The sequence below is a fragment of the Pleurodeles waltl genome, chromosome 7 (genome assembly GCF_031143425.1).
Source record: "Pleurodeles waltl isolate 20211129_DDA chromosome 7, aPleWal1.hap1.20221129, whole genome shotgun sequence".
NCBI lineage: Eukaryota > Metazoa > Chordata > Amphibia > Caudata > Salamandridae > Pleurodeles > Pleurodeles waltl.
In genome coordinates, this window is record NC_090446.1 from 1338400485 (window position 1) to 1338544663 (window position 144179).

Sequence of the window (144179 nt, forward strand, 5' to 3'; positions counted from 1 at the left end):
AAGCATTGGCAAAGCCAATAAATTTTTGGAGGCCCATGGTATTTCCAAAGGCTTTTAGCGATGCTGTGCAGCATGTCTATAGAGGAGACCAAAAGGTGCTATGACGCTGCCGCAGTGGCCGTGTCTTTTTGAGCTGTGTGTGTGAAAGCTGAATTAATTACTAACAAATTTGCATTGATTAATGGCTAAGACTTTACATGAGAAAATGGGGTGTCTTGGAGAATATGCCTACTTGAGTGACCACCATAACGCGTACGACAATTAATAAAGAATTCACATTTATAGTTCAAATAACGTGCACATGTAGAATAAAATGTGTTAGTGGACCCTACTAATATATTAATGTTATGTATTTGTATAAATATAGTAGACGTTGATTTATCCTGAGATTAGGGGCCTAGTTGACAGAGCCTCATGTTAAGCTCCATGGCCTAAATTAATGTTCGTGTTTTGTGAAAGCAGAGAATTAATATTGTCTATTGGTCACACGACGCTGACCAAGCGATTTGTAAATGTCTAAAACGTTCTCATGAGAACTGCAAGTTGAAGCGTCCTGTACTAGAAGTTTATACTTTGTAGATTTGATGCATGAGAAGATGTTCCCAGGATTCAACAATGGCTGCACTGACTGCAGCTAGGATTGCAACTAAAAAGTTACCTGACGAAGCTGATGATGGGAACAGGAGAAGAGAAGCCAATCACTGACTTGTGAAAGACTCTTTAGTTATATCATAGATTTAGAGTTTGGTGTTTATTGGTCCTACTGTGAACGTGCGATATTCTGACCAATGACGTTGTAAGAAAATGCTTTATGGATTTTTAGTATATCTAGACTACTCTTTGCAGAATGGTTCAGTCATTCTTTCATTCTAGTCCTGTTCAAGTCCCGTTCAAGGAGCTGAGCAGTTCCTGGTGTCTTCTCTTTTCTAACTTTAGCCTCATTGCTTAATTCGTTAATGGTTGATACTGATTCCTTAGCTCGATGACCTTCCTAAGTTGGTTCAGTTAACTTAGAGCCCAACTGTGGCTGGGCCAGTCCCTTTCACTGTCCCCTTGCTGACCAGACGGATGTCCAACTGACGAAGAGAAATCGCAGCTTGCTGATCCATTGAGGAGAGGTATACGAAATGATATTGTTTTTGTTGTAGATTTTTGTTCTTTCTTTTAGGTACCAACCACTATTTTGATAGAACCCTAGTTAGGTGTTTTCTAGATTAACTTTTGACTAAATTGCTTTTGCATGAAGCCCAAACATGCTATTCTAATTTGAGGATTAGTTAGTATTCCCAATGTGTTGACAAATGTTATTAATTTACGTTATATTAGCATTGTTAATATAGGGAAATAAACTTTAGAATTTTACTAAAAGGCGTGGTTATTCATGGCCACATGGGTCATGGTGCGTAAAGATTATTGACTCAAAGTTTCTGATAACTGATTTGTTGCACATGTTATAATGCTGTGGGTTAGTTTATGTGTAAAGATTGTGTACATGGTGGAATCACTCTAAGCGTAGTCAAAAGGTTCATCGAATCTCTTACGCGTCCCCTTATAAATAAATGACCAGAGATCAAATAAGGCTAGACACGCTAACACATGCATGTGGGGCTTTTTTTATTTTTTATTTTATGATCCAGTTTGGATTGGTAAATAAAAAGGAGTGCCAAGGCAAAAAAAAAGTATTAAAAAAGTGGGTGGACAGATGCAATAAGGAGAACAGGTGGAAGCAACACCGATGGCACTGATGGGGGAAAGAATCATGGAGAACATGGCCAGAAGCAACACGGAAGGCAAGTGACAGCGCATGCGCTGTCAAAGGCTAGACCTAACAAATCACTTTCATCTCATGTCAGTATGTGACAGTTACATGCCTCATGTTTAATGTTTTGTGACACTCATGGTTGTCATCTGGCCAGTAATTTATCAACATGGAAAATGTTTTTATGTAAAGGGTGGCAAAAAATGGAAAAATCACTAGAAGCTGGTAGTTTTCCTACTTTGATATATACACTTAATAGAGCAACTTAGAGTTTAGGGGGAAAGCACTTTTGCAGGTTACAAAAGGATCACCTTGTTCATCTTTGTAGTGAAACACCATAAATGCAATCAATAGTTGCCTGTACCTCTTCTCAGTACTGTGTTAGCTTGAGACACTTCCAGAATACATGCAGCTATGTTCCCTTGTCCCCGCAGCCCTTCTGCAGCCCCTCGAACACTTCTATCCCCCTGCCCTCCCTCCCAGACACGCCAAAACTTTTTCTCAGTCCTCATTTGCCTCATGTTCCCTGTAGTTGTCCAAGACCCATCTCACTTTCTCTGCTGTGGAACAACAGTGTTCAGGATCTCTGTCTTAGCTATAGAATACTTCCCTCTCCAGCTCGTCCTGCTCTTTATTTTGAAAACTATTAAAAACATTTGTATACTGGTAAATTTTCCTGGGGCTTTCTGTCTGTCTGTTATGTACAGTAAAGTCCTATCACTTTAGTGAGATTGCACTTTTTAAATAACTAACTTTATTTATACAAATGAACCAGGGGAGTAATATATTGGAGGAGCTTAGCAGCCATTTCTTCACTAGCCACTTTTTTAGTTGACCTTGACGTTCTGATTTGCCCCCTCCGATTGGTTTCACTGATTTCCCATAACCAGGAGGTCCTTGCATCTTTTTGAAGAACAAGCATAGATAAAGTTGACAGATTTCACCTTTATAATGTGAGTGCTTGTTTATGAAGAATTTAACAAAAAATGTAAACGAGATAAAACATTTCAAAATAATGGAGGTAAAACAACGCATATCTTAAGGTACTTCCATAATGAACATTGAATTAAGAAATTTCAATCTTTATGAACAATATAGTTTAATTTTAAGATTCTTTTCATATAGGCAACTGTGAACAGAATTTAAAAAAGCCTGCTGCACTTAATCCAGCTTACAAATAACATAGAGGACTACTTAAAGAACATAAGATCATTCTGAGATCATAAATAAGAAAGTGTTAAAATGTAAAGGATAAAGCCTGTCAAGAATGTTTCAGAAATAGAACTAATGCTCAGGCTATTTGGTGCTCGGAAGCAACCTCGGGGCTAAGCACACCTGTGCCTCAAAGACCAGCTGAGAGAATGCAGCCTAGGCCATAAATGCTGCCTTTGTGTGCCAAGGTCTGGAGTTCCTCGAAACATGTAGAATTTAGAAGATAAAATACAACCAACTTGATAAAGTTTGCTCTTTAGTCAAATCTCAGCAAAAATATGTTTTCTGAGATTTTACGGATGAGCTAGGAGGCTTGGGGAGCAACAGAGAGAGAGCTGGGGATGGAGATCTGAGGGGGAGAAAGCTAGAAAACACATTTACCCCTATGGTGTGCTAAAAATATATATTTCCTTGATAGGGGAAGTGAAGGATGCAAGTCATCCAATCAAAAGGATGGTAAAGAAGCAATGGTTCAGAGGGACAGATACAAGAAGAAGAAGGAAAACCATCAAATAAGAAACAAAGAAATACATTTGACAAGAAAGCCAAATGACAATAAGCAATGAGCTGAACCAAAGTTCACCCTAAGTTATGGTTTTGCATGCAATAGGTCTTCGACAACAGACAGCAAAAACTGGGAGACCTAAAATGGACAATTATATCTACAAATTAAGTTCAAACAATACCCCCTAAACAGAAAACTGCGGCACTCCATATTAGGTCCATATTAGGTCCATCAAATCTTTGTGCAGACTTACAAAAAGAAAAAATAAATCTATTGGAGGATCCACCTTTTTTGCCCAAATGGCAAAGCTTTGGAACTACTTGGCAGTCAAAATATGAAACATACAGGATCATATTAAGTTCAGAAGGTTTGTGAAAACCTTGCTACTTCTCAAATTAAACCTCTGAATACCAGTCAAAGCATAGTAACCTGGAAGGGCAATCCTATGACAACATATGTAAAGCCCATGACAAGTGGGTGCCTAAAGACAAAACACTTACACAGAGGTGAGAGCTCAAACACCACACCTAGTCCATGAGCACTGCCTTTACCAGTGAATAGAGTACCTACTAACAGTCCACCATGGTTTTACAATGCTTTTCATCTCTAATTCTAATAATCGGTAAAATCACATTAGTTTGAGTCATCCAGGTGGATCTCCAATCTTTTGCCATAATAGAGCTGCAACACTATAACTCAAGGGGCACCCTTCTGCTGCAAACAACATAGAAAATGACTTGATGGAATATTCTCAATTTCTTACAAATCAGCATCTTTCAGAGCCACTAGTGAACCTCCCACACATTTAAATGGTTAACCACTAATCGCTGCATCCCAAGACAAGATGAGATCCCTTCTCTGGTTACTCATGTAGAAAACAAGAATGCTTACCGTATTCCCCAGTGCTTAATTTGTAAATAAAAACGTACCAGTGCCCCAAACCCTCCTCTTAAACACGCAGCTGCTGCAATTAAATATGCAAACACAGAATACTGAAGCAGCATAATCCTGAAGCCATCTCGGGCCTCTTCAATTCATTTAAAGCCACTCCGTGCTCCTTCAGCTCACTCTTGCAGCTTTCTGCTTTCTCCCATTGTGACACCTTTTCGGTTTTCTCTTCCTCAGTCTTTCCCATATGTGTCTTTTGCTTGCAGTAAATGCTTGAGGCAGAAAAATAACTGCCGGTTCTCAAAAATAAGTGCTGGTGCTCTGCCACATCAACAACAAGCACAAATTAAGCACTGTTCCCACAACTAGGGCATCACTCTCCTAAGCACACATTCCCACGCAAGTAGGTTGCTTCTTGTCTCTGAATGTGCTTCAGGGTGGTATAAATACAATTAACCTGTCAATTTATCTTAAAGCCACCAGAACATGTGGCTGACAATCTCATTACCAGTAGGGCAAACCTAGTAATATGGCTTTTTATACTGCTTTCTTTGAAACCCGTACTCATCTGATGCCCTACAGTTCCATGCATATTAACTGTTGACTCTTGGACTTTCATTTTATAGGACGGTGCTCTTGCTTGTTAGCTACAATACACATACAATGGACACTGTGACAAAATCAAGTCTAAATTCAGAGAATAGACATACCTGAATTATATTCCTCTTAGCCTTGAAGACATTCCTTGATGTGGGGGTGAAACAGAGAGGCTGACATCTTGTTTTAGGGTCAAGGATTTAAATAAAAAAAACATTTTTTATACAGACTCAAGCATCTGCATTTTCATTGAATTATTTGACTATTTGATAGCAAACAAGAATCATTGAATATGTTGCTTATTGCTTATGTTGGCTCTCCCCTTTATGTTATAATCAACTGTATATTTGGGCTGTGGACAACTAACACAACAAGGTGAGGAACATGTAAAGATACTATAGATGCAAAAACAGACAAATATTTCCTATGGTTCACAGTCAGAAGCAATGGGATAACAAATTTGATTTTAGTTGTTATGCTTAATGCCTTCAGGAAGGTTGGCAGCGGCGAACTTACGCCAATGTGGAGGAAGTTGGTTCAGAAATGGTGAACTCTATGTTGAAAGCTATACTTGCAGAAAAGCAACAGGAAGCAAGGGACAAACAAAGCAAACTAAGCCAGATCATAATCCACAAACAAGTGAAAGTTTGAGCACTAAGGCCCTCATTACGAGTTTGGCAGTCATGAGACCACCAAACTCGCGGTGGCAGTCTAACCGCAGCAGACCTGGCGATAAAGACCGCCGCATTACGAGTTGTGCGGTTTGGCCAATGCCAAACACCACAACACAGCCAGTGCCGCCGGTCTGATCGGACCGCCACGGCTGGCAGTGAGCTCCTCCGAACCAGCGGCAGGCCTAAGGTTGCAGGCCATATTAGGAGGCAGCGAACCGCAAGGCTTTTTGCGGTGGTCACCCCACCACAAAAACCCTGGCGGTAACTCACCCGGAGACAGGAATCCCCATTCCTCTCACTGGCACCTGCACCCCCACATGTCCACATACATGCAGACACCCCCATCCGTCCACAAAGTTGCAAACACCCCCCACCCAACTGCACACATCCATACAAACACTCCCACCCACTCTCACACTGACATGCACACACCCCCACTCGCACTCACGCAACCGCACCCTCACTCCACAATCGTTCACATCTCCACCCCCTCTGCATTCATGCACACCGCACCCCACTACGCACGCATACATTCACACACTCCCTCTCTGCATACGCATGCATACACACACTCCCCCCTCATCCGCACACATGCCCACACCCCCCTCATCCGCACGCATCTATACAGAAACCCCCACTCACTTGCAGACTTGCACACATGCACACCCACTCGCATGCATCCCAATACACACACCTACTCACTCGCACCCCGACACAATCCACTCCCCTCCGCATACATGCAGACACACATACCCTCCACACACACATACATACACACACACACTCATGCACACCCATACCGCTATACATACACACACACACCACACACATGCACACAACCCCTCACCCCCTTCAGACGGTCCACCTACCTGTCTCAGCGAGGCGGTTGTCCAGAAGGGGATGGGACTCGGAGTTATCCACGGCCAGCACTCTACCTACATTCAAGAAACTGCTGTATTATGTCTCGTAATACAGAGGACGGAGTCCTGTTGGCGTGGCGGTGCTGGCCGTGGAAATGGCTCTCTTCACGATTTCCACCCAGAAACGGGCAGATATCCAAATTAATTCTTAACATGGAGTTCTTCAGACCGCCAACAATGGTGGTCTTCTGGCACCCGCGACTTTGGCGGTATTGTGAAAAGGTGGCCAAAGTCGTAATGAGGGCCTATGTCACGTAACCGAGAAAACCAAACAAACAAAAAAATTGGACTTGAACGATCTAGATAGAGAAGGGCCCAATACAGCACAAAATGTTGCCAGGCACCTTCCCCAGGGAAGTGAACAATTTATTAAAGCAATATTTCCATTACACACCTAGAAGATCCATTCTTTTGACCTTCCTAGGCCAGCAGTCCAGGCACCCCAGCTGCCACAGACCAGTCTGTAACAGTCTCATGCAGATCCTGTTGCGTCACTTTCCCATGCAAGTCCAAATAGGCGCTTACCCCACTTAATTCTGACTCTGTAAAAGAATAAAACCTGTTATACTGGAGAGTCCATCTATCAAAAGGACAACATCATCAGTAGGCACCACAACTTCGGGATCAGTCACACCATCAACATACATATGTACCACTGGTGCAATCACAACCAACACCACCTCTGAAATGGCTATTTAAGGCGCCAGCAGCATCTTAATGGTGAGTGACACCATATCACAAATAGAAAACTATGAAGATGTGCAGGGACTTATCCGGCCTAAAACACCATACCTTTACAACTTAAGACCATAAAACAGAGTCAGAGGAAACAGCACCAGCAACAAATGTGAAATGGAGTCCACCACATTTAAGTAGTGAAGAAGAGACAGCAGTCTTGTCTGATCATGAACCTTCTGCAAGACCAACATCAAGAAACATCACAGAATTAATTCCACAGCAAAGACAAGCAGACCACAGTTACCACAGTTACTGAATCTACTTAATTGGGAGGTGAAGTCAGTTTCAGTTATTCCTAAGATTTGAGAAAGCCCCAGGGAACACCAGCAGCATGAAGCAATCAAATATTTGCCATGATTAGCATCACACAGCAGCAATCCTGGCTTTCAATTGACAGACAGTGGAAAGACATACATCTACTGGTTCAGCCCCGAATTCTCTGGGTAAACTGCTTGAGAGAATGACACAATTTGCTTCTAGGGAAAGAACTATGCCATCTGTCCACCTATTATGTCCACCTCTCCATCCATCCTGTCAATCATCTTCACAGAGAAGGAAGAGATGATCAGCATGTCTAGCACTACTTCTTGCCCCTTTAAGCAAGCCAGTTCTTAGAATATCAATATTGCCATGTTTAAATTATTAGAATTTTGTGCTAAATGATTGAGATGACATTTCCACCCAAAAATGTATTTCATTATACGATGTTTAAAAATATTTCTTTGGAGTTTATTGTTGAGAATTTGCATCTTTCATCACAGGCTTAACATTTCAAATGTTAATATATTTTAATTAAATAAAGAAAACATTACTATCCAAAATTTAAATACAAGTTTTGAAAACATATTATTGAGTCATGGTACTAAAAATATATATATACACACATATATATATATGTATATACACACATATATATATATATATATATATAATAATGAAAAAACATAGGTTAAGGATAAATTATACTTAGGAAAACTTTATTCTTTCTATGTAAACCCAATTTAAACTATGCAAACATTAGAAATTCTATAGTTATAGTTATAACCTAAATTTCAATTGTACGCACCACTTTCAATTTACTCCAAGTCGCGCACCTCCGTAAACAGTCTTGTCAACTGACTCGCTACACTATATTAACTATAACTCAACACGCTACCATGCAGTGTTGTTATCAATGCTATAATTTCACATGTTATGTCATGTTTTATGCAAGGGTATAACAAATGCATGTAGAAGGGGCATAGACTGGAGTACAGTTCAGTAAAGTTTTGTACAGTTTAGTGTTGTGGAGTGTCATCCAGTAGAGTGGTGGAGAGTATTGTACAGTGTAGTGTCGTACAGTGGAGTGTCATAGAGTGCTGTGTCTTACAGCAGACAGTGGTACAGTGTTGTACAGTGCAGGAGAGTGCAGTAGAGTGTAGTGCTGTGTCATAAAGGTGAGTGACGGGTCATAAAGAGGAGTGGAGTGTGTTAGAGAGTCATGCAGTGTAGTAACATGGCGTAGAGTGAATGTGCATGGAGCAGAGTAGTGTCCTATACTGTCATAGAGTGTAGTCGAGTCTTGTAAAATGGAGTTGCATAGAGTACAGTAGGATGTTATACAGTGGACTGGCATATAGTGGAGTGTCAAGCAGTGGCGTAGAGTGGGCTAAAGCATTGCACAGTAGAGTAGAGTGGAATGGACTTCAGTGGAGTGGTGTAGGATAGAACGTAGTAAACTGTAATACAGTGGAGTGTTATGTTGTACATTATAGTAGCCTGGAGAGGAGTATAATGGCCTGATGTATCATACAGTGTGGTAAAGTGTCATGGAGTAGGGTGCTGTGTGATACAGTGGAATGGAGTAGTGTGTTTTGGAGTATTGGAAAGTGTCATAAAGTAGAGTACAGTGGAGTGCCCAGAGTGGAGTAGAGTGCAAAGTGGAGTAGTGAATAGTGCAGTGGCATAGAATGTGGTAAGATGTAGTGGTATGTAGTGTTGTAGAGTTGAGTGACACAGACTTGTGTAGAGTGACGTGGCATACAGTTGAGTAGTGGAGTACAGTAGAGTAGTGTGTCATAGAACACAGTGAAGTGGCATTGAGGTAGTTCTTAGTGTGTCTTAAAGTGGAGTAAAGTGTTGTACAGTGGAATAGAGTTGAATAAAGTGTTGTACAGTGGCATAGAGTAGAGTAGAATAGAGTGTTGCACAGTGGAGTATAGGGGCATATACTGTACTACAGTGTTGAACAGTAGCATAGAGTGTTGTAGTGTACACTTTTATAGAGTAGTGTGTTGTAGAGTGGAGACGCGTAGATTGGAGTATCATACAGTGGTGTAGAGTGGAGTAAACTGGTGTACAGTGAAGTTAAGTAGAGTGGAGTAGCATAGAGTGGATTAAAGATTCATATAGTGCCATGGCATTTGGCAGAATTCAGTGTTGTGGAGTGGAATACAGTGTAGTGGCATTGCATAGGGTGGAGTAAAGTGTTATAGGCTGGAGTGGCATGTCATACAGTGGGGTGACATGTCATATCATTGAGTGTGGGAAACCGTTGTGAGTGGAGAAGAGAGGAGTGGCATAGAGTGGAGTACAGTAGAATAAAGTGTGGTACAGTGTTGCACAGTAGAGTGGCAGAGAGTGTTGTAGAGTTGAGTGGCATACAGTGCAGTTGAGTGGAGTGGTGTAGTGTTGGAGAGTCTAGTAGAGTGGAGTTGTGTGTTATAAAGTAGAGTGAAGTAAATTCTGCGGCGGGGCATAGAGGGAGTTGCGAAGAGGGTTACAGAGTGGAGTACAATCTGAAAGAGTGGCATAGAGTGGACTACAGTGTTGTATAGTGACATAGGGCCAGGTGTACGATAGTGAGTTTGTGACTCACAAATTGCAAGGCGCAAAACCAAATGTACAACAATGTAAATCACACTGTTTGTGATTCCCAATGGGATCGCAAATAACCTACCTCATAAATATTCATGAGGTAGGTCGCAATTTTCAACCCCATTTGGAATGGCTACACTCACAGGGATGTTGGCCTGCTGGGGGCAGCAGACCACCATGTCTATGACTGCTTTTTAAATAAAGCAGTTCTTTGTTTTCTTTAAATGTAACCCCTTTTCCTTAAAAGATAACAGGATGCATTTCAAAAAGAAAAATGAAAGGTTTTCTTTGCATTTTTTCAGAGTAAGCAGTGGTCCATGTGACCACTGCCTGGCCTGAAAAAATATTTTTGCATCCATTCACAAATCGCAAGGGGTCCCATAAGGAACCCTTACTGTGTGCAAATATGTTACCACCAATTTGAAATTGGTGGTAACTACGATTGTTTTGCGACCGCAATTGCAGTCACAAAACAATCATACATCCCCCTGCAACTCTCAATTGCGAGTTGCTATCCCTATTTAGCGAGTTGGTAACTGCATACCAAATCGCAAAATAGGGATGGTGCATCATACGGTCCCATTTTGCGGTTGCAAACAGCGATTTCTGCCATTTGCGACCATGAAAAGGCATCGTACATTTGGCCCAAAGACTGGAGTATGGTGTTGTGTAGGGGAATACTATAGTGAGGACTGAAGCTTCTTACAGAGGAGGGGCATAGAGTGTCATTCAGTGGAGTAGAGGTTCATAGAGCAGTGTATAGTGCATATACTGGAGTGCCCAGGACTGGAGGGGTGTACCGTGGAGTGGAATAGGACGGAATCGTATACAGTGGAGTGGAATACAGTACAGTAGATTGCAGTGGAGTGCCATACGGTGGGATATTGTACAGTGTAGTGGAGTAGAGTGGAGTAGCACACAGTGGAATTACATAGATTGGAGTGGCATTCAGTGCAGTGGTCTAGAGTGGAATAGTGTAGATTTGAGTGGTGTACAGTGTAGTGGCATGCACTGCAGTGGCATACAGTAGAGTGGGGTAGAGTGAAATAGCACAGAGTCGCGAGATGTAGAGTGGAGCTGCATTCAGTGGAATAGCATGGAGTAGATTGGTGTAGAGTGAATTAATGTACAGTGGAGTGGCATACAGTGGAGTGACGTAGAGTGGAATAGTGTAGAGTAAAGTGGTGTAGAGTGGTGTACAATGGAATAAAGTGTACTAGCATACAGTGGAGTGGCATATAGAGGCACAGAGCAGAGTGGCATACAATGGAATAATGTAGATTGGAGTATTGTATACCGGGGTGGTGTACAGCGGAAAAGCATAGAGTGGAGTACCATAGATGAGAATGGCGTACAGTGGAGTGGTGTAGAGTGAAATAGAATGTAGTGGAGTGGCGTAGAGTGTAGTTGCATACAGTGGAATACAGTACAGTGGAGCAGGGTAGAGTAGAGTGTGGTACAGTGGAGTGGCAAAGACTGAAGTAGTATGCAGTGGAGTGGTATACAGTGGAATAGTGTAGAGTGGCGTGGCACAGAGAGGAGTGGCATACAGTGGAATATCATAGAGTGGTATAGCATACAGTGGAATGGCACAGAGTGAAGTAGCGTACAGTGAAGTGACTGTACAGTGGCGTATACTAGAATGGCCTAGATAGCAGTGGAGTACAGTAGAGTGGGGTAGTGCAGAAACGCATACAGTGAAGTGTTGTAGAGTGAAGTAGCATACAGTGGAGTGGCATACAGTAGACTAACGTAGAGTAGAGTGGCGTAAAGTGGAGTGACGTAGAGTGCATAGAGTGGAGTAGCATATAGTGGTGTGGCTTACACTGAAGTGACATACTGTGGAGTGGGTTAGAGTGGAATATAATAGAGTGGAGTAGCGTAGAGAGGGGTTGCCTACACTGGAATAGGAGAGGGTGGATTTGCGCACAATGAATTAGTGTACAATGCAGTGACACAGAATGGAGTGACATGCAGAGCAGCGACATACAGTGGAGTGGCTTACAGTGGAGTGGCTTACAGTGGAGTGGAGCAGAATATAGTGGTGTAGAGTGGAGTGGCTGACAATGGACTGGTGAACAGTGCAGTAGCATACAGTGGAGTGGCATGCAGCAGAATAGCATACAGTGGAGTGGTTTAGAGTGGAGTAAGGGACAGCAGAGTTGGGTAGACTGGAATAGCATACAGTGGAGTGGTGTAGAATGGTGTGGCATACAGTGTAATAGTGTAGAGTGAAAAAACATAGAATGGAGTGGCATAGAGTGGGGTTGCATACAGTGGATTAACATAGAGTGGATTGACATACAATTAATTAGTGCACAATGGAGTGGCTTACAGTGGAGTGATATACAGTGGAGTGGTGTACAGTGGAGTAGAGTAGAGTGGAGTAATTAGAGTGTAGTGGGGTATAGTGGAGTGGCATGGCGCGTAGTGGGGTACAGTGGAGTGTGGTACAGTAAAATACCATACTGTGGAGTGGCATAGAGTGGAGTGGCATAAAGTGGAATAACGTAGAGTGGTTGGCGTAGAGTGAAGTGTCGTACAGTGGAATGTCATAGAGTGGAGTAGCATAAACTGGAGTGGTGCAGAGTGGAGTGGCATAGAGTGGAGAAGCGTACAGTGGTGGCATAAAATGGAATAGCATAGCATGGCGTGACATAGAGTGGAGTGGAGTGCTGTTCAGTGGAAAATCGTGGAGCTGAGTGGAATAGCATAAAGTGGTGTAGCATAGAATAAGTGCCTTGCAGTTCAGTGTAGTAGACTGGAGTGGCTTAGAGTAGAGTGAAGTAGAGTGGAGTGGCCTAGAGTGGAGTGGCGTATGTACCTAGATTAATTTGTCAGGCATGTACAATATGGTGTTCAGATTAACGCAAGACAGCGATTTGTGCTGCCTTGGGTTTCTCCAGATTTACCAAGTAATGAAGGGACAAGCATGGTGGCCTTGTGTTGCTTTGTAAATGTGTCTTAAGTATTGCATTGCCAATGTGAGACCATGCATCCTGCAAGGGTAACGCAATACAATCATACATATGGCGTTCAGTTTAAGATTATGTTATGATATACCGCAGTAACTTCGCTGTATACTGCGGTGCGTGCCGAAGGCAAGGCAGTATATAATTGCCTAAAGGCAGCCTTTTCAAAAGTAAAATGCTGGCATTTTCTTTACTACACTTTACCTTTGTCTTGAGTTAGGACCCCAATTATAGGTAAGTATTAGTTTTATTATTATTCCCTACCTATTACCACTTTAGTAAAGTGGTAATAGGTAGGGAAACTAATTTATATTTTTCTATATATGTTTTAAATTGTTTACAGAGTACTGTGCTAGTACCTAGGAAAAACATCGTACATTTTTTAAAAATTGTTTTTAACTTGTACAGTAAATTGTCAGCATTTATACAGTAGTTTGTACACTTTTTTTTAGAAAGAATTACATATGTAAAAAACATAGAAAAATACTCTGCTGGACACTATGGCCCTCATTACGAGTTTGGGGTCAGTGGTCTGCTGCGGTGGAGATGGAGGTTGCACCACTGCGGGCCTGGGGGGGGGTAGACTGCCATATTACAAGCACTGGGAAGGCACCTGCAGAACACAGTCAAGTTTCCGTCCGGACCGATATTATGGACGGACCGCTGTTGCCGGCAGAAGGCCTCTTCAGGCCAGCGGTCAGACAGTTTCCACCCACCGTATTATGAGGTTGCACACTGCCAGGACTACCGAAGCGGTATAACCGCGGCGAAAACCATGGCGGGAACGAACAACATAAAAGGAAGCACTCACCTTCTGGAACACAGGCATGTCCGTAAGTGCCATGGCACGCAAATTGCAAGTCTTTCCAATGCTCCTGCTGGTCATTGACATCAAGGATCAGCGACGCAGACATAGACAGCAGCCGTAAGTACCCCACCCTAGCACACACTGGAGGGAAGGACATTAGTACACACACGCACAAATGCACATTCACCACACATACATGCACAAGGAAAGCCAGGACAAGCTATGTAGCATCGACAGCAACAGTAGATAAATATGATTCGATATTTTAAAACCTTAATTAAAACAACTATTCACAAAATGCCACAAGGGCACACTGGGCAAATGAGGAGTGCCCAACTTGACCCCTAACTGCAATGTGCAGACCGCCACAGGGCAGGGGCATCAATGGGGCATGCAGGTACCTCAGGGATGGGGGTGAGGGTGAGTGATCAGGGTTTGGATGGGAAGTCCCTCCTCTTGTCTTTAGGCTTCCCCTCCTTGGTGGGACTGCAGTGGAGGCTACGATAGCAGGGGACCCAGATGGAGTGGTACCAGGCCTGGAGGTGTGAAGGGCAGGTCTGCTTGTTGTGGCAGCACTTCAGACTGCGGTTTGCGGGGCATGGCTCAGCACAGAGGAGGACAGGGAGGTGGAAGGCAGGGGTCTGGGAAGGGTAGCAGGGCATTTGCGGGGAACAGGGACTGGACCAGGGGTGGGGAACAGGGAAAACTCATGAAGGAATCTTTTTTTGGGGGTAGCGGGTAGGTCTTGGGTAAGGTGTTGGGAGTGGAGAGAGAGGGGATGGTTGATAGGTGTTACGTGGATTTGGTTTGGGTGCTGGTGTGTGGGTTTATGATATGTGTGTGCTGGGTGTGTGTTGGGTGGATGAGTGTGGGCGTATAGGTGTACTCGGAGGAGGAGTGGATGAGACACAGGGAGATGGCAGGGGGGATGTTTGAGTGAATGTTGGGGTGGTGTGTGCAGGTAGGGTGGGTGTGCTGCATGTGGTTGTGTTGACTGTTGTGGTGCGTGTGGATGTGGTGTGTGGGGTGAATGTATGGGGTTCTGCTGTTGTGGGGACGGTGGCAGTGATGGCACATGTGGCTGAACCTGTGACTGATGATGTGGTGTCTGCATGTGTGAGTGGCGATGGGAGGAGGTGGGGTAGTCAGTGTAAGGAGTGGATGATGTTGTGTGTGCATCTGAATGGTGGCTGTGTGCATGGTGGTGGTGGCGTATGTGATGTATGTGATTATCCTTGCACTCTGGGTCTGATGGAGGGGATGCATGCTGATATGAAAGTGTGCTTTGGATGGGAAATGGGAGAGGGATGTGGGACTGGGAACAGGTAGTTGGAGGGGGAACAGAAGAAGAAGGAACACTGGCTGCCATCAATGAGGATGCCAGAGCCTTCCAGAAACACATTTGACTGTTGCATCTAGGATGCCAGTCCCTGGATGGCACTCACGGTGGTTGTTTGCCCAACAGAGATGGACCTTAGGAGGTCACTAGCCTCCTCATTGAGTGCAGCAGGGCTGACTGGGGCAGGCGGCAGAGGTGCCTGGGGCGAAGGAGATGACCACCCTCCTGGGTGAGCGGGCACGGGCACCTGGGTGGGGAGCTACAGGGAGGGTGTTGTTGGTAAGGGTGTTTGGTGGACAAGGATGGTGAAGGCATAGGGCTTGAAGGTTCCGCCACAACCAGTGAATCGCCATCAGAGGAAGAATCTGATGTTGGTGTAGTTGTTCCTGTCTCCCCCGTGGTACTCCACTCACCCTCCGTCCCACTGGCCCCCTCTGCTCCACTGGTATCAGCATCCTGGGTCCTGTGGGATGCAGCTTTCCCACTCACCGGTGCCCCTTCTCCTTCGCCAGATGATGCTGATGCACACAAAGACAGAGGAGGAGAGGGATGGGGGGTGAGACAGTGAGAGACAGGGTGGGAGAGAGAGGGACAGGAAGCAATTTGTCAATGCCAGCACAACTGCCACACACAAGTCACTACAACATACACTAATACCTTGTCACTACATGCCATGCCTTCACTCACACATGCCACTCCAATAACATACCATGCATGCCACCACAGTCGTGCACATGTGTTCCACTTATGCTAACACACATGCCACATTCAGTCCTGTACAGGATAAAAGCCATACCCTCAACACATGGCTGAACCAGCCCATTGGTCATGGCTCTTTACGATCACAAGACCCAAACTAAATACTTTACAGGCGTTTGGAGGCATACTTGCACAGCTACATAACCCATGCACATATAGCTGTGTGATGTGAAACCTCAGACTTCGCAGACTACACATACACCACATGCCAGTAGACAGCAGATAGGGATATGGCCCCAGCCACACTGTTTGAATAGTTGGGAGTACAATGTGTGTGAACACCAAAAGCACGGGCCCTGTCTACATCAAATACCCTGCTCATCTACTACACAGTTCCCATGTCATCAATACTACTTAGCAGTTAAGTTAACCTCAACTCACATCCTGCACGGCATTTTAACACATGTATGTAGCACATCTGGCCTCTATGTGTCCAAGCCTAGTCTGACTGTAGCTACCTAGCACACATTCCACAGCCTTCACACACTGCACAGGCTGCACCTATCACTCACCACATAACCTAAGTACGAATGTGTACTCATTCCCTTGTGGCTGGTGTGCTGCCCTCAAGCGCCCATACACCTCAGGGTACGCCACCACCAAAATGCGGGACATAAGGGGGGTCAGCGTCCAACGGGCACCCCTCCTTCATTGGGAGGACGTCCACAGCTAGGCCTCACCGGTCATCGTGGCCCAGCGTCTCAGGTCCTCCCACCCTTTCCTGCAGTGGTTGCTCTGCCGGGCATGCACCCCCAGAGTCCGCACTTGCTTGACAATGGCACGCCTAATCCCCTTCTTCCGATGGGCGCTCACTTACATGGATGACACGGAGAAAAGGAGACATTCATGTAGCATGGCATCTTAGGGACTGCATTGGACACAACACATCTCATGAACATACACACATTTCAACATTCCAGTTGTCCTCACAGCCCTCAGCCAGGTCCTTCCACAAGTCACTCATCCTCTTCCCTAGGCCCCATCCACATTCGTACCACTCACAGACTGTACAATCACAGTGACTTCACCTGCTGCCCTGGTGCCCCATACAACTCAGTATACAGGGGTAGGACCCCCTCCACAAGCTTCTCTAGTTCTTCCTGTGAGAAGGCTGGGGCCCTAACCCCTGTAGCACGTGGCATCTTGGCTACCAGAGTCAGGACACAGCAGCACAAACAGTGGCAGTCTTCTCATCACGAGCGCCAGGAGTCAAGTGAACATGAGCACACGAAATGGCAGTCACGGCCGCCGCGGACATCACCATCACCGCCAGCAGTGATCACCATTGGCTCATGTCTCCCATAGGCAACCATGTTAACCAATGAGGAGTTGCACTGTGGTTGCAACCGCCAACCGCCATGACATCTTACGCCGGCGGGATTCGCTCACTTCCATCTTTCCTGTGCATGCAGGACAGGCGGCTGCCATTTTACATCTACAATGTGTATAGAAGGGGTTTATGAGGTGCATCATGGATGTTTTACAGTGACCTGTGCACAGCTCCACTGCGTCCACACAGTCCTTTTTGCAAAAAATGATTGCTAATCCCTCCTATTCCCAGGTACGGTGGAAGAATGATGGTGAGGAATGCTCCTGGCCACAGGCCCCTGGTTGATCTTGCCACCCTTGAAAAGCGGCACATCATCCAGTGCTATCGGCTGAACCTCCAGACCATCATGGAGCTTGTGAGGATGTTGGAGCCGGATAAGCGGCCTGGTATTCGTCATCCCAATGCCATCACACCCACAGTACAGGTGTTGGCAGTCCTCCACTTCCTTGCCTCAGGGTCCTTCCAAATGACAGTGGGCTGGGCTGCTGGAATGTCCCAGCCCATGTTCAGCCACGTCTTGAAGAATGTCCTATGTGCCCTACTCAAACATATAGGCAGCTATATGAGGTTCCCCCAACGTGATGATCTGCTCACTGTGAAAGCAGCCTTCTACACTGTAGCACATGTGCCACATGTGATCGGGGCTATTGATGGGATTCACATTACCCTGGTGCCACCCAGGAGGAGTGAACAGGTGTTCAGGAACCGTAAAAGCTTCAGCTCAACCAGTGTGCAGGTGGAATGTCTCGCAGACCTCTACATCACACAAGTGACTGCCCAGTTGCCAGGTTCAGTGCATGATGTGTACATTCTGCGGAACAGCAGCATCCCATACATGATGGCACCGCTGCAAAGGGATCGTGCCTGGCTCAATCGGTATGTATTGTGTCATATGTGTGCCTCTGTATTCTGAACACTCTACACCACCTGCCCGATTTGCCTACAGATTTCAATATGCCTATTACCTCTGTGCACACAGGTGACTCTGGTTATCCCAACCTGCCATGGCTACTGACACCTCTCAGGCATCCAACTACAGCAGCTGAAAACCATTTCAGTGAGGCCCATGGTAGAACTCGACAGGTCATCGAACGCACCTTTGGAGTGCTGAAAGCCAGATTCCCATGCCTGCACCTTACTGGAGGGGCCCTACTGTACAGACCAGCGAAAGTGTGCCAGATCATTGTAGAGTGCTGCATGTTACACAATTTGTCTCTCAGACGTCACATCCCATTACTGGATGCTGAGGAGGGTGCAGCTGTGCCAGTGGCTGATGAAGGGGGCATGGGGAGTGATGAGGAGGAGGATGACGAGGATGCAGCTGATTCCAGAGAAGAGCTGATACAACAATACTTCCACTGACATACAGGTATGTGTAAAAGCCATGCTATGTAACCAGTAGCAATGTCTGCCATGTGCACGACTGCCACCAGGGTGGTGTGTTCAATGTGGGTTTTAGATGAACCCATAACTTTAGATGTTGTGCTGTTATCTGTATTTCGGAACTTGTAAATGATTGCTCCCCATCTGCCACTGTCACATAGATTGGTAGGACAATGGTCTGCCTGTTACACATGTCATGGCTGTCTATTTTGTAATCACTCTAGATAAAGACGTAGGCAGTAACTGTGCTCAAAGATGTTTATTTTGATAAGACAAGTGCAAGGGCTGATGAGAGTACTTAGCCCCCACCTGTGGGTAGTCGAAGTCCAGTATGATGGCCATGTGAAAACGGAGTTATGACAGTAGACAGTCAACAGGGTGTCGCTGTGACACACAAGGAGGTATGTTCAGAAGCGGCTCACTTCCTGGCGGTGGTCTTGGTCTTGGCATCAGTGGAGGCTGGATGTCTGATTGGACGTCCTCGCTTGCATGGGGGCTCCTCAGCTACCGGGGAAGGGGTGCTGGTGTCCTGCGTGTCCTGTGGCAGGGTCTCCATTCCACTGGTTGCGGCTGACATGGAGGGCTCAGATGTGATCTGGCTAAAGGAAGCGGCCTGCTGGTGGGAGATGGAGTGACGCAGGATGTCGTAAGTTCTGTCAGCATCCCTGCTATGGAGGCCATAGTGGCATTGTGGGTCTGCCACTGCTATATAGCCTCCTTATGGTTCTCCCTCTTACTTAAGGCTCTGGGTCTCCTGCAGGGTAGCGAAGACCTGGGCCATGGTGTCCTGGGTTTTGTGGGTTGCACCCAGAACTTGGGTGAGGGGCTCTTGGCCAGTCTGATGTTGTTGCTGCCCCCTCCCTTGGACCACAGATCCCCTCCAACTACCCCTGGCCTCCTGTGCCCCTGGCACAGTGTGCCCACTCCCAGTAGTACCAGGGCCTTCATTGTCTGGGGTGGGTACCCTTGACTCAGGCCCCTGTACTGTGGGGCACACCTCTAACTGAATGGTCCCTGAGGCACAAGTTTGGGGAAGAGGGGCTAGCTGAGGTGTTCCTTGCAACACAGAAGGGTGAGTCTGGGGTGTCCAGGTTGGGGCTGCTGGGGGTGTACTGGCCAGTCGGAGGGCTGTCTGACCCTGCCATCCTCTACTGGGTGGCAGTAGCAGGGTTAGCTGTGGATGGAAAGGGTGAGAGTTAGTATGTTGGCATGTCGTTGTAGTGGTCATGGTGTGCTGCTTGCAGTCGGTGGATTCAATACCCAGGGATGGCAATGACATTTGCAGCAATGCAGACAATGCATGGTGAATGGGCTTTGGGTCATGCTTTTCATATCATATGTATTCTTGAGTTTGCTGTTTACATTGCTGTATTTGCCATAAGTAGTGAGGCAGTGTTGGCTAGCAGTCGGGTGGACTGTGGGATGGTTGTCCATGCAGGTGCTCCACTGTGAGGTATGAGCGTGACTCGGATCCGGCATGCGTAGTGATTGATAATGGGAGTGGTAGTTGAGGAGATTGTGACGGTTTAGCGTGCATTGTGCGGGGTGGGTGTGTGGATGGTGGGAGAGGGGTGGTGTGGCATGCAGAGTAGGAAGGTGGGGTGTTAGAGGGGGGAAGTCTTGTGGTTTGTGATGGAATGGGGAGTGGTGGGTGCTGGGGAGGCATGCAGGACTGGAGTGGTTAGTGCCCTGGGGGGGGTGTTGCTTCCTTACCAAAGTCAATCCCCCTGATGATTCCAGTCAGGCCCTCAGGTTGAATGCTGGCCAAGACCTTCTCCTCCCAGGATGTCAAAGGGAGGAGATGGGGGTCCACAGCCAGTCTTGTTGAAGGCAATGTTGTCCCTGGATCCCATGGGACGGACCTTCCCCCGAGCTTGTTCCACCTCTTTCTGATGTCCTCCCTTGTGTATGGGTAGCTGCCGACTGTGTTCACTCTGTCCACGATCCTCTGCCAAAGTTCGGTTTTCCTGGCCATAGATGTTTGCTGGACTTGTGCTCCCATCAGTTGTGGCTCGACTCTGACGATCTCGTCCACCATGACCCGCAACTCATTGTCAGTGAAGCGTGGGTGCTTGTAGTGTGACATGTTGTGGGGGTGCGTGCAACAAGTAAAATAAATGCTCAATGTGCAGTGGTTCATGGATCGTGTATCTCTGGGTTGAGGTAGTATTCATAAGGGTTTAAGAGGGTGTGCGGGGTGTGTATTATAGTGCAATGAGCAGGTGTGTGTGATGTGTGTATCTGTTTCAGGTGTGGGGTATTCAACCTTTCCAATTGGGTGTTGCTTTCTATTGGCGGTGATTTTCTAGACAGCCGTGGTGCGCACCGCCAATAGATTCCCGCCATGCATGTTCCGCTGTGCTAAAATGTGACCCATAATATGGTGGCCAATATGTTGTCGGCGTGGTGTGCGGACAGTCACTCTTTTGCCATCAGTGGCACTGGCGGTGTTGGATTTCTGGCTGTGTTTCGTCAGCTTGGTGATTGTGACTCGTAACATGGTGGCCACTGTACCGCCAACACTGGCGGGATGGTGGCGGGATTTTCCATGGCAGTCTTGCCTGAAGATCGCCAAACTCGTAATGAGGGCCTTCGTTTGTGAACTATAGTGTATTATAATGTGCTTTACATTTTTGTGCATATATTATTATTATTTTTTTTTTGGAGGTACTTCGGTACCTCCTTGGTTGTACTGGGGTACTCTGTGAAATTTTATAAAACATATAGAAACCATATATAATTTTTCCTTTCCTATGACCACTTCATTTAAGTGCTAATAAGGAGGGGGAAATTATAAAACCATTTTAAAAGTAATACTTACCCATCTCTAAGCCCCTAACCAGGAATATATGGAACGTGTCCTTAAAACAACATGGCTGCCTTTAACCTTTGTAAAGTCAGTGTAGGAAGTTGGCTCTGTATGCACTATTTCAAAGTAAGGAATAGTATGCACAGAGTCCAAGGGTTCCCCTTAGAGGTAAGATAGTGGCAAAAAGAGATAATTATAATGCTTTATTTTGTGGTAGTGTGGTCGAGCAGTAGGCTTATCAAGGGAGTAGTGTTAAGCATTTGTTGTACACACACAAGCAATAAATGAGGAACACACACTCAAAGACAATTCCAGGCCAATAGGTTTTGGTATAGAAAAATATATTTCCTTAGTTTATTTTAAGAACCACAGGTTCAAATTTTACATGTAATACTTCAAATGAAAGGTTTTGCAGGTAGGTACTTTAGGAACTTTGAATAATCACAATAGCATATATACTTTTCAAATAAATCACATATAGCTATTTTAAAACTAGACTGTGCAATTTTCACAGTTCCTAGGGGGGGTAAGAGTGAGTTAGTTTTTGCAGGTAAGTAAACCACCTACGGGGTTCAAGTTTGGGTCCAAGGTAGCCCACCGTTGGGGGTTCAGAGCAACCCCAAAGTTACCACACCAGCAGCTCAGGGCCGGTCAGGTGCAGAGTTCAAAGTGGTGCCCAAAACGCATAGGCTTCAATGGAGAAGGGGGTGCCCCGGTTCCAGTCTGCCAGCAGGTAAGTACCCGCGTCTTCGGAGGGCAGACCAGGGGGGTTTTGTAGGGCACCGGGGGGGGACACAAGTTAGCACAGAAAGTACACCCTCAGCAGCACGGGGGCGGCCGGGTGCAGTGTGCAAACACACATCGGGTTTCCAATGTAAATCAATGGGAGACCAAGGGGTCTCTTCAGCGATGCAGGCAGGCAAGGGGGGGCTCCTAGGGGTATCCACCACCTGGGCAAGGGAGAGGGCCTCCTGGGGGTCACTCCTGCACTGGAGTTCCGATCTTTCATGTCCTGGGGGCTGCGGGTGCAGAGACTTTTCCAGGCGTCGGGATCTGGGAGTCAGGCAGTTGCGGTCAGGGGGAGCCTTGGGATTCCCTCTGCAGGCGTCGCTGTGGGGTTCGGGGGGGCAACTCTGGTTACTCACAGTCTCGTAGTCGCCGGGGAGTCCTCCCTGAAGTGTTGTTTCTCCACAGGTCGAGCCGGGGGCGTTGGGTGCAGAGTAGCAAGTCTCACGCTTCCGGCGGGAAACGCAGTTGTCTTGAAGTTGCTTCTTTGGAAACAAAGTTGCAGTCTTGGATGAACAGAGCCGCTGTCCTCTGGAGTTTCTTGGTCCTTCTAGAGCAGGGCAGTCCTCTGAGGATTCAGAGGTCGCTGGTCCTGGGGAAAGCGTCGCTGGAGCAGTGTCTTTTAGAAGTGGGGAGACAGGCCAGTAAAGCTGGGGCCAAAGCAGTTGGTGTCTCCGTCTTCTCTGCAGGGTTTTTCAGTTCAGCAGTCCTCTTCTTCTTAGGTTGCAGGAATCTGATTTCCTAGGTTCTGGCGAGCCCCTAAATACTGAATTTAGGGGTGTGTTTAGGTCTGGGAGGGCAGCAGCCAATGGCTACTGTCCTTTAGGGTGGCTACACCCTCTTTGTGCCTCCTCCCTGAGGGGAGGGGGGTACATCCCTATTCCTATTGGGGGAATCCTCCGTCTGCAAGATGGAGGATTTCTAAAAGTCAGAGTCACCTCAGCTCAGGACACCTTAGGGCAGAGGTCTTCAAACTGGGGGGCGAGCCCCCCTTGGGGGGCCTCAAGTGATCCCAGGGGGGCTCTAAACTCTGGCCAAAAGAAATATTATACAGATAACATGCCTTTGTTTTAAGCAGAAGCATGTTATTGCAGTTTTAAAAAGGTAACAGTACTTAACTGCAATGTTTAAATAGGTCTAGACCTATTTAAACATTGCCATCCTTCTAAAATAATTGTGAAAAATTATGAGGGGGGGCCTTAATGATTTTTATTTTTCAACTGGGGGGGCGCGGCATTAAAAAGTTTGAAGACCACTGCCTTAGGGGCTGTCCTGACTGGCCAGTGACTCCTCCTTGTTTTTCTCATTATCTCTCCTGGCCTTGCCGCCAAAAGTGGGGCTGTGTCCAGGGGGCGGGCATCTCCACTAGCTGGAGTGCCCTGGGGCATTGTAACACGAAGCCTGAGCCTTTGAGGCTCAATGCTAGGTGTTACAGTTCCTGCAGGGGGGAGGTGTGAAGCACCTCCACCCAGAGCAGGCGTTTGTTTCTGTCCTCAGAGAGCACAAAGGCCCTCACCACATGGGGTCAGAAACTCGTCTCTCAGCAGCAGGCTGGCACAGACCAGTCAGTCCTGCACTGAACAATTGGGTAAAATACAGGAGCATCTCTAAGATGCCCTCTGTGTGCATTGTATAATAAATCCAACACTGGCATCAGTGTGGGTTTATTATTCTGAGAAGTTTGATACCAAACTTTCCAGTATTCAGTGTAGCCATTATGGAGCTGTGGAGTTCGTTTTTGACATACTCCCAGACCATATACTCTTATGGCTACCCTGCACTTACAATGTCTAAGGTTTTGCTTAGACACTGTAGGGGCATAGTGCTCATGCACCTATGCCCTCACCTGTGGTATAGTGCACCCTGCCTTAGGGCTTTAAGGCCTGCTAGAGGGGTGACTTACCTATGCCATAGGCAGTGTGAGGTTGGCATGGCACCCTGAGGGGAGTGCCATGTCGACTTAGTCGTTTTCTCCCCACCAGCACACACAAGTTGGCAAGCAGTGTGTCTGTGCTGGGTGAGGGGTCCCTAGGGTGGCATAAGACATGCTGCAGCCCTTAGAGACCTTCCCTGGCATCAGGGCCCTTGGTACCAGGGGTACCAGTTATAAGGGACTTACCTGGGTGCCAGGTTGTGCCAATTGTGGAGACAATGGTACATTTTAGGTGAAAGAACACTGGTGCTGGGGCCTGGTTAGTATGGTCCCAGCACACTTCTCAGTCAAGTCAGCATCAGTATCAGGCAAAAAGTGGGGGGTAACTGCAACAGGGAGCCATTTCTTTACAGTCAGTCATTAGCCAATCACATAATGCCTTGTCATCTCTAGGTGCTGGGGCACTTTTGTGAAATACCATAAAATTACAGCAACAACAAATATCATTAAGTTAAAATACATTATAGGTTACAAATACTTACCCTACTTACTTGTACTACCCAAAAGATTCATCTGCACACCATTATCTATACTCCTGCCAACTTTCCTTCTATTCTATTCAGACGTTCTCGTGTGACGCGTGAGTACAAAGAATGTGGAAAAAATGTTGGTGCCAAAAAGCGTTTCGGGACCCCTCCCTTTTTCTTTGTGATCCCCTTATGAAACTCTCTGTAAACCTTTGCCTCATCCACCACCACAAAACTGAATCAGTCAACAAAGTTTCATGGAGATTCATCAAATGGGCAAAGTTATTAGCGATCAAAAATCCAAGGAATTCATATTGCTAAGAATATTTACTATAATTATGTGTATTCATGGATATATATATATTCTCTGAAAAAAACAAAGGTTAAAGTAGTATTATAGTTAGGTGACTATGTCAGTGATTATATTAAAGTTTTGAACTAAAAGACATCAAAATTTACCTGTTATAGTTACCAGCGCTCCCACCATGCTCTGCTTATGACCTCACATATTACATTACTCATGACATGTTCTACTACATCATTTATCACATAACTGATGACAACTCCAATGACATCATTGATGACATCACTGATTATATCATCCAAGCTTCTTTTGCACACATTGCTCTATAAAGGGTATAGCATTAAAGCTATGAAACTATGTACAAAATAGCTCAGAAGAATATCATTAATATTATCACAGAAACACCTATTCTTAGGGGTAGAAATTATGGGTTATCTGCCACATTGACCCTATACCATATGCTTCACAGGTAGAGTAGTTTACAATAACAATCAACCACAGACACATGGGAAACCCTCATTGCATATGATGTTCGATCTGTATACAACTGTTCAGAGAAAGGCAAGTTACTAAAAATACTGAACGTCTCAAAGTCAAAACAATCTTTATTCTGTCAGACACGGACCATAAAATGAAAAATATAAATAAAATCACACAATAGTATTTTACAATACAACATGTTGATTCCTGACAGTTACAGTACATGGCTGCTAGAACCCTTACTCACATAAATCCACAGTTCATAAGGCCTCATCAAGGGGAAACACCTGGAAGAACGAGTCCAGAACCATTAGGTTGTGAAAAATGAAAGCAAAACAACGCTTTTGTTTTCCACGACTCCCTGGTTTTGGTACCTTAACCACGCATGTCTGAATAACGTACATACGTGGTTAAGGTACAGAAGGAAGTCGGAGTGGATGTGGTGAAAGAGGAGGTAAGTTGGGCTGGGGCTGTTGTGGGGAGGGCTGGGGGTGATTAGGGTTTGAGGGGGCAGGGTTTAGGTTTTAGGCGTGGGGTGGGGACTTGGGGTATTTTTCGTTTTTGGGGTGGGGTGGGGGTGATTAGGGTTTGGGAGGTCAGGGTTTAGGTTTAAGTGGTGGGGTGGGGGCTGGGGTGGAAGCATGCTGGGTTGTGCATGGTGATTGGTAATGCCTTTACCAGGAATGCGCTTACAATGGTAAAATCGTTGTAAGTGCATTCGTGGTAAAGGCATTAGTGTTTAGAACAAGGTTGTTGTTCCCACCTCGTTGTTGAGCCACGGGTGGTTTAGGCACCGGTGGTTCTGACATATAACCCTCATCAAGACCCTGCTCAGTGCTATAATTCAAAGGTACTGAAAGCGAAAATGATTAACACATCCAGTAGACCACATTGTTATTTAAGATCATAAAAGCGTCAAGTACAAAACACAAGCATTTTTTTTTGTGATGTTGACATCAAAAAGGTGGCCTTGTATTGATCAGAACAATGTCTAAAAAGATATACCTCACATATAGTAATAACTCTAAAACAACAAGGAAATATTAACTCATCTATAGAGTCATTACAGCCAATAAAATCATAGGAAACTTTGTAATCCAGTAACATAAGTATCATTACAGTCCATTGATATCACCAAGTGTCATGTGCATATCTAAACAGTGATAATGTGATAGTAAGAAACCATAGATTACATAGGAAATATTTATTTCTCCACCAAATTTGGCAAACACACAGCAGCTTAAATAAATTTATAAACCATCAAACAAATGTATTCTGACTGTAAAAGCTGTAAATAAAACAAAGCTAGCCTACATCTTCTAATATTAAAAAATCCCAGTAATAGGATTAAGAATTCTTTCCTTGGTATGGTGTATAATTTACAGAAAAAAAAAACAAAATGTAACATTGACCATATTTTGAATCACAAAGACATGCTTTGAAAAAAGAATCACAATATACATTGCTGGGGTATGAAACCTGAAGATAGGCTATGCTGAACCTGAATTTGATAAAATCAAATCTTTGTGAATGGGTGAATGGGAACAAAAGATAGGGTTCCATAAAATCTATGGTAACAAGAGGGAGGTATCCACACACCCTCTTCTTGCACAGCCAGTATTCTCTTCATTTTGTTGCCTACAGTTAAAGAATATTGCTTTAATTGCTGTTTTGATATGGTGGCAATTAGTCGTGGAGTCTGGTAACAGTCCAATCTCCCTAGAGTAGAGAGTTGTTTCTTTATGTATCTCAGCCATGCAATCTTATGAAAATGATCAAGGAGCAGACAATCGTTAATTAAGACCTGGTTAAGGTGGGTTTCTTCTTTGGCCCAGACGGCGCTCTATAACATTAGGGGTGCCAATTTGATGTGGTCTTCCAAGTTCACCATACCTAACGCCGTATGGCAAAGGAAGGTAGGGAAACTATTAGGCACTGACAATAGCCTTCTCAGGAAAATATTTTCAGCAACTTGTAGGCTGGAGACATTACGAAATCCCCATATTACAGCTCCATAGGTAACCATAGAGGAGCAATGTGCAGTATAAATGTTGACTATTGTAGCCAAAGGTTTGGATCCCAACGTATCTGCAAATCTAAATAGGGCTTCAATGGTTTAACCAAACCTAAGCTTCCTGGTCTTGATTAATTGCGACCATGTGCCCTTTGGGTCTAAGTGGATCCCTAGGTAAGTAAATATTATCTCCATTAATGGTGCGTGGTGTCAGAATGGGAATGGGGTTCCCCAATTCAATAAGATGTGACTTGGCAGTGTTTGTCTTGAGACCTAAATTACTCATAAATGGATAATAAACAAATCTAAAAAAAATTGTAGACCTATGCCAGTTCATAATATTAAAACACAATTGTCTGCAAAAGGGTAAGAGTAAGGCGGGCAGTTTCCTGGGTCCCACCCATAGAGTATCTGCCTCCACTAGGTTAAGATGGCTGTCATGATCATTAATGTAAAGGTAGAATAGAAAGAGGGCCAGTACGCAGCCTTGCCTTAGTCCTCATTTAATTTCAATTGGGTCGGTGCATTCTCCATTTGTCTTGTACCTTACATGCCCACTCACATTTCCATGCATCTGAGCTAGAAAAATTACCAGTGCTGTGGCTATGCCCATTTCAAGCATTTTTACCACAGTTTCCGTCTATCTACCCAATCAAAAGCTGAAGGCAGGTCCATAAAACATAAAGGAAAGGAATCTGTCTTTGCCACTGTATATTTGCTTATAATCAAGTGGAGATGTAGGCACTGTTCCTCAGTGCCAAGTCCTTGTCTGAACCCAAACTGCACGTCAGAGAAACACCCTCTTTCTGTCACCTATGCCTTCAATCAGTCAATTAAGATTTTGCCCATAATCTTTCTTGTGGTGTCAATTAGATAAATTGGGCGATAATTGGGGCTCGACCCTGTCACCTTTTTAAATAATGGGTATTATAATGGCACTTGACCACGCTTTAGGATGACCTTCAATAGCTACACTTCTCAGAACATTTGTAAGTTGTGGAGCTCATAGGTCAAGAATATCCAAGAAGAGGTCAGCCGGCATCCGGTCAGGGCCAAGTGCCTTGTTTCTTGTGTTTCGTTCTACAGCACTTCTGATCTCCTCATAGGTGGGTAGAGCTAACTCAGAGTAATCCCATGAAAATTTGCTAACAGCTGACTCAGTATGACCATCAGACCCATCCTTATTTCTATAGATCCTAGAAAAATAATCAACCCATTTGTGCAGAGGAATGGTGATGTCGCTGTGTGAGTTATGATTATCCTTGAAGTAGGGATCATTAATTGTCTCTAGAACTAACAAGGGTCCTTTTCTGCACTTGCCTGGTACAGCTTTATCCCATGCCTCTTGCTTAATGGCTACCTTCCTCTTCTTAATTGTCTGCTTATAATCTTGCCTGCAAAAAACACACTAACCCCCTGTAGTACTGAACGTCTGTCGCAAAAAGATACCTTACTACTGACAGCTTATATCTGCATCAAACCCCTGACAGTCACTGAGCCTACATTGACAAATGACGTTGATATGTGTTGAAAAGTTGGTACTGTAAACAGTATTCACTCTATGAAGAGAGTTTACTCTGCACCACACTGTTTGCAGACTGTAAAACTCTCAAGAGAAATACACTACAGAATATAAAAAAGTATCTACTCAGAACAGTGTACTTTCTATGCAACACTTGGCAAGAAAGACACTATTTGCTTAAAATAAGCAACGCCTGAAAGTGCTGAAGATTATACTACCTGCAGCCTTCATACTGTGGTGAAAACTTTACCGATACACCATTTTCAGAATGCAAAAAAAGCACATGTCCTTAGCTTAATACCTGATGCATACAGTTTTCTATTTATGCAGTAATTGTCATGCTGAGTTGATTCTGTCTAATAACAAAAGGCTGCTTACAACATTTAGGGCCTCATTACGAGTGTGGTGGTCTAAAGACCGCCACAGTACAACCCTGGGGGTCAGATCGCCAGGGAACTGACAGCTCTGCCAGGATCTTGGAACCCGGTGGTCTGGAGGTGGCAGAGGTCCTAATCCGCCAGGGCAGCGCTGCAATCCTGGGGATTATGATCTTGTTCTCTGCCAGCGGTTTCAGGGCGGTAAAACCGCCATGAAAAGGCTGGCATAGAACAGGTGCAGGGGGCACAGGAGGCCCCTGCACCGCCCACTCACTTGACATGGGCAGTGCAGGAGCCCCCTTGGCCAGCACCATCACAATGGTCACTGTCTGCTTTGCAGGCAGTGAACATTGCGAGTGTTCCGGTGCACCCTACAGGTGACAGCATTGCCGTTGGCTCGATTACAAGCCAGAGATAGTGCTGTAGCCTGTTTTCCGCAAGGCCAGCGAGAGGAAACTTAGCTTTCCATCTGCCAACCTAGCAGGAAACCCATAACACCTCCGGCAGGGAAACTGCTGCATAGGCGACGGCCACACTGTCGGGAGTTTGGCACACAGAGTTTTCCTTCCGCCAAACTCATAATGGGGCCCTTAGTATGTTGTATGTAGGATGTCTGGCCTGTTGAAACTTGTGTGGAACACGCTGAACACAAATTGAACACCCGCTAACATTTATGACGTGTTCAATACTTGTACATATCTATGATGTATTAGGAGCACACTTGTTTTATAGAGTTACATCCATTAGCTGGACACAGGCTATATGAAATTAGATACAGAAGTACTATGGTAGTTACGACCGACTATGTAAACTATAATGCAAACTAACACACCTGTTGGATGATGTCATGAGTGATGTCATGAATGATGTAATCAATTATGTCATCTGAGATGTTATCAGTGTAGTCATAAATGATGTCATGAGTGATGTGAGGTCATAAGCAATGCATGGCGGGGATGCAAGTTATAGTTAGCACTGCTAACTATAACTCGTAAATATCTTTGGTTTTTTAATTCAAAACGTTAATATTATCTCTGACATATTCACCTAACTATAACATTACTTTAACCTTTGGATTATTTTCAGTGAATTTCTATGTTTATTTTATTTTTTTAAAGCAGATATGTTTATCATACCTAACTATAATGGGCTTAGGGCTACGTGGACCCCCTCCCTGAGCCATTAACAGCACTGGGAACCCCATCCCCGGGGATGACTTATTTTAATAAAGGGGAGGGAGTCTGTGTGGTTCCCCTCCCCAAGCTTTGTCAAGCCCTGGGGGCCCCATCCCCCAGAGCCATTTATTTAAATAAAGGAAAGGCCCCCCACACAAGCAGTTATCAGCCCCCTCCAGTGCCCCCATCCCCTAGGCCCACTTACTTAAATAAAGGGGAGGAGGCTGCATGGCCCTCCTTCCCCAAGACTTGTTAGGCTCTGGGACACCACTCCCCAGAGCCATTTCTAAAAATAAAGGGGAGGGGGCCACATGGCCGCCTACCCTAGTTGTTATTGGCCCAGGGGACCCCATTCTTTGGGGCCATCTATTTTTACCTGGGGAACCACTCTATTAAATATAGGGGAGGGCAGTACGCATGGCCAATTTTGGTCCCAGGACCATATCTCCGGGGGCCCGTCGTGATTTTTAGGTGGAGGAGGACATGCGGCCAACCTCCAGAGGCCGATTTTGACCCCAAAGACCCCATCCCCTGGGATCCAGTTTCATTTTTAAGGGGCATGGGCACAAGGCCCCCTCTTAGGGCCAATGTTAGCCCCGAGGACCCCATTCCCCAGGGCCCAATGTCAATTTTAGGAGCCTGGTTTTGGCCCCGAGGACCACATTTCCCTGAGCCCTGTACTGTGAAAGGTGGGTGTGCTGGTGCTCACTGAGGGCACCCACCACGTTCTCTTGGGGCAGTGGGGGGAGCCCCAAGGTTCACCCCACCCCAACCGTATCCACACATAGAGCGAGAGCTGCCATTGCTCTTTCCCACAGGCAGCTGCTACTAATGCTGCTCCCTCCAGATGGGAGAAATTTTTTGATCTGTTTCCCTGCTGAACAGATCAAAAGTCTGCTCCCAGTGAGACTGAGGGTTTTTGGAGCTCCCGCCCATTTGGATTGGACTTGGTGTTTTCTCCCGCTTGGCTGGAGATTTGATCATGCTCCTGCCAAGCAAGAGCAAACACATGTTTTCCTGTCCACGCCAGTGTAGGCAGGGAAACCGATATGTCCAAGGGGTGGGCTCCCCGGGACATAGTATCTGAGCCTGTCCTGGGGGATGGGGTCCTCGGAGCCAATAATGGCTCAGCAAGAGGGTGCGTGGTTCACTTCCCTATTTACTTAAGTTTAGTGGCCCCAGGGGACAGGGTTCCTGGAGCTTTAGGAGGCTTGGTGAGGGGGACCTCTCAGCTACCTTTTTAACACACTACAGCCCTGGGGGTGTGCTCCTAGTGACCTTTAGAGGCCCAGGGAGAGGGACTGTGTGCCCACCCTTTTCATTAAAGAATTCTACCCTGGGAGATGGGATCCCTGGGGCCTCTAGAGGTTTAGGGATGGGGGTCATGCACCCCGTCCCCTTTTTAACACATATTGACCCTGGGGGTCAGCTCCCTGGGGCCTTTAGAGGCTTGGGGAGGGGGCTTTGAGGCCCCTCTCCCCTTTATTAAACAATTCAGCCCTGGAGGGGACTCCCTGGGGCTTATAAATAAAGAGTGCAACCCTGCCACCATTTTTTTTATCCCCCTAATGTGGATATTTTGCTGAATTGGTGTTTTTTTGGCCACAGGAAGGGCCATCTGAGCCCGTCTCATGGATCCTAGTGGGTTAAGGTATCCCTACCCTGCCCCTATATAGCTTTATGTTTTTTATAACTTCAGGAAGGGGACTAAGGAAATTACCGCCACCGGCATGGTGGTCTTGACCGCCATATAAACAACAAGTAAAGACTGTCACAGGCGGCACTCCGCCACCACCAGGCTTTCGCTGCCAGGCAGCCTGACGATGGCGGATTTCTCTATCCAACAGGGCAGCACCTCCGAATAGAGAACCCTTGTTCCTCCAGCCTTTCCCTGGTGGGAAAGGCTGGCGGAAGGGGTGCTCCGGGGCCCCGCACAGCCCCATCACGCAGGTTACTGCCCGATTTACGGGCAGTGATTTGCGCGATGGGTGCTGGTGCACCCGCCACACTACGGATGGAGCCGTCGTCAATGTCCTGGCCCAGCATTCCACTAGGCCGGCTGGCGGAAACACTGTTTCTGCCCACCGGCCCCACGGAATGTTGTTTATTCGGCCGGCAGGGTCTCAAGGGGGCTGGCGGTCTTTGTTCAGACTCTCAGCATGAACACGGTGGGGATTTCCGCTGTGTTCATAATGACCCCCTAAGTCCCCGAGTCCTGGAATGTCTGCCAGCAACATTTTTCTCATGTTGCTGGCAGCCAATTAGATTGGCTGCTCTCGCTGGAGTCTGACTCCCGAGGGAGCAAGATAGCCCAAGGGAACTAGCTCCCTTGTCCAACCAGAATGCTCTATTTTTCAAGTGGCGCTAGGCAAGAGGTAACTATAACCTCCGCCATGCACAGTTTTCTCATCCATAATTGTATTGAAATGTTGTGGTTATATTAAGAATGATGTCATAGAAGATGTCATGATGATATAATATGTGGGGTAGGTAACAGTGCACGGCGAGGGCACGAGATATAGTTACCTTAGGGCATGAGTTATAGTTTCTTCAGATAACTATAACTGTAACTGCTGAATTTCGATGGTCTTATGTATGTAAAATCAGAACTAAACTAAAACGTCCCTGTAACCTTTGGTTCTTTAGTGAATTTCTGAGGTTTTCTTAAAGCTGTTTCCTAACTATAGCATCCCTATAACCTTTATTTTTCTATACAGCCACTATGATAATTACATTTATCTACAATATACAAAACAAGTGTGCATACCTTAGTCACATGTAGTACATTCCATCCCATACTAAATTCCCGTGTATGGAACCAACCAGTCACAGTACTTCTCTTGGAATTATATCAGTTGTGACTATATGCTTGAAGGCAGGCGTGCAATCAACTTCTTAAATAGTTGTTTTGTGGGCAAAGGTAGATCCTTATCTGATCTAACAGCAAAGTGTTGAATATGATCTGACAGTGCTAGACTGGGAAGCAAGCACAATTAAGTCCTGTGATGCACTTATTGGGAGGAGATGGTAGGTTGAAGCAAGACATCTCCCTGCGTCTATTACAGTGCCAACCATCGGGGGTGCTCAGCACCTCTGGGCAGCTTCCAGTCCAGGGAGAACTGTGACCAGGCCAACTGACACCTTGACATCAGGTTGGGGAGACATCAGGGGAGCTTTAAAGGACAGTTTTGTTGTTCCTCGACATTTCCCACACTTGTGCTGTAATGCAGTCTCTGGTTTCAGAAGTTAAAAACTGACACAGGGTGTGGAGGTAGAGAATCGGCCTGGAAAGCTAGTGTCTGTTCTTCAGTGCTGACTAAGACTGCACTTGTTCAGGCTGTGCACTAGGGCAGTGCTTTAAATGGGCCGGTACCGTCCGGTACGGAGTACCAGCACTTTTTAATTTTTAGAGGGAGAGCACCGGCACTTCTCAGACATAGCAGGTACTCTGCTCCGGGGTACCCGCACTTCTTTTTCTCCATTTCAAGCACTGCACCAGGGACCTGCACGCATGCCTTCACCAGCAGAGACAGACATCAATCAATTTACCGCCATCCCTCCGATGGGTATAAACCAAAAATAATCCAATTGGACGATTCCCTCACCACTCCTTCCTTCACGCACTCTAATTATGTAAGAATTTGATGCCAATCTGTTTTAGCGGTTTCGCCGGATTTAAATCCTTGAGGTATTCTTTGGGGCACTGAAAGGTCCTGAAGGTTTTGTAAGCAAGCAGTTCTGCCGCAGTTGTTTCTTTCCTGTGCTGTTGAATACGTCTGATGTTGGTATAACTAGGTAGTTTAGCCGCAGTTGGTTACTTGGAGCTCTGCTTGTGCCGGACGAGACTCTGAAGTTGTAACGGATGCACTCCGCAGGAGCTGTCTTTCTTGCAGACGAGTTCCAAAGGAGTGCATGCACTTTCACACCAGGCTACCGCTTTGACTCTAGCTTGGGTTTAGAATATGTGCTTCGAATCGATTGTCCCACGCTATTCACACAAGAGTAAATGCAATATCACACCGACTCTAATTAGGGTGCTTTTGGATTGATATAGTGGAACAATTGTTGGTTTCCACCTTGTGAACCTCCAAAGTGTAAAGTAGTACAGTGATGTGCGGTTTGACTGACTCAGTATAATGAAGAAAAGGCTTTACACAAATTGCCACTTTCTTTGTGATTCATGTATCTGTGAGTTGAAACAACTGTATCTTTGCCGCAGGTAATTCCCTTTTAAACTCTGCAGATGTATGGTTTATACCAGCGTGACAGTGTGTTATTAACCCCTATTAACCCTGTTCATCTCAGTTGACACAGTTCATGGCTTGGCCTTAAATCATTCCCCCAGATTTCAAACGTATGACAGTGTAGCAATATGTAATTGAAGTCAATTAACCATGTAACTCCACGTTAGCACTGCTGTATGGCTTCGCCACAATGTTTTGGTCTTCAGCTCTAAAACTTGTAACAAAGTAACAGTGTGTGACTGATTAGTTTGGATTCAGCGTCTCAGCAGCACACAGAGAATACAAGGAAAGGCACAGACTTCAACTTGACAAATTAACTGTAACCGCTCCGGCCAAAATCTTGTGTGAGATATTATTGATGCATTTCACTCGGCTGTGCCACAACTTTATTTACCTGGGGAGAGTCCTGTCTCTGTGGCACCCTCTGATGCCACTCACACAGAGCTCAGCTAGGTAAAATGTAAAAAAACATGTTTGGCCCCTGGTGCGGTCCATGTGTGACCCTAACACCAGGCTTAGTGGGGCACCATGCCCCCTCATCCTTTCTAAAACATTTTTTTAGGACTCCAAGTCTCAGGATGGCTCCTAACACTTCCTGGTTTAAGTGCTGGAAGCCAATCAGATCTCATCATGAGATCAGTGTGGAGGCTCCACCCAGATAAACTATATTTCTTTTTCGTTAAATAACACTTAAACTACTGAACAGATTTGTGCCACATCATAAAAAGAGATCTTTCTGGACCAAGATCTACCTTTCTGCCAAATTTGGTGTAAGTCCGTGTTCAAAATCCATATGGGAAATTGCAAGTGGAAAATATGTTTTGGTACCACCCTTTTTCTCTGCCCCTGCTTGATGACTCACCAGGAACTTTTAAGACAACAGCTGAACTAACTTGTATATCTGTTTAGAAATGTTCCTAAAGATTTGTCAAACAGCACCAAAGTAATTGGCAGAACAAAAAAAGCTTTGTCTATTAGATCCTAACTTTAACTACCTGATGGCTGTCACCAATTTGCCAGTAGGTAATATGTGTGTGTGTGTGTGGGGGTGTGTGTATTTGCATACATACAAAACCTACTGAATTACTCAGTAGGCTATGTGTGTAATGTAACGTATAGTTTATTCTATGCAAAGTGCATTTTAATAATTCTTGTTGCATTCATCATGAGAGGGTCCCTGTATGTTACAAATCTTCGTTTTTAATATTAAATACAATTTTACATTTAAGTTTGATATCAAACAAAACCCATTTTAGAAATATACCATTAAATTCCGTTGGTTCTCAGAATAACACTCCAATCGGCCTTGCTTTTTAATAACTACATGCAAAAAATAAGCAATACATTTTAAACATTATTTTCTGCATATGTTATGTACAACTTGTAACTGTGCAGATGCTGTAATATATGCAGTTTTAGCAAGTCATGCAATAATCTCAGTTCCGCACTACTTGTAAGCAGGGCCCAAGTGAGTAGTATTCCTGCCTTTAGAAGTCAGCATTTGTTTCTTGGCATCTTAATTTTTCACACTTACTTGGGCTGTTCCTTACTGCAACTGGAGTGAAGGAAAACCAGCAGAACTGTATAACTCCTGTGGTTCATTTAGGTAGCACAGAGAATCATTTTGGATAGCACCACCTTTCCACTCTAGATATAAAAATTGTATTTTTAGCATTGAACTTCATTTTTGATTCAGAAAAAAACAATATAAGCAGTTTCCCATAATTTACCTGACTGAGATTGTAGACTTTTATGTAGGAAAATGCCACTTCACCTACACAGATATAAGCAGTGTTTGGTAGCCTATCATAGGATGGTCATACATTTCTTAAATATTTAACATGTCTTTATACACACCTAACCCTGTGGCCTTACAGGGCAAACATGGAGGCGTCTTAGCTGACTTAGCTAACATGTAATTATAAATGTAGACTTGTCTAAATAGTAGACAGCTTTTCACTGACAGGCAGGGCTTGCAGCTGTAGCCTTCCAGTCTGAAAAGAAGATGGGAGCATTGAGTGCCCAGGCTACATGAGCTATCCGGAGAAGGAACACCACTGTGCCAATATAAGCAGGGAAACTCTCTATTGTAAATGCAGATAAGTAGAACAAAGCAAAAGAAAACCTTCTTGTCAGAACACGTGAGACTGCCCCCTTCCCTGCACCCAGGGGACAACTGAAACAGAGCTGACCGTCCACTGCTTGAGCATTGCGACCAAGAAACTTTCCTCTTTTGAGGAGGAGGGCAGAATCGGCAGGTCCGAGTAGGTTTCAACTGAGGTTTCTGGAGACCGCGTACAAGGATCTGTTGGGCCCTGAGCTGAAAATGTTGAGGAAGATGGACTTTAGTATGCATTGGTGTCACCAGCCCCGAAGGCGAGGGCTATCAGTGTTGCCACGGGTTCATTCCATGAGGAGGAGGGTGGCCTTGCCAGAGCAGGTGCTGGCACTTCCGGCCCTGACATACATGCCCGGAGGTCAGGCTCAGAGGACATGAGTGTGTCTACTAAGGACTCCCAACTGGAGAAACAGGATAGTGAAGATGGAGGAGAAAGAGGAGCACATGATGGACAGGTAGAAGGAAGCTCAGATCGGGGTGAAAAGACAAAGGGATGTTAAGAGCAATCATCTATAAGAAGGTAAAGCACATGAGGGGGTGAAAAACTAAGCTCTAAGAAATGGCTAATGAAGGCAAGAGAGCAAGTGGGGGTGTAACCATCTACCTTCTTAGGAGTTTTTAGCAAGCATGGCAGATCTCCGTCGAGGGGTGTGATATGTGCATAGACGCTGGAGGTGAGGATTCGGTGGCGCTGCAGCACCCCCCAAAATAATATCCTGAGGTTCAAAAGGTGAATGAGTAATAAAGAAGAAACTTTCCTGCATGTTCAAAGATAGAGGTCAAATGTCAAACTGACAAATTGTGTCTTATTCATTTAATGTGGGAATTGGTCTATAATTTTAATGCTGGGACTACAAATGGAAAAGCTTTTGTAAACTGAATTATGTGGCAATGTTGCTGGAGTACAGGGAGCATTTAGGTATCGACTGTAGGATGTCAGTTATTTTAATGTACAGCAGAATATCTGTAAATTAACTTTACAAATGTTCCAAAATATATCAGCAGGTAGGAACGCACAAATTAAGCACATTTTATGTAATGCTGAAGTATGATGGAAACAAAGGGCATCATTATGAGGCTGGCGGTCTTAAGACCACCAACATCGTGGTGGCAGCCAGGACTGCCGTTGCAGTGGCGGTCCGACTGCCACGTTAACACCCTGACGGTCAGGGCTCCGCTGTCCCCACCAGGATCGGTGATCCCGATGGGTTGACCGCAGGTAAAGGTCGCAATCTGCCGGGGCGGCGCTGCCCTGCAAATTACGACCTCGTTCTCCACCAGCCTTTTCATGGTGGTTTTACCACCATGAAAAGGCTGGTGGAAAACAGGTGCAGGGAGCCACAGGGGTGCCCCTGCACTGCCCATGCACTTCCAAGCAATCCCGTCCGCCAAACTCCAAATTAGGCTCTAAGATTTTAATAGGATCAAAACAAATCAATTCACTCATATTCAATGATATTACTTTTGGAAGCGGGAGTAACTTTAAGGGGAGTATCTGCCTCACAAATCCCCTTCACCAAATCTATGACTCAGATCACTTGGTGATGGTAGCACAGAATACAACAGAGCATGGGATCAATTTCCCTCACTTGCACAAAACCCCTATGACTTATATATAATTTTAAATGAGAAAACTTACCTGAAGCATTTTGTTTCTTTTGAGGGGTGTTCCCTGGAACGGTGGCACAGATGTCTGATGAAGCTAATAGGAAGAAAGTAGAAAAGAATAACAGTGTTGTTAATACAAACAACATTGTCCTAGTAACAAAATAAAAGAAGGTCATAACAATCTAATAAAGCTAACTTCTGTATTGATTCCTGCTCATACCTACACCACCAAAAAAGAAAAAAGAAATGTGAAGAAGGCCAAAAAAATGCAGAAATAACACAGGTTCCTTCGAAATCCATTGAAGCAATCACAATTCTTAAAGAACCACAAAAAACTGAGAAAGTAAAGAAAATCAAAATTAAAAATATTGGTTTGCGTCCATTCAGCACTTTAAAACCCATAAACCTGTAAAAAAAGAGATAATACCCACTCACAAAAAATATCTTACTAATTCAACCTATGCCTAATGGAAGCGGCAAGTCAACTAAAAGACCAAAACTACTATTAAACTTTTCAAAAAGCACAAAACAACACTTTGGGCCCCATTATGAGTTTGGTGGGTGGAAAACTCTGCCCACCAAACTCCTGACAGGGTGGCCGCCTCATAAGTGGTGATCTCCCTGCTGGAGCTATTATGGGTTTCCTGCTAGGTTGGGGGGTGGAAACCTATGTTTCCGCCCACTGGCTTAGCGGGAAACAGAATACAGCATTGTCTCTGGCTGGTAATTGAGCTGGTGGCAATGCTGTCACCTGAAGGTGCACCAGCACCCTCGCAATGTTCACTGTCTGCAAAGCATGGCAGTACAGGGGCCCCCCTATGGTCCCTGCACCCGTTTTCTTGTAACTTCTTTTTAAAAAAATCTATGTGAAACAACAGTTTTAATGTGTAACAAAACAAAGTAACATAAATGATAAAAAATTGAAAAAAACTTGCTATTGTATAACACTGTCTATATATTATGTACATGCTTTAGGCCCTCATTATGACATTGACGGTAACTGCTGCCTACAGCCATGGCGACGGCATGGCTACCAGTTGCCCACGCGTATTATGACTGTCGACGGTATTCCGCCAGAAGTCTGGCGGAATACCGCCGATGGTCATGGAGGCGGACGGCGATAAGGTGGTGCCGCTGACAGCAGCACCCCCAAGCCAGCAAAACACCGCAGACAGTATCATGAGCAATGATACGGCCTGGCAGTGTTTTTTGCTGGCAGATGCTGCTGCTGACAACAGCGCTGCGTCCTGTCTCCAGCCGGAGGACAACCTGCAAGCAGGTAAGTCAGGTTCTCCAACAGGAGAGGGTAATGGGGGGTGTTGTGTGCGTGTGTGGGGGTGTTGTGTGGGGGTGGGGGGGTGTATGTTTTGGTATGTGTGCATGCATGTGTGAGTCACGTTGAATGAGTCCATGAATGACTGAATGTGAGTGTCCGTGTATGTTGTGTGTTGTGAATGCATGTGTACGACAAAGTATGTTGGTGTGTGTTGCGGTGTGTGGGTATGTATGTTTGCATGCATGGGGATGTGGGTATGCGTGTGTGCATGTGTGTATATGGGTGCGCGTGTGGGTGTGTAAATGTGCGGGGCAGGAGAGGGAGGGGGAGGGGGAGGGTGGGGGATGCCTCTGGGGAGGGGACGGGTCAGGGGAGACCCCTATCAGCGCCAGGGAACAAATTCCCTTGCATTGATAGTGCCTATTGCCATGGTTTTTGTGGCAGTAAGATTCCGAGGGTGGGATTGTGACGGCCGCCGGGCTGGAAACCGAAGTCTCCAGCCCAGAGGCTGTTACCATCCTGGCGGTCGGTGTGTTAAAGTGGCTGTCTGTGTTGGCGGTAACCACCAGGGTCATAATCCCTTTTGTTTTACCGCCGGTCTGTTTGCGGTATTACCACCGCTTTAACACTGACCGCCAGGATCATAATGAGGGTCTTAGTTATTACATAAAAAGTTACTAATATATTATTTATAAACTAACCATATCATTTTGTTTTTCCTATATGTAAAAATATGCATGCAATAAAAAATGTATCAAATATAAATTCAATACAAAAAATAACAAATACAAAGTGTGTTAATTATGTAGGTGAAAAATGAAATACTAACTGTTGTAAACTATTTTGGATAAAGTGTTGGACATCAAAGGAGTTGATTTTATTATTTTCACTCCAATTTAAACCATTTCAGAGGAAAGTGTGGATTCTAAAGAAGTTACGTTTACTATTTCCACTTCGATCTATACCATTTTAGGGAAGGTCTGGGATAATAACGGGGTTACATTTACCATACCCACTCCAATCTATACCACTTTGGGGGAAGGTACTGGACATTAAAGGGGTTACATTTACTATTTCCACTCTAATTTAGACCATTTCATTGAAAGTGTTGGACTCTAAAGGGACTACATTTACTATTCCATCTACAATCTAAATCACTTCTGGGTAAGTGTTGTACACTAAAGGGGTTATGTTAATTTATTATTCCCACTCCAGTCTAGGCCCTTTTGGGAAAGGTGTTCGATACTTAAGGGAATTAAACTTACTATTCACTCTCCAATCTAAACCATTTTGGGGTAGATGCTGGACACTTAAGGGGTTACACTTACTATTCCCTCTCCCATCTAAACCATTTAGAGGAAGGTGTTGATCCAGAAAATTGTGAAATGTATTTGACATAAAAATAAAAAAATGTGAAAAGTATGTGTAAAATAAACAAAACTGAACTGAAAAAATAAATCGTACCTAGTAAATAGTTAACACTCCAAAAAATGTACAGCTTATAATATAAAATACTTATAAAGGAAATATATTACACATTATATTTATTAATGTATGTACCAAAAATTAAACACAAATTATTTCTATTTATCAAAATATTAACATAAAATATTACATATTGTATCACATAAATACAGCATATATCCATTTAAATGTATGTATAGAAACATTAATTTGTAAAAACCTTAACATATACAAAATAACTTTAAAATTACCTACTATTTACAAAGTAAAAACCCTTTTTACATAATTAAAAATAAATTAATATAATTAACAAAACTGCATAACCAAAGTCAAATTTATTATAACTTGTTAAATATACAATTACTTTATTACATAGTAATTACAATAGTAAATTAAAAATTCAACATATTAAAAACATATATATATATATAATTAATTATTAAATAGTTTGTACATAACATTTTAAGATCATATTTATTCTGTAAAAAATAATACAATCAAACCAAATATTTATATATTATTAAATAATTTAAAAAATGTATGAACAAATATATTTTTCAAGAATAAACATTTAAAAATGAAAATCCTTTCTTATATTAAAATCTAATAAAATGATTAATTATAATAATTATTTTTTACTTAAAATTGTAAAAATATGTCAACAAATCAATATATATTGTATTACATACACACAAGCAGTGGAACATCGAACAAGCTCTTTCCAAAAAGCTCATCATTGTGAGCCACGCATTCCTATGTCAGGAACCACAGTTCATTTTCACTAAATTTAAATTTCTTTTCCTGCCACCAATATCCTTTTCTGATTTTTCGCTGGGCATCCTTAATAATTGCAAGGTAGCACTACCAAAAATAACCTCAAAATTAGTTCAGAAATCTATCCCTCACTTCCTCAGTGCTATATAGCCCTGAAATGAGCATGCATTAAAGCACTTCCTCAGTGTGATGTCCTCAAGCTGTTTCCTAATGCGACTTTTGCAATTTGCGATTCCTAAATACCGATTCGCTATTTACCAAATCAGTATTAGAAAATCGCAAATTGCAATTGCGAATCATACTGATTCACAAATCAAGTACGTTTCCCTTTGATACATTAGGACAACCATTTCCCACATTGCATTTCAGTTAACACCACAATTTGTGATTCAGTAATATCCATGTTTGTATATCTGGCCCTAGGATACAAAAAAGAACATGTGTTGTTCAAGTCGATATGATGTGATGGACACACCGCTTGTTAATAAATACAGCCCAATGATGAGGAAACCAACACACCCTGATGAACTTCCTATTCCACATACTTGAATTATTGTAGAAGAGGGTATCAATAAAGTGATCAATGCAGAGGGTGAGGTGGATGCCTCAGACTTGGATTACAGGAGCCCCTTAAGCTCAGAAGTAGTTCAGGCCATAGGGGAAACTTCAGAAACATCTAGTGAGAATCATTTGAACTTCATGGAAGGAACCAGAAGCAATACTAGTTTTGGAGAACTGAATCCAACATGGAAACTGATCCAAATGCTAGAAAATAATGTATCAAAATAAGAGAAGCAAATCAAGCATGTAACGTCTTAAAAAGGAGCTCAACAATATTTAAAGGTAACATAGAAGGGCTTTACGAAATTGGCAACGTTCTTGAATTTTATGGCACAGATGGATGAAGGGCTTTTGGGAGCCAAAGGTAGCTGCCTGGCAAGAAAGAATCTGATGTTGTCTTAAGAAACTACAGAAGAAATAGAAGATCTGGAAAACAGATCACACCAGGATAATCTTCTTTTAGTCTGAAATCCTAAAGCAGTGATTCCCAACCTGTGGTCCGGGGACTCCTGGGGGTCTGTGTGGCCTCCTCCGGGGTCCGGGGCTGCTTAGAAAATTAACTAATATTAACAGATTCATAAAGTGTATATAAATACAGTGACTAAATGTACAACTGTGATTTTTAAAACATACTATAAATGTTCAGCAATTTGGAATTGAAGGCTAAAACTAAAATTTGTGCTCAAATTGATTTGTGGGAGCAGCGCAGGTGCATCAAACAGAATATAGTATGGACAACGTGTGGCTTCAATTGAATTTAGAAAAGCTCCAACCTTCCTAGTAAATTTACTTTTCTAAGTCTTATTTTATTTGTTTGCAAATTAAATAAAAGGTGTTATCATTTTTGTATGTATTTGAAGGAATGCTTGTTTCTGAATTTTTTGTGTGCATTGTTTTGCAGTTCAAATCATCGACAATGTATAGGCTTGGGTCCCCAGCTCCCAGTAATGACTCAGTGGGAGGGGGGGGGGTCCTCAGATTCAAATAATGATTCAGTGGGGGTCCCCTGGGTTCCAGTAATGATAAAGTGGGGGCCCACAGAAGTCACACGATTGGGAACCACTGTCCTAAAGGAATAGTCTAATACAAATATAGAAGAAACTATAACCACCTCATTAATTGATATTTTATTATTATATTCAGTCCCATAGTCATCTGATTTATCCATCCCTGTGGCCCATAAAGCTCCTCTGAAGAAATCTCAGAAACCAGGTCAAAATAGAACAGAGATTGCTTATTATCAGGAATTTAGGATCAAGGATGATACCCTGGCTAAAGCATATATTATTAAAACTGTCAACACTCATTGAAGATTTGTGTTTTGGGTGTTTTCAGATCATTCTTTTGAATCTGCACAGAGACAAAGAAAAATGAGCAACTTGATTCCAGAATTTAATGATAACTAGGGGCTCCAGCCTATGGGTCTCATTACAAGTTTGATGGTCGGACCGCCAGACCGCCATTTTGGCAGTACTACAGACCGCCATATTAGAACAATGGCAGGACCACCGTCCGCCAGCCAAAAAAGCCAGATCACCAGTACCATAGAGGGCGGGTAATAGGTGGTCCGACCCCCAGCACTGACAGCCCGTTGACCAACCACCGACTATATTACAAGTTTAAAGTCGCAGTCAGCCATGACGGTCCAAGCCACAGTGGTTGGCGGTCACCACAGTAAAAAACAACTGCACATTGGATAGATTTGAAAACAACATAGTTGACACACATTGCCACACCAGACACAACTGTAAAGCACACTATAAAACATTCACCTCCACATACAACATTCCTTTGCATCTCCGACGCCAAGCGCTTAAGCCAAACAGAGTGCATTATCCAACTAGAACTATAAAATAGCCACCCCTCTAACTTTCCCTAAGCACATATCCCACACCCTCAGCACACTTTTATTTCCAATCACTCCCATTTGCACTCCCCAAGTTCGGAAACTCACCGTCACCTGTTCAATTCCTACTATTTCATTATCACCACCATGTCACCCCTGAAAAATCCCCATTTCACTGAAGAGCAGTTAAGAGTCAATGTGAATGAAATCATAGGAGTAGAGCCACATTTGCTTGGAGCTCAAGTCCAGCACACTATTATCACCAAGAAAATTGACCCAGCGCAAAAGGGGGGACATCAGGAAGAGGTTGAATGACCTCAGGGGGAAAGTCCATTCCATGGTATCCAGGCACCAGCTGCAGGTCCAGAAGACTTTGCGGTGGCGCCCCCTCCTTACATCCTGGGAGGAGAAGGTCTTGGCCATCCTGCATCCTGAGGGCTTGACATGAATACCTGGGGGACTGGAGCCTGGAAAGTCACAACACAAATATATGTCACCAAAATGTATTGTCATGCATGTTCACTGCTCACCTTTTGCCACCTTTACTGTCACCCCACCTTCACTGTCACCTTCACAGCCCAGTGTCCACCTGTCCATAGACCCGGTCTGGTATCTCACATGTGAAGTAGACTCACCTGGGAGAAAAACATCTGTGTATATTGTGTATAGTGCAAGGATTGACAGCTGTACAATTTCCAGCACTGTTCTATAATTCCAAAAATCAGAAGAGTGTATCCATCTCAAAATTCCCTTGTTTGTCAACTCCCCATTGAAGTGTACCCACCTGAGAGGATGATGTTTGTATAGTGTGTGTAGTACAGGGACTGACAGGACTGCTGAGGCCAGGAGGCACTAGTACTGTCACTCCACTCAGCCACCACAGTGTTCTCTGCTCCAATGACGCGTGTCCCTAAACTCCCCGTTGAAGTGACTTACCTGGAAGCATGACATTTGTATAGTGTGTGTGTAGTACAGGCACTGAAAGGACTAATTAGGCCAGGAGGCCCTGGTACTGTCACTCCAAACACCAGAACAGTCCCCATATCTCTGAAGACCACAGTATTATAAATCTCATATGATGTGTAATCACTAGGGGAGTTGGCATCTGTCAGGTATTGGGGAGCATTGAGAGTGCCAGGACTGCAACTCACAGAAAGGCACTGCCCCCCCAACTCCAAACACCAAAACAGTATTCTCCCCTCAAAATACCCCTGTGTACCAAATCATCATTAACGTATACTCACCTGGGAGGAAAACATCAGTATAGTGTTTTTCATACAGGGAGTTACATGGCAGAAACTCACAGGAGGGTCCAATACTGTCACTCCAAACACCAGTCCAGTGTACATTTGCCAAAATACCTTTTCTGGGGGGTGACATATAACAAGTGCATAAAGTACAGGGAGTTTCATGACTGCTAAGGCCAGGAGGATCTGTCTCCCCAAATCCAAACACAAGCCCAGCGTGTATCTGTCCAAATACCCCTGTTTGTTAACTCACAATGGCAGTGTACTCACCTGGGAGTATAACCTATGCATGTGTGCAGTACATGGAGTAACATGACTGTAAATCTCAGGAGTGCCAGTCCCTGTAACTCCAATCACCTAGCCTGTATCCGTATGCCATGATGCATCTGTCTGTGAACTCACAAACTAAGTTTACTCACTTACAGATCATGGTACACTCTGTGATGTGGCAAACCACTTAGATCCATCTTGAGCAGCTAAGCCAAGATGAAAATATTGCGGACAGGAAGGACAGCCACCTGTGTGCAACAAAAAAAAACAAGGTCTCAAGATGCATCACCTGAATGGTAGTGGCAGCAGACACATTCACAATGAACAGACCACATGATGACTCCAACCACATACGCAATAAGGTACTGGGTCTGCCTGCATAACAGTTAACTAGACCTTAAAATTATCAAAGCCACATCTTGCCCAGCCACTGTTTTTCCTGCACTGGTAGAAAGATGCAAGTCTATGCCCATCCTCCCAAGTGCTAATGAACTGCTAAATTCTTCAGCTGGTTGACTGAAATGGAATTGATATGTTTCACAAATGCCAGGTCAATACAATTGATAGCATGTGTACCTGAAACGTAAGGAAAACCTGAAATTCCAGTGTGTACACGGCCTTTGCTAAATGTCACTGTAAACTATTGGAGGTAGATTACATAATACAACCTGTAACATTGTATCTCTCACATCAACAAGTAGAGCTGCCACTGACAACACTGAGCCCACTGAAGAGACTGCCACTACCCCCATGGATAAAGCCCTCAGTGATGACAACACTCCTTGACATCTGGATGTTGAGGACCGTTCTTGCTCATCAGGGCAACCTGGTGAGACGACACCTGTGAGCCTTACTGTGACCACATTGAGTCCTCCCAGCCTGGTTGGTTCAACATTGCAGACAGTCATTTGCCCCCCTCCCCACGTGTGTCCATAGGACAGTGACAACCATGTCCTGCCCCCAAGTCCAGGATCCTGAGTCACAACAAAACACCTCTGACAATAATGGTCCTGGAACCAGTGGTAGGGGCAACCTGTGGCAAGGGTGCAGGCATGTGGGGGTAGGGTGCGTGAGAGGAATGTTATGGGACAGCAGCATGAGGCAACTGGGGACAGCTATAAACTGGACATACAAAATCATTGTCAACATAATGTGGAGGGCAAACACATGGATTGCACTTGATGACAACATATTTCAAAGCTACATGATCACACACATGAGACAACTGGCCTAACACACCACATCAAACAAGTGTATTGAGCATTATAAACTGTCGCGTAGGCTCTCATTAGTCTAATGAGACTACTGGATTTTGAGCAGCAGAATCGCCTGCGGTGTGGGAGACTGAGTCTGACCCACTACAGATGACATCTGTCGCCCCAATCCGGGTTTTGCTCTGGCTAACTAGAAGTGCCTCATCTCCACCCAAGAGTGGGATGATTGGGCAGCCGAGAGCATGACATAATTCATTTCTCAGGGAAACCGTAGTCACTCAGGTCTCATCCATTTCTCTCAGTTACATTAGTCTCACATACACAATGACAAAACGGAGGCAGTATATGTTTCAATAAGATTTTTATGAAGCAACTGCATCTTAGATAGCAAAGCATGTGCTGCAATAACCAGGACGATACAGCATGACAAGATTAAAATTGTGACAAGGAGAGTAAAGCATAGAAATAATGCTACCATATTGTCACTAGAGTTACTAGAGTAGACTAATTCCTACCTAAGCTATAATAGAGCACAGCGTGTTAAGCTCTAATTCTGCCCTTCGGGTTCCCCTGGGAAGACATCATCCCCCATACCTGAGCAAAGGCCTGCAGTCTGCATAAACAGCTGCAGCAAAGCATTCAGCAATCAGCATTCAGTTGTGGTTCTCTGGCTGGAATCTCCCTCTAACGTGTAGGGTACAGGAAAGTGTTTTTGTAATAAAACAGCTGAGAAAATGTCCCTACGTAAGGATGTATATTTTTCTATGAATGTCAGAGACAAAACTTGTACCATGTTCACCGGCAACCTATCTTACTGCAGCCTTGAAAGAAGCACAGAGTGAGCAAGAATGTCATGTTTGAGAACATAGTGCTGGCCTAGGCAAAAACTGCTAGATAGAGAGAAATAAAACAAGACCGTAAAAGTGGCAATGGTAAGAATAATAAATGAAGCTGAATAAAACATATTGAGTTAAAAGTACACAGCGGCAGGCCTAGTATGCTACGTAACAACGTGCATGGAGCTATAACTAAAATGGCTACACAACAAAACTTCCACCCACACACTGTCCAAGCTGCTTTGGCACAGGACTCATACACCCTAAATCTGTGACGATCATTACCTAGATCAATCCATGTCCACTTCCTATGTCAGAACAGCATCAGATACCTGCCAATGTCACAACTCTGAAATGCCCACATGAGGATGCATTGGTGAAGGTACCTGGATAAAAACAATACAAGGAGTTTAGGCTTGAAAATTATACCTATGACCAAACCCCCAGAGCAAACATCAGTAGCTCCACTTACATTGCAATGAGACTGAAACAAATAAAGCAGATAATCAAGGTTGTGAAATGTTCACGTCTGACTTAGCAAGCAACCTTTTGCTGTATACTGCAAAACATTAGATCCCCAGTGTTTTTTAAAAACACATCTACTTCACACATCCTGAAAACTACAGTGCCTCACACAGTCATATCGATTACATCACATTACATACTTCCACTCATGTGAAGTAGTGATTGATGAGATCTGCCCGCAAGCCTTCACCTCTCTCTTCATCACTGTCAGCCTCACCTGGCATCTCAGGATTCTCACCGGTGGCACTGCTAGCTTCCCCTCATCTGGGATGTATGGGATACTCCTCCACAGGGCAATGTTGAGGAGCATGCAACAGGTTACAGTAATCTTACACACTTTCACAGAAAGGCTACTGTTAACAGGAAATTTCTTTCCTGTCACCAGCAGACGACTCCCCCACACCCCTTGCAAGCCCAATACCCCCCACTCTCCTTCCATACCAGAACTCCTCACACCCCTACCAGAACAGCGCCCTGCTTCCCCCACCAGTACAGCACCCCCACCAGTACAGCACCCCCATCCCTGCATGCACGCACACAAACACAGACACCCACACGCTCCCCGCAAAATCTCATTCACACACCCCGCATACACTCATTCACCAACACTTACATACACGCATTCACTCACAAGCATCCATTCAGGCACTCACTTCAACAATCAAACATGCATTCACAAACCCATACACACACCCATACACACAGGCATACACACACGCATTCTAACACAGACAACACACACTTACACACGCATACACACAGGCATACACACTTACATTCACACACGCAGACCACACCCTCTCACACATGCACACAAAACACCCCCCACCTTCCCACCCACATCCCCTGTCCAATGAATGACTTACCTTGTCCGGCGAGGAGGTCGTCCAGCAGGTAACGGGAACAGGCACTTCCACCGCCAGCAGAGACCCGCCATCAGGACACCGCCAGGCCAGATTACAGGTCGTAATACGGCTGGTGGAGTCCTTTTGGTGGGGAGCGGCTGGCGGTGAAAGTGCCTGTTCCCGTTACCTGCTGGACGACCACCTCGCCGGACAATGTAATTCGATTATGGAGTCCTTTTGGTGGGGCGGGTCGGTGGTGGAACCGCCCATGCGCCTCAGATCGTCAGCACGACTACTGGAGGATTTCCACCCAAAATGTGACAGAACTCCTGCAGTACTCGTAATATGGTGGTTGGAAAACCGCCAGCACTGGCGATCTTCTAGGGCCCGCAGCTTTGGCAGTCTTGTAAAAAGACCGCAGAAGTCATAATGAGGGCCATAATTTCTTGTTTTGTCTTTTTCATCCATGCAGGTCAAAACCCATCAGAAGAAAGGGATATGGAGAGCCATCGCCAAGAAGGTGCGGACTCTGGGGGTCTACAGCCGGTGGAGCACCCACTGTTGCAAGAGGTGGGAGGACCTGAGACACTGGGCCCGAAAGATCACAGAGGCCCCACTGCGGCTGTCCTCCCAATGTGGGTGGGGTGCCTGCTGGACAATGATCCCCTAATAGCCCGCGTTCTGACAGTGGCCTATGTGGAACTTGAAGGGCGTTTGAAGGCAGCACAGAAGCCACAAAGGGGTGAGTACACAACAAATTCCAGCCTAGCCCATTTCCAGGTGATTGACTAAGGTTCGAACTGCTCCCCCTGACAATTAGGGATGTCACACAGTAGATGGGAGTTTGTTTGTGTTGACATGTCATGTGTATCAAACTGATGCCTTGCCTTTTGGACCTGGGACCTATGACAAATTGGGGGTAATCCTCAAAACACATGCTCTGAAGGGACCACAATAGTGGTGGGTGTAATTTCTATCCTAAAGATCACTACTCCTAAATATTACACACTAAAAGGTAAGTAGGTGATGGTGCACTGTCCTCTGCCATGTGTCTGGGTATATGTGTATGTAGACATCTTCCACCCAGGAGCTAGTTATCCTCAGTGTATGATGGGTGCTGGTGCCTCACTGCAGTCTGTAATGTGTAGGTGTCCATCATACATGTGGCATGGCTAGCATGGCTAATTGTTTGCATATGCATCAAACTACTTTCCCTTGGTAATTGGAGAATGTCTATTGACATGTATGATGTGCCATCACTGTTGCCAACATGCCTTGTGCCTGCATGTCAGCATGTGTCCCTTTCTCTTAAGTATGCATTTGTAGGCTGCAGTTCCTTGCATCGTCTACCTCTGTTGTTGGGATGCTGTCTGTATTCCCTCTGATATACATGCATGGCAAACTGGTTGTATATTTACAATGGTGGTATATTTCATATTGTGCCACAGATAGGAGTGTGTCACCATTGTTTATCGTCTGAAATATACCTTTGTGCGTCATAGTGTGTCATTTGGCATGTAGAACTGCTGTAGCAATTAGAGATATGACAAGTAGGCCCAGAGTGTGGAACCACTTTGTGTTTCTCTATTTGACACATGATGTGGGATCATGTGGAAAAGTGCACTGCACACGTGTAATGGTTAAGGATTGTGGCCCTACTGTTGGCATGCATCATTGAGTGACTTGCAGTGATGGTGACATCACATGTGTTTAGGTACAGGCACTCAGCCACAGACAGGCACCAGGGTTGCATGTCCAAGATGTGGATAGTGATGTTGCTTCTCATTGAGCAACAGGTTGTTGGCCTTCTATTAGTTTTTGCAAGTTCTATGTCCCTCCAACATGCAAAGGACAGATGGCTCCTACACAAAACACTCATAGAATGTCATTGTTATGGGTGTCAGACATTAGTGGTGACTATCCTGGGGCTTGCTGATTCATTGTTTTGTGTATTCTGTGGACATCTCTCCCTGACATATTGGACATGATGTCAACAGTGTTCCTTGCAATGTCACATGTGAGGCCTATCTGAGTAACATTGATACTACCTTTTTGAATATACTGTGAAAAATGTCACTTGGTGAAGTGTACATTGTTGATATGTTTCCAGTGTGATATGGGTATCTCATGTCGCCTACTCCAGGATATTGTACTTTTCTAAGCAACATAGCAGGATGTCAGTGCAATATTTCTCATTGTTGGTTCATTATATATGTGCCAAATGGATGCGTGAATGACCTTGCCTAGGATATCTGGGAATGTACTTTTTATTGGGATACTTTTGTTTGCCAATAGATAACTGAGGTCTGCTGCTTGGGCACAGCTTTGAGTGTGAAGAGGTCTCCTGGTTGTTGTATGGTTATTGTGGTTGCACGACTGCAGCCATGCAATTGTAGTTGTCTAAGCTTCAGATTTTCTTGTGGGCAACTTTAGGAAATCCAGATGGCATGCATGCATATGTTATGGAATACGTATGGGCAACTTAGGTGGAGTGTGTTGCTGAGGCCTCTTTGACATCATTTTATTGTTCGTCAATCAGAGTTGTGGTTGAAGTGTTATCATGGACATGTGATTACCCTATTCCTCTTTGTCTTTGCAGAATCAGCAGCGGCAAGCGGAGGAGATGGGGCTGAGCCGATTGGGCAAGCATCTGGCCACGGGATTTCATGTCAAGACACAACCGACACAGAGGGACCCAGCGGCCCGGAGGGTGAAGGGAGTGCAACCAGGGAGACTGGGACATCATCAGATTCTTCCTCCAGTCGCCACTCCCTAGTGTTGGTGGACCCATTGGGCCCCCCAGTACCATATTTGTCCGCCACCAACCGTTCTATCTCTGCCCTCCCTGTTGCTTCGCATCAAGTTGGCCGTGCCCGCCCACCTAAGAGGTTGGATGTCTCCTTCCCTGCAGGCACCTCCACCCGAGCCCCTATTACCCCTGCTGCCCTCAGTGAGGAGGATATTGACCTCCTGAGGGCGATCTCTGTGTGTCAGTCAGCCACTGTGAATGCCATTCAGGGATTGGCAAGTCAACTACAACAGAAAAATGCATTGCTGGAAGGCATTCATGGTGCAATGGCTGGCCTACAGAAATCTTTTCAGGCCATGGTCTCCTCACTGATGGCAGCCAGTCACCCCCCCACCTTCTGTCCCCCCTCCAACTCCCTCTTACCATTCCAAATCCTCCCTCACCTTATCTACCCAAGGCACACAGACAGATGCGCAGACATCCACCAAACACCCAAGAGTAGCTCACACAAACACAAGCACCACAAAACACACCACCAACACACACACAAACAACAGCCATCTGCAGACACAACAACATTCACTACTTACCTGGACACTCCTACCACCCCCAGCATCACAGACAAAACATCAAGCATATCCACAGGCACAAAATCAACAGTCACTGACACATCCACTACACCCATCAAACACACAGGCACCCCCAGGCAGATTTGCAGACATCCACCCAAAGTACCACACCCACAGACACCACAACTACAGACACACATACATCCACCACATCCAGCCAACCCGCAGTCACCACCCCAACAAACACACACACACATCCGCCACTCCCATATCCCCCAGCACCTTCATCTTCAGTGCCCCAAGACACACAAACACCCACACTCACCCACTTAACAAACACCCACCACACATGAGCAGATCTCGTAGAAGCACACACCCATGACATCCACACCAACATAACCTTTGCCCTGTTACTCCCACCCTCTCCCCAAACCCAGAAGGAAGCCTCCCAGCCTGTCCGTTCCACCACCAAGGCCTCCCATGCCTTCCCTGCAAGTAGCCATACTTCTCCCTCCCCAAGAAGAAGCCCAATCTTTACAAGAAAACCACCCAATATATACAGCCAATACCCAAACCCTCCTCCCAAATCCGACCCCCGCACCTCCCCATCCCCAGATAATCCCCGAAGTGCCTGCCTGCCTGCCACCTTAATGCCACTTCATGTGGAGGTTCCCTGGCAGTGAAAGGAGTCAAGTGTTGGCACAGTACTGTGCACTTTAAAAACTGATGGACTGGCCAATGGCCGTGGACATTTCCAAATTGGTTTTTGAATAAACCCAGAGTTGTTTTATTTTTGTCCTTTTCTGGCTTTATGTCGTTCCTGAGTGACTTTGGTTGTGTGCCTCCAATTATGTGTGTTTGAGCCTGATTGCTGCTCCATGTGCTATTGTTTGCAGTATGTGACTTTGTGGGCGGTGCTGGTGTCTCCCAAGGTAAGGGTATATGTTGTGTGTATAGGTATGTATGTGTAAATGCAATGGTGGTATCATGGCATTGTGTACTGATTGGTATGGTAATTACTTATTTTTGTGTTCTGCAATGTGGCCATGTACGGTGTTAGTTCTGTCTCCTGATGTGTCTGTGTCATCTTGGGTTTGTTTGTGCAGACATGGAGTGTGTTCAGTTGTGCTATCTCTGTTTGCATTAGCCTGTGTATGTGTCAATTTAGGTGTGTGTCCCCTCCAGCTAGTTCCTGTAGAGATATGTTCCATGCAGTGGTAGTTGTATGTGTTTTGTTGACTTTTCCTTCCCCATTTTGCAGATGTGCATGACATTTGGATTTAGTATTGTTTGTCCCAGGGACCTGTTCAAAGTGATATATGTCTCAGTGTAGTCTCCTTCCCTGGGTGTCCCAGATGGCCCCGTCACAATTGAGCAGGTATTGTTGGCATAGTGTTCCTTGTCTATGTTTCTCTCTGTGTTTTGTGCATGCCATTGTCCTTCCATTGTGCTGTGATGTGTGTGTCCATTGCATGGCTGTTTATTGGTGGTGTTTGTGTTCCATGCCACATCGATACATATGTATGTTGTCTGTGAGGATGGCCCCTGGCCAGTGAGGAATGTGAGTGTGTGAGCTGTATTTGTATTTGTGCTGTAGGTGTGTTTTTGTTGAAGTGTGTGACAATGTTGTGTAGCCTTCAGTCTCCCTGTGCCTGAGCTGTAAGGCCGTGTGTATTTGTGTAGTGTTGCAGTGCAGTGTGAATCTAGTGCCCAAAGGGGCGTATTGTGACTGTGCACGTCCGTGTCGATGTATTTTACTGAGTGTGTATAGGTTGATACGTATACCTGCTGTCGGTGGATGGCCCCGCCCTATGATATGGAAGCTGGCACTACAAGCTGTTGTTAAGGTTAATGATACACCTAGGTGTGTGAACTTACGGTTGTTGGCATCCACGGAAGCGTTGGTTTTTGTTGCCTTATGATGATCAGCTGTGGCATGACATTTGTGAAGGGCTCCATGGTGGCACCAGGTGTGTAAGGCTGCCTGCAGGTGAGTGTCTCCCTTTATTGTCCCTGTTTCCTCCAGTTTGTACATGGTGGTTGGACCGCCACGATCACATTGGCAGTGTGCAACCTCGTAATGAGTCTGGCGGAAACACAGGCTCCGCGGACCTGTTTGTGTTTCCTCATGACTGTGGCGGTCTGTGTTGCCTGGGGGTGCCAGTGGACCTCTGGCGGTCTTTTGTTGGTATGACCGCCAAACTTGTAATACGGTGGCCAACTGCCAGACCGATGACAGGTGGACCACCAACTCCATCACGGCAGTCCCAGGACCGCCAAACTCGTAATTAGACCCAAAATAATACAACAATGTTATCTAAAAATTCTTTAGAGTGGTGAACGTCTGGTGTTGCTTTTTCCTAGATTCAAGAATAGTTTTTAAAAACTCTTACACATCTAAGTAACAAAAAAGGGAGGGGCTTGGGATAGGGTAGGATTACAAGGAGTCAACATTAGGTATGAATTTAATTGATATAATGGTAAAAGGCATCACAGTTAAAAGGGGCTTAATATGTGGTGGCCAAGGGTGTGAGTAATTAAGGTTTTTTGTGACTTTGCTGGGGAAGGATTTTGCTTGTTGGAGGGTGGTAGTCTGCCTACCTATTAACCATAATTTTCTTTATGGAGTGCGTGTTCTTATATGTTCTAGGCATAAGAGTGTTGGACATTGGCTTTGATATCCCAGATATCTGGGGCAGTGTACTGCGTATAGAGGGAAGGATATTGAGGTGGGTTCTGGGGGTTGGCCTGGAGAGGGGTAGAGGTGGGGTTGTGTTGGGGGAGGCATGCAAGCAGGAAAAATATGTTCAAGTGGAGCCAAGTGGGTCTTTATGATATTGTTCATGTGTTACGTTGACATGGGAAACATGGCAAATGTGATAAATAAATAAAAATCAATTAATACTAACACCATGCATGGTAAAGGGAGAAATATGATGCAACTGTTGGAAGAAGCATAAGAGGTGATCTGTTTTTACAACAGACTTGTTTAGATAAAGGGCATCCACATGTTTAGCAACATACGTCTGGGTACAAGAGGGAAGTTATTCAAATGCAGCAACGTCCATAAAGGGGTGGCAATTAACAAAAGAAATGACAAGGAATAAGAATTTAGAAGAAAAACACGATAAGGACGGGAAATGGCTAGTTCTTGGTATCTCCAAAAGGAAAGAGGACACCACTGGCCAGTTTATATGGACCATAAGGGATAATCCATTTACTTCAAAAGAATATGTACTGGAATTGGTTAATTGCTCCTCTACGATTATTACAGAAAGTAAAAGCAACATTGTCTTACACTAAGTAGACATGAAATTAGGACAAAAAAACCAAGGCTATCACTAGAAATGAAAACATAAGGAAAGCAATATCTGTTATGTATTGAAATTACATGCACTTTGATTTCTGGAGGAAATTACATCTTAGGTGTTTGCTTTTACATATTGTTGCTGTAATGAGGGAAGTATGTTATCGGACATTGTGGCAATTTTCACTAAATGCCAATTTGGGAAATGGAAAGTACACCAAGTAAACACCCATGGGTGTAATTATATTACTTTTTTTTACAAGAAGATGTGTGTAAAACTTGTGGAATACTAATCCATGAGTTATTTGACAATAACATGTGCTCCACTTCTGAGATTATGATTTCGGATGCCATTAAATCATGGTAGTAATGATCTCTAAATGTACTGAGGCTAGGAAAGTAGAGAGAGAAGAGACAATGAAAAGAAAAAAATAATTAGTACGAGAAATTACATTCAACCCCACAGTAGAAAATATTTTTAGTATTGGATAAAATGAGACAAGATTAAGGAGATGAGACTTGGTAAAGAGATGGATAAATTTCAGTCTACCAGACCTCTTTTGAAGAAGGTAAGAAGACTGACAACTACTTGGCCTGGAACATTAAAACTAGAGCTAATGCTAAACACTTACAGAAATGGGTGTGCTCGAAGAAGATCCTGAGCACATTTTTAAGATATTCCTGAAAATGTCCAAGACCTATATAACGAAAAGCAAATAATGCACTTCTTGAAGAATTCTAAATCGGATTCGCTTTCCAAAGAAGCTTGTGTAGGGCTCATTCAACTTCTGACAGCAGCTGAAACGCAGCTGGCTATTAGTGCATTTCCAGCTGCAAAGGCACCAAGGTAGGCTGGTATACTTTGGAAAATGTACAAGATGTAGGAGGTCATTTTCATCCCGCAGATAAAAGTGATTTATAATATGATAATTGCAGGTGGGAGAGGTCCGTCTTAATTTAAGAAGAGAAACCAGTGATTCTTTTTCTAGTCTGGAAAAGACCCTTTAGGCTGTGGATCATAGCAGTACATATACTTTATAATTGGGCTGCCATAGATTGCACAGGAGTAAAGAACACTCCTATTGCTTGATTCTAACTGGACACAGGGGAGGTGTTTGACCTAGTAAACTAAGGGGGTCATTACGACCCCTGTGGCCGGCGGTAAGTTGGCGGTAACACCGCCAACAGGCTGGCGGTGTTCCGCCAGCAATTATGACCGTGGCGCAAAAGCCACGGCCATACTGCCAGCCCCTCCACTTTACCGCCAGGTTTCCACCTGGCGGTCATAATCCCCAGGGCAGCGGTGCAAGCACCGCTGCCCTGGGAATTATGAGTCCCCGACCGCCAGCCTGTCCGTGGCGGTAAACACCGCCATTGAAAGGCTGGCGGTAAGGGGACATGGGGTGCCCCTGGGGGCTCCTGCACTGCCCATGCACTTGGGATGGGCAGTGCAGGGGCCCCCAGGCATAGCCCCGTTGCGCATTTCACTGCCCGAATTTCGGGCAGTGAAATGCACGACGGGTGCTACTGCACCCGCTGCACATCAGCATTGCCGCCGGCTCTATTACGAGCCGGCAGCAATGTTGATGTGACATTTCCGCTGGGCCAGCGGACGGTAACACTGTTACCGTCTGCTGGCCCAGCGGAAATGTCATAATAGGGAGCCAGGAATACCGCCGGCAATGGCGGTATTCTGTCTCCCGCGGCCTCGGCGGTCTTTTTGCAAGACCGCCGAGGTCGTAATGACCCCCTAAGTGTTCCTGAAGGAAGTGTTGAAGCACTTTGATTTTTCGATCTACTTCACCAGGCTACCCGCCAATCTGTATCAAGGTGCCATTCCAGATTTAATACTTAATAATTCCACAGTGGGTTCTATAGTGATCCATCTTGATACTAGACTGGGCTGACCCTTATCCCCCATACCCTCACTATTTAAATCAGTGTCTTGCTGCATTGGTCATTGAGTTACACGATGCGAAGCCCATTCCTTCTGAATTTCACATGGGGTCTGCATTAATAACGTCTCTGTCAGGTATGAGAAATGCAACTGCTCATAGGTGTTGTAAGACAGCTGCTGCCCAAATGCCCATAGAGAAGATCGACAAAGCGAGGAGCTAAAGTACTGTGGCCATCCTACTAACTGACATAAACAGAGCACAGAGTACACCCCTCATCAGTCGATTCTCAGGATAACGTGGCAAACCAGTCCACGCTCACTCGTGCTGTGGTAGTGTTTCGAAACTCAGGGGTCCGCAAATAACTCAAAAACACTTCATAAATCAATAGCCAGACAAAAAACCTATGCTTTACATGCCACTAAATATTAAAGATAAACTTACAAATGTACATAATGAAAAATAAACCTGCCTGTCCCCTCCTGAACTAAAGATATCAGACGTGGTAAACAGTGTAAAGTCCCTTCCTATGGTGTTTGTCAGGATTCGCAGTGCAAAACCCCTCCACCTTGTACTTGGCCCACAATTCATTACATTGAAAACCCCCTTACTATTGCATTTGTCACAGAGTTAACAATACAAAAATGCTTCCTACTGTCTGTCATAGGTTAGACACCACCGACCGGTTCTAGTGTGAGGGCTCTGTTTGCAGCATCCATATCAGGTACTTAACTACTTCGTAGGAAGACTCTCCCACCTACTGACTAATAAAACACTTATAAAGAAGGATTGGAGTTATTATTATTATTATCCCTTTTCTTATATTTCTTGCACTAGCTAAAAAGAGGTCCATAGCAAAGCCTAACTAACGCAGGCCTAGTGTTTGCGCAGTATCGGCCCGAACATTTAGAACTGTCCACAAGGTGGCGAAGTTTGATCAATAATTCTACAGGACTCCGGCAATGCATGCCAAGGTTAGGCTTTACCAAGACCAATCCACGCCCTGCTTTGGCCCTTGCCCACCAATAGCAGGACCAAATGTCCTACAGGGAGGCCGCCAATACATCCCTGTGGTAATGTGAAAAAGTATTTTAGAATATGCAGCGTTGAATAGCAATCATGCAATGACAAAACTCGTCTTTCAGAAATGCCCCCCATCACAGGACATCTCATTGAAAATATCAAAGGGAAACTTAAAAATAATATGCAACATCGAAGAGAAGTGAGGCTTAACTTCTGAAGGGCTCTTATTCATATCCATTGTTCAACAGGGCATGTTTAATCGGCTCGGAATGTACCTCTTTTGGCAGGCATTATTATGCATAAATCAAAATATTTAAGCACAAAATGTAAAAAAAAAAAAAAATACATAGAATTTTCTCCCATGACAGGTGTATGCAGTTTACTTATGCTCATTGTTAGAAAATAACTTCAATCAACAGTATGTAGAGAAAACAAGCACTGACACAACCAACTGTTTTGACCTTTTATGGCTCTCCAGTCACAAGCGCAGCCAATTCAAACTTCTGACGCACACATACAAAGCGCTATACCACAGGACCAGAATACCTGAACAGCCGCATACACTACCAGACACCTACACTCTGCCTCACTCTCACTCGTACACACTCCCCACATCCTCAGAAGCAAAACTGGAAGCCACTCATTCTCCTACATCACATTCAAGTCCTGGAACAACCTTTCTCAACACATCAGACCCTCCTCCTCACTTCCTGGGTTCTGCAAGAAGCAGAAGACCTGGCACCTTGGAACCACACACTTTGCCCAAGAGCCTGGATACCCTCTCGGGTGCGCTATACAAATCAACATAACATAACATATCTAGAGTAAAGGGTTTTATCATACTGAACAGCATCCTAAAGCAAATGCAGCATGGGCAGAAGTGCAAGTTTCCTTCACACACAGCACATGCAGGAGTATGGAAGGTTTCCTTTATAAACAGATCAGTGGAGGTGTTAGCTACCTTCACACTGAACTGATACAGCATAGCAAACTGTAACTATAAAGGTGAGGGGGGCTTCACTGAGAAATGGCAGCCTAGCCTGCTCTGAAAGCTGACCCCTAGCCTCCGGCCCACTAGAAATTGTCAGCGTGACACTTAGGGAAGCTCTAGGAAACAGTAGAAGAGATACAGCCAGAAATGTGGACAGAAAGTAACAAAAAGAATGAGATTTTAATGCCCATTTAAATTGCCCAAATTAAAGTGATATCTGAAGAGAAGCCTCCCGCTGTTGGTTTCCCAACAGATATGTAGTGTTGTATGCGTAATATTGTATTGTAGTAGCATTTCTACAGCACTTCATATCCTTGAGGAGGCTCCTGAAACCCTTCATGTTAAATGGGGAGGATGCTCCATTTGCTACGCTTAGTTGATATAATGTGCCTTCATAATCTTGCCTACACAGTTAAAGTTTTGGTGATGTGGGTCAGGGCTGGAGGATTGTTTCTAAAGTGAAACAGAGAACTTTTACCTGCACTTAAGTGCAGCATGAAGTGAAGAGGAGGGACAGAGAGTCACATATTTTTCGAACCTATTCCATCGTTGTGCAAGTGACCAACTGTTCTATTGCAGGGGGTGTTCAGGTCAAAGTTGGATCCAAGGTGCTCATGATAAAGGTGTCCAGGCCATTAATGCTTTCGTTAACTCTAGGTGATTGTGGATGTAAATAGTATGTGTATCTGTGGTATGCAGTGTAGGTGGTAGTGTGGGGTGCAGGTAGTTACGGAGAATGCTGATGGTGGTATAGTTGTTGTGTGATGGGTGGGCTGTAGGGTGTAAGTGGTGAAAATGGTGTAGACTATAGATGTGTGCATGTTGTATGGTGTATACGGTGAAGAGTGGAAGCAATATATGATGTACGTGGTGTAGGGTAGATGAAGCAGGGTGTAGGTGGTGCAGTAGAACTCAGGTGTAAATGGTGGTGTGGGAGTAGGGCGGCAGGGTGAGCTATAGGAACTGGTAAAAGTGTAGGGGTTATGGAGGATCTAGGTAGGCACCGGTGTGTGGTGCATATGGCAAACTAGGATATAAGGTGTAGATGGTCCTATGGTGGTAGGGTTGTGGTATAGGTTGTTGAATATTCATCTTTAGGTGTAGGATGTAGGGTGTGGTAGTCATGCTGATCGTGTAATAAGTGCAGGTAAACTACCAGTCCTAAACATGCATCCAGACTTCAGAAAATGTATGGGGGCAACGTCGATGATGCTAAGCACTGACCATTGTGAAAGGATTAAACCAGTGTGCATTGCAGCATGATGTGCAGCATGGGGTAGGCACCTTTGCTGCAACAGATACTATGAAATATATACTGTAACTTCCTGCCCTTGTCCTGGAAAACCAATCCATGGTTTGCCCTTAGTGGTGAAAAATCTCATCTTTGCTGAAACTAAGCTGATCACACCTTAGGGTGGGCAAATCTAAAACTCTGCTGTGCAGTGTGTACAAGTGGCAGGCAGTATACAACCGGTACGTTAAAAGCATCAGACCCCCAAACACTGTAAAAGTACTTGCTTGCATTTTCGAGTCCTCACTAAAATATTTTTAAAAAGAAATCCGGTGCAGTGGACAGGCATGGCAAAATACAATTACTTTCTTATACATAGAGATAATGTGATGTATAAAGATTCAGGGAATTTCTCAGCAGTAAAATAGTCCTTCATGAATTGCAATGCAAGAACTTCACCGGAAGTAGAATAAAAAAACAAACTACAAAATCAATGAGGTGAAAGAAAAACGTTTTTCTGGGCTGAATCAAAGCTCAATGTGTGTATATTAGGAAATTGGTAACAATAATTCTGAAGACTGCTGTGCTCTCAAGCCAGGTCAATAAGTGCTGCAATATATATATATATATATGGACACAGTAGTGAGGCTGACAGGCGACTCCATGTCACCACTTAAAGTTCTGTGCTTTCCTTGAACGATGATTCTGGGAATTGTAGTCCTTATGATTTCAACAGAACTAATTGGATCTACACACCTGGAAGAAATGATTTGTGAGAGAAAATCCCTGGAATGGAACATAATGCCCCAGATGGCATTGGGTAATTGGGTAACCTAACAGAGTATACCTGGGGTGCTTTTTTTTTTAAGCAGTGGTGCTCAAAGTACTGCCCGGGGCCCATATGCAGCCCTGCTTACATACGCCCCCAGGTCAACAGTAGCACTGTGCTGCTGTTTACTTGACTCAGCACTAACACTAAAAAAAAGTTAAATAAACAGGCAAGTATTTATTTAAGGGCTAATTGAACTTAAAGAAAGTAAGTAACTAGAGTTCCCTGGACCTCTTAACTTTTAAAACACATTTAACATCCTTATTAAAATCTTCTTGCAGCAAAAGTATAAGAGTATGATTAAGTGTATTCGAAATTCAAAAAGTGCATTTCATTAACATGCAGAACCGTTTCACCTTAGTACACAAGATTACATCAGTGTATTGAGAAGTATTTTTAAGTGATAGTTTTTAAACATGAATTTAGAAATGTCATTCTCCCCCTCACCCTGACAATAATGTGAATTGTGATCTTTGAGGCAAGTCGGTTGTTATGAAAACTCTTTAAGAGTCCTGGGTTTCCTATAATGCATGAACATTACAGTTTATTAAATCAGAAATTGAAGGTTTTGTACAGCACACATCCTGAACTCATGTATTTCAAGATCCTCATATATGATTATGAAGAAAAAGGAAAAAAGGAGGTAAAGTGAAATAAAACAATTGCTTAGGATCACACAATTTGGTTAAGTGGAGAAGCTGGGATTTATACCCAAGTATCTGCTTCCACATTGTGCAATTCAGGCACTAGATGCATACAGTTCACCTACGCTATATCCACCTTACCAGTGCCTACTCCTCTGACTGCCACCCTGCTGGCATCAAAGCAGCCCTCGGTCACATAACAGACCAAACTCTGTAGCCCCTGTTTGGGAGTGCCCATGTTTTAAAGCCACTTCTTATTAATATGTACCAAGTGGAAATCCCTGCAAATACGAAATGCCATATACACGTTGATGCAAATATAAACTCTGTCGGCTGATCCTCTCTGTATTATCTTATTTCCCCCGTCGACTTTTCCAGTATTGCGTGTTTGTTCAGGGTCTAATACTGCTCAGAAGCTACAGAAGGACATCTTGGCGCTATACAGAAGACCCAAAGTAAGGGCCATTTTATACTTTTTTAGCGCCGCATTGCGTCGTATTTGAGCAAAATCGGCGCAAACTTAGAAAATACAATGGTATTTTGTAAATTTGCGCCGATTATGCGTCAAAAAACGACGCAAATGCGGCGCTAAAAAAGTGTAAATATGGTAAATATTTAGTTTTCATGGCTATGGAATCAAGTCGTGATTTGCACTGCTTGACTCACCATGTTTTCAGCCCTGACAGGTTTCCCAGGAGCATCAGTGGCTAACTGTTGGAGTCCAGATTTAGAAAATTCAGGGGCTTTTTGCCGTATTCATTCCATTTCTATTTTGAATTTTTTTTTATAGGGCGGACTTAACCCAAGGGCATCTGGGCACTTCACATGAGTTCCGGCTACATTTCACAAGGTCACATTTATTTGTTTGCATTTTTTAGGGGGGGTGATTAAGTGATTTGCCCAAAATCACAGGATGTTGAGCCGGCGCCGTGACTCTAACCTAGTCGGCAGCCCTGGCGATAATGCCACATCCTCTTTATTCAATCGTAAATTGAGGGTTTCAGTTTCCAGAATACAAGCAATGCCTCTGGGCTGGAAGAGCTGCTTAGGAGCGGACCTGGAAACCTTGCGAGCTGGGCAGACTCCTGCCGAGTAGAAGGCCTTTGATGTGCGCCCATCTCAAGGATCGCGGCCTCCTCTTCCTCTATGCGCTGCAGACGGCCCTCCTTTCTGATTCTGAATTTCGACATCAATTTACAATTCGTAAACCTGAAGCTTCCTTTGCCCCGCCTGGTCCCCTGGTTGCCGAGCTTTTGAAATGTAAAAACAAAAATAAATTGACCGTTTTAAAATCCGATCGAGCAATTGGTATGCCCGGAAACTCTTTTCTTTATTGTAAGGGATGGTACCTGAGAAGAAAAAGGCCTGCACATTCGCGTAGGTAACCTGCCGTTTATTCGGTGTTTCACACCGCTTGTCACGCGTTTACTGCTCGCCACGCCTTTCCTGCTCGTCACGCCTTTCCTGCTCTTACCAATGTTGGTAGATAATTCAGGAGCAGGGAGGAAATCAAGGGATTTGCCAGAGTACCACTCAGTTTTGTCAAGTGGGGACACTTGGATTAACACACACGTCTGCTGGTACACTGCGCTTTTATGCCACAACCACGTTTTCTCTTTGACATTCTTCGGGAGGTGGGCGTCACAGACACCTACAATGTTACTGAAAACTACAGCAGTTGTAGGGCAGACCAAGAAAAACAAAATGGTGATGCTGGAGTGTTCATTAAAGGTGCCATGAGGTGAAATATAGTATTGTGGTTGCATTCACATAGTGCTTACTACCCCTGACTAGTCGTTGAAGCGCTTTTAGTGGGTAGCATGCTAGTTGGGATCCCAAGGCTAGTGGTTAGTTTAGTTTTTATTGCTTAAAAGTTGTTTATTGTTTGTTATTGGGATTAGTCTTGTGTTCCCAAGCAACAAACCCACGCATTTACCCCAGTCCTTTTGTGGCAGATTAAATTAATAGGAGTTAGATGGGATCACTGGTGGGGGGCTTGGTATGTGGATTCATGCAATGGTTAGTGGGATTCATGGATTGGCAACTAGAGATTAGGGGCCTCATTACGAGTGTGGGGGTCTTCCGACCGCTAACACTCGCTGTGGCAATCAGGACCGCCGCCATTGTGGCGTTCCGACCGCCACATTAAAACCCGAGTCATCAGATCACCAGGGAAACCCCAGCATTGCCAGGACCTATGATTCCGGCAACCTGACCATGGTGGAGATCATAATCGCAGCGCTGCCCTGCGGATTACAACCTTGTTCTCTGCCAGCCTTTTTATGGCAGTAACACCGCCACAAAAAGGCTGGCAGAAAACAGGTGCAGGGGGCCACAGGCGGACCCATGCACTTGACATGGGCAGTGCAGGTGTCCCCATTCCCAGCATAGTCGCAATGTTCACTGTCTGCTTTGCACCCTGTGGGCTACAGCATTGCTGCCAGCTCGATTACGAGCCAGAGACAATGCTGTAGTCTGTTTCCTGCTAAGCCAGCGGGCAGAAACTGAGGTTTCCGCCCACCAACCTAGCGGGAAACTCTTAGGGTCAGATGTATCATTTATCTAGATATTGATTTTCTGCGAATTGCAATTAGTTAATCGCTGTTTGAATGTATGAAACTCCGAAGTTTCATTTATCGATTCCCAATGGCTTGCAAATCGATATAACTCATTAATATTTATGGGGTAGGTTGCAATTTGCCACCCATGGGAAAATGGGATGTGTTTAAAAAATAAAAATGAACAGTTTTCTTTTCATTTTTATAAGAGTAGGCAGTGGTTTGGGCGACCACTGCCTGCTCTTAAATAATTTTTTTGCATGCATTCAGAAAGAAGAAGGGGTTCCTTGGAGACCCCTCTCGTTTGCGATTAGGTTACCCCGTACTTGAAGTAGTTGGTAAAGTACAAATGTTTTGCGACCGCATGTTGGTAACAAAACATTCCTACATAACTCTGCAATTCGGGATTAGGAAGGAATGCCTATGACACGCCCCTTCCTAATACCAAATCGGTATGTAGTCACAGTTCCAATTTGCAATTCAGCAACAAGTTACTGAACCGCAAATTGGGATTCATACATACCAAAATGCATTTTTGCAGTCGCAAACGGAGCGATCAGGCCGGTTGCGACCTCAAAAATGCATGATACTTCTGGTTCGAAATAACTCTGACGCAGTGGTCACCACAAAGTCGGCAGCCACCTTGTTGGAAGTTTGGCAGATGGGCTTTCTCGTCCGCCAAACTCGCAACGAGGGCCTAGGTGTTGTTAGGTTACCAGGATGTAATTTAAAAGAAGGAGGTTGCAGTCTGTGAGGTGAGGTGTGGGCATTTTGCAAAAAATTAATAATAAAGAATAGGCAGACAGGCATGTGGCTTAGTGAGAGTAAGGATGTGAGGCGCTCACCTAGTGCCATGCGCTGATCTGGTGAAAATCGTGGGCAATTGACAGTGGACATGTACTTCCGAACAATATCTGGTGTTAAAGAGGGGGGGATCCTGTAAAGGGAGGTATAGCACTTGCCAAATGCCTCTACCATTGCTTCAGGTGTACTTTGGAGGACACCATTTATATCCTCTAAGTGTGCAATTATTTTACAAATATCTTCCCACTGGCTAAACCAGTGCACCAATTTCCCTGTCTTGTTACTCTGCTCATAGAGCTGACTCTGCATCGCCAACTTTTCTTTGCTTTGTCAAGTTGGGTCTACTTTAGATCCAATGTAGCTGTGTTAAGTTTGTGAAGAGTTGATGGAGATGCCTCCCATTGATAAGCACGCTCAGCATCTGCTACCGCTCCATCAGGGATCCCACAGTGTGCAGCTTTTCACATGAAATACTATTTTAGAGATTATGCCTCCCCTCACCACTGCTCAATAGGCTCCCCTTAGGACCACCAGTGTTTCTACTGAGCCCGTATTGCGCTGGAAGTATTGGGTTGATGATGCCCCAAGTGCTTCTTTAAAGGGTGTTTTAGTTAGCCACCATGTGCTTAATTTCCAAGGTAAGGGTCGCTTCCGATAATGTGGAGTTGTCTAATGGGGTGTGGTCTGAGAGTCCCCATGCATAGAGTGTGAAAGTTGTTATTTATTCAAGGTGCAGGTAGAGGACAAAGAAGTAGTCACGTCTTGAGGGGGGATTCATGCACCCCAAGATGAAGATGTATCCAGCCCTGGATGGGTTATAGTGTTGCCAAATTTCACACAGACACAGGTTCGTTGCACGGATTCCAATGGGCCTCATGTCGGTGGTAGTGAAAGTGGTGGACACACCCTGTCTAGATCTACACTGAGGAACCCTCATGTCTTTGAGAGTATTGAATATGAGTATTGCACTATATGTGGCTCTGAGTAACACTGCAACCCATCCAATTGCAATTGTAGCTTTATTGATTGTATAAAAGCGGAAATATGTTAGTTTCATGTTCATTTTTCACAAAACACAGACATGTAGAGAAACAAGATAAATATGCATACTAGTAGATGGAAATGTAAAAAAAAATACAATCAAACCAGAAGCTCTAGTTGTATTGTACTGGTATTTGGTATAGGTGTTCATAAGCCTGACAAGGCCACAAAGTGTTCCAATTTTTATCAGTTGCTTGGTGCCTTCTCTAGTTGTGTTTTGGCAAACTTGAAGCAGCACTTAGGCACAAAGTGAAGCTGAAGGATGTAAGGCAGAGAGAGTCACTTAAGCATCCATCATCTTTTATTTCTTTAGTTCAACCTAAGCGTGGGGGTGGGTTAGGTGATTTGGAACAGCCAAGTCTTTACAGCTCTCCAGGATATGCAGTAGGTGCATTGGATCCTTATTCTTGCTGGGAGAGAGTTCTGGAGTTTGGAGCCAGTACCAAGAATGAAGTATCACCAGTGTGAGACTAATCTGGATCTGAGGGTCTTCCTTTGGCAATTGTGAAGTAAGACCCTGAAGAAAATTGGTCGGGTCCATGGATTGCCTTGTGTGCAGTGTAGAGAGCCTTGAATGAAATGCTCCTTACTACGCGCAGCCAATAGAGAGCTTTTGCATACAATATAATGGTAACAGTAGCATATAGTTGTTGCCCCTGAAGCATAATCCATGTGTTTATCAGTGCAAGCTAAAGTTTATTAGTACCTCCAAATTTAATACAGATCTGGATTCAGGGGGCCAGGGTTTTCATTCAGCTCGGTTCGAACCTTCCCTTTGTAGCCAAATACATGAATGAATGAATGAATGAATGGTGGATTCAGCAGGTTTGATAGTGACCTGGAGGTGTGAACAGCCAGGTTTTCAGAGTTTTGTGAAAGATCTGATGATTAGATTGAAAGGGGAGAGTCGGGGATGGAAGGAACTCCAACTTTTAGGTGTAAGAAAGGAGAAAGTTCCAGGGTATTGAGGAGGACTGGGGAGTATGAAGAAAGACCGTCAATAGTGAAACGTGACTGGAGGAACAGAGCACCAGTTACACCAATGATCCTATGACAAACACATAGGCCCTGGAAGGTAATTCTGTTGGTGACAGGGAACCAGTGAAATTCATAGTGTATGATGGAAACTGAAGCCCTCTCTGAAATGCGTAATATAAACATGTCATTCAAGTCTTTACCTTTGGTAACTTATCTCTAGTTTTCCCTTTGTATCAATCAACCTGTTTTTGATTTATTTTTTAACTATATATGTCTCATCACTGCTACACTAGCCTTCTCAGTCCATTTACTGGTCTTCTTGTGAATACACATGTCCTGTATCCTAGGAGTCTCCTCTTAGGGTGCGCAGGATGCTAACCTGTTGATAAATATAATCAGTGGTGTGAACACAGCTCTATACAGGAGGCAGCTTCTAGGACAATGTAATAGACACGTTGTGTGGCGCCAAGAGACATCAGCAAATGAGATGATTGCTGAATGGTGCTGCTGTCTTTATAGAGGAGGCTGCACCCACCAACAGCAGCAGCGCCCAGGTCTGATAAAGCCTGGGCGGAGCTCTACTTCCACGCCCCGGTTGACCCTGAGGATGTGTCAAGTACCCAGAGTCTTTGTCACGGAGAAACACTAATTGTTTTCATTCACATCTGTTCTCACATCTGTTCTTCATCGAAAATACAAAACAAAACGAACTTACGTTATTACTCTACGCTGTAACGGACATGGCTGTCTTGTTTTGTTTTGTTGTACTTGTTTTGATGTGTCTTGGAAGTAATACCATGTATTTTCAAAATCATTTTGGTTTTGAAAAGAATAAAATGTGTACTGTGTCTACCAAATTGGTGCCTCTATAGCTAAAGCTCTGTGGTGTATTTTACTGGGACAGGCAAGCAAGAGAGAACCAAGTGAAGCCAGTATCTCCATTCTTTCTACGTACTCCACACCACACCACAGTACCCTACCTCAGCCCACCACATCCCACTTATGCGTCCCCATCTAAAGGTACAAGGGCAACAAGTGGCTAAGACATTCATCCTTTGCTCCACCTTCCGGTATGAGGTCTGAATTACAGCATGCAGGTTTAAAACTTCCCTACTGAGCCAGCATGGTGGGCTCCTGATGTACTGAGAGTGGTTCCTTGTGCAGTGGGTTGGGCTCCACTCCTGGAGGGCTGGCGTGGGTTCCAGGTGAACTGGAGTGGACTGCTGACAGCTGTGTGCAGACTCCTTTCAGACTGGGTTGTGTCACTGACAGGTTCTGATGGGCTTCTCTAAGGCTAGGGTTGGCTAAACACATAACATGACGTGTATCTGAAAATCTCACATTCACCCAGAATAGTATCTTGGTGCTGAATAACAGATGTTTATTCTTACTCAACAAAAATTATGCTGTTTTATTCACCTCAGAAGGATGAAAAGCTGTGTGGACACGCAGAGACTTGAAGCTGTGGCCATGAGATCAAACTCAGACCTGACTCTATCAGACTGAGATGGGGGCCTGTGTGCCACTATGAGATGGGACTGCAGTCCAGTAAGGTTTGTATCAGTCTCCTGATGGAACGGCGTGGACTCCTGAGCTCTCCAGAATAGCACTGAGGGGGTTATGGTGGGCTCTCTATGGATAACAGAGAGACATCACTGGCTACAACAGGCCTTTTGAGATTTAGGGCCTAATTATGACATTGGCGGTCTGAGGCCTGCCAATGCCGCTGTGGCGGTTGGACTGCCACACTCCAGGTGGTCCGACTGTCACATTACGACCCTGGCAGTCGGATTGCCATCCCCGTTAGTAGCATGGTTCCAGATGGACTGATGGCGGTCGGAGTCGTGGTCAACAGCACTGATCACAAGTCCAGTTTCCGCAAGCCTTTTCATGGTGGGGACCCAACTATGAAAGGCTGGCAGAAACACAGTGCAGGGGCCCCCCTACTCAGCACCCTTTGAATGCACACTGTCTGCTTTTGCAGCAACATTGGAATGCCGCCAGATGGTTTCCACTGCGCTGACCGGAGGAAACCTCTGATTTCAGAGGTTTCCACCAGTCAGCCCAGGGGAAACCTTGTAATGGGCCCGAGGGGGAGACCACCGGCTCTGCGACATTATCCTATCTATGGGGCTGGCGGGCCAACGGTCAGCCTGCCAGGCTCGTAATAAGACCCTTCATGTGGGCTTTTATTTTGGAATACAGTGGACCTCTTTGGGCTGCAGGCGACCTTTAAAGGGTTGTGGTGGACCACTGGTGGGATGCTGTTTTTCTCTGTGGCCTGGAGCAGACCACTGAAAGATTATCCCTGGTGTGAAGGGATGGGCCTATGCAGGCTGACGAAGACTGTTGGTATTGACGTATTATGTTTATCTACTGGTGGGATGCTGTTGGCCTCTGTTGAGTGAAAGAAACCATTGGAGGTTTGTGGAAGAATACTGGTGAGATGGAAAGGGATTCTTAGTGCTCGGGCAGACTACTGAAGCAGTATGTGGGATTACTGGTGAGATAGTGTGTGAGCCTCTGTGGTGGCTGCAGATCATTGAAGAATTTTGGTGGGCTTTTGTTGTTCTATTCGTCTTCCTGCAGAAGACTATTGGATGGTTGTTATTGCTCCTGGTGTGATGGCATGTAGCTTTGTGGGTTTGGGCAGACACAGAGGTTTTTGGGTGGGTGAAGGTTGAGATACAGTGGACCTCTGTAGGATGTGGCAGACCATTGAAGGATTGTAGTGGGCTCCTGGTGGGATGATGTAGGCCTCTTTGGACTGGCTCAGCCATTTAAGAATTGTCATGGGTTCCTGGTTGTATAATGCTAGTCTTTGCATAGTGGTAAAAGCCTCTGGAGGGTTGTGGTGGGTTCGGGGGTTGAATGGTGTGGGCCTCTGGAGGCTTGGTGGGGTGTTGGAGGCTTATGGTGTGTTCTCAAAGGGGACTGTGGATGTCTGAAGGCTAGTGGGACATTAGAGGGTTGTGGTGTGTTCATTGTGGGATGTGTGATCCTCTTCAGCAGGGGAACATTGGAGGGTTGTGGTGGGTTTGAGGTAGGATGGTATAGTCCTCTAGAGATCTGGGGGGGGCATTGGAGGACTGATTGAGGCCACTAATGGGATAAAGGGACTCCTGTAATTTGCGACTGGCTCCTGGTTGGTCGCGGAGTTGTTACTCTTCACATGTTTTTAGTAGATAGCTGTGGGGTTTATTAACAGCATAGGCAGAGTTCTGATGAATTGCAGCAGGTCTCTGCAAGATGGGCATTGTCCTGGGGGATGGTTTAGGGATCATAATGGGTTGGAGTGGGGTCTTAGCAGGTGGGATTGGCTACGTGTATAGTGGGGGCCCCAATGCCATCTTGGTTGGTGGGCAGCACCTGGTGTACTGGGCGGCTTCTTGCGGTTTGTTTTTGACTATTCTTGCTTGAAACCCTAAAGCAGGCTGCCCAAACCAGGCAACTAAGGTGATTAGTAGGTGTCTGCAAAGCACCTTGTAATGTCTGTCATCCCATCGGGTTGACAAAAGGATGGAGGCAGTGGGGAGTAACCATATTTTTTCCTGCAGTTCCCCTTTAACTCGTGGTCGTTCTCCAAATCAAGCCTGGTTTTATTTCCTGTAATTTATGGAACATTCCTCCACCGAAAATGACCCCCAGAAGCAATGATGAATGTGCTTGTCTGGAGCATATGCATCCACCCTTCTTTTCCTGCAGTCTAGACACACTAACAGTTTTGCGTTTCTCCTCTAAGGACTAATGGTGGAACGCCTGCACATTGTGTAGTCATTTTTGGAACAGTATGTAGTTATTTAAAGCTTTGTGTAGCATTCCATTTTTACATACCTCTCAGAAATGAAAACAAACGTATAACATATACCAGGGCACCTGCTACTTCGAGGAGATTTAAGCGGCAATACTTGTAAAGATGGCTTTTAAACACTTTTCTGGACTGTACATGGTTTCTCTGAATATTGTTTTAATAAACGTGTGTACACCATATACCCACATGTCGAATTTACTGGCTTTCGATTGCTGTTTGCCAATATTGTGCAGCCTCGGCCAAAAAAAAAGCCCTATGATAGGCACATGCATGATGACATACACACGTTTATGCGTCATCACGCATACATGTGCCTACAAAATGATGTGGACTGGTGAATAAAAAAAAAGAAATTACACTAGAAAAAAAAATGCTTTTTAAAAGCAATTTACTGTCTGGCCCTAAAAAAAAAATATATAAACAAAATGGACCGTGAAGTGGGTGGGGCCTGTGGGAGTTTTGGGTGGTGGAAGTAAAGGGGCGAAGGAGAAGGCAAAACAGCAAATTTATGAGAGCAACACAGGGGCGTCGAGAAGAGCACGAGGGAGAAAGCAATGCAGAGTACAATGCAGGGAGAGGGTGGCAGGTGGAGACGCACAAGGAGAGTGCTAGCAGCGCACCTGGGAGAGATGAACCTGGTGTGCGGGATGGGTATTTGACATGGGGAGGAGTACACTAGGGAGAGAGCTGGAAAACACATTCACTTTCACTGAGTGATTAACTAAAAATAAAAAATAGTTTCTTAAAGGTGAGCAGTAGAAAGTTCAAGTCAGCCCATCAAAACGACAGGATACAGGGACTGCTCTGGGGAGTAACAAATACATGAAGAGGAAGGCAAACCATTGAATTAGAAGCAAGCAAATGAGTGACAATAAAGCCAATCAATGGTAAGTAATAGGCAGGTTGTACATACACTGCAGGTTTTTGGTAATGCACAAAAGGTCTTTTGCAGCCTGACAGCTTGGCCTACGTGGTAGGTGAGACCTCAAACATAGACATCACCTTTACAACAAAGTCACTGAATTTCATGACAACTAGTTTCAAAAAGTTATGTTCCTGCAGCCCCCCCCGTACTTTTATCAATAATGTCATGCGAGCACAGCATCAATTATTCCAACAGGCAAATAGGTAAAACACAGCTTGGATCTTCAGAAATTTAAAAACGCACCCAAGCAGTACACAATCTAGTGATTCGATCTCCGTATTCTGAATTAAATTTCAATCCTATGCTTGGTATCTCACAATTCAGCCACTTCAAATATATGTAAATTGCTAAACCTAAAAGAAAACAGAAAGTTTTTTTTGTATTATGATCCCTTAGTGTGTCATTTACTTTTTGACATTTCTTCCTATATCTATCCGCCCATAGACTTTGTATAGTTCCACATTTATTGGACCAGTAAACTTAGATATCTGGGCTGCTAGAACTCTAAGCCGTATACAATAAAGCAATTCACTCACCTGGAAACATTTGCATTTTAGTTCTAGTCTATGTGCACATCTGCAGCTGCTTAACCTTCATTAATAAATCTGAACCCCATTTATGCTCCCAGATGCGCTGCTACTGGCCTGGCAGTAGTGGCTAAGAGCGTGGAGAAACAATGAAATAGTTTCTAATTTTTGTATTTTTGTGTTTTTAACTAATAAAGTCAGACGGGAAAGCAGATATATTCCAGACAGTCAGCAACTTTCATGTTCTTGCCTTTCAAATTGATATGTATCTATATGAGTGCGCATTCGGAGGTCGGCGGAGGCGGCACCATTTGTTTTCTGCAGGGCAGGAGCTCTTTAAAACCTCAATAGCGCTCCCGCCTCGCGGGACGCGCATTCGGAGGGCGGCGGAGGCGGCACCATTTGTTTTTGCAGGGCAGGAGCCCTTTAAAACCTCAATATCGCTCCCGCCTCGCGGGACGTGCATTCGGAGGGCGGCGAAGGCGGCACCATTTGTTTTCTGCAGGGCAGGAGCCCTTTAAAACTTCAATAGCGCTCCCGCCTCACGGGTCGCGCGCGGGCGGCACCTGGGCAAAGCCCGTCCTGCGCCCGTCCGGCGACTGGAGGAGGCTGGGCTGGGCCACACCATTTTCATCTTGATACTGAGGTCAGTGACTAGCGGTCGAACATACTGCAATCGCCAGGACATCATACCACCATAGGTGGGCAGCATTTGTGCCCTTCTGTCATTCTAGCCTCTCCAACAAGGCCTCAGTGGGGTGGAAATACGGTGGGAACAGGGGAGGAAAAGCACCTATAGGAAAAGACTGACAAAATTCCAGCTGGATAAAAAGAGTCCAAATAGTCAAGATGGGTAGACGGAAGGGGGGGGGTACTCCTGGAAAAGGCCGGTAACAACAAGACCCTAGATGGTTTTCTCCAAAAAGCGGTTGGGGCATTAGAAAAGGAAATTGAAATGGTGGAGCGCCGTCTAACTGCCCCCCACTGATGGGAGCTGTAGGATGTTGGCTCTGTATGTGCTATTTCAAAGTAAGGAATAGCACGCACAGAGTCCAAGGGTTCCCCTTAGAGGTAAAATAGTGGTAAAAAGAGATAATACTAATGCTCTATTTTGTGGTAGTGTGGTCGAGCAGTAGGCTTATCAAAGGAGTAGTGTTAAGCATTTGTTGTACATACACATAGACAATAAATGAGGTACACACTCTCAGAGACAAATCCAGCCAATAGATTTTGGTATAGAAAAATATATTTTCTTAGTTTATTTTAAGAACCACAGGTTCAAATTTTACATGTAATATCTCATTTGAAAGGTATTGCAGGTAAGTACTCTAGGAACTTTGAATCATTACTTTAGCATGTATACTTTTTACATAAAACACAATAAGCTGTTTTAAAAGTGGACACAGTGCAATTTTCACAGTTCCTGGGGGAGGTAAGTTTTTGTTAGTTTTGTCAGGTAAGTAAATCACTTACAAGTCTCAGGTTTGGGTCCAAGGTAGCCCACCGTTGAGCAACCCCAAAGTTATCACACCAGCAGCTCAGGGCCGGTCAGGTGCAAAGGTCAAAGAGGTGCCCAAAACACATAGGCTTCAATGGAGAGAAGGGGGTGCCCCGGTTCCAGTCTGCCAGCAGGTAAGTACCCGCGTCTTCGGAGGGCAGACCAGGGGGGTTTTGTAGGGCACCGGGGGGGACACAAGTCAGCACAAAAAGTACACCCTCAGCAGCGCGGGGGCGGCCGGGTGCAGTGTGCAAACACGCGTCGGGTTTTCAATGGAAGTCAATGAGAGATCAAGGGATCTCTTCAGCGTCGCAGGCAGGCAAGGGGGGGGCTCCTCGGGGTAGCCACCACCTGGGCAAGGGAGAGGGCCTCCTGGGGGTCACTCCTGCACAGAAGTTCCGTTTCTTTAGGGGCTGGGGGCTGCGGGTGCAGGGTCTTTCCCAGCCGTCGGAAATGGAGTTCAGACAGTCGCGGTCAGGGGGAGCCTGGGGATTCCCTCTGCAGGCGTCGCTATGGGGGCTCAGGGGGGACAACTTTGGTTACTCACAGTCGTAGAGTCGCCGGAGGGTCCTCCCTGAGTTGGTTGTTCTCCACCAGTCGAGTCGGGGTCGCCGGGTGCAGTGTTGCAAGTCTCACGCTTCTTGCGGGGAGTTGCAGGGGTCTTTAAATCTGCTCCTTGTAACAAAGTTGCAGTTCTTTTGGAGCAGTGCCGCTGTCCTCGGGAGTTTCTTGTCTTTTTCGAAGCAGGGCAGTCCTCAGAGGATTCAGAGGTCGCTGGTCCCTTGGAAAGCGTCGCTGGAGCAGGTTTCTTTGGAAGGCAGGAGACAGGCCGGTAAGTCTGGGGCCAAGGCAGTTGGTGTCTTCTGTTCTTCCTCTGCAGGGGTTTGTCAGCTCAGCAGTCCTTCTTCTTGTTAGTTGCAGGAATCTGTTTTTCTAGGTTCAGGGGAGCCCTTAAATACTAAATTTAAGGGCGTGTTTAGGTCTGGGGGGTTAGTAGCCAATGGCTACTAGCCCTGAGGGTGAGTACACCCTCTTTGTGCCTCCTCCCAAGGGGAGGGGGTCACATCCCTAATCCTATTGGGGGAATCCTCCATCTGCAAGATGGAGGATTTCTAAAAGTTAGAGTCACTTCAGCTCAGGGCACCTTAGGGGCTGTCCTGACTGGCCAGTGACTCCTCCTTGTTGTTTTCTTTGTTTCCTCCAGCCTTGCCGCCAAAAGTGGGGGCCGTGGCTGGAGGGGGCGGGCAACTCCACTAAGCTGGAGTGTCCTGCGGTGCTGTGACAAAGGGGTGAGCCTTTGAGGCTCACCGCCAGGTGTTACAGCTCCTGCCTGGGGGAGGTGTTAGCATCTCCACCCAGTGCAGGCTTTGTTACTGGCCTCAGAGTGACAAAGGCACTCTCCCCATGGGGCCAGCAACATGTCTCGGTTGTGGCAGGCTGCTGGAACCAGTCAGCCTACACAGATAGTCGGTTAGGTTTCAGGGGGCACCTCTAAGGTGCCCTCTGGGGTGTATTTTACAATAAAATAAAATGTACACTGGCATCAGTGTGCATTTATTGTGCTGAGAAGTTTGATACCAAACTTCCCAGTTTTCAGTGTAGCCATTATGGTGCTGTGGAGTTCGTGTAAAACAGACTCCCAGACCATATACTCTTATGCCTACCCTGCACTTACAATGTCTAAAGTTTTGCTTAGACACTGTAGGGGCACAGTGCTCATGCACTGGTGCCCTCACCTATGGTATAGTGCACCCTGCCTTAGGGCTGTAAGGCCTGCTAGAGGGGTGTCTTACCTATACTGCATAGGCAGTGAGAGGCTGGCATGGCACCCTGAGGGGAGTGCCATGTCGACTTACTCATTTTGTTCTCACTAGCACACACAAGCTGGTAAGCAGGGTGCCTGTGCTGAGTGAGGGGTCTCTAGGGTGGCATAATGCATGCTGCAGCCCTTAGAGACCTTCCCTGGCATCAGGGCCCTTGGTACCAGAGGTACCAGTTACAAGGGACTTATCTGGATGCCAGGGTGTGCCAATTGTGGAATCAAAAGTACAGGTTAGGGAAAGAACACTGGTGCTGGGGCCTGGTTAGCAGGCCTCAGCACACTTTCAATTCAAAACATAGCATCAGCAAAGGCAAAAAGTCAGGGGGTAACCATGCCAAGGAGGCATTTCCTCACAGGAGCTAATTGCCTATCCCTATCCCCACCGTAAACTCCAGCACAATCCCTCCATCCACCCGTTTCTCAGCCTGCCCCGGCTATCTCACCCCTAACTACCCAAGAGTCTGTTGCGGAGACCCAGGAAAATGTTATACAGCCTCCAGAACTTACACAGCCTCTCCCAGATAGGTCTGTACCCAACTCAGAGCACAACATAAAGGGTAAAAGAAAACGAGGGGAGGCAAACCTAAGGAACAAACGGGCCCGCATCTTGAACTCCCCCAATCATGTCGCACCAATTCGGACCAAGGACCATATATTAGCCCAAGCACCTAACAATGACCGCCCAGAAATTGATTATATAATTGAACATATAAAAGACGAGCTCTCTAAAAGGCTACACCCTATAACAACTCGCCTATCAGCCATTACGGAGAAACTAGATGGTCTCATCAAGTTCAAGCAGATGACCATCCTTCCCTCACCGGATTTGCAGTATTCCCGCCGAAATCTTCCCCCGAGCCCTCCAGGCAACAGTGCCAGTAGCCTTCCCCTATCATTGGGCATGGATCATAACCTTCTAACGAACTGCCCTGATCCTTTATACCAACCAGTGAAGGCTCCAACTGTTAGACTGGTCAATGCCTCAAAAGCCAAGTGTTCTAAGACTGCTTCTCTCTTTTCGAGGGGGAATGACGGAGCTGCTTCTTCCAATAATATGGGTACAAAATCCTACAAAGATACCCCTGATCAGATCCACCCATCAACAGATCGGATGTATAGGGATCAAGGAACCAATCCGAGAACTTTACATCTGCCGCCGGAAGCCTGCCCATACGTTCTTGTTATCATGAGTGTTCCCAAACTTAAAACCAACATTTCCGAAACATTTACAGAACTGAAAAATAAGGTCATTCATTGGCTACACAGTAACGCTAGATTTGCTTTTCATATGGTACCCTCAATATTAATGGTGAGGAGGGTGGGTTGGGTGGGTCCACTCAAGAACCCCGGCATGGGGGATTGTATCGATATCAATTTTGATTCACCTACCCTTGTCCAGCAGCTCTCTTTGAATGTGTGCCAATCTAACCCTCTAGGGGGAGAAGTATCTCTTTGTAGACTTCAGGCTTTCTACCCTCATAAAGTTTTACCAGCTACTAAGGGGGCGCCAATGCCACCCAGAGGTGCCACTAGTTTGCAGATGCAGCTTGACCCCCAGTTGGGACGTAGCTCCCTTTCACTTTCTGAAATTGATTGAATAAAAATCAGCCCTGTGCATGGCTCACCCAAGCCTCAAAGATTTAGAAATTGGGATAAGAATTATCCTATAGCCGGAAATATTGAAACACAAGGAATGGGGTCAGGCAATCCTGAGGCTGATCAGATTCTTACTGTAGACATCAGAGACTCCACGCTAACCCTCACACTAGCCCAGCTAGAACCCCCTAGGATGGAAAACAGTCCCCCTCTTTCCTTCTGTGATCAGAGTTTGGAGACCTGTATTTGGGGAGCCAGTAAGGAGGGTAAGGCGCATGAGATCAACCTAGCCCTGGATTTAATAGGCCCCAGCAACTACGGGTCCTCTCCACCTGTCCGGGCATCCGAATCGACTATGCAATGCCCAGATCCAAATGGGGCAAGTAATATCTTGGGTGGCAACGTAGTGGGAAACCCAACTGAGGCCGGTCTAGTTACAATTGAAAGGGGTACCAAACTTCCCCATGGCACTCCATTTGCAAGAGGGCACTCTACGGCCAAAGCTCCCCAAGATAAAATAGACGGTTTAGACACAGTTCTTAGCTGGAATATTGCAGGGTTGGAGAATAAAATGAGTATCCCTGAATGGGGAAAATTTATAGATGAACACAAAATATGCCTTTTTCAAGAAACGTGGGCACTGGAGCCCAAATACAGAATTGGTTTCAAAAGCTATTGGGTCCCAGCAAGTAAGGCAAACTCCGGGAGACCCTCAGGTGGGCTGCTTATATGGCTTAGCTGCTCCCTCAAATGCCGGATTGAAATAGTAGACACGGGCTGTCCCGATCTGATGGGTATATTAATACCATCCCTTAAGGAGAAACCGCTCCTAATAATTAACATCTATAACAGGAGCTTGGGTAGTAAATATGAGTCAGATGCATTGACTATTTTGGATAGCTTCCTTTCCTGTAAATCATCCTCCCATTTTATTCTTATCGCAGGGGATTTTAATGTTACTTTTGAACCCTACTCGCTAGCCCAGGAACTATACAAAGAGGACGCTTATTGGGGCATTACCCAACTGGTGTCAAGCAAAAGACCGAGAATGAACAGACTAACACATCAAGTTGTGGACATTACACTGGCATATGGCCTTCGGGCCTGTAACGGTCGTTCCCGCTCGGACCTTGACCTTCATCCTACATTTAGGCGTGGAACACAGAAGAGACAGATAGACTATATTTTGCTTGATATCCGGCTTCGGGGTCATATTGTAGTGTGGTTAGTTTTACGTATATTTTGCGCATTAGCTTCAGGCTTTAGGCCTTTGTGCACTTTGCCCTAAATGTATTTTATTCATTTGCTGACAGCTTAGAGCCTCTGTGCACTTTGCTCTAAATGCTTTTTATTAGGCTTCGTACTGTTATTTTACAAAATAGCCAGTTCTACGGTGTTGTTTTTTATTCATATCACACTGTTTTGCCTACTTCAGCACTGGAGTTCTTCATAACATATTCACTCTGTGCTTCAGTCAAGGATACAGTCTGGTACATTGCCGATAGACGTGGTAGGAGTTTAGATTTGGCATTCCTGCGTAGGGACATTTTGTGATCACGATGACATGTTAGTTATAAAATCACTTCCTTGTCCCAATACATGCAAGAGGGAGATTCCGACCAGGGAACCACAACTAGACGCTGAGTGCCTCGTTGCAGATGCTGAACCAGATCACAGGCCTTTGCTCAGGTATGAGGGCGTCTGTCTCCCTAGTGATTCAGAAAGGCAAGCTAGAAGCTTAACATGCTGTGCTCTAAATAGAACAAGCAGAGGGAGAGTAGAAACTGTTAGGAAATATGATAGCTTTATTCTTATGTTTTACTCTCCTGGTGACTATATCAATCCTACTATGTTGTATTGTTCTGGTTATTGCGGCTCACTCCTTATTATCTAAAATACAGTCGTTTTATTAAAACATTATATAAAACTTATACTGTCTTTGTCATTTGTATATGAGACCATATTGTGAATGAGAGAGTTGGTTTGGATCTGAGTGACCACGACTTCCCTGAGAAGTTCCAAAGATGTCAAGCGCTCGGCTGCCCAATCATCTCTTCCCCATGGGAGAAATGAGGCACTGCTAGTTAGCCGGAGCAAATACCGGATTTAGGGTGACAAAGTTCTTTGCACGTGGGTCAGACTCAGTCCCCCACACCGTTATCGATCCTGCTGCCTAGAAATCCAGTAGTCTCATTTAGGATAATGAGAGCCCACGCGACATGGCGCCGCCAACGATTGGTCTGGCTCTAATGTTTAGGTCCGACTGACTCTCTCGGTCTCATATATATTTTGACTCCTCGGTTCCGTATGCGGAGACGTCCGTGGGGCTGAGGGTTTCCGCCACCACGGGTCAGGTATATCCTATTGCTTAGTGGTTGGTTGTTCAAGCTTGAACTTTGAAAGGAAAAAACCCCGATATTGGTGTGCCTTCTCTGACCTAGAGCTATTTTTACGAATGGCGAATCCTAATGTAGTGAATATAGCGCTTAATATGCGACATCCGCTCACAGGTCATCTGATAGCAAATGGACTGACAGTCCAAGGGGGTCCAGTCACTTTTGTGGTGGACGCCCATGCAGTCTATAGAACAGAACTTTTTTATTCTTGGGTCATATTTCCAGCAGCTGATGGGGGCACAAATACTTTTCACGAATATACTGTTGCGAATGTCCCTGGACAATACAGGGCTTATGCATACTTAGAAATACCTTTATCTTATCAAGAACACCATAATTGGCTTGATGGCGCCCTCCCACACTCAGTAACACAAGTACGGTTAGGTCCGTTGAGTAATGATGGTCCGACCTGGCCTTCATTGGCTACATACACACCATATCCTGGAGTGGCAAATTTGGCAGTGGCTGAAGTGCGTCGTTTATATATGGAATTGACTACAACGTACAGACGACTAGTTCAGTTTGTGATGCAGACATTAAATACTAATGCAGCGCGTGCTGCTCCAGCGCACCCACAAGCGGTGGTACCGGGAATCAATCCGGCCACTGTACACTCAGTTATGGGCAAAGTACCGGCTAAACGTGAGGAGACTCCATTTTGGCTGGCGCAAAAGATTAATACGCTGGAAGCAGTATTTCCCCATACGGGACCTCAGGATAAACATAGAATTTTGACGATGTGTTTGCCGTATGGGATGGTTCCTCCGGTGGACCTTTGTAATACTTGGGGCACGGTGTTTGCCGCGCTCTACACTACAGCACATGGTACGCCGACTTTGGCTAATTTGCCGGAAGTGCTTAAACAAATTCAAGATGAATACGGGGCTGCCCCTGCCTTAGATTTGGGCATGCAATTGATGGGCAATTTTGACGTGGTTTCTTCTATTATTTTGAGTAATCTCAAGGGGGAGGCTGTAGCACTAGCTGTGCGAATGCGTCTTTGGGACGTTCCGCAGATTAATCAGGAGCGGGAACTTCCGAGAATAATAGCAGAAACATATTCTAGTATTGGTCGTGATAGCCTAGGGGCTAGACTTCAGAAACCACAATTGCAGGGTAAAAATAATAAAGATAATGCTAAGCAACAGCAACCTGAGGGTGCAAAAAAGCGCTGGGAAAAGAAACAGCAAACACCTAAAAAAGATGGGGGACAGTCTCCGCAACCGGAGACCCCGCAAAATAGGTATAATCTCAGAAATAGGGATAATTTGAAGACGCCTGATCGATATCAATATACTGATACACGCCAATCTCGTTCCTTTCAGGACTCCTCTGAGAAGAGAAGTGAGAGAGGTGGGCGGTCAGAGCGAAGGACGGAGTACATGAAACCGAGACAGGATTCGCAACGCTCAGCAGAGGTTTCTGTTAAACAAGAAGAGAAACCGCTGCAACAAAAACAACAATTTAAAAAGAAAAAAGTGGCAGCAGTCTCTGTTAGACATGCCGCTCAAGAATAGAGTTCTCTTGACGAACAAGACATGGGCGTTAGCACTGTTAGACAGCGCGGCAGAGGTCACAATAGTTCGCCGGAGTCTTCTAGAGCATCTGGAGGTGAAAGCAACTGATGACTTCATACAAGTCGAGACGGCTGATATGCGAGTCTCTGATCCTGATCGAGTATATCTAGTGACTCTACGATTAGAAGGGGACATTGACCGCATTGTACACGCCATCTTTTGGGACCATGTGGTAAAATCATATGATGTTCTATTGGCCGAACAAGATTGGCCACCTGACTTTGTTCTCGACTGTCCGGTTGGGGAGGAGGTTATTACACCTTCCTTCTCACCACTTGTTCCGAGAGAACTAGCGGAGTCCTATAGTAAATTATGGGCTCTAGCACAAGCCCCCGCCCTACATAGAAATAATGTGGGGTGGGATAAACTATCACCTTATCATGTCATTCCAATAAAGGGCGAACCTCAGCCACAGCCGCAGTATCCTATTAAATTTGAAGCAAGGGCATCGGTTAGGAAAATTCTTACACAATTGGAGTAGCAGGGTGTAATTGAGTCTTGTGTCTCGCCAATGAATAATCCCTTATTTCCGGTTGCTAAACCGGACCATTCCTATAGGATAGTGGTGGATTACAGACATTTGAATAGTCATACACGCACATATGCAATACAGAATTCACATAGCGCAGCGCTTATGAATAATATAGTGCGTAAAAAATACAAAACAACATTGGATATCTCAAATGGATTTTTCTGCCAGAATATAGCGCCCGAAAGTCGGGACTATACCAGTTTCAGTGCGTTTGGCTCTCAGAAATTTTTTTGTTGTTTGCCTCAGGGGTATAAAAATAGCCCAGGACTGTTTTCGGCTCGTGTGACTGAAATGCTACACGAGTTGGACCCTGAAGCATTATCATATGTTGATGACATATATTTGACAGACAATGAGATTCTGCAACATCTAAGGCGCGTATCGCGCATTGTTGTGGGATTTGCTGATATTGGCTATAAGTTTAATTTTAAGAAATCAAAGATTGCCTTCCTCAGCGTCATTTTCCTGGGCTATGAGTTATCGAGTGAGGGCAAGAGCCTAGCACCACATCTTTGGGAGAAATGTGCTTTATTGCAGCCTCCTAATACGGTTCGGAAGCTTCAGTCATTGTTGGGGTTTCTGAATTTTGGCAGAACTTACATTCCTGATTATGCTACGCGTATAAAACCATTATATGAACTGATTCGCCCAAATTTTTCGAGTAGATCTTGGACGATTGAGCATACACACATACTGCGAGAGTTACAGAATGATCTCTTAGCGGTTAAACACTTACACACACGGGACAATAAGACACATTTGGTCATCAGGGTGATTCCCTGGGCAGTTGGGTTTACGTATGTCACCTTTAATGAGGGTGAGACAGTCCCGATAGCATACAAGTCCCACTTGTATTCTGCTGCAGAACAACGTTTTGCACAGACTGAGAAAATACTCACTGCAGTACAGATGGCTGTGATCAAAGAAAGACCGCTTGCCCAGGGCCAACGCATCATTGTCGTTTCCCCGATTTCGGCCTTGGAGGCTGTTACAAAAGCGAGTGTTCCTAATTCGAAAGCTTTACACTCGCGATGGATACAATGGGCTACGTCTTTGACAGCCACTGATGTAGATTACATATTTGACCCTAAACTGCAGACTCAAGAATTTCTCCAATATGAAATAGAATACCCAGTACCTGCTGGCACATTGCCTATTGACCAATATCAAGTGGTCATGTATACCGATGGCTCTGCGCAACCAGCGGTTGGGACTAAACAACAGTATTCTGCTGCATGTGCGGTGGTGAGCGGCACTATGGAGGGGGAAGAGTTCTGCCCCCGACATACTTATACTAAAACCTTGGGAGATTGCACGGCGCAGCTGGCTGAGCTCAAAGCTCTTTTGTTAGCGTTGGAGCACGCAGATCCGGCGATTTTGACCTTGCTGGTCTGTGACTCCTACTACTGTGTGCAGTCTTTCAATGAATATCTGCACTATTGGAAGATGAATGGGTTCAGAGATTCTAAAGGCAAAACCATTAAACATAAATTATTGTGGGGTAAGGTTGCGGATCTGAGAGAAACGCTTCCTAAAGTCCATGTTGTACATACACTTGGACACCAGCGCGTTGGAATACACGTTGCTGGGAATACTTTGGCTGATGAAGCAGCAAAGTCGGCAGTGTCTGTCGCCACTGTAGCCGCAGTGACTCGTTCGAGTTCCAAACCAGACACAGAGATTTCGGCTGCCATAAAAGCTACGGCTGATGGCACGCCGTTTCCTAAAGGATTTCCTTCTAAATATAGTTACTGCTTGAGTGGTGCGCTAAATGCTGTTGTTAATATTCCAGGCATTGGTGTACGTGAATTACCAAACAAAATTGAGAGACCTCGATTAATTTCTGCAGCACATGAAGGGGTGGCATCTGCGCATGCTGGGGTGACTGCCACGATTTCACTATTACAGGCCCGTTACTGGTGGCCTGGTCTCTATAAAGAGACAAAGCAGTATGTCCTTTGTTGTGACGTCTGTCAACAAATTAAAGCATCATCGGCTAGACGCCCGCAGCAGACGCCCCTTCTGATTTCAAACAAACCATTACAGTGTGTGTACTTGGACCATTGTGGTCCACTGACACCAGATAGTGCATACAAATACATATTGGTTGCTGTAGATTCGTGCTCCAGATTTGTGTGGGTCTGGCCACAACGCTCGGCTGACGCTCGGACTGTTATTAAAGATTTGCGTATCTTTGTCGATACATTTGCAGTTGCGGCTTTTCATTCGGACCAGGGCCCTGCTTTTGCCTCTAAGGCATTCAGGGACACCATGGCTTCGTTGGGGGTCCAGCTCCAATTCTTGTCTCCATTTCATCCCGAGGGAAATTCTGTCGTGGAGCGTTTAAATCGCGATTTAAAGCAATCCTTAACAGCCCGGGTTATAGGTACGGGTCGTAGTTGGCTAGCCCACCTGTATGGAGTACAGAGAGCACTTAATAACTTGCCTAGACGGTCACTGGGGGGTCGTACTTCATATGAGTGCCTGTTTGGAACACGAATGTATGTTCCTGATCTAGATGGTCCTGGTGTGGAGGCGGCAGATACGCCCTTTGACATAAATGATCGTGTCACTGTTTTGCAGGATTTACAACAATTCCGTGAAGATAACTCTTCTGCAAGTGCTGCCTCCTCAGGAATTAAGGATGAGCCAGTAACACCTACTGGTTGGATACCCAGGATTGGGGATCTAGTGCGTGAAAAGGTCACAGTAAAGAAAGAATTTGGTCCTTCTTATCGAACACCTGTCCCGGTGTTAGGGGTGAGCGGCACGAGAACTGTGATTTTACCGCCACTGCAAGGGGCCAAAGGAAATCGTTTTGTTTCCATTGATAATGTCAAGTTACAACATGTGGCCGATTCTGCACAGCAGACCAAGAGGGACACCCAGTAGTTCCGGCATCCCTCTCACTACTGGGGAAGAAGTCCCGCTGCAGGCGATTTGCACCGACACTGTTTCCTCTCCGAGCTTGGGGAGGGTGGAAGATGATCTTGCGATTGTTCCACAGTCAACGATTAATATGGAATCTTTTGATCAAGTTGCTGTACGTTCTACTGATGTTTCTGAACATATGATTTATAGCGTGCCTAGGAGAGAGCCTCCATCTGCTTCTTTGTTCACAGTTGCACCTTTTGCAAGAACTGCCTCTGGCTGCTTCAACGACGTGGATGCAGCTGTATCCAGCTCTTCGTCATCGATGTCTTCTGTCCGAGGTCCACTTAAGCTACTGAGTTGGCTTAAACGTACATATTTTGTTATTCCTTGGAACTATTTGTGGCTTTTTATGGCTGTAATGACTCTTTTTTTATGGTTGGGATTTGTGGTTACTTTTTTTCTAGTAATACATGGTCATTTTCTTCCTGATCGTTCTGACATTGAGCACGTGGAGACTGTGTTGAGACCACATTTTTCGTCTCATATGGTTCGAAGAGACTTGTCCAATGTGAACATTTCTGCAATACCGATTCCGGATGGGATTGTGTGGGATAAAGTAATGTTTGATATATATGGTCCCACTGAATTGATTCAAATACCGTATGTCCTCAAGTTATCAATGAATGATATTGTTATACATGGCATTGTTTCTGATGATTGGGATGTGAAGACAGTAGATTCTATGCTGAAGGATTTGCAATATTATACTGTCTATGACGATGAAGATGTTTACCAATTTAGAGATAATCATGGTGACATGTTTTGCTACAACTATTATGGACACCACTTTATTCATAAAGCTAGTAGCCCTAAGTCCATATTTAATTATGTGCAATGGGAACATTGCTCGACTCCTCCACAAGGGAGTTCGAAAACGTATAATGATAAATTTGCATATTTTTCTGGGCATGATCAGCGGAATGCTAAGTCTTACTATTTTAAAGTTGAACCGTATTCTAAGAAGCAAATTTTATTGACCGATACTAAATTACTATATTCAAATTTGTTTGTATCTAAACTTTCGGTCGAGGGATATGAATACTGGTTGAAGACTGTTGACTTGAAAAGTGTTTGGGGTAAGAAAAATTGGCAGATGCAAGGCAGGGATACATTATTTAGAACATGCATTATCCCTGTGCAAATGATTTTCCTCAATGACACAATACAACAGACTAGTTGTTTGGGCTTTCTCGTCGATTAGAGAGTTGACTTTGCCTAGTATACCTGTCCCTTCCAAATTAAACAACTGGCAGCACTATGTGAATGCTACTTTTAGTGAATTTACGCATTGGGTCCAGAATGGTACGCTTAACGCTTCATCGTTACATCCGGGCGGGTGGTTGTTATGGCCTGTAGACACTAATCAGTGTCATCAACGTTTTGTCACCTCTTCAGGGGGGTTCAGGACTAGTAGGGCAGACCCTCGTTACATTTCACCAGAACATGCTGATATAATAACTACGTACAGCGTGGGGAAGCTTTGTCAACAATGGTTGAAGTACTCCACGCTGGATGCAGTTAAGTCACATCTCAAGTTACTGTCTAATGGTACTGATTTACAAGATTTTTTATCGGGTCCCAAGGTGCCACGGAGGAAAAGGTTCTTATACGAAGTATATAATGAGATTTGGAAACTTTCACGACAGGAGGCTGCAGCCCGGTTGAGGCAGATTGATCAGGAAAATCTGCTGCAGACTTTGTCTGTTGTTGATAATGGCATGCATACCCTTTCTGACCGTGTTTACACGATTGACAGCATTGTTTCCTCTGCTATTGACATTATTAAATCAGACATGTCTTCTTTATATCATGGGCAGAGTCAAACACGGTCTATCATGCAGCTGGGTTGGACTCTTCAGACCTTGAAGGCGGGTCGCGTTCCATGGCAGCACATTCATGCCAGAGAGATCTTTATCTCCTTTAATTTAACTCGTCAACAACAGTTGATGGCTAAGAAGGAAGCGACGTATGTTATGTTAAATATTGAGAAATTGGAGAAACTGCCTTTCACAGTAGCTGAGATTCCGTCAGCTGAGTGGTTGATTCATGGGGTTATTAATTTGCCTATCTCCACTCTGCAATTTACTTCTTGTTTGAAGCACATTCCGGTGGGTAGATGTGAACTATTGGGTGACAGTTACATACACGAGGTGTGGGAGCTTCCCTTTCAGTACAGATGTGTTAATGGTTTGAGGGAGGTTTTTCTTAGCGGTAGCGAATGCGAAGCTTCTGTCAGCCATTCCATGGTTTGTAAACAGCTGTCCTTGCACGGAGCGTGTAACGCTTCGATTGCTAACTTAGCTTGTTATCTGAAGGGAGTTCCAGTCCCGGTAATTAAAAACACTTTCCAGGTGCTTTCTAACGGCAGTTACATTGTTCTTAACAGCGAACGCTGCTGTGGCATGCGTGCCGGAATAGGTTACGTTGTTGTCGTCAACAAGGCCGTTACGTGCTGCGGGACTGAGTTGTTACCCCCAACTCAAATTAGGGAGGTAGCGGACATCTGGCCTCATATTGCTACTTCCAAGGTTGATTTCGACAAGTTGAGTCGGCTGAAAGCTTTATTGTTTCAAAAGCATGTGGCCCTTATATCTGCTAGCGAGACCTACGCACTTCAAGTGGCAAGGTCATCGGCGGAGATACAGTCCCTTTTGAACACTAACTTTCCAAGACACTTTGGTGAACTTGTGGGACGTATATTTAATGCATCCAGCACTGCTGGTATTGCTCATTTTTTCAAAGCCTTTGGTGTTGGTTTCGCTCACACCTTCTCTTCCATATTCGGTTTGATACCTTCGGCTATACACTCTATTTTCGGAAGCATTTTTGGGGGTTTCCCAATTACTTTGGCTTTATTGGCTGGAGTCTTGCTATTGTTGCTATTTTTTCGCAATGGCTGTCCCGTCACGACGAGCTCCTATATTTCTGCTCCCGTCAGCGCAGCTGTGTCGTGAACGCATGATGCAGTGTTTTGGAGCTACACTCCTGGGTCATTTGGAGTATGACTGGTCTCTGTCATTCAGACCGGTTTTGGATTGTGTGCAACCCGTGTTTCGGTGCCTTTGGTGCTCGTTTGAACATGCACTGGCTTTCTGTCTCTCACTGCAGCGCTCTCCAGTGGTCGATCCTGATCTGTTGATGTTCCCGATTAGGGCTCATTCCCAGACTTGTGCACTACGGTTGCGTTTGCTTCGTGAGGCGGTTTATGAGATTCCCTTCCTGGAGGAAGATGGTATTGTCTCTTTCCTTGGCCCTGCACGGGGTGCCGCCCTGAATGATTTTGGGGCTTTGGAACACACATGCTCCATGGTACTTTGTGGCGTGGATCTTCCGATATTAACATATTTCGAAGTGGAGGAGCTCCTACGTTCTATTGCTTCTGTCTGACAATTGGATTTTTTTTTCCGACTAAATTGACACTATATTGAATTTCGCTCTATCGTCACATGTTTCCTAAATTTATGACTTTGTTGTCTTCTTATCTTGTCGAAATGTAGTGTTTATATTTGGGGCATGTTTTTATATTATTGGAACCACTTGTTACCGACAAGGGGAGGGTGTAGTGTGGTTAGTTTTACGTATATTTTGCGCATTAGCTTCAGGCTTTAGGCCTTTGTGCACTTTGCCCTAAATGTATTTTATTCATTTGCTGACAGCTTAGAGCCTCTGTGCACTTTGCTCTAAATGCTTTTTATTAGGCTTCGTACTGTTATTTTACAAAATAGCCAGTTCTACGGTGTTGTTTTTTATTCATATCACACTGTTTTGCCTACTTCAGCACTGGAGTTCTTCACAACATATTCACTCTGTGCTTCAGTCAAGGATACAGTCTGGTACATTGCCGATAGACGTGGTAGGAGTTTAGATTTGGCATTCCTGCGTAGGGACATTTTGTGATCACGATGACATGTTAGTTATAAAATCACTTCCTTGTCCCAATACATGCAAGAGGGAGATTCCGACCAGGGAACCACAACTAGACGCTGAGTGCCTCGTTGCAGATGCTGAACCAGATCACAGGCCTTTGCTCAGGTATGAGGGCGTCTGTCTCCCTAGTGATTCAGAAAGGCAAGCTAGAAGCTTAACATGCTGTGCTCTAAATAGAACAAGCAGAGGGAGAGTAGAAACTGTTAGGAAATATGATAGCTTTATTCTTATGTTTTACTCTCCTGGTGACTATATCAATCCTACTATGTTGTATTGTTCTGGTTATTGCGGCTCACTCCTTATTATCTAAAATACAGTCGTTTTATTAAAACATTATATAAAACTTATACTGTCTTTGTCATTTGTATATGAGACCATATTGTGAATGAGAGAGTTGGTTTGGATCTGAGTGAGCACGACTTCCCTGAGAAGTTCCAAAGATGTCATGTGCTCGGCTGCCCAATCATCTCTTCCCCATGGGAGAAATGAGGCACTGCTAGTTAGCCGGAGCAACAACCGGATTTAGGGTGACAAAGTTCTTTGCACGTGGGTCAGACTCAGTCCCCCACACCGTTATCGATCCTGCTGCCTAGAAATCCAGTAGTCTCATTTAGGATAATGAGAGCCCACGCGACAATATGGTTGACATGAACATTGTAGAACAAGAGGAAAGTGATCATGAGCCACTGATGTTATCACTTAGGAGTCTATTACCCCTACTTGAAGCCCCTTGCCCCAAGATTTACGAGCAGCAGCTCGCATTGACAAATAATAGACAAAACGTTAAATGGGAATTTGTGAGCACTGACACAGGTATAATGACATCTGTGTATAGCCAGTTGGCTGATCATATGGAGCGCATACCCCTGCTTTTAGAAGATAGTGAAGGGCTTATAGCAGCCCACACACAACTATTCAATTCTTTAAAACACCTTTTCACCAAAGAGATTGCAAATAAAGCAAAAAAGAAGTGTAATGCAAGGTGGTTCAGTGCCGCATGCAGGGAAGCACAGCACAAACTATTGAGAGCTTTAGGAGGGGGCCAGGCAGAGCATATAAGGGAAGCAAGGAAAGATTACAAACAGGAACAAAGTAGAGCCCGCAGGAGATGGGATGAATTCAGATGGGCCTCCCTCCTGGAGTCTGCAACAGCTAATGATACCTCGAAATTCTGGAAACTGGTGGCAGATGCTAGTGAAGAACCTAACCGTTCGCCTGGTGCCTCAATACTCCCCGTAGAGTGGACAGATCACTTTGGTCAATTATACTCTGGGACTACAGGCGTTACTACCAGGGAATTGAACCATATTATGACCTCTGAGACCTTCCCAATCAAATTCACCCTGGCAGAAACCAAGGCTGCGATTGCCTCACTGAAATGGGGAAAGGCCCCTGGCCTTGATAAAATTCCAGGTGACCTGTACAAGACAAGTCCAGATATATGGGCCCCATACCTGAACCTGCTCTCTAATGCAGTAGCTGCAGGAGCGCCTGTCCCGAGCTCCTGGATGGGAGAGGAGATAGTCCCCATCTTCAAGAAAGGCAGCCCCTCTGACCCTGCCAACTACCGTCCAATCTCCTTACTTGATAATTTCCCCAAAAATGTTGCAAAGCAAATCCTGTTTCATCTAGAAGAATGGATTCTAGAAACCAATGCCATTTCCGACTTGCAAGCAGGGTTTAGGCCAGCAGTCATTACTATAGATCAAGTCTTAAGATTCCTAACAATCAAATGGAAGACTGTGGAAGCAGGAGGGGGTAACCTATTTGTAGTTTTCGTTGACCTTAGAGCCGCATTTGATCTGGTCCCCAGGAACCAGTTATGGCTGACATTAGCCAGCATGGGCATCCCAAATGGTCTTTTGAAGCTTATGGCCCGATTACATGAGAACACCTACGCACAAATCAGGAGCGGTAAGGATGGCGACCTAACAGATTCAGTGGCCATTGAGAGAGGAGTCAGACAGGGCTGTGTCCTAGCCCCTACCCTTTTTCTCCTATACATAAATAATTGTATTAACTATTTAGCAAACTGTACCAATGACTCCCCAAAGTTGGCCGGGAACAAAGTGCCATGTCTACTTTATGCAGATGACACTATCTTGCTGGCCAAAACACCCATGGGAATCCAAAATCTGGTTAACCAGTTTTGTGTATTTTGCAGCGATTACGGGCTGGATATCAATGCTAAGAAAACAAAACTTATGATATATAGTGCCCCGAACAAGAAGCTTAAAGCAAATACAATGATGGATTCAGTCCTCTTGGAGAGGGTAACGCAATACGATTATCTGGGCATTAGACTATCTGATAAGGGCAGCTGGGACGCAGCCATAAGGAAAGGGGCACTTACTATCAGCCAAAGAAGTGGAGTGCTAGAACGGAAGGCCAGTACTGCAGTAAGCCCCCCTTTGACTCTTATTTCTGAAATTTTTAAAGTCCAAATCCGTGCCGCTGCCCTGTATGGAGCGGAACTCTGGGGTTCATACAGACAACTGGGCACCCTCCAAACCAAAGAAAACAATTTCCTCAGACACATATCTAGACTAGGGAAGGGCACGCTGATGCTCCCCCTAAGATTAGACCTGGGAATAAATAGCATCAAAGATACAGCATACTTAAGGCCACTTCTATACTGGGTTCGACTATGGAAAACGGAAGAACTCGAACCCTTTAGGACAGCAGTCAAAGATCTAATACCACCTTTCCAAGGATGGGAAAAAGTTTGCTGGTTGAGGGAGATGAAATCAGCCTGGTTCAAGTTGGGCTTCTCCCACTATTGGGAGAATCCTGAGATGATTCCCGCTAACACCAGATTGCTGATCAAAGAACGATATTGGGGGAAAATCTACGAGGAGTTTTTCCGCTCTAATGGGCCAGGTCGGCTGACAGCAGAGTTTCTGCTGGTCAAGCACGAACCCCGGCCCGAAAGTTTCCTGGATCTCCCCATACCAGCACGTGCCCGAACTTTTCTCCTTCAGTTCAGATACGGAACATTGGCGGTCAACAGCTTTACGGCTTGTTGGCCGACCAATAGTCCTATGTCTGACAAATGTATAAACTGCCATTTATGCAAGGAAACTCCTGAGCATGTCCTATTTTTTTGCCCTTTGTATAAATGCCCTAGAGGAATGTGGATTATTCCCTTGTGCAAAGCACTGCTATTACAAAACCGAATCAGTGCCTACAGATTATGTAAATACGATACTTCCATGCTGATAGTAAGCTCTGTTTCTAAGTACCTGTCAGCAGCATGGACAATCCGCAGTAGGACTATTTTAGATCTTAATCCATGAAGTTTTATGACTTATTTTCATTGTTTGGTTTTTAACTCTCGCAAGTAGGAACCATTTTATGAAGTTTTATGATCTATTTTCATGTATAAACCTGTTTTAGAATAGTTTTTATAGGTATCATTAGAAAAGATTTGGTATACTATTTGTTTTAAATCGATTCATATTATCTTAGCACATAGCACTTTGCAAATGGTAAGATTTAATCCCCTTGATCAGCTCACTTAAGACATGAGGTTAACTCTATGGCACAATTTTAATTGTTTCTCAAGTATGACTTGTTCCAGAATAGTTTTTATAGGTACTTTCTGAAAGGATTTGGCACACTATCTGTTTTTCTTTGAAACTGTCTTGGTAAATGGTATTTCTTAAGCTAGGAGGTACAAACTGAGGAGTTTTATATAACCTCTGGTCCGTTGGACAAGCAGTGTGCCAACTGTTATTGCTTCCTTCTTTTCGTGATGGTTATGATTTCTATTTTTCTGTATGTACGGTCATTTTTATCCTTTGAAATGGTCTAATCTTAGACCGAATAAACTATTTAACTATTTATATGAGTTGATTAAAGCCTATATCAACTGATTAAAGTCCTCTATTTTTACACACACACACATATGTCAATTATTAATACCCATTATACACCATTCACCCAGTTTAATGCAGATTATTGCGGTTAGGGTGTCTACCAGGGCCATTTTCAGAATAAAATAGCAAGTGACAATGTCCATAAGTGCCTTTGCCCAACTTTATATTTGACTGACATATAGCCCTTTGAGTTCTGACGGTGTTGAATTCCAAAATCCCAAGAGCTTTTTCAATTCCACTAAATATGTGACCCACATTGGTGCCCAGTACGTTAATACAAGGACTACCTTTGAGTTATAAACCTTATCTAAGTTTCAAAAGATGGGCCTTGATGCTTAATAAGGATGTGCTGCAATGTATTGGATAGCAGTTTTGCTGCCATAACTTTCTGGTGCCACAGAAGCACGTTGCTGATAATTGTCCCAGATTTTAATGCTCATTACATTTGCAACCATGCTAAGGTCACCGGGTCCCTGCGTGGTGGGTTGCTCCAGTCCAGATGTTTTCTTTGAATCTGGAACTTGTGGTCTTGTTTATTCCATTATAAAAACAGACAACAAGTAGAAGAAATTCAAAGAAAAAGCCTGCCATGGAGAAGCATATCACTCATGGACCTTGTAAACTTGGCAGCTATGCCGGTTATCACCTTCACAGTTCCTGGCACCAATTCCTATTGCATCCGTTCTTACCAAATATAAAATTTTATGTCTTGGTTTCATCAATGACCAATTGTTTCTGTAACCGTAATACACAATTATATTAGGAGCTCGTTGCAAACTAAGTGAGGTTTTTGTCAAGGACATTATCATCTGCATACTGAAAGACAAATAATCACTCTGTCTCAACTTTGAGAGAAGACAAGGTTGAATTAGTAAAATCTATATCCAAATTGCAGTGATATAAACTAAACTACATTATAACGAAGGACGCAGACTTGGCATCCTTTACAGTGCTGCTCTGTCAACAATTTTCACAACACCCATCAAGTGTTTTTTCAGGCATTTATGATTTTCAACTGATGTAACTATAGTTAACTGATTAAGATAACTAGTCTCTGAAGAACACACCATGCCAATAATTTATTCCTTAGAGGTCTCAGATTCATTGACATACACAATGCTGAGGCATAGAACCAGGCCTCATGGTCTTCCAATGATACCATCACTTTGCATCCAGTGAACGTTTATGATAGAAGAATTACTGAGTTTGAATTAACTCAACCCGGCAGTCAAGTCAGTGACACCTTGCTGATGATCTTAACTTTAGAGGTCAACATTTGCCAGAAGAGAATCTGAGGAGTCACTGAGGTTCACGTTTTGGGGCACTGATACTAGTAAAGGCCAAAGATATTTAAAAGAAAACATTTCCATTTGGACTAGACTACAAGTACCATTACCTCCATCAGTCCCAATAGCACCAGATGCTTTGAACGCTATGCTTATATTAAGAGTAAGTTAAAGTTTCATTATTGATATGGGAGCAGAATTGTTCATCTTTGTGTGAAATGACTGGCTGTCAGAGAACAATGTGTCCACCATAAACAAGTAGCATTTGGGTCACCCAGCATTCTTCTATCATTTTGTTGCAGTATGAATCATCTCTGCATGACCGAGCTGCTATTTGCTAGTGGAGACGAGAACAGCTTGCGACTCCTATAACTCTGGCTTACTGGATTTCTGATCAATTGCTAATCTAGACTTATCTTTTTATAAAATGTATTTGATTCATGCCACTGTTCAAGTGACCTCTTTTTTTCTATCTCCTTCCAATTATCCATTTGTCGACAGCACAGACATCTGCATTTTCGGACTAGTTCCATGTTTGGCAAATCTTCCTTAAATATACTTGATTTATAAACTTGAGTAGCCTAACCAAATCACTCATAAAGGTTTCATATTCCTCAATTAATTCTCTTGGATAGGAATATGCCATCATTAACTCTGCTCTTATCTTTTTTCTTCTAGCAATGTTATTGTCAAGAATAATTAAATATATGTTGTCAACTGTTGTGGGTTCCCTTTAGCAAGTGGATTGTGCACCCTTAATTTAGCTTTAGGCCATTGCCTGTGTCCTTTAACACACATACATATTTTATTAATCTTAATTCACTTTATCATATATTACCACAGCTCGCTTTTCAGCTTGTTGTTTTATATTTTATCAGCAGCCTTTCTGGAAAGGCATATTTGTTCATGTTTTACATTTATCAGTCCTTTGCACCCATTTCTCTCATGCTCAAGGCTGTCATGTTTTGTACTTGACCGTTCACTTAGTATTGTTCCTCCAAGAATTACAGAGTCAACCCTCAACACTTGAAATAATATCACATCAGGCCTGTTCTTAGAACACAACATGCTTTCTTAAATAAAACACCACATAGGCCTAAGGAGGGTAGAGGGCATTCCAGCCATGGTTGTCTGAGTGTGTACACAATTTTGTTGACAGCTTCCCTGAACCTGACCTTGTCTTTCCAGCCAATTGGGAGGATTGCCAGGAGAAAAACAGGTTGACCCTTGCCCTTCTTTTAGGTATAGGGGTTGGGGCTCTTCACATAGACCGGGATAGACAGAAGGGTTAGACATTAGGGTGTAGGTACTAATCACCAGATTTATAATTAGATCATGATGATGGACTGTTTATATTTTCTACTCTAATGGTCACAATCATCACTGTATTAGGTTTCATCTGCCTAATATTCGCCGCTCATACTATTTTTAATCAGATGCAGTTGGTTCAAAAATATATTGAAACTTATCCTGCATCTCTTTGTCTGCTTTAGCATGTGTGAGACCTTGTGTAAAGGAGAGAAAGGGTTAACATCTGTCCACCACGACTTCCCTGATGAGTCAGAGTGTCATGTTTCTAGGCTGCCACAAATCACCTTTACTTTCTAGGTTTGGAGTGCGGTGCTGCTAGCGAGCTGCCAAAGTCAGGCGCACAGCTTCCAGTCAGTGTGGGACTTCTTCAGTCACCCATACCTGGTGGTGCTGCCACCCTAAACTAAGCAGTGTTATCCACAAGGTAAGAGTCCTACAACACCACTTTTCTCATTTAACGTTGATGTTGGCATTCAACAATGCTTGATTTCTCACTAAATTGATCTTAGAAGCAGAAAACTGCTGACATGAGTAGTTTATAATCTATCACTACAGCTTCCATGGTATTAAGTAAAATTATGATAATATTCAATCCATAAAAATGTACAATCTATAAGTTATGTCACTTCTCTAATATGGTTGTAGTTTGTACAGGTCAATCACTTGAGATACGGTTATTAAGTTGTCTTAATTTGGCTCCTTTTCAAAATATCTAAAAAGATAAATCCAGTCTTACCAAGTATTCTTAAGAAAATGGCAGGCTCAGATATGCTCCAAACAAATAAATTCAACTTCTTGACTACATTAGAAGGTATTGATTGTCCTGTAATCCTTACATCCAAGTGTTCAATGATGACAATGACAACAATGACCCCAAACTTTTATCTAGTGCATCAAACTGCACTTCTCCCATTTCTAGAACTGTAACTAATGGGTATTACTACTGTCTAATTTAATCATACCTTGCCGTATTCAGAAGCATGCAATGCTGAGTTGCTTTAGTGGGATTCCTACAAATTACCTCCAGATTATGATGCAGACTTAAATAGCAGGTAGTTAACTTGCTGAACCATCTTATCAATAGGATGATGGGTTTAAAGGTCTTCTTAACTCTGTTCAAATTCTGAGTTTGCAGAAGCTTAAAATCTTAGTGAGCTATTGCAAAATCCAAATGCCCTGGAGGAAAAGAACAACTAATAGTAATGATGTTTGTTTCCTGTGCGTGCTTTACATTAATGACCTTAACCATACTACTGATAAGTTGCCTATTTTAACTCTACAGAATATAGCTTTTCTATCTCCTGCTCTGCAGTCAATGGAGCTCCACTTTGCAGGACCTCTTAACGGGACTTTTGCTGGACTTACAAATGTTTGATAACCCATGATTCTTATCTTTTTCTTATAACTTATCAAAACTTCTCATAACTTACTAGTAAAAATATAGACTTAAATTTCAGCAAGTGTTGTAAAATGTCAGAATCCATAACATTGTGCTTAAACAATGCAACATTTCAGGAAATGTTGGACCTGATTAAGAGTTTATTGGACAGCGTACTCTGCTACAGATGTGGCGGAGTACCATGTTCAAGATGCACTTCCTTTAGACCTGCAGGCTTCGTATGTAAACAAAATAAGCTACAAATAATCAAATCGAACCAATAGTGCCCTTCTTTAGTTCTTCAATTGTTCCTTTATTGAAGTCTTGAGTGTGATAATCTTCAATATTCACACGAAATGCTGCTCAATATAGCCGCAGTGCGTTACAATACTGCATCACAGTGGATAGTAACATCACACTTCAAAGAAGACTCAATGCATTTCAAGAGAGACCCTTCATCAGGCGTAACTTGAGATAACAAAAAGTCGACTTGCACACTGACTACAATATGGTAGCAGGCGTGTTTCCAGTAGGGAATTTGTTAAAATGCTCAGTTGAATATTGAAGATGATCACATTCAATACTTCGACAAAAAAGAACAATTGAAGAATTGGACATCATTGGTTCGATGTGATAATTTGTAGCTTATTTTGTTTACATATGAAGCCTGGGGGCCTGAAGGAAGTGCGTCTATAGTCTGGTTAACAATTTGGGTCCCAACTATTGACTCTAGTTGTACACGCGTGTTTTGGGCAGAGCACACACCAAGCCTGCACACCATGAATAGTGTTTAACTCGATTGTTAAAATTGTGAAGTTCGTTTAAGTCTTGGAGTGCATTCTATCACTTACATTTATTTGAATTAGAGTGCCATGTTCGCCAAACTAACTGTCTGCCAGCTCTGTTTACAGTTGGATGGGCCATCATGTTTTTGACAACAGTAATAACCCCTCTGCTACGCCAGTGAAAACTTAACACTGATGGCCAGACAGAATTAGCGCTTTCGGTATAAGAACATGTCCATGTCAATGTCAAAAAGGCTTAAAAAGAGCACAGCTACCCACCAGGGCTTCCCAGCACTAACAGAACATACAAGGAGACTGAAAGATAACCTAACTATTTAGGAAAAGAGATAGGTATTTATTTGTTTTCTGAAACTGATCAAGTTATGATTAGCTCTTAATTGAATGGGGATAAAGTTCCAAAGCTTGGCTGCCAAGAAAGCGAAAGATCTGCCCCCACTCCTGGGTCTGAGGATCCGAGGGATGGCCAAAAGAGACTGCTTATTTGATCTTAATTTACACGATGTACAATAAGGGGTGATCAGGTGCCTAAAAATGTGTGGTATCTGAGCATATTTTACTTTATGAACAAAACATAAAGTTTTGAAGTGAACCCTTTTTTTACTGGTAGCTAGAGCAGACTGGCCAAGGCTGACTGAGCTGACTGAAATATGTAACAGTACTCTAGCTGTGGCATTTTGGATGATCTGCAGCATCCTGATTACATACTCTGGGCTACCAAGGAAAAGAGAGAATCCATAATCCAACTGAGACAAGAGGAGACATTGAATTACTATTCTCCCCATCTCCACCGGGAGCCACCTAATTGTCTTTCTCAGGACTCTTGACGGGGCAAAACAGGACCCTGCTGCCTTCCTCACCTCATGTCACCATAGGATCTTTCTCAAGAGAACTCCTAGGCTCTTAACCTCCTCTTTTGAGGAGGGACGTTCCCCCAGACACCTGGGCCAGTTAAGTTGGTCCCTTAAAGAGGAAATATTTCCAAACACCATCACTTCGGTTTTATCACCATTCAATTTGAGGCAGCTCTTAGTCATCCAACTATGTAGTTGCTACAAACAGGTGGACAAATTCTCTGAAGTAGCCCTGGAACTAGGGGTCAGGGACATGACAATTGAGTGTTGTCTGCATAAGACACCATTGAACAAATAATACCTGTTAATGGGTGTCTGGGGGAACGTCCCTCCCCAAAAGAGGAGGTTAAGAGCCTAGGAGTTCTCTTGAGAAAGATCTTATGGTGACATGAGGTGAGGAAGGCAGCAGGGTCCTGTTTTGCCCCGTCAAGAGTCCTGAAGTGAATGCGTTTATGGATGCGTGTGAGTGAATGCGTGTATGTAAGTGTCGTTGAATGGGTGTAGGCGTGGTGCGTGTGGATGTCTGTGTGCATGTATGCAGGGGGAGCTGTGGTTGGCCGGGGTGGGGGTGCTGTGGCTGGAGGGGGGGTCTAGTGTTTTCTGTAGGGGGTAGGGGATTCATCTACCGGTGACAGGGAGCGAATTCCCTGTCCGGTAGCCATGCCTCCATGGTTTTCGTGGCGGTTCTACAGCCGCAGAAACCATGGCAGAAAGCCAGCCCCTAATACCGCCGGCGGTCTTCTTTGGGCTGCGGGTCAGAGATGAGCATCTCCAGCCCGGCGGTTCTGACCGCCATGGTGGTATGTGTGGAGATGTGCCAGGTTGGCAGTGGCCAACCCACCACACTCATAATGTGGCGGTCTGCACCGCCAGCCTGTTGGAGGTGGGACCGCCGCATTTACCCAGGGTCAAAATGAGGGCCAAAATGCCTTTCTACTGGTGGTAGTTTATGTGGTCACCTACTATTGACTTACCCTAGATTCAGGTCTTGTTTAGAAAAGTTGTATTTTTCTCTGAGTCGTTATTCATAAATTAAAGAAGTTTTTAAGACAATAAGGGGCTCAATACGAGTCTGGCGGTCTTAGGCTGATGGAGAAGAAAGCCAAACTATGACCATGGCGGTATTCACAATAAAATACAACCAAACCACCGCCGGTACCGCCACTGCAGTCAGGCAGCCACAGACGACAGTAGCCATGTTTCAGCTGGACTGATTACAATGCTGCACACCGCCAAGGTTTCCGCCACTGTCGGACCACCACATAAACCCAGGTGGAAACCAACTGTATAAAAGGCGATACTCACCTTCAGGAAGCCAAACTCGTCCGGAGCCACCATGGAACCAGAACTATACGTCTTCCCGCTCCCCCTGCTCATCCAACGGCTTCAGAATCTGTGATGACGGCAGCAACTGTGAGTACATACACTTACCTGTCACTGTTGTAAAATGTCAAAGTACCTACACACATACAACATACCAATCGGGAATGGGTGGCGAGGGTGCCATACACACATGTAACCTCACACTGACACGAACACTCACAGACAGCCACATACACACCTGCACATACACAGTGCACACACTACGGCCATCACACATACACACACACACACACATACATGTCAATAACACACACCTACCCCCACAAACACTGCACAACAAGGTCACACAAAACAACACACAACACCACGAAATGACACTACAACACCACAACCCCTAAACCATCAAAGCTTTGGCAAGCACCCACAATAGACACTGCCCATTGACAAATCACAACAGAAAGTACCACTAATAGGGAATGAACACACAGGCCTGAGAGAAACCAACCATCTGTGTAGGAGTGACAAGCAGGTGGCCCTCATTGTTGCCCAGTCGGTAGCTGGCCCGAGAAGCCCCCCTGTGCCCTGCTTGCATCGCCAGAGTGACCCCCGGGTCACTCCATTGATTTCTATCTAAAACCTGACACCTACTTTGCACACTGCACCCAGTGCCACTGAGGGTGTGTTTTGTGTGCCTGTTTGTGACTTCCCCCAGTGCTCTACAAAACCCCCCTGGTCTGCTCCCCGAGGACGCAGGTACTTACCTGCCAGCAGACTAGAACCGGAGCACCCCTAGTCTCTATAGGCCCTTGTGTTATGTGGGCCCTACTTTGACTTCTGCACCTGACCGGCCCTGTGTTGCTGGTGCTGGGTGTTTGGGGTTGACTTGAACCGCCAGCAGTGGGCTACCTATTGCCCAGACACTGAACTTGTAAGTGCTTTACTTACCTGCTTAACTAACTTGTACTTACCTCCCCCAGGAACTGTTGACTTTTTCAGTGTCCACTTTTGAAATAGCTTATTGCCATCTTTGCCAAAACTGTGTACCTTATTGTTTTACTTCAAAGTTCCATATTACCAATGCCATGTACCTTACAATGTATGTATTTAATTGAACTCTGAATCTTGTGGTTCTAAAATAAATTAAGAAAAGAATATTGTTTTAGATAAAAACCTATTGGCCTGGAGTTAAGTCTTTGAGTGTGTGTTCTCATTTATTGCCTATGTGTGTACAACAAATGGTTAACACTACCCTCCGATAAGCCTACTGCTTGACCACACTACGACAAATAGAGCATTGGTATTATATTATTGCCAATATCAACCTCTAAGGGGAGCCCTTGGACTCTGTGTACGCTATCTCTTACTTTGAGATAGTATATACAGAGCCAACTTTCTACACAAGAGGGCAGGCAGGCACCTCAGGAATTAGGGGGCAGAGGGGGGTGGGGGGGTTTGGGCTTTGGATTGGGAGGCGAACATTAGAGTTTGGGCTTGGCAGGGGGTGGTTTATGTCTAGGCTTAGGGAAGGGTTGGGTACTCTTGGGAGGGGTAGACTTCTTGGTGGGGGGAGGGGCATGGGTCCTTTCAGGGGGACAGGGTATCACGGGGTGGGAGAGGAGTAGGGAACAGGGCAAAATCCGAAAGGAAAGCTTTTTTATACGCACATGGATGGTCATAGTAAAAGGGTTTGGGTGTGGAGGGAAAGGGAGTGGCTGTCTGAGGTGTTGGTGTGGATGTATTGAGTGCATGTTTGTGGGAGATATGCTTGTGGGTGGTGGGTGTCTATTGGGTGGGTGAGGGTGGGTGTTTATGTGTCTTGAGAGGAGGGGGTGGAGGTGCTGGGAGATGCCATGGAGGGTGGGTGAGTGTCTGTTGGGGTGACGACTGCAGGTATGGCAGATGTGTGGCATGTAGGTATATCTGTGGTTGTGGTGTCTGCAGATGTGGTGACTGGGGTGGATGTCTGAGGGTCTGCGGCCGTGCTGTCTGTGGGTAAGATAGGTGTAGTAGCTGGATCTGGGAATGTTGGTGTGGTGTCTGCAGGTGTGTATGGTGTACTTTCTGTGATGCTGCAGGTGGTAGGGGTGTCAGGGTGGATTGTGACTGTCACTGTGTTTGCAGCTGTATGTTATTTGTGTGCATGCTGGTAGTGTCTCTTGGGGTGCATGAGTTTCTCAGAGCTACCCTTGGATGTTGAGGTTGGATGTTGAGGTGGATGCATGCTTATCTGTCTGTGTGCTTTGGCTGGGTCAGGGAAGAGGGGTTTGGGATTGGGAAGAGGAAGGTGGAGGGGGGACGGAAGACAAAGGGTGAGTGGCTGCTGTCAGTGTGGAGGTCGAAGCCTTGAAGGATCTCTGTAGGCCAGCCAGTGCATTGTGAATGCGCTCCAGGAACGCATTACTACGTTGGACTTGAGTTGCAAGCCCCTGGATGGTATTCATGATGGTCAACTGACCCACAGAGATTGACCTAAGGAGGTCAATAGCCTCCTCACTGAGAGCAGCAGGGGCGACAAGGGCAGGGGCAGAGGTGTCTGTGGCAAAGGAGACACCCACCCTCTTGGGTGAGTGGGCACAGCCAACTGGGTGGGGAGCTACAGGGTGGACAGTGGTAGAAAGGTGGGGTAACTTACAAAGATGGTGCTGGGGTGGTTCCTGATGGCTCCGCCACCTTCAGGAGGAGGATTCTGAGAACAATGACCTTAATCCTGTCTCCCCGTGGCACTCTCTTCGCCTTCCGGGCCACTGGGTCCCTCGTTGTTGGTGGTCTCAACAATCAATCAGTATTTGTAAAGCGTGGCTACTCACCCGTGAGGGTCTCAAGACACTGGGGGGAGGGGCCTCATCCGAAGAGCTACGTCATGAAGTTCTTCCTGGAGATGGTAAGTGACGGGCTTTGTGTAAGGTGCAGGGGGAGGTTGTTCTAGCTCTTTGCTGCGGTGTAGGTGAAGGATCATCCTTCGGCAGTGCATTTGCAGATGCGAGTGATGGTGGCCAGGGCCATTAGGGCAGAGTGGAGGGATCTGTCGGGTGTGGTTCAGGTAGACTGGTCCTGCATTGTGTATGGCCTTGTAAGTGTGGGTGAGAAGTTTTAAGGTGATTTGCTTCTCGACTGGTAGCCGGTGAAGGGTCCTCAGGTGTTGGGAGATGTGTTCTCAGTGAGGGAGGTCCAGAATGAGTCTGGTGGCGGCATTATGCATGAGTTGTAGTTTTTTGATGTTCCTGGTTGAGGTGCCAGCAGAGAGGGCATTGCTGTAGTCAAGCTTGCTAGTGACCAAGGAGTGGGTGACTGTCCTGTGACAGTCTGCTGGGGTCCATCTGAAGATCTTCAGAAGATTGCGGAGTGTGTGCCAGCAGGAGAAGGTGACAGAGTTTACCTGGCGGGTCATGGCATAAAAAATATATATCTTCAGAAAATAGGAAAATCTTAACATAAATACAAGTTTCAACGGCCTTCTGATACACACAGACTTCCGTGCATCTAAAGCACATTCCTTAATCCGCAAAGCAAATCCCACTGCAGCGCACTGATCCTGGAATATGTGCAGTAATTTAAAAGGCAGTCTCCCATTTGTATTACTTCCTAACGCTCAGAGGCACTGTGGGGTGGGATAGCATAAACCCAGAAAGGGTGTGCAGGTGTGGTCAGTCGGTGCAGGCAAAATGCTGAGGGATGTGGGTTACCAGGAGTCATCCCAAGCTGAGGTGGTATTTCCGAAGAAGATGAGCTCAGTCTTGTCAGAGTTGAGATTGAGGCAGCTTTCTCTCATCCAGGTGGTGACAGCTTCCATTCCTGAGTGGAAGTTCCTTTTGGAAGTGTCCGTGTCTTCGGTGAGGGAACTGATGAGTTGTGTGTCATCGGCATATGACACGATGTTCATACTGTAGCTTCGGACGAGGGCAGCAAGAGGGGCCATGTCTATGTTGAACAGTGTGGAACTCAGTGAGGATCCTTGGGGACTCCACAGTTTACTCCTGTGGTTCTGGAAGTGTAGGGCAGGAGTCTGACCCTCTGCATCCTCCTGGAGAGGAAGGAGTGGATCCATTCCAGGGCTCTTCCACGGATTCCTATGTCATGGAGTCTGGTGCACAGAGTGCTGTGGGAGACTGTGTTTGAATGCTGCTAAGAGGTCGAAGAATATGAGTGCCACGGTGTGGCCGTGGTATAGGAGTAATCTGATGTCGTCGGTGGCTGCCAGGAGGGCTGTTTCCATGCTGTGGCAGCTGCGGAAGCCGGGCTGAGAGCTATCCAGGTAGTTGTTGGCCTCAATGAAATTCCACATTTGTGCGTTGATTGCTTTCTCCAGTATTTTGGTGGGGTAGGGTAGCAGCAAGATAAGCCAGAAATTCTTTAGCTCTGATGAATCAGCCGAAGGTTTCTTCAGGAGAGGGCATATTTGGTGTGGTTCCAGTCCTGGGGGAAGGTGCCCGTGTTGATGGAGCAGTTGATTGTGTCCTGGAACTCGGGTGATGGATGCACTGGCTCTGATGTATATGTGGTGCGGGCAATGTCCGAGTGGGCTCCGGAGTGGGTGCTGTTCATGATGTTTCCTCTGTGGTGAGCGTGGACCAGCTGTGGATGTCTGGGTGGGTTCTGGGGTGGGGGAGGTCAGTCTCAGGTTCCGGTGCTAGGATTTTCTGGGAGGAAGCTATTGTAGATTTCCTAGATCTTGTGGTAGAAAAAGGAGATGAGTATGTCACAGAGGTCCTGTGACGGGGATGCTGGTGGCTTCGAAGGGGGTATCTGTGAACTCTCTGATGACCTAGAAGAGTTCCTTAGAGTATCCCGAGTTCCCCAGAGTCCCACGAGTCCCGTGGCTGGCAGCTTCCCCACTTGCCTATGCCCCGTCTCCTTTGCCTGCCAATGCTGATGCTCACGAACAAAGAGATAGAGAGAGAGAGAGAGAGAGAGAGAGAGAGAGAGAGAAAGAGAGAGTGGATCATCACATTCTTCGCACACACAAACTTTACAACATGCACAACATTAGCTATACATCTCCTGCTAGGAACATCCCAGTCAAAAACCCTTCAGAGCTTACATTATATCACAAGAAGGTACTTCCAACTTTCCCATTTGACAACAGTCTCACTGACAATATAAGCCAATCATCTGACCACTACTTGACCATCCCATCAAATCACCTGTTACTCAAAAGCATCATGCACATGTTGGTTTGGCTAAACCAAAATCCCCATACAGATCATCACTGTCCATCATAACATCAGTTTAAGGAAATGCAGGTGACTGATAACTCTATATCATGCTTTCTCCGACTCCACACCTGCCCAGTCCATCACCAAAAGTCATGTTCCATGAAAGGTAAGTCATCTCACTTCACATACGACATATCATCTTGCCTTCCAATCACATCTCTAACTGATCATTCTGTACAAAACTTGCACAATGGCAAAAAACTCTGAGGAATACACTACATGTGGCTTTCCCATAAAGTGGGCATCACAAATGTACATTACATGTCTCGGAAACATTTATCTAAATACTAGTAAAAGCTTAATCAGGATTTTCAGCACCCACTAATCAGATACATTGCCACATAGACACCAACTCTATGTTTTGCAATTGGGGGCCACCTAGCATACAGAATACATCCACAGACAGCCACAGGGAGGATAGTTACAACAGCACATCTATGGACACCATACAATGTGCTTGAAGGGTGCATACCATTCCACTGGGCATTCTGAATAGAAGCCTCTACATAACAACATAACATCTACATCACTAACAAATGTCCTTACATGTGATTCTCACTACATAAGTCCAGCCTTAATACTTACACAACTGATTACCAAAGTACCCATGAATGACACATGCACCTAGAGGAAAGCTAATTTACTGACAACATATCCCACAACACCAGCAGGTGTATGTGATATGGAACATCTGCTACACTTTTAAGTCAGGCAGAAATGAGCAGAGCCATAACCATAACCATAACTGTCCAAACAGCCTCAGATCAGCTAAGGTAAGTCTGGAAAAAAAGAAACTACAATATACGATCAGACACAAAGTAATAATTGACACATGATGTAGGCAGCAAATAGCATTTGTAACACTCATAGAGGTATGGCAGTGGCTTGGCCTATCTAGAATGGACAATACACATGGGCTAAGGGCTCAGCAGCCTAGCCACTTGTCTTTTCTACAACAAACACACTGGGATACAAGTTATTTTTACACATGTCAATGTAATACCATGAAGTGTGAAGGTCTAATAGACATGAGTTCCACATTGTAGGATGTCCACCATTATCAAACTTCACATTTCCTATTGTATGACTATGACATGACAATGGCGACACCTCCTCAAACCTCATAGGGACAGTACTAAGTTGGCCATAACAAAAGCCTGATTTAGATGACAGCCTCAGATGAAGTGTCCAACTATTTCAGGACATAGGATTACTTGGAACTGTAACTCATCTGTCAGACCCAATGTTGCACATAGAGCAGATCCTGTGAAATTAGAGTGGCCAGACACCTTAGAGCTACATACCTCACCATTTGGATGAATGGACTTGGGGACACTAGGTGGGCAGGATGACACAGCAGGCAACAAATATATATGGCTGAGCAAAGTCACACATATGACTCAGTCACATGTGCATCTCCACATGCAGTGTTACTATTTGCAACACACAGGTGAGCAGCATGTTTTCATTGACCACATCTGTGTCTGTATATTTACAACTGGAGTACCATATATTCCCAGTAGTCAACATAACTGTAGCACCTACAACATCTTCACAGCATTAGTACTTAGACAGCATACACTAAACTTTCAGAGGAAAGTACATGGGTTCTGTCATTAGTTACCCCCTTGTGGCTGCTGTGCTGCCCTCAAATGCCCATCCACCTCAGGGTAGGCCACCTCCAAAATGCAGGCCATTTAGGGGGGGGGGGATCAAGGTCTGATGGGCACCACTCCCTCGTTGGGAGGACATCCTGAGGTGGGCCTCTGAGGTCTTCCGTGCCCAGCATCTCAGGTCCTCCCACAGCTTCCTACAGTGGGTACTCTGCCAGCTGTGGACCCCCAGGGTCCGCACTTGCTTGGCGATGGCACACCAGATTCCCTTCTTCTAATGGGTGTTTACCTGCATGGATGACACAGACAAAAGGAGAAAGTCATGTCCACATGCACCATACCAATAGTACTGGACAGAACACATCAGTAACAGCAAGGAGGCACACATTCGCATCCTCAACTCACACTCCTTCACACTATACCATCTGCATGCATCAACACCTTCACTAGTTTACATTAATGGTACACCTTCATACACCACACCTATCACATATTGGTATGACATTGGACTCACCTGCTCCTCTGGTGCACCATATAGCTATTCATACAGGGGTAGGACCTCCTCCACTAGCTTCTCCAGCTCTCCAGGGGTGAAGGCAGGGCCCCTATCCCCTGCAGGATGTGGCATGATATCTCCGAGAGGCAGTACACAGCAGCTCAAGCCGTGGAGGTCTTGCTGGCAACAGTGTCAGGAGGGGCTAGTTGAGCAATACTGAAGAAGATGGCGGTCAAGCCCGCCACGTACATGACCTGCACCGCTGGCAGACATCGCCATTGACCCAAATCCCCCAATGGCAGCAATGTGTTCCAGTGGCAATGAACACCGTGGTTTTGACCGCCTACCGCCATGACGACTTCCACCGGCGGACTTAGGTCACTTCCACATGTCCAATACAGTAGGTTAGACAGCTGCCATTTTGAGCACATTTCATGTATGGAAGTGTTTAATATTCTGTGTCATTCACTATACCTCATATTGTGCTGTACATCTGTAAATACTGCCCTCATGTTTAGGTGACTTTTTGTGCATCTGTGCTGTAAATGCTGTGTTGTTGGAGGACATGTGGTCCTAGCAATGTACAACTACTCTGAGGTCCTATGTGTTTCGATAATGTCAATAATGTCGAACAATATGTGTGAAACATGTCTAACGATTGGTCTTATAAACATGTACAGTAACAGCTGAATTCACAAGTGTAATCCCATAGTTAGTTGAGGCAATGTGGACCAAGGAGGGTGTCATCAGATGCTTAGCTATGTGCTATACTGTATATGTCAGAGGTAGTAGATGTCCTCGACAGCTGTTACCTGTGAGTAATTTAATTAACTGTACTTGATTTGTGCATGCTGCATGTCACATACCATGTTTACATATCTTCACATAGTTACCCTGCCAAGACAACCACCAATGTACCGTCCATTAGTAGACCGGCACACCATGGAGGAAAGACATTGAATACAGACAGATCGTCATACTATCATGGATCTTTGTAAGCAGTTGGTGCCAGATCTGATGCCTGCCATTCGCAATCCCTATAGCATACCTCCGATCATTAAAGTCTTGTCAGTGCTACACTTCCTGGCCACTGGCTCCTTTCAGAATACAGTGGCTCTAACTGCATGGATGTCTGAGCCCATGTTCAGTCAGGTTTTGAAGGATGTACTGTGTGCTTTGTTGAAACGCCTGGACAGCTACAACAGGTTTCCCCAATGAGCGGATTTGGCCTATGTGAAGGCAGACTTTTATGCTATGGGACACATTCCACCTGTGGTTGAAGCCATAGATGGCACACATGTAGCCTTGGTTCCCCCCAGTGCCAATGAACAGACGTATAGGAACAGGAAAAACTACCACTCCATCAACATTCAAGTGGTGTGTCTGGCAGACCACTTCATTTCTCAAGTCACTGCAAAGTATCCAGGATCAGTCCATGATTCCTTCATCATGTGGAACAGTAATGCCCCACTGCTAATGACATGACTCTACACAGAGAGGGCCTAGCTGGTTGGTAAGTTACATTTTAAAAGTGTGTTTGCAATGTATGTCTCCTGCCATCACAATGTCCCACATACATGTTTGTGTTGTTCAAGCACTTTGTTCACAGGTGACTCTGGCTATCCAAACTGTCTTTGGCTGTTGACACCAGTGAGGTACCCAACTATGCCTGGGAAGTCTGCTACAATAAGGCACATGGGAGGACAAGGCGTAGTTGAGTGGACTTTTGGGCTCCTTAAAGCAAGATTTAGGTGTTTGAACTTATCAGGAGCCCTACTCCACTCACCCAACAAGGTATGCCAAATAATAGTTGCCTGATGCATGCATGCTCCACAATCTTGCCCTGAGACGTCAGATACCATTTATGCCAGATGAGGGGGAGGCAGCAGAACCTGTGGTTGGAAATGCAGATATGGCAAGGATGAGGAGCCACAGGTAGATGAAGCAGGAGACTCTAGGGCAGATCTAATCAATCAGTACTTCAACTGAGTAATAGGTATGTGAAGTTGACCTACTGTTGTGATGTAATTGTGCAACCAACTGTTGATGGCTAGCTTGTCCCTTCCTTTCTTGCATCATCTGTGGAGATGTAGTGAGCTCCAATGCCTATGTGTGAGTTGTGAATGCAGACTGAAAGTTTCTATTGTGTACAGAACAGAGTGGTCTACAGTATCATGTTCTGTAACAGCAGATGCAAACTTTTGCTTGTGAACATGACTTCTCTGATGTGAGGAATGTATTCATCTATGTCCTATCCCTTTTCCCTTTCACTCACAGATTTGACTAGATCCTGTTTGGCTCAGCAACCTTGACAAAGGAAAGACAGTGTCAGAAGCAGATTGGAATTGCTAGCAGCCATGATAAGTAGACATCACTGAAACCAGATAATGTTATTGTTGTTTAAGTGGTGTGTAACCGAGAGTGTTATACCGTTAGGACAATGGAGTGGAAAAGTGTTTTCTCGTATATTTCACCTGTTGGGTACAGGAGGTTACCAAACGGTGTATTTTGTGTCTGGAGATGTGTCTGGCTCATGTGTAAATGTTGGTTCATAGCCTCTTACATCACAATGGGTTGAGTTGTTTGTGATCTACATTGGACCCAGCTGTCATTGTGTTCTTAAATTGCAGACCAATGTGCATGTCACTGTAGACCAGGGGCCTTCAAGCCCAAGGGGGGCCTCAAATGATCCCAGGGGGGATGAGAGGGGAGCCAGGCCCTGGCCATAAGATGCATTATGCAGATAACAGTGCTTTATTTTAAGCAGAAAAAAGTTTTTTGCATTTTAAAAAATGTAACAAAACTTAACTGCAGGGTTCAAATAAGTATAGACATATTTAAATATTGCCAACTTAATAGAATTATTGTGAAAAATTCTTAGGGGGGCCTGATGGTTATTTTTTTTTCCACTAGGGGTGCACGGCATTAAAAGGTTTGAAAACCACTGCTGTAGACTGACATATGTGAGTGACAATCTTACAGGTATGGGAACAATGTAAGTGAAAGGTTTTAGGACTGGGCACTTCAGTAATCATCTTTGTATGTTACGTGGGATATGTGATTTTGAAGCTATGGTATGGGTATGTGATAAGGCTATACCAGGTGATACAGAGGACCTATTAGTGTGCCTCCTGTCTTGTAGGAATATTACCATGACCCCAACTTCTGTATAATGTGTGTTTGCATTGTGTGACACCTTTGCATACATCCTGATGCTAGTCTCAGACATGCTCTATGTGCTGTTGCAATTCTACCTATAAATGTGTGTAGAAGTAGATTTCAACTTCTTTGACCTTTGTCCTGTTACATTTCTGTTGTAAGGAGTCTCCTGCTGATGTAGTCCCATTTGAAGTTCATAAAAATGGGTGTACAATACAGAGGGACATAATCAGACAAGAGTTGAAATGTATAACTATTGTACATGGATGATAAAAGACATATGCACAGGACCTGTGTTGAAGTGTGATTTAATGTAAATATCAAAAGAATATCTGTGACTATAAAAGGAAAGAAATGAAAATAAAATTGATGGGTGAAGTCATGGTGGATTAAATCATCACGGTAGCTGCTAAACCAGTTGGAAACACAAGTCCTGTGTCCTTGTACCATGAGAAAATTGAGTTAGGTTTCAGAACACTCAACAGGGTGTTTCTGTGGCACGCAAGGGGAACAATTCAGGAGAGGTTCACTTCCTGGCAGTAAGTTTGGTCTTGGCATCTCCTGGATGTCTGGGTGGATGTCCACGTTTGTAGGCAGGTTCTTCAGCTACAGAGGGATTGGTGTCTGAGGCATGCCCTTCCCCTGGCAGGGCCTCCATTCCACTAGCAGCCGCTAATGCGGAAGGGGCTGATGTTTCATTGCTAGTGGAAGGGGCCAGATGATGTGTACAAAACCTAATCAGGGAGGTATTCATGTCCCTCAGAACCCCTGCAATGGAAGCCAGGTGGGCATTTTGTGCATGCCACTGCACCATTACTTCATGGTGGTGGTCCCTCTGCAGTGTTTACATTTTGCCCAACATGGTGATGACATGGCCCATCATGCGTTCAGAACTTTGGTAAGCTCCCAAGACTTGAGAGATGGTTTCCTGGTCAGGGTGTCCCTCTGAGGCCCCATTCTGTGACCCACAGCATCCCTCCCACACACCCTACCGCTGTGCCTATGTCCCTGGCACAGTGTGCCTTCTTCCAGTGGTTGCAGGTCCATCATTTTCAGGGATGGTAAGGTGAGATTCAGGTACCTGTACCGTGGGGCACACAATAGATTAAACAGTCCGTGGGACACAGGTTTGGGACAAATGGTTGCCTGTGTTGTTGATGCAACAGGGCTGGGAGGAGTTGATGTGGGCAGGGTCAGTCTGAGAGTCCTGGTGTTCTAGATGGGACAGGTTCTTTATCACTGTCCAGACATCCAAGGGTTGTCCTCACTGGGGGAGAGACAGTGACTGTCCTCTCCATGGTGGCAATGGCAAGGTTACCTGTGGAGAGAGTGAGACAGAGTTCAGATTAAAACTGGTGGATTGTTGCATTTGTGTGAGATGCAGACAGTGCCTTAACATGATTCCTGGCAATGACATTAAAAGCTGCTGCACAGCATACCTTAGTTATACATAGAACTCTGTGACTTGCTTTCCATACTCCACGTAAAGAGTTGTTAGCCTAGGTTGATAGTGATTGTACTGCTGATGGCATCTAATATTGTCTGATTCTAGACATGACTGTTTACCGTTGTTGCCTAGTGAACGGTCAGGAATGCTAAATGGCATACATAAGAGGTGTACAATGCACAGTGGTGTCCTTGTAGGAACACAGTATGTGAGTAAGCGAGGGACATTGACCTGTATCTGGATGTACTGCATGTGCATCACCTCAGCCATCTGACTTTCCAACCCAGGTGAGTATATTTCTAGCTTGTGATGTTTAATCTGTGGCCATTATAAATGGGCACTCAGCTATAACTGTGTTTTGCTTGGGATGCTAGTGTGAGTGAGCCATTGCATTGCTGCTGTTGCCATGTACTGTTCCACACTCACTATAACAACCAAGATGGGGTAGATAGTAAGTTAATTAAACATGCATGGCATGTGATATTTTGTGCACATTCCAGGTTTTCCAAATTACAGGATAGTGCATTCTGGGAGTTGTAGTGATATGATTTGCCAGTCAGTCATGTGCCATTTCCAAGGGCTGTGAGGCCACATGAGTTCAGTGGAGATGTGGCATGCCAGCAAGGGATATTAGGAGATTTGGACAGAGGTGTAGTGGGTAAAATGTTAATTGGGGTGGGTTTAGGTGGTGAGAGAGCATGCAGGACAAGACGATTGTGTGACATGAATGTTGTGGGTTCTTACCAGACTCCACTCCCCCAGGTATTCCTGTCAGACCCTCAGGATGCAGGATGTTCAAGACCTTCTCCTCCCATGACGTGAAAGTAAGGGGAGAAGGCGGGGGCCCACTGCCAGTCTTCAGTAAAGCTAGCTGGTGCCTGGATGCCATGGAACACACCTTCCCCCGTAGGTTGTTCCAACTCTTCCTGATGTCCTCCCTTGTGCATGCATAACTGGCTACAGAATTTGCCCTGTTAACTCAATTTTCCTGGCAATAGATGTTTGTTGGACCTGTGCTCCGAACAGGTGTGGCTCTACCCTTACAATTTCATCCACCATGGTGAAATGTGGTTGTTTTTGTGGGGACATAGCAGTGGTTGTGAAGACGGTGTGTGGGGGTGTTGTAAGAGAAAGGGTTCAGTGTTTGGTAAATGGTGAGGTGTAGGTGCTGTGATGTGAGTGGGTGACGGTTGTAGCAGATTGTGTGTGCTAGTGATGTGTGTAAAGTGAATGTTGTGCTGATGTGGGATGTGTGCTGAGTGAAATGTGTATATGTGCCTATAATGTAAAAGAGCAAAATCTATTTTTTTGGCTTCTTGGAGTATGTGAATGGCGTTCTGGGGCAAAGGATTGTGGGTTGTGTAGGAGTGTGTTATATAGTACAGTGAGTAGGTGTGTGTTGATGTTTGTGAGGTGTGGGTTATTCAAACTATCTAATGTGGTGTTGTGTTCTGACAGACGTGAGTTGAGACCTCCGAGGTACATACCGTCAATGGTTTTCCGCTGTGGAAGAACCCCTGTCGTGATTTGTGAATCGTAATATGATGGGAGGATTTTTGACGGGCTGGCGGAGCTGGTAATGGGACCGCTTCTTTTCAGTCCTCCAGTGTCCTGGCGGTTTAAGATATTTGGCAGTTTTTTGGCAGAATTCACAGTGTTACTAGTAATACGGAGGTCGTATGACCGACAACTTGGCAGTCTTTGGTGGCCTTTCCCAAAAAACACCAAACTCGTAATGACCCCCTAAGTGTGGTAATTGCCTAAACAGAAATCTTTGTTGAATATTAATCTCAGTGTCTTGCTATGCTGCTCGAAGTGCTAGTGGGTATTAGAATAAAAGTGAGACGTTAATGATGCTGAGTGCTCTAAATTATCCAATTTGGCCTGCCCCAGTATCTGGAGCTCTGTGACAGTTATTAACTCTTAGAAATAATTAATTGTTTTGACTGTGTTGTCACCATTCAGTGTTGTAAAAGTACTGTATTTTATTTAGTGTGGGAGTTTGGTATAGTGTCTGCATGCTTCTTAGCAGCGGCGGGTCCTCCGCTAAGCATCGCCCCACTGGATTTTAGTAAAAGGAAAAATATAATGATAATAATGCTATGCTATTATCATTGTATTTTTCCTGGGAGTAAGGGGGCAGGGCTGGGCTGGAGAAGAACGGAGGAGAGCTAGAGGAGTGGTAAGTACACCATAAAGTGAGCATGTCTGTTTGGCCAGCCGCGTTGGGCCAGTCAATCAGACATGCACACTTAGGATGTTCTCTACCCGGCTGTATTGCACAGCTAAGTGGAGAACATGCACAGGCTCCAGACACCCAATCTGAGTGCCGAAGCAGGCCACTCAGACTAATCACAGCGCTGCTGTCATGTTGGTGACGGCAGTGTTGTGATTTGCTGGGAGCCTGTGTGCTGTTGGGAGGACAAACCGCGTCTTCCAAAGGAGAAGGTAAGTGTTATTTTTTCCTTAACTCCCGCCCTGTCCATCCCGCCCCTCCACCCCCGTTTACTGCTTCTTAGAGGCCATTTTCAAGTGCTGTATCCACCATCTTGTTTTTGGGAGAAAATGTCTTTGCTTGGAGCGATGTTGGCCAATACATTTTTCAGAGAAACATAAAAAGGTGAAATCTGCCTTTTCTTGAGTTTATACACTAAAGTGATGATCTAATCTGTACAAGAAGTGCAAGCCTATATTATGAGTAGGGCACGCTGGCCCTATAGATGCCCAGTGAGTGACTGCAGTTGCCTACTGAGTGACAATACTTGCTGCAGAGAGATGTTTGGGGGGGTCCCTAGGACCTGTGTGTCCCACTTTTAAGGAATGCCCTCATGGGGGCACATTAGGAGTGTACCAGAAAGAGCTGGCACTTAGTCAGGACACCTCCTAAATGCACCTTTGCATCTGAGTCCACAATATGACACGGACACAGAAGGAAAGAATTCCATGATTTGCATGATTTGCACGAGGCCACACCCAGATGCAAATGAGGGAACACCCCTTTGAGATTGTGCAGTATGGGTTGTGCAAGGACCTGCGGCTCCTTCTGTAATACCATAATGCCGTTGAGGCGCATAAAGTGTAGACATATTCCCATGGTGCCCCCAGACAAATTGTGTAATACAGTCCCAGAAGTGCATTAGATGATGGCTTATCCTCAGCACTGGATGCAGCTCTCTACACATCAAAAGCCCCTGGTAAAATTGTCCCCAGTTCAAACACACATTCCACACTTCACAGCATTCCAGTAATGTAATGTAATGTAAAGTGGATTTGTAGAGTGCTGCTTGTCACTCATGGGGGTATCCAGGTGCTGGTAATAGTATTTGTGGCTCATATACAGAGCGTTATCAGACACTATGGCCCTCATTATGACATTGGCGGTAAGTCCCACTTACCGCCATGCCGATTGCCGTCAACATACCGCAACCGCGGCGGTATACCACTACCCATATTATGACCCACACATAGCAATCTCTCACTATACAGACACAAACACAAGTCCGCCAGCCCAAAGGTCAGTGATAAAGTGGCAGTACCAAAACCCACACCGTTCCGCCAACAGAACTACGCCCACAGCATTATGACCCGCGAATTACCGCGGCGGACATTCAACCGCGGTAAACCATTGGTGGTACATACCGCCACGTTCAAAATACACACAACCTAACAATACAACACTACATTGGACAATTCAAACTACACACACCTAACACATACACACACCACACCCACACCACTATAAAACACACACCCACAACCTTTTACGACTCAAAGAAATTGACAACTGAGAGAGAGACACACCAAGAGCACCCACAGAACCAGAACCACAGAAAATCATCACCCATACACCATCCACGCACCTCACAGCACACACCCCAACACATCACTGCACACACCCTCACACACACCACACACATTACACCCATGGTACCACAAAGACACCCCAGGTTCTCAAAGGAGGAGCTAATGGTCATGGTGGAGGAAATCATCAGGGTAGAGCCACAGCTATTCGGATCACAGGTGCAGAAGACATCCATTGAAAGGAAGATGGAGCTATGGTGGAGAATCGTGGACAGGCTCAACGCCGTGGGACAGCACCCCAGAACAAGGGATGACATCAGTAAGAGGTGAAATGACCTATGGGGGAAGGTGCGTTACGTGGTTGCAAGACACCAGATAGCTGTATAGAGGACTGGCGGTTGACCCCCACCTACTCACCCACAACTAACAATATGGGAGGAGCAAGTCTTGGCAATACTGCATCTTGAGGGCCTGGCAGGAGTAGCAGGAGGACTGGACTCTGGTAAGTCAAATCTATTACTATCACCCCCCCCACCTGCATGCCCTCACATAACCCCACCCCCACCCTCACCCCATCACCCCACCACCTCACATACACCGCACCATCACAACCCACCCATCCCAGTTCCCAGCACTGCATGCACCACCAATGCATGGACATCACTCACAGCCCTGCATGGACACCCATCACCACAGCATGCACACTAGAGAGACCCACCTAGCCCACAAAATAACTACTCACACAAGGCAAAGCTGACAGGGCACTCACAACCATACAGGGCAACACACCCATGCACAGGTTGTCAGACGTTAACACTGCATTTACATCCCCACAGGTCCCACACCCAACGTCACCCGAGAGGAGGTGCCAGCAACAACCAATTCCCCCCCCCTCCAAGAAGAGGTCCACAGTGATGACAGCAGCTCTGCTTGCCTGGATCTGGATGACCAACCTGGCCCATCAGGGACCTCTGGACAGTCGGTTACCCAGCCACAGTCCCATACCACCACATAGCCTCCCCCCTCAGAAAACACCACCACAGCACCCACCCAGCGGGCCCATACCCCTGTCCCCAGGACACGTCAATCAGCAGTGTGTCCACCACTACAGGGACCCCAGGCAACACCACAAACACAGGACGATCAGGGACCTGGGGTCAGTGGCAGTGGGGACACGGGACAGGGGACAGAGGCACAGGACAACAGGGAAGCTGGGAGGACTTCTGTGTGACAGGGGGAGGACAGGCCCAGGGAACTGACTCTCCAGGTGGCACTCATCAACATCCTGGGAGCATACCGCCATTCCCAGGAGACGATGGCCCAGATACTGGCCAAGTTGCAGGAGACCCAGAGGCTGCAGGAGGGACAGTACCTGGGGATCAGGGAAGACCTGAGGGACATCCACACCACCCTGGTCACTATTGCAGGCGTGCTGGCAGACATGGCCAACACCATGAGGGAAGCAGTGGCACACCAACGGGCCCCTGACACTAGCCACACGATCAACAGCCCTCCACCTCCACTGCCGCTAGTGGACAGGAGGCCCCGCCACAGGAACAACAGGCCACCAGCACCCATCCCCCTGGAGAAGGAGAACGACCACGCAAACGGTCCCTGCGATCCAGGCAGAAGCCATAGAACATTGCCAAGACCGCCGCCAGGAAATAAGACTCTCCTGATTCTCACCCTTGCGTACCACTCTGTCACCCTGTCTACCTTGAACTGCTATTGCTTCACTTCCTATGCCCCCTTGGACAATGCACCTGTGATACAAAGAGAATGGACTCAATCCTGTACTCTCCTCCACCATCACCCAAGCCCGCTGCACATCCCCATTAACTTTTCAGCAATTTAATAAACACCCTTTGAAAAAATAGTTAGTAGTATGTCAAATGATTTAAGTATGTATTCCTTTAACAATCTGTAGACATTGCAATTAGACTGTACAGTAATGTATACATAGGTATGACCTGTATTGTGCTGCAGTCAATACACCAGGAGCCAGAGTAGGGCACAGATGCCTGTGAATAGACATGTCAAACGGTACAGTAAGTGGCTATAGTAGTGGGTACAGCAGCCTGCCAGTGTAAATTTAAAACACAAAACTGCAATGGAAGGTGAAGTTACAGTGTCTTACCTGTGTGTCACTGGAAGTACTGTCAATGATAGATGTTCTGTTGTCCACATCTTCATCCTCTGCCTCCTCTTCGTCACTGTCCACAGGCTCCACTGCTGCCACACGCCCATTTCCAGCCTCATCCTCCTGTAGAAAAGGCACCTGAGGTCTCAAGGTAAGGTTGTGCAACATGCAACATGCCACGATGATCTGGCACACCTTCTTGGGTGAGTAGTACAGGGAACCACCTGTTAGATGGAGGCACCGAAACCTGGCCTTCAGGAGGCCAAAGGTTTGCTCTATAATTCTTCTTGTTCGCCCATGTGCCTCAATGTAACTTTCCTCTGCCCTTGTCCTGGGATTCCTCACTGGGGTCAGTAGCCATGAGAGGTTGGGGTAACCAGAGCCACCTGCAAATATCAAAGGATACATATTAGCCAGACACTCACACTTAGGGCCTACCCCACACCCATATACCAACATACACTGGGTGGGGATCATGGGATGACCTATTAGCCACAACCGGTGCCTCTGGAGTTGAGCCATCACATCTGGGATGCTGCTATTCCTCAGGATATAGGCATCATGCACAGACCCAGGATACTTTGCATTCACATGGGAGATGTCCTGGTTCGCCAGGCACACTATCTAAAAATTCATGGAGTGAAAGCTCTTTCAATTTCTGAACACCTGTTCATTTCTCAGGGAGGGAAAAAGACAATATGTGTACCATCAATTGACCCAACAATGTTGGGGATATGTCCCATTGCATAGAAGTCAGCTTTCACTGTGGCTAAATCCTCCACCTGGGGGAATACGATGTAGCTGTGCATGTGTTTCATCATGGCAGACAACACTCTAGTCAGCACGTATGAGAACATTGGCTGTGACATTCCTGCTGCCAAGGCCACTGTCACTTGGAAGGAGCCAGTTGTCAAGACATGGAGCACAGATAAGACTTGCACAGGAGGGGGGATCCCAGTTGGCTGACGGATAGCTGAGATCAGGTCTGGCTCCAATTGGGAACACAGCTCTTGGATTGTGGCCCTATCAAGTCTGTAGGTGAGGATAATGTGCCTGTCCTCCATTGTTGCCAAGTCCACCAGGGGCCTGTACACGGGGGGATGTCCCCATCTCCTATTCATCCTCAGTGGTTGTAATCTAGGGGGCAAACCGATGAGCATCTGGTCAGCTTACAACATTTCCTCAATGTACAATGCATTGCATGTTGTGACCGAACCAGTATGTTTATGTTTAGTCCCAAAATGTGCATATGTCTGCTGTAACGCAGTTAGGTGCCATGGCCCAGCTGGGGATGGCCTCCCAACGAGGAAGGGGTGCCCGTCGAACCCTGACCCCCTTGATGTTCCACATACTGGTGGTGGCCTATCCGGAGCTGGATGGGCGCTTGAGGCCATCACAGCAGCCACAAGGGGGTGAGTACCGTTCCCAATATACTACTTGCGCGTGGAGGGGTGGGCTCTGGGTGGGGGATGTGTGCCTGTGGGTGCCCCTAGGTCAGGCCGGACATTGCAGGGTAGGTTCCATGTTGGGCAGGGGCTGATGCACTCCACCCCCAAACATGCTAGTGGGCATCCACTACTGGGCAGGGATCTGTGGATCTCAGGTAAGCTGCAACTGGAGTTAGGTATTACTGTCCATGGCCTGGTGACTAACATTGTGACTGGTAGTGCATCGCGTAGTGCGTAGAGCTGTCCCCTGTGTGTTGGCACACCAATGGTGGTGTTGTTGCTGGCATTGACCAAGTGTATCCTCTGCCTCCCCCCATTTTTGTTTTGTCACCCTGTCCTTCTATGCATTAGCATCATCTGGCGGAGGAGCAGAGGCACCCGCGATGGAGGAAGCTGCATCCCACAGGGCCCATGAGGCCGAATCCAGCGACCGTGAGGGCACCAGTGGGACGTAGGGTGATGGGAGCACCATGGCGGAGACTGGAGGGGACAGTTCTAAAGGTGATACCTCCTCCCATGGAAGCTCCCTGGTGGTGGCAGACAGCTCTGTGCCCACCCCAACAACAGGTACAGCCGCCACCCCTGTACCAGCACCTCCCTCCCAGCAGCCCCTCAGCAAGTTTCCTGTGCCCGTTCACCCAGGAGGGTGGGCATCTCCTTCGCCCCAGGCACCTCAGGCCCTGCCCCAGTTAGCCCTGCTGCCCTGAGTGAGGAGGCTATCGACCTCCTGCGATCCATCTCTGTTGGGCAGTCAACCATGCCATCCAGGGGCTGGCAGGGCATTTGCAACATACATATGTATTCCTGGAGCCCTCTTCCTGCCCCAGTGTCCCTAAGAAGCTTTTCCTCTCCACCCTTGACCTCTTCCCTACCCCTCCCCCTCGTCATTCACTTCAGGCCAGGGTGGGCAGAACCCAGGCCAGCAGCTCAGCCACCCAGTCCACAGCCACTGTAGTTTCGGCAGCTAATGCAGGTGTGAGAGGCTCCAAGGAGACACCCATCAGCACTGGCAGTGTGCCTGCACCAGCTGCCAAGAGGAAGGGCAAGGAGGCACCACCAGCTGCCAAGTGCTAGGAGGCACCACCAGCTGCCAAGGGCAAAGAGTCACCACCAGCTGCCAAGGGCAAGGAGGCAGCGCCGGCTGCCAAGGGTAAGGGCAAGGTGGCACCACCAGCTGCCAAGGGCAAGGGCAAAGGGCCTGCCCCTGCAGGCAGGAGGGTCAGGAGGCCTGGGGCTGTGACAGGATCTGTGCCCCCACCAACAACCATGGCGCTTCAGCTGTCCGAGGCTGCAGGGGAAGGGCTGGAGCCTCCCCCCACCACTGGCAGCACCGCCACCAGCACCGGCACTGCCACCACTGTGCAGCCGTCACCGCCGGAGGATGGACTGTAGTCCCGCCTCCATGGAGTGTCATGCATCCTGTCCACTGCAAATCTTGTGGGTATGACACACAGGTGATTGACTGTGACCTTACACTCCCCAAGTGCTGCATCACAGGGCACAAATCCCCCTCCAGAACCAGTGGAAGAAGGCATCCACTCACCCCCTCCTTGCAAGGATGAAGCACACTAGGCACAAGGCCCCCTCCAGAACCAGTGGAAGAATGCATCCACTCACCCCCTCCTTGCCAGGATGAAGCACACTAGGCACGAGGTCCCCTCCAAACCAGTGGAAGAAGGCATCCACTCACCCCCTCCTTGCCAGGATGAAGCACACTAGGCACAAGGCCCCCCTCCAGAACCAGTGGAAGAAGGCATCTTCTAGAGACTGTGGTCTTATACTCCCCAGGACCAAGCAGTGGGCAAATCACCCACTTGAGAGACTGTGGCCATGCACTCCCCAGGACCAGACAGTGGGCAAACCACCCACTTGAGAGACTGTGGCGTTGCACTCCCCAGGACTAGGCAGTGGACAAACCACCCACTTGAGAGACTGTGGCCTTGCACTCCCCAGGACCAGACAGTGGGCAAACCACCCACTTGAGAGACTGTGGCCCTGCACTCCCCAGGACCAAGCAGTGGGCAAACCACTCACTTGAGAGACTGTGGCTTTGCACTCCCAGGACCAGGCAGTAGGCAAAGCACCCACTTGAGAGACTTTGAGGTGGGGGCAGGGCCCCAGAGGCAGCAGCGGCATAGAAAAATGCAGGGAGAGTGAAACGAGAAAGAAAGAGACAAGAAAGAAAAATGAAAAATGAAATAAAAATGACAGAAAAATAAGCAGAAGTAAAGAGAGACAGCAAAATGCTTACATGCAGATGGCCACTAGGCCACCAGAGATAAGGCACAGGAGGGAGCCTGTGGGTGGAGGTGGGCCTCAAACTGAGAGTCAGGCAGGCTCTCAGTTCACTCGCAGCAGAGGCATCAGAAGCAGCAAACAGGTGGAGCTGCACCGAGGAGGGCGAACAGATGCTGACCCGGATGTCAGAGGAGTCACCCTCTCAGTGCGCAGTGGCCACCATTAAGAATGGGGGGAAGGCGTGGGGACCGGTCAGCTGGGAAACGAGAGGGCATGAAAGTGTTCTGCAGGGAGGGAGGGAGTGGGGACGCAGGGGCAGCAGAGTCACAGGAAAACGGAGGGAGAGTGAAAGGAGAGAGAAAGAGACAAAAAATAAAAATGAAATAAAAATGATATAAAAATAAGTAGAAGTAAAAAGCAGAAGTAAAGAGAGACAGCAAGATACTTACATGCAGAGAGCCATTAGGCCACCAGGGAGCCTGTGGGTGGAACTGGGCCTTGAACTGAGAGACAGGCAGGCTCTCAGTTCGCTCGCAGCAGAGGCAGCAGCAGCAAACAGGTGGAGCTGCACAATGGACGAACAGAGGATGACCAGGAGGTCAGAGGAGTCACCCTCTCAGAGTGCAGCGGCTGCCATTAAGAAGGGGAGGGAGGTGGGGGATCCAGTCAGCTGGGAGAAGGGAGGGCAGGAAAGCACTTCATAGGGAGGGAGGGCGGATGTTCTGCAGTGGCAGCAGCGGTGCAGAAAAATGCTGGACGAGTGAAAGGAGAGAGAAAGAGACAAAAAAGAAATAAAAGAAAAATGAAATTAAAATGACAGAAAAATAAGCAGAAGTAAAAAGCAGAAGTAAAGAGAGACAGCAAGATTCTTACATGCAGATAGCCACTAGGCCACCAGGGAAGAGGCACAGGTGGAAGCCTGTGGGTGGAGGTGGGCCTCGAACTGAGAGTCAGGCAGGCTCTCAGTTTGCTTGCAGCAGAGGCAGTAGCACAGCAAACAGGTGGAGCTTCACAGAGGAGGGTGAAGAGACTGTGACCAGGAGTTCCTTTGGAGTGCCACAGGGTTTTTGTTGGTCCGACTGGTTGCCATTCTTATATACATTTATGTATATTTTTTTATCTTTTTAAAAAAAATGTGCAAAAAAACAACGCTTTAGAAATCTAAATTCTGGGGCTTATTCTTGAACCCCCAGCCATATAAACACAAACCGAGCTGCACTGAAATTAACACAGCTGGCAGGACCTCGCTACTGTCACTACACATCCCACTGGCAACAAATGATCAACCACTAAAAAAATACAGCAGGAGACTCACTTGTCGCAAGCCAAACAGAAATTTTCAAATTAAATGGGACATGCAGCATGTCCCAACTGTGATACAAAGTAGCCTTTGACGCTCATAGCGCAAAACAATCAATAACTACAAAGGAGTCCCAGCACCTTGCTAAACATGGTGGCCCCAAAACAGCACCACAAACTTTCCAATAACCAAACGTCAAGCTTAACCACAAGCAAATATAAAAACGTAACTTCACGCAGCAAATAAATAGGAAGTTGCATGTGGGCTATCCTATTAATACCTAACGCGTTGATTGTTTTTTGTGGTAATTTCTTGTCTGAAAGAATGGAATCGTGGGGATTGTAGTGCTTTTAAATGTTGTGAAAAATAAACAGTGAGAAAAAAGACTGCACAATGTGAGCCTCTGTCCTGTAATAAATTCTAAACACAAAGATCAATGTCTATTGCCTAATTGCCAGAACTGCAGAAACACACTTTCACAGAAGGCCGTTTCAGCAGTTCTGATTGGATGCTTTCACAAATCTGAATAGTCTTCTGTGGCTAAATCGTTTTGATGGGCTTATGCCACCCAATACAGCAATTAACTGCTTGCACTTCTCAACAATGTTTTGCAGTCCAGGAAAGCAAAAAGTCACCTAAACATAGAAGTTTTCATGTTTTGAGGAAGGAATAACTCTTTTGTTCTATTTTGCTGTATGAAGTAGATTTGTAAGCTGGAATCAACTCAATGTATTAGGACCTCATTACAACCCTGGCGGTCGGTGATAAAGCGGCGGTAATATCGCCAACAAGCCAGCAGTTAAACAAAATGGAATTATGACCGCAGCGGAAACCGCTCACACAGACAGCCACTTTAACACACCGACCGCCACGGTGGTAGCAACAAGCACCGCAGCGGTAACCGCCAGCAGCCAGGCGGAAGACAATGTACCGCCCACACTATTACAACTGGCCTATCCGCCACCTTTTCCGGGGCGGTACCAATGACATCAAAAGCACGGCAGAAACAGTACACAGAAGGCAAAGGACTCACCTCTGGACACTCAAGGTAGAACCACAACGCCATGGAGCCTGAACTGCAGATCTTCCCCATGCTGGTCTACCTCCTCCTACACCAGGAATACCAATGCCAGCGACAATGACCACGGTGAGTACTGCCGCCTAGCACACAGGGGAGAGGTGAGGAAAAAGAGAGTAACACACACATGCAACATGCAACACCCCCACACCCAACACCATACACACAACCAGATGCAACAACATTACATATCCACCCCATACCCCTCAGGAATAATGCAAGGACAAAAGGAATAGATTAAAGTGAGTGTAATAAGATAAAATACTAGAAATACGTCCTCAAAAATCAAAACTGTATTTATGCATATACAAATGGAGGGACACTGCCCAGTCCATAATGTCCATGGGCCACAGGGCCATATCAAATAGGCCAAGGCCCCACTTAACTCCTGCCTCAACACAGAGAGAACACTGCTGGGGCATCAGGTTGGAAATACACAGGCACCTCAGAGGGAAGGGGAATGGGGGTGGCACCTCAGCCAGAAAATGGTACAACGCCACTGGTCCTGGAGGGGGGCTACATGCTCTCTGCGATGTCCAAGGGAGTGCAAAGCCACAATCTCTCAAGTGTCTCCCTCCCTGCAAAGTGCTTTCTGGCCCTCCCACCTCCCAGCTGACTGGATCCCCCCGCCTCCTTCCCCGTCTTAATGGTAAATGCTGCACACTGAGAGGGTGACTCCTCTGACCCCCTGGTCAGCGTCTGTTCACCCCTCCTCTGTGCAGCTCCACCTGTTTGCTGCTGCTGCCCCTGATGCGAGCAAATTGAGAGCCTTCCTGAGTCCAGTTCAAGGCCCACCTCCACCCACAGGCTCCAGCCTGCGTCCCATCCCTGGTGGCATAGCGGCCATCTGCATGTAAGAATTGTGCTGTCTCTCTTTACTTCTGCTTTTTACTTCTGCTTATTTTTCTTTTCTTTCTTTCTTGTCTCTTTCTCTCTCCTTTCACTCTTTTCATGTTTTCCCGTGCTGCTGTTACCCCTGTGCCACCGCATCCCTTCCTCCCCTTGAAGTGCCTGCCTGTCCTCCTGCCTCCCAGCTGACTGGACTCCTGCCTCCCTCCCCTACTTAATGGCACCCACTGTGCACTGAGAAGGATCCTCCTCTGACCTCCTTGTCAACCTCTGTGCGCCCTCCTCTTTGCAGCTCCACCTGTTTGCTACTGCTGATTCCTCTGCTGCGTGCGAACTGAGACCCTGCCATGCTCTCAGTTTGAGGCCCTCCTTCACCTGCAACATCCCGCCTGCGCCTCATCCCAGGTGGCCTAGCGGCCATATGCATGTAAGTATCTTGCTGTCTCTCTTTACTTCTGCTTTTTACTTCTGCTTATTTTTCTGTCATTTTTATTTCGTTTTTCTTTTCTTTCTTTCTTGTCTCTGTTTTTCTCTTTTCACTCTCCACTGCTGCCCCTGTGACCCCCCTCCCTTCCTCCATGTGAAGCGCTCTCCTGCACTCCCACCTCCCAGCTGACCGGACCCCCACCTCCCTCCACTGCTTAATGGTGGCAGTAGTGCGGCTGCGCTCGCGTGCCAAAGGCAAGCCAATCTGCGCCTCTCTGTGCCTGAACCACGCCCCGCGCCACAATCCCTGACCCTCTGACCGTCCACTGGTACAACACGTAGACCCTCCATGCACGATCCATCTCCTGCTGTCTCTTATCACCCAGAGACACTCATGGACCGTTATCCTGCCTCCACTGCCACCGCACCCTCATCCTTCACCAAACACCTGACCCTCCCACCGTGCAACCATCAAACATCAATATGGAGCATCCCAGCTGCATCCTCCTCCCTCCACAAACGCCGTAGAACTCTGGGAGCTACTGGACTCCACCCGTCTGGACATCACCTTCCTCACTGAAACTTGGACACACCCAGCATCTGCACCAAACATCGCCATCACCATCCTCATCCTTATCCCCAGTGACTGCAAACTGCTCCACAAAGACCGGCCTTCTCGTCTATGCTGCAGCCTGGCCATAGTACACAAAACCTCCTCCAACTAAAACCAACGCTGAAGAAAAACTCCCCCCTCATGGCGCACCTCCATTTCCAGATACACGCCAAACCCAAATCAATCTTCTGCGGGACCCTCATCTACAGTTCACCCGGCCCCTGTCCAGCCTTCAGTGCCTCCATCATCGACATTATTTCTCCTCATGCTCTCGCCTCCTTGAACTACTTCCTCCTCAGTGACCTCAACGACCACATTGACAGCACCGATGACACCAACCCTGCTTCCCTGCTCAACAACCTCGCCACAATAGGAATAAAGCAACTGGTCACCTCACCAACACACATCACATGACACATGCTTAGCTCAATTTTTTCCACCAGCAACAACATCACCAGCGACAACACCTCCACACTCCACTGGACTGACCACCACTGCATCCACTTCACCATCACCTCACCAACCATCCACCTCCACACACTCTGAGCCCCAAGCAGAAAATGAAACTAGATCACCAAGGAACAGCTCGCCAACACCCTGAGCAAGTCTCCCCACCCCTGACCGCAAACGCTAACATCAAGGCACGGAACTTCCACCAACGGATCTCAGAATGCGCCAACACCCTAGCACCTCTCCATAAGACCTATGCCAAACACTACTGCAAGAAGGCCAGATGGTTCTCCCCCGCACTCCAGGACTCCAGGCACACCTGCAGATGGCTAGAGAAAAGATGGAGGAACAGCAAGTCCCCGGAGGACATCAAGGCTTTTAAAGCACCCACCAAGTCCTACCACCACCTCATCAGAGTCACCAGGAAAGCTGCCTTGCAGGACCACATCAGCGCCACCGCTCACAACACCAAATAGCTTTTCACCATGGTCCAAGAGTTTGCCAACCCCCAATCAGAAACAGCAAGCATTATTGTATCTCAAGACCTCTGCGACAGGGTAGCCAACTTCTTCCACTAGAAAATCAAAGGCATATACTACAGCTTTGGTTCCCAAGACCCTCTGAGACCTCAATTAACCCCCCAGATCCGTCCCATCCAACCACCACAGACCCTACACCGCTGGACCACACTCACCACAGACGAGACCCGCAGCATCCATTCTGGAGCCCCTACGGACCTCTGTCCCCACCACATTTTCAACAAGGCCAACACATCCATTGCACCCAAGCTCCGACACACCTTCAACTGTTCCATAGAGACAGCCATCTTTCCAGAGGACTGGAAGCACACTGAGATCTGCCTGCTCTTGAAGAAACCCACCCTGGACCTCAAATATTACCACCCCATCTCACTACTGCCTTTCCCAGCCAAGGCCATCGAAAAGGACATCAACACTCAGCTACGTATGCACATCAAGGACAACAACATCCTGAACACTTCCCAATCAGGCTTCAGGAGCAATCAAAGCATGGAGACCGCCATCCTCAGTGCCACAGATGACATCCGCTCGCTCCTCGACCACGTCCATACAGCAGCCCTCATCCTACTGGACCTATCGGCCGCTATCAACATGGTCTCACACCTATCCTTTGCTCCAGGCTCCACGCAGCCGGCATCCGTGGAAACGCCCTACAATGGACATCCTTCTTCCTGTCTGGCCGAACACAGAGAGTCAGACTCCTGCCTTACCTGTCAGAACCTACAGAGATCAGCTGTGGAGTTCCACAGGGCTCCGCCCTGAGCCCCACACTCTTCAATGTCTACATGGCCCCTCTCACATTCATCATCAGGGACCATGGACTAAACATCATCTCCTAAGCCGACGATACCCAGCTGATCATCTCACTGACTGAAAACCCCACTACTGCCAAGAAGAATTTCCACAACAGGATGGATGCCATCGCCACCTGGATGAAGGACAGCTGCCTCAAGCTAAACTCTGACAAGACTGAGATCCTCATCCTGGGACCATCCACATCAGCTTGGGATGACTGCAGTTGGCCACCAACCCTCTGCAACCCCTACCCCAACAAACCACACATGCAACCTCAGTGTCATCCTGGACTTATCTCTCACCATGACCTGCCAAGTCAACTCAGTCGCTCCTGCTTTCACACACTCCGATTTCTCTGGAAGATCTACAAATGGATCCCAAAGGACTGCCACAAAACCGTAACCAATGCCCTGGTTACCAGCAGACTTGACTATGGCAATGCTCTCTATGCCAGTACCACCCAGAAGAACCTCAAGAAATCACAGCACATACAAAATGCCTCCGCCAGACTCATCCTGGACATTCCCTGCCGCAAAAATACTTCCAATTACCTAATAGACTGCCACTGGCTCTATATCGAGAAGAGAATTAACTTCAAGCTCCTTGTCCACGCTTATGAGACCCTCCACAACCTACGACCCGCCTACCTCAAACAGCGCATCACCTTCTACTCCCCCACCAGACCTCTCCGCTCCGCTCAACAAGCACTAGCCACCATACCCTGCATACGGAAGGCCTCAGCTGGTGGAAGATCCTTCGCCTACCTCGCAGCAAAGAGCTGGAACACCCTCCCCTGCACCTCAGGCAGTCACCATCGCTATCCCAATTCAGGAAGGACCCTAGAACCTGGCTCTTCGACTGAAGCTCAGAGGACAAATTCCTTCAGCACCTTCAGACCATTACAGGTGAGTATTTTCACTTTATAAACCCTGATTTGATTTGATTTGAATTCAGCAATGTATTACTAACTAAATCAGAGACAAATGTAATAGCATGTCCGACGCATTCTGGCTAGCATCTTCTATTGAAACATGTTTCCAATTCCTTCACCATACCTATGAGGGCTCGAATACTAGTCCCTTGTTGCTTTTTCACATTCAAACAACTAAACCCACTTCACATGAACAATGCACAACTCAATCGGGGATTTCTGTCTACCATTTTGTCATCTTACAAACTCTTCTCATGGATCAGGATTGTGAATGTACACCTCATACATTTCCTCCATTTCACCACTAATGCCCTCAGTAACAGTTGTAAACATTTAGGTATGTTCAATCAGCAACGAAATTGAATGATATGATACCCATTAACCCACTTCATATACTGTATTAACAATCATTATTGCACTACCCCATTAAAGTCACAGTGTATCATGCATAAAAAATTAAAATTCATATATGAGCAATCATTATTGTACTATCTTATTCCTGTGAAAATACATTATGCATAACAATTTGACAATCACTTAAAGTTACTGAGCACATTTTCTTCAAGTTGGTACCACACCAAGATATATGATTGTAGTTCTTAAGGTTTACTGATTAATTGTATTACAAATTACATAATTCACATTCCTCTGTGTTTAATACATCAGTGTATATGTTGGTATCTTTTATAAAGTGACAGTGCATAAGGTTTAAGACAGTTGGTAATCTCAAAAAGTATCTTTCCCTTAATTTAATGCAAGGTCCACATCAGAAATTGTGGTATCACAATTAATTTCCGAACTGTTTCCTATGGTTTTGACCAGGAATTAGATAAAGTGCCAATTTACCTTACTTATCATCAATTGTAAATTGTATAATTATTAAATTTATGGTCAAGGATTTGTTCAATAAAAAATGGCAATGAATATTCCTTAAAGGTGGTTTCTGACCACATCCTGATTGATGGAGTTCGTCAACTCTATGCTTCCAGATCTTAAGTGTGGGCATTTCTGAGATTGATACCACAGCATCCTGATCCCTCATCTATGTATAGAGCATCTTCTATGGGGAGGCTACCAATCTCAAATTGTCAATAAAACTGAAGTGTCATCATCTCAATATAAATTTGACCACCATTGTCAATCAGTGATTTGTAGTTATGTTATATGGGGTACTTGCTATTCTAAGATGCCTGCTCGGCTTGATGGCAATCAATCTTATCATGATCCATAGTTCATAACACACTTAAAGTGGCAATGCAACAAGTTCATATAAAGTGTCATTAAAAAAGTGTCACTTAAAATTGCAGAACACATGCAAAACAATCAACAATCAAATACCATATAAGTAAATAGACACCAGAGCACTGGGTCGAATTCCAGGGAAGTCCATAAGTCCTCTATTAGAGGTATGATAGTTACCAGTGTTTGAGGGTCCAACCATTCCTATTACCCATAACGCCTAATTGAACAATGATCATACCATCATGTGACATTGTTTTCTGTTATATCAAAATATACAGACAGTTCATAATGCAACATCTTGATATCAAGCTTTTGATAAGTGTACACTGTAATGTATTCCATAGAAAAAGTGCTAATTGATGCCATTTATATCAACTTATGTCCTGGGGCATAGATATATTACATCTTCTGTTCATTTATTACATTCATAGTTGTGTTCAGTTATCAACAATGGTATAAGGGAGGACTCTTGTCTTCTTAACTGGGATTCCCGATCTCTTCCTTTTGTTTTGTTGTCACATGTTTAATACCATTATGTTTTAGAAAGTTAGGCTCCCCTTGATGTTTGTCTCAAACATTTTTGTCTATGGGGTAACTGTTGTACTGGTTTTTTATTGCTCTCAAATGTTGTAGAATATGTGTTTTCACGTGTTTAGTTTTACTTTCCTCACATTCCTTCCTGGAAATGCATTACAGGACATACACCACAAACCCCAAGTTACAATAAAAATGTTGTTTATGATTATCTTTTGGCCTTTAAATGTGGTATAATGCTTCATGTCCTGTCCATTTTGACATGCCTTACAGGTCCCACATTTCCAGAACCTCAAATTTTCTTTATTTAACCAAGTGATTTGTTGTTTCCTTGAATATAGAAAACTTGATATTAGAAAGTCTCCAAGATTTGGTGTTCTTCTGTAGATTATATGCGGGTGGGATCCCACATATTCTTTAATATTGTTTTTGAGCATTCAGCTATTCCAGTTCCTTGACAACAGACCTTGCATCATTTGGTAATTCATAGTGTAATCCATAAACAACCTGCATATAGTATTCTCCTTGGTCTATCTGATTGGAACAGTAGATCTTCCCTTTTCTTCAGTTCCACTCTATCATAGGCATTAAACAGCACACTTTTTGGGTATCCCTTAAAAAGAAATCTAGACTTCATTAGTACTGCCTCCATCCTAACATCCTCATTTGATGAACAGATCCTTATTTCTCGTAGAAGCTGAGTGTATGGAATACTCAATTTTAGAATCTTAGGATGCCCATTATTTGCATGTAATCGAGAATTAGCTGCAGTTGCCTTTCCTTATATTTTAGTGTGCAGAGCATTGTTCCCTATATACAGAGCCACATCCAGGAACACAATGTTCATTTTATTCCAAATACTTCTTATTTGGACATTGCTGCCCTTCACATCTAACTTAGCCAAAGACTTTGTTAAAATCTCTTCTTCACCATCCCATATTAGGAAGAGATTGTCAATATATTTGATCCATAATTTCACACGGTTCATATATCTCTAATTTTTTTTTGACCAAGCCACCGCCTTCTCTCATCACTCCATAAATAAATTCATGTAGGTGGGGATGAAGGAAATGACCATGGTCATGCCTTGCTTCTGCAGGAATGCCTCATTATCAAATACGAACACATTGTGTGTTAAACAATATCTCTGCTTATTAATAATCATTTGTATTTGCTGTAACTGAGTCAATGGACGTGATTGTAAGAAGCATTGGCCTGCACAAATCCCTTGCCCATGGTCAATGGATTTGTATATGGAGGTAACGTCCATTGTTACCATAATGTAAGTGGACTTCCATGATCTATTATTGATTTTTTGTGGAAAATCAGCAGTGTTTTTAATATACAATGACAACGTTACAACGTGTTCTGGTAAAAAAGAAATCCAAATATCTGGAAGTGTTCTTCAGTAGTATTCCTACTGAACTGACAATTGATCTGCCAGGAGAATAAAAAAGGGATTTTGTGACATTAGGGAGGAAATATATTGTTGATGTTATTGCATGAGTAGTTGTCAGCTAAGTATACTCATCTATATCCAAAAACCTATCTTCTTCCATATCACCAATAGCTTTTAGAGAGTTAGCTTTCAAGATCTCATAATTTCACTGGTTCTTTAACTGTTTCCTTACCTCCCTTAGATATTGTGACTTGTTCATTACAACTATGTTGCCACTTTTGTCAGAAGCTTTACTTATCATGGTATCATTGCTTCTTAATTAATTCAATTCATGTCACTCCTGTTTTATCATAATATTGATGTTTCTGCATCTCTTTATATTGGAATGCTTATAAAAAATATTATTTGGCATGCAGTCCTATGAATTGTCCATAACTGAGAACTCATTTCTTTTGCTTATATTAATTTGCATCTTCTACTGTGACTAAAAGGAAGACGTCTCATGGGTGTTTGGAGTTAGTGTTTAACCGTATACTGGGGGGGGTTCAATTCCATGAAAAGTAAACAAGAAAATAAGCAATCAAGGAAATAAAGAAAGTGGTGTAAAATACTGAAGAATCAGAAGAGGAAACTTTTAAAAGGAACCACTGTGAAAGTCTTGGCATGTGTCTAATTCAATTATGATGGCATTGTCAACTTCTATGAATAATATAGTCACAGGCATTGGTAACTCCATGGCAAATGCTATATCTAATTGCTTGACCATGCCAGTTGGAGAAGGGGGGCAAAAGGCTATTAAGTTACTATGATAGTTCAAGATAACATACATTAGCATAAAATTGGTGGTGGTTCAATCCTGCAAGGCGGAATGGATTTGAAGTCCTCGTGGTTCCATTCTGATATGAATACAAGCAGCGATGATTTTAAAAGACCATTTGAAGACATAAGTGATGTATGAATGGATGACCTCTATTATGATAGTACATACTGTGATGATGATGATGATGATGGTGTAACTGTAACAAAAAAGCAAAGGTGAATAAACCACAAACAGTAATTCTGGATGCAGAGGGTAACCCAGTGTTCGATCCAGGGTTGATCCAGCACCCTAATTCTGCAAAATGGCTTTGGCTGCCCTTTGTGAATGATTATATGATTATATAAAGGCCAGGATAAGAAGTCCTATTGATAGGCCACTAGAGCCAAGATAAGAGCAGAATGCTTTAGACTGACTATTTTGGAAGAAGCAACATTATCGCTGACATTAGACACAAAGGTTACTACCTTTCTGAGTAGAGGGAGCAAAGACCCCATGAAAGAAGTAGACAGAGTTTTATCTACTTGCCATAACAAGATATTGGATACTGTAGACCCTCTAACTCGAATCCTTTGTTCATCACAGCAAGCAAAATGTACAGGGAAATTGCAAGACCCAGAGATAATATCTAAGTGGGCCCAGGCAGCCATGTGTTTTCTTGGAAATGTGAATAAAAGATTGTCCTGTGAGAGGAGAAAAGGAATTTCTCTCCTCTCACAGGACAATTATTGGGGAAATTAGCAGGGTGAAAGGTTTGTTTGACTATGCATGGGTCTCACTTTTTGGAGGGAAAATATATAAAAAAAGATTAGCTGCTATATGCAGGCTTTGTAATCATTAGATAAAGCACATTTCTCACTGATGAGGTTATTTGGTCGGGTTTCCCCCAGGGTTGGCAGACACAATGGTCACTTTGCTGGCAGATTAAGCTGCTTCAGAACCTACTGCAGCCGACAATTTGGATACTGCAAATAAAGGCTGGGGACCGGATGGCCATTTTTTGTACAGGAAAAGGAACTTATGGCCAAAGACCTTTGGGTGCTAAAACAGTGAAGGGATTTCAGATAGATTTTGATGCTTCTCCTTTTGAGGTCAAACTCCCTGTTCCATTGAGGTTTTCTCAGGAATGGAGAATGAAAATGGTGATTTGTCTGCAAGGTATTTTCCTTCTGGGGGATTAGACAATGTGTCTAGACTTAAGGATGCATACTTATCGTAACAATCAAAAATAATGCATTTTTTGTGGTTCTTGGTTCTTGGGGGACTCAGACAAGGGACTGTTAATGCTCCTGGATTTAAAATGGTAAATCAGAAGACAATTAAGGGACATCATTTGTGCTTCCTCAGATTTCCCTCAGACGCTTTGCAAGGTTAGTGGGACTTCTTTCCTCATTCATTTAAGCAAACGTTTCCAGGGCCTCTTCAAAACAGGGTGCCTGGAGAGATTAAAGATAACAAATTTTAAAAGGGGTCAGGCTTACTTTCAGGTGATTCCTCTGGACCTGGAAGTAAAAGAAGTGGATTGGTGGTTAAGCTGTATAGATGCCTAGAACGGTTGGGCTGTCTTCCCTATGTGCCCAGATTTAGCATTAGAACCAGAAACAAGTATCTGGGATTGATGCTCAGCTGTGCTACCTTCTCAACTATAGGAAGATGGTCGAGGTTGGAGCCCTCAATGCACATAAATTGTTTACAGCTTCTTGCAGGATCCAATGCAATCCAGTCAAGCAAAAGGCAAAATAAGGTCCGTGGCACTCCTTTGTATCTGACTGCAGTCAGTTATATCAACAACTTACTCGGGATAAGGCCAAAGGCATTAGCAGAGTTGGTAAAGGCTCTGTGAGAGTTTTGTTTCCAGCAGGATTTTTTTTTTTGGTAGTGGAGTATCTTTCGGGACTATCCAGCATGGTGGTGGACTAGTATTCATGGAATCTCTGCAACAGCAGTGACTGGAGGCTAGATGGAGAAGTTCAAGGAGTTAGACAAAGTTTCTGGGTCGTTTGATACAGAACTCTTCGCTTCCAGGCTGATAGCTCAATTAGGGAAAAAAAGTCAGCTGGAAGCTGGATCAAGAAGCTTTGGTAAAGGAGGTTTATCTTCAGGATTGGTATGGGAGAAATCATTATGCCGTTCAGCCCTTGTCTAGGATTTGTAGATGCCTGGCCCAGATACACAGACAATTACCATAGGTGAAGGTAGTCGCAATGCTGAGGAGGATCCACCCTTGGTTCTGTTGGAGATATCAGTGGACTATGGGATCCAACTTCCAATTTTCCGGCAGATTCTGAGGAGTCCTTAATGGCCGAATCACAGTTGTGACCTACAGGGCAAGCTGAGCCTAATGGTTTGGAACTTTTCAGAACACTCAGAGATGTGCCAAGCCTTCCAAAAGAAGACACATCATGGACTCCTGTGGCCGGGCACAGTCAAAGACTACAAATCAGGCTGATTCCATTTCAGCAAATATCATGGAAGTATTAAATTTCTTGGCATCTTTGACAGCTAGGCAGATGTTTCACAGGACAATTATTATCATATATCAGCAATATCCACAGGCATATAAGTGGAGTTTCCATTTTCCTTCCTACCTAAAGCTTTATGTAGTAATAAGTCTTAAAAAAAGTATGTGCAGGTGACTGAAGATGTAAGAATATCTGCGCAGCAGTTATTAGTACCTTAGTGTAAGGCAGCATTTATTCCAGTAACCTGAACTTCTCAGAGTAGATCGGTTAAAGGGTTAATGGGGTTGGCAGGAGAAGAAACAGAACATATTGAGGGAAATTCAGCTAGGGCGGCTGTGGCCACTAAAGCATTATAGGCTGGGGCTAGGTTGGAAGATATTTTGAATGTCAACAGATTGGCCTAGGGTGTCAACGTTTAAGACATTTTACTGTAAACCTGTTTAGCGTGCAGCAAGGCAGTTGTGAATAGGCTTTGAACGTGCATAATATGAGCCTCCGTCTTGTACTAAAATTGCAGATTCCCCTAGCCAGTGGGAGAAGAAGAGTCCTGATTTTACTAAAGACAAAGAGGGGAGTATTATCCCACAGCTGTGAAACACCCACCGTGGAGCTGATGTTTTGTTGATTAAGGTTTTGGTTATTCATAGTGCCAGTAACAACCAACCAGACAATAAACTGGGATGACATAATCTAGGAAGCTTTGACTCTTCTACTATAGATTTCTAATCTATTGATCACTAGACTGCGCAGGACAACACCAGGGCCTTATTTTATTTATGTAATTGGTTGCAATCCCCTGAGTCCCATCAATTGTCAATTTGTGTTCTTGCCTGCAACATTGACTTTAGGGCAAATGAAGGACATCCCTGGACCATAGACTAGTTGGATGTTTGGCCACATCTTCCCCACCCAGTTTCTAACAAGGACCCATGGGGACAGAGGAAAAGCTCCTTGACCCAAAGGAAATATTTCTCAGCAACTCAGTGATGTTTCTGCATTTTTCACCAGTCAGGGAAGATGTGTGTGATCACTTTCAGCATGGCATTGAATTTTGTGTTGAAAGATAACCTCACCTGCATTGATACGGTTGAGTGATAAGGCAGAGCCTTTGATTGTGTGTGGCATCCTGAACCACATTTCCAGCCACTCAGAAATGTATTGTGGGTAATGGAGCCATGGGTAGGTCGGATAACACCAAGACTGCTGGAGTGTGTTTATCTTAAGAAATGGAAAGTCCCCACTAGTACCAGCTAGGTTCACCTCCTGCCTCCAAAGTTGTCTATTGAACAATACGAGCGGACCTCCTACAAACACTTGTAGGTATTTGGCAACCCCTACTTCCAAGATCTTGTTAGGTGGGAAATGTTGGATAGAGGTCGATAGTTTGAGACAACATTTGGTCCAGCTATTCGATTCTTGAGCAATAATGGTGCAAACACATTTGTTTTGTATTGTAATGTGTATCATGTAAACCTAGCAAGGAAGCAGTGCAGCACTGTACTTATTACAGAGGGTAGACAATGATTGAAGATCATGTACTAAAAATGGGTGGAGAGGAAAGTAGTAAGGGTGACTGTGCATATGTCGGCCCTTGTTAGACCTGGCATCCTTAAGGTGGTCTTAACTCATATATTTTCCTATACCTCTGTAGACGGGTCCCGGAGACCGCGTCTAACTTACCCCGAATTCGCCATTACTCGGCGGACTCCCCGGAGACGATGTTGCGTTCCCCTGACAACGAGGGGACGCCACGCCGGAACAGCTACGACGACTTCTGGGTTCCGGGAGCAATACAAAAGAAGGACAACGATCCGGGAAGGGGAGGAGACGCGACAGAGAAACAGTGCGAACAGGAGAGAACGCCAACCGAGAGAACAGAGTCCCCGGCAGCCCCATCGAGGAAACAGGAGTTGGACCGCCGGAGGTGTACAGAACCGCGGGAAACGACGGAAAGAGCGACGCCGGAGAGACGAGAGTGCCGCCACGACCTCGGAGGGTCGTGGCTTAACAAGGTACGGTCCCTTCTAGGGACAGGAGGGTTACGGGGAACCCCGGGCACCGGGAAAGGCATGAGGGAGGCGGGAGGAAGTACGGGGAGGGTGAGTGAGACACAAGGGAAGGGGAAGGAAGGGAACCAGGCACTTTATGGACACCAGGAACCCTGAACCCCACCACTGACCACCCCCTCACGGACTCACCCTGCTTGCTGCCTTTTCCCTCATGAGCACAATAAACAGCCCAGTTCCACAGAAGGACTTACCTGTTCATTTCTTTTCCCTTCATGCCCGGAGTTCGAGGGAGACGCCCACATCCTTCCCAACCAGGACCGACCAGAGGGAGAAGAAACCTAAAGGAAAAGGGAAAGAAATTGAGAAGAGCAGAAAACAAGACTTACCAAATATATAAAAACATTGAATAAGAGAATGTCCTGTGAATAAAACAGAGAATAAAACTTCAAATATAAAAAGCAGATACCCCTTCTCTGACTCTACTTGATCCGCTCGTACCGCAGCCTACCACAGTGGAGTGAATCCCCATCCCTCGAGGATATGATTAAGCAACTTGCAGAAGGACAAAGACACCTACAGTTGGTGTGGGAAGCACACCAAAGAGAGGCCAAGGAAGACCGGGAGGCCTTACAATCGGCCTTAAAAAGTCAGGCTACAATCTTAGCCAGTAACCAACTAGTGCATGAGACCGCATTACAAAAGTTAACAGATACAATAGCGACCAGTAAGGTACATCCAAACGTTCCCAGTTCGGTTCTACAAAAGTACCAAGAGGGGGAAGACCCGGACTCGTTCTTTACTAATTTTGAGAGGGTAGCCTCGTCTGCTCAATGGCCAGAGGACCGCTGGGGTCAGTATGTGGCACCCCTGCTTACTGGATTCCTACAGACCGCATACCAATCCGCCAACCCTGATGGGACTACCCCCTACAAAGATATAAAAAGAAGTATCCTGGGACGAGTTGGACATGATACGGAATATTATCGTTTAAAATTTAGAAAAATAAAATGGAGTACGAACGAGGACCCTCGCTCCTTCTACTTTCGGGTGAAAGACTTGGCCCTAAAATGGTTGGGACCCATAGGGACAACCCGGGAGGATGTCATTAAGACAATTACGTTAGAGCAGTACTTAGATTCCCTGCCCCCTAGCACTAAGAACTGGATACAACAACATCCAAAGGTGGACACGGAGGTTGCTATGGATTTGGCTTGTGCTTTCCATCGCTCCACAGAAATTAAGCCTTTATCTCCGAGACCTTTCCAAAAACCTCCCATCCCTCCATCAAAACCAGTTCGCAGGTATATCCCAGAAGAAATACGGTTCCCTAAACCCGCTGAATATCACCCTATGCAGTCCCCACAATGTTTCCACTGTGGAGAGTGGGGCCATATTGCAAGAATGTGTCCAAGGAAAGCTGAAGGACTAGAACCCATGGAAATTGGGGTCACACGACGTAGAGTTCTATGTACAGGGAAAGGGAATGTGAAATTTAGATAAGCTGTCAACATAAATGGACAGGTCATTTCGGCATTAATTGATTCGGGGTGCAGCCAATCTGTAATCCGAAAGGATCTAATCCCTTTTGATACCTCGGTTACTGACCGCTGGGTCTCCATCTGTTGTATACATGGAGACAAAGGAAGTTATCCCCTCACAATGGTTAAAATTGAATGGGGTCCCTTCCAAGATATGGTTTCGATAGGGGTGATGGATCGATTAATCGAGGACTGCATTATAGGGACTGATTATACTCGATTCTATGACCTATTAGATCAAGTCCGCAGAACCGCTGTAACTCCCGAGTGGTGGACCGAGGCCCCCTTTTCCGATTCTACCATAGAAGTACCACCCCACCGAAAGAAACTCACACGAAATGAGAAAAGACTTGAGAGAAGACAGTATCAGGAAACCCGAAAGACGAAGGAAATTCCTAAACTAGTAGCGGAAATTAGCAGCAGGCCTATCTCCTTCCAAACCAGCCAGAGAGAAGATCCTACCCTTTCCCACGCCTGGAGCTCGGCCAAAACGGAGATCACCAATGAGGTGGGTCCTTATTTTCTTATCCAGAAAAACCTCCTATACCGAATAACTATAACTGTTAAGGGAGAAACCAAGCAACAGTTAGTAGTCCCTGAACCATTTCGAGCCCAGGTACTGTTTTTAGCCCATAATCAACCCGGGGGAGGTCATTATGGTCAGGAAAAAACAGAAGAATATCTGATGCGAAAATTCTATTGGCCCGGAGTGTATGCACAGATACGCAGATACTGTTCCCAATGTCCTAGATGCCAATTAACTGAACCAGGAATGCCCAGGAAAGCACCTCTATACCCTTTACCCATTATTGATATCCCTTTTAAATGGGTGGGTATGGATCTTGTAGGACCCCTACTTCCCTCTTCAAAAGGACATACTTACATTTTAGTCATAGTTGACTATGCGACTAGATACCCCGAAGCCGTACCCCTCTCCAGCATGACCACCAAAACAATAGCACAAGCCATGATAACAGTATTCTCCCGAATAGGTTTTCCTCAGGAAATACTGACAGATCAAGGTACACCCTTTATGTCAAAACTCATGAAACAGACATGTCAGATATTAGGGATCACCCAACTACGGACCTCGGTCTATCACCCCCAGACAGACGGGCTGGTAGAACGATATAACCGTACTATAAAGACACTGTTGAGGAAAACTGTGGACGAATCCGGTCGCAACTGGGATCAGAAACATCCCTTGGTCCTATATGCCATACGAACCCACGAACAATCTTCCACGGGACACAGTCCCTTTGAATTAGTTTTCGGGAGACAGCCTCGTTGTCTCCTAGATATGGCCGCTGAGACGTGGGAGGAAGAACAGGAAGAAGGGAAACCCCTGATTGACTATATCCACTAACTCAAAAGTCAGTTGCAAACCCTCTGGGAAGATGCCCATAGTCATTTAGTCACGGCTCAAAAACAACAAAAATCCTACTATGACAAGGGAAGCAAAATATGTTCTTTTCTCCCCAATGACCAGGTCCTCATCATGCGACCGACATCTGAACATAAACTGATTGCTTAATGGCAAGGACCCTATAGGGTTATTAGAGCAGTCTCTCCTGTTACTTATCTATTAGAGATAAACACCGGCCCGCGGAAAACCTAAATTTACCATATAAATTTATTAAAACAATGGAGACCTTCAGAAGAGGCTGAAGAGCAAACGAACGCCGGTTGTTTTGTCTCTTCTACCGAAGAACGGGAAATAGGTCTATACCCTTTACGAACAATACATCCAGAAGAGAAACCCAGTATTAATAAAGAACTCACCGAAATTGAAAAAACCCAATTAAACACCCTAATCGAACAACATCCCCATTTCTTCTCAGAAATACCGGGGAGAACTTCATTGATATATCATCACATTAAAACACCTGTAGGACATGTAGTGCGTCTTCGCCCTTATCGCATCCCTGAAGCACGAAAACCCATCATTGAAACCGAAGTCGAAACAATGTTAGCATTAGGGGTTATTGAACCCTCTAACAGCCCCTGGAATTCCCCAGTAGTGTTGGTTCCTAAACCAGACGGATCGATAAGATTTTGTATTGATTTTTGCAAACTTAATGAGATCTCCCTGTTCGACACCTACCCTATCCCCAGAGTGGATGACATCTTAGAGAAATTAGGAAAGGCTTGTTATTTATCAACCCTTGACTTAACCAAGGGATATTTGCAGATACCCCTCCACCCCGATGCCAAAGAAAAGACAGCCTTTTCAACCTCCTCCGGCCTTTATCAATTCACGGTTCTACCTTTTGGTCTTCACGGCGCTCCCGCAACTTTTAAGCCCCTGATGGATCAAATCTTAAAACCCTTCCAGACCTTTACCGCGGCCTACCTAGACGACATTGTCATCTTTAGTGAAACTTGGCAAGATCACTTATTGCATCTCCATTCAATCTTCTCCGCCTTAACGGAAGCCGGTCTAACTGCCAACCCTAAGAAATGTTTACTAGGTAACACTGAAGTCTCATATCTAGGTTATATCATAGGGAGTGGCACTTTACAACCGCAGAAAAGCAAGGTTGAGGCCATACTTCAAGCAGCTAAACCCAGGACGAAGAAAGACCTACGATCATTCCTAGGCTTAGTAGGATACTACCACCGATTTATCCCCAATTATTCTACCGTTGCAGCCCCTCTGACTGATCTCCTGACCAAACAAAGACCCACGAAGCTGACTCCATTTACCGACTCCCAACAGAGTAGTTTTGAAAGGCTAAAACAGTCCCTTACCACAGACCCGATACTAAAATGCCCTGATTTTTCAAATAGTTTTCACTTATATACTGATGCTTCGGACGTCGGTCTGGGAGCTGTACTCACTCAGCCAGATGAAGAGGGATTCGACCGCCCTGTGGTTTATCTAAGTGGAAAACTGTTTCCGCGAGAGACCCATTACCCAACTATCGAAAAAGAATGTCTCGCCATCAAATGGGCGGTAGACTCCTTGCAATATTATCTTTTAGGCAGGTCCTTCGTTTTATTTACTGACCATGCTCCTCTCACGTGGCTTGCTTCTCACAATGACTCTAACTCCAGAATCTTGAGATGGTTCCTAGAACTCCAACCCTTTACGTTCCAGGTACGCCACATCCCTGGTTCCCAACAAGGTCCAGCCGACTACCTCTCCTGGTTTCCTCCTTCGTCCTCCTCGGTCCTCGAGCAGTCCCGATCAAGGGTAGGGGATTGTAGACGGGTCCCGGAGACCGCGTCTAACTTACCCCGAATTCGCCATTACTCGGCAGACTCCCCGGAGACGATGTTGCGTTCCCCTGACAACGAGGGGACGCCACGCCGGAACAGCTACGACGACTTCCAGGTTCCGGGAGCAATACAAAAGAAGGACAACGATCCGGGAAGGGGAGGAGACGCGACGGAGAAACAGTGCGAACAGGAGAGAACGCCAACCGAGAGAACAGAGTCCCCGGCAGCCCCATCGAGGAAACAGGAGTTGGACCGCCGGAGGTGTACAGAACCGTGGGAAACAACGGAAAGAGCGACGCCGGAGAGACGAGAGTGCAGCCACGACCTCGGAGGGTCGTTGCTTAACAAGGTACGGTCCCTTCTAGGGACAGGAGGGTTACGGGGAACCCCCGGGCACCGGGAAAGGCACGAGGGAGACGGGAGGAAGTACGGGGAGGGTGAGTGAGACACAAGGGAAGGGGAAGGAAGGGAACAAGGCACTTTATGGACACCAGGAACCCTGAACCCCACCACTGACCACCCCCTCACGGACTCACCCTGCTTGCTGCCTTTTCCCTCACAAGCAAAATAAACAGCCCGGTTCCACAGAAGGACTTACCTGTTCCTTTCTTTTCCCTTCATGCCCGGGGTTCGAGGGAGACGCCCACATCCTTCCCAACCAGGACCGACCAGAGGGAGAAGAAACCTAAAGGAAAAGGGAAAGAAATTGAGAAGAGCAGAAAACAAGACTTACCAAATATATAAAAACATTGAATAAGAGAATGTCCTGTGAATAAAACTGAGAATAAAACTTCAAATATAAAAAGCAGATACCCCTTCTCTGACTCTACTTGATCCGCTCGTACCGCAGCCTACCACAACCTCATACTTTGTTGCTGTATCTTTTGTTGGCCTTAGGCCTCTGAGCTCTTTACTACTGCTAACCAGTGCTAAAGTGAATGTAACTCTCCCCTACACATTGTAACATTGGTGTATACCCAACTGGCATATTTAATTTACATGTAAGCCCCTTGTAAAGTGATATACCATACCCCCAGGGCATGTAAATTAAATGCTAGCAGTGGGCCTGCAGTACTGATTGTGCCACCCACTTAAGTAGCCCTGTAAACGTGTCTCAGACCTGCCACTGAAGGGCCTGTGTGTGCATTCTCACTGCCACTCTGACTTGGCATTTACACCCTCTTGCCAAGCCTTAAACTCCCCTTTTCTTACATATAGGGCACCCCTAAAGTAGACCCTAGGTAGTCCCTAGGGCAGGTTGCCATGTAAGTAAAAGGCAGGACATGTTAAGTTTTTTCTTTATGTCCTGGTAATGAAAAACTCCCAAGGTCATTTTTCATTACTGTGAAGCCTGCCCATCTCATAGGCCAGCATTGGGAATTCCTTAAAATACTTTTAAGCTGTAGTTCCTGAGCTGAGAGGAGTAGCTGCATCAAGTTTAGTATCATTGGAATGGTTATGATAGTTCCTCTATACTAGTAAGGTCGGTTTGTTATTACTATTTTAGAAATGTCACGTTTAGAAAGTGAGCATTACTCTTCTTTCACTGTCCTGTATGCCTACAGCCTATCTCCAATACAAGTCTGACCTGTGCTTGGTGACATCTATACTTGTGCATTCCATCCAGACACCCACAACACAGGATACCCAACAAAAGGGTAGTGACCAGAGTCCACACAAGAGGCTGAACCTCCCACTGATAGTCTGGAGTCACGGCTCAGCTGAAAGGAGGACCTGTGCACTTCACAGGAAACCTTTTGAAAATATTCCCCACATTAAAGGCACTTTCTAGTATAAGCACTGGGTCTCTGACCTACTCCAATCAGTACACTTCTGGATTCAAGGAGACTCTGCTGGAGTAAATGCTGCTGTGTGCAAGGACCATCACTCTGCAGATTTGACTGTTCCCAGGAACTGCTGCTTTGTCCTGTTGTGCTGCCCTGCTGATCTCTGCCCTGAACCCAAGGACTCAAAACCATCTCCCTGA